Genomic DNA, 144179 nt, shown 5'->3' with positions numbered 1-144179 from the left:
CTGCTTTTTCTGGGGTGGAAACGTGTGGAATGGTTTGAGAATGGCACCGGCCAGGGAACCAGCACCTGAACCATGTCATTGGAAAAGGGGTCTCTGAAATGCATTATAATTCTCACAACTGTGAAACAACATGAAGAAAGTCTTTCATTGAGTTCAACTCAGTTCTTTGGTTCAGCTGTGGTGACGCCCAAACAAAGCACGTCTCAGTTTCATGGATAACAGTGAAATGCTTTACTAGTGAAGCCATGAGCATTATTACCTCTGAAGTTTCAGTAACCGATCTACAGACTCAGGGGAGAATTCAAGAATTAATTGCGCACACCGATAGCGTGGTTTCTTTGCTGATACTGTCTACATTGTTTTAGCGGCCAATTCACTAAAGGAATTATGCAAATCAGGTAATGGCACAAACACAGCTACAAAATTAGTTTTGAACACAATTTGGGATTACTGCTGCCACTGTCGCTAGAAAATGTATACCAATGTCTAGCATTAACAAAATTCTCTTTGCCGCCTACTTTCCATGGGCTATCACTGTGCACCTTTGCGCCAGGCAAATAGTGATGAATTTTGTGAATAAGGTGCAATCTGAAATAATCCATAAAAAGAAGGCATGTTTGCTTGGGCTCAGAACTGAGAACTGTTACCTATTCATACCAAAACCGAATGATATATGGTTATGTTAACGGTTCTCGAATGCTCATTATTCTGCCAACGCTGATGGCAAATCATACTAAAATACTCTGGTGTTTTTTCTGCATTGCCAATCAGAAAAACTGCAACACTGCTATTGAATCAGCAGTGCGAAACATTCAGCGCAACCTCAAATGACTCTTATCAGTCAGTTCTTTTTAGTGAATCAAAAACTTAATGAACCACAAGTCGTTCATTCCATCATGTCTGTCTTGTAATATGCGGTTAGTGTGTTTTGTGAACTTAAGGCTTGTGAGACTTAAATCAGAGTAATTAATGGATGATTCTTGATATGACGAGTAGCTTAAGATGCACATTATGAGTTTTTTGTTTTGTTTTGTTATTAGTGGTATTTTATATAAAATTAATCTTTATTAAAAATCAGTGTAAACGCTTTTTGCAAGAAACTCTTCTGTTAATACCTGCTGCTAAGGGTTAAGCAGTAAGAATTGCATTCCTTATTTCCAAAATGTATTTATCAAAAGTTCTGAGAGAATTATTAATGGAACCGTTAACTAACCAAAATCGTTCAGAAGTATCAGAATTTTTTTTTGTGCTTTTCTCCTCTTTTTCTCCCAATTTGGAATGTCCAATTCCCAATATGCTCTAAGTCCTCGTGGTGGTGTAGTGACTCCTCAATCCAGGTGGCAGAGGACGAATCTCAGCTGCCTCCACGTCTGAGACCGTCAACCCGCGCATCTTATCACGTGGCTCGTTGAGTGCGTTACCATGGAGACATAGCGCGTGTGGAGGCCCACGCCATCCACCGTGGCATCTACGCACGACATACCACGCGCACCACCGAGAGCGAACCACATTATAGTGATCACAAGGAGGTTACCCCATGTGACTCTACCCTCCCTAGCAACCGGGCCAATTTGGTTGCTTAGGAGACCTGGCTAGAGTCACTCAGCACGCCCTGGGATTCAAACTCGCGAACTCTAGGGGTGGTAGTCAGCGTCTTTACTCACTGAGCTACCCAGGCCCCTGGAATTGTTAAAATCTTTATGGTTCCCATACCTAATGTTTGCGCTGAAAAGGAAATACAGTGGTAAAGTAGCACAGATAGCCCCCAGTTAAACTAGATTGTGGATAGTTAGTGAATAATATGTAGGGTTTTGCACTGAAATAACCATTTTTTGTGAGTTTGTCCCTTAGAGAGTCACAAATGCTCAAGTATTGATCATTGTAAAAGGTTTCATTTGTTTCTTGTTTCAAAAACAACAGCCGAGACTGCGCACCAACTGTAATGAGTAGTGAAAAGTGTGTTGTTTGTTAAAACTAAATGATAGAGCATTTTATTTTGAGAGTTCAAAGGCAAGTTGTGATGTTGAAATTTCAGCATTGATATCACTCACTTTGTCCTGTAGTTCCCACAACATATAGTTCCTGTAGCTTAACTGGCAGAGCATGGGGCTAGCAGTGCCAACGTCATGGGTTAGATTGTATTCACTGCAAGTCACTTTGGAGAAAAGCATAAATGTAAAATGCAAGATGATTGTAGTAGCTAGAATCGAACATTTTGTGAAGTCTGTAACAATGTTACGGATCATTGGATAAAACAACTGAAAAGACTGGATAATTCACAAGTTCCAGTGCTTACGAAGTTCCCTCTACATTGATGGTGGTGACCGTAGCCATAAAGCAGCGCTGGAACAGGTGGTCTGGATCAGGCGGCTGATTGTCACAGTCTAGTTTTCCCCTTTGGAAATGTTTGCGGAAACCTTGGGGTCCTGATGGTGCAGTTGGTTGGCTCAGACCCTCCTGAGGACTCAGCTCTGACCCTAGACATAAGAAACCCATAACAGACATATTAAGATCCCACTTAACATAGACAAATATACCTAGAAAACTATACATAAGTATGCATGTGTCCATTACTGTGGCGGCTGGTGATTTTCAAAATTGGGGAAGCACAGACAATTGTTTTTGGTGTCCAAACTACTACTCAATGACAAAAATAATTAACTAAGCTCAGAACTGTTTTTGCCAAAAAATCTGCTGATTTCATCACTTGAATGGAAGGTGATGTGTGATATCTGACAATTTATGTTGCAAAAATATTAAACTGCACAAAACATTATGTAATTTATAGATTATTTGTACATTCAATTAATCATTGCCACATTTTTTATACAATTTTAGGGGAAGCTGTGCTTCCCGTGTAGTCTTAAAGCAATCGCCACTGCTCCATCATTATGCATTTTTAAGAGTTTGATTAATTTTCTTGCTGCTCTTTTCTAGACAACAAAAGTATACAGTGACCATGATATTCCAAGTCTTCAGAAGCTGTATGTCCATACTGTATATCTAGGTATGAATGTAAATGTGCAGAAAACAAAATGAGTCATGATATTGAGTTTTAGAGTTAATTAATGAACTAATTGGCCAATTAAATATCCATTTGATTGATACTTTAATTCTAGGAGTTATGTATTTTCTCAAGGAAACGGTGGTGCAATGGGCCTACTATGTGGTTTAGGCAGCACCTTTGAAGAATCAATTTTCAGATAGTAACGCTTCCATTTAAAAAAGTTATAAATTAACTTAAACCTATATATATATATATATATATATATATATATATATATATATAAAATGAAAAACCTACTGCACAACCTCTTAAGGCACGGTCACACATACCTTTGCACGGCAGAATTCCACAGGCCAAATACAGTCATCTCAATGGGAATCCGTGCAATCGTGAATTTTTCGCGATGGACTTCCAGTGGCGAAGAATTTATTTGCGCTGATTTAGCCTCGAGTTCAAGTTTGGTGAACTTTGACAGGCGAAATCAGCGCATTGACCAATAGGAAGTTGCTTAGTTTGGCGGTGACCTCTGTGTGGGCGGTGCTTCGTAAACAGCTGTACTGAAGTATTAGCGTAATTTTAGAGTTTCTTTTTAACATAAGTCTAACTGAGTATAAAGTACAGCATTAAAAAAGGCTGCTTGACTATTATATTTTTGCTGGTTTCACACGTGCTCAACGTCCAACCACAACATCATCGCCCACGGACTTTCGCCGTGAGAAGGTATGTGTGACCGCGCCTTTATAGACCAAAAGCCTAATTAAATAAGGTGTTCAAAAAGGACTAACATGATATTATTTTATGAAACAGAGTACACCAACAGCTGTTCTCAAAAACACCCAAGAGCCCTGATTTATGAATAACTATAGCAGATGGGTGAAAACAGCAGACAGATGGACGGCTATGTTCAGAAAAGCATACTACCATACTATTTCTGCATAATATTTGTGCACATAATGCAATTTCTTTTGTACATATGCCCTATCTAGCACAACAGTGCCTGTTTTCTTTTTCAAACGTCTTTATTCCTTAATAACCATTGGGATTTTATAACATCCTCTGTCCATCCATCCTCCATAAGAGAGTTCTAAGCAATGAACCAAATCAACAAGCTCTGAGGTGAAAAACAACATTACAAACTTTGATTTGAAGCAAAAAAGCATTGTAAATTCTGCCATGCAATGAACACGATTTGTCAAAAATCATGAAATAACCGATGGCTTCAACAGAAGCATATTCCTTTGATTAACAACCTCAGAGCTCACGATAGGTCTGTCTTGGGTTTAGAAGTTATCGTTAAAAATCAATTCACCAATGGAGAAAATTAATGGGATTTTTACTTCCAGAATCAGACCCAGGACTTCTCAAAAATTTTAGTATACAAGCAGAGCTCACTTTATGGAATATTTTATATATACAAGTAAAGGCATGCAAAGTATTTTTAAACTACTCTTAAAATGAAAAGTAACTGTTTTGATTTCTGTGATAATAACTGAACATCATTCGCTGTAATAAATGCGACAACAATGTAACCTATTACTGTTTGGAATGTGTTAATAGCACACTGCATACTGTTTCACATACTATTTACAAACCTGTACTATTCTAGTACTTGAAATTTGTTATGGTAGCACTACTTGTACTGTTATTTTCTTTGATTAATAGCTTGTTTTAATTTTCGCTTTTGAATAAAATCATCTGCTAAAGGAAAGAAAAAGCTTGGCTGGAGAAATTCTGGAGACTGTTACCACCTGTTAACCAATGAGAGGGTATAGCTGCAGACAGAGCTCCAAAAAGGGGCGGGAGCTTCAAATCGGCAACAAAGATTTAAGGAGCCCTTTACATAACCCTTGCCCGGACCCTAACCATCTGTGGAGGTGTCGGACCTTTTGGAGTTGGCGCAAACCACTTTTGGAGTAACTCCGCCCCTTACGGAGAAGCCATGACCTATTTAGGAGATTCCGACCCCATTTGGAGATCTCTGGCCTGCAGCCATACCTACTTGGGGTTGCTTTGCTGTAATTAGGCAGGGACTGTATAAAAATAGATCTCAAATGAGGGAAGAATTAAAGGGATTGTTCATCCAAAAATGAACCTTCTGTCATTGCATACCTTCATGTTGTTCCAAAACTGAATTAAAACATTTTCTTCAGTGGGACACAAAAGGAGACATTTTGCAGTGTGCTTTAAATCAAAAAAAAAAAAAAAAAAAAAAAAATGGATGGTGATTTATTCTGACAAGCTCCAAAATTACAAGCGGTCACCACTTCTACTAGATTAATTTGCAATCTCAGCACCACCATATTGAATATAACAATCCATCACACAGAACAAGTATTTGGAGTATTCTAAAAAATATTTAAAGATTAATGCATATTCATCCAATACATTCAATCATCAGATCATAATATAAGTGGTGCTTTTGTGTTCAGATTATACAAGGATAGACAGATATAGGGGAACAAATTTAAGAAGAGAAGGGGCATATAGGTTACCGATAAAATTTGTAATTTGTTCTTTCAAACAAATTCTTGAAGCAAAAGTGGCATGTTGATTAATCAATTTCTGAAGGGATGTGGGGGCCGTTGTTTTACAGGAAAATAGAGATAATAGACTTCATTCAATAATGTGATGAAGCCCTAAAATCAATAATTTAAATAACAATAAATCATGATTTTCCTTATCCTCTTAAAGGGGTTATATCATGCATTTTTATTTGGGCTGTCAATCAATTTTTATTTTTTTTTATTTTTATAAAATTAATTACGACAACAAATTCACAGTTAATCACATATATAAATATTTACAGAGAAAGTCCCCAAATAACAATAACACAATATATAATGATCAAATTATTATATTTTAAATAATTATAAATATAATTAAAATAATTAAAATGCATTACATTACTGTGGTAGACGAGTGTAGGTGCTACAGCCAGAAATAGCACAAGGATTGACAAACTTTCTCACATATTACGCTTATCGTTAGTTTTTCTGGTGTTTACAAATAATAGTATACTGTATATCCTACTTATCAGGGCTCCAGACTGCGACTAAAAGGTTGCATTTTGCAACCGTTTTTCCCGCCGGTGCGACTATTTTGTTGCAGGTCGCACTGGTGCGACTACAGTATTGGCCAACTCTCCCTCTTTCTATCTCTCCTTGTATGCACTGCTGTTTTCTATTAAGCAAAAATGGAACGAAATAGCGCTATCTGCTACTCGTATTAATTATCAGCATGGCTCAATTATCAGAGCAGCGCAAGCGCAGAACAGGTGAGTTCACTCGTGGAGCGCACAGCGCTGCAAGAACCAGTGAGAAGCCCAACGCGAGCGCAGAAAAGGTGCGTTTACTTGCAGATCTGGTCTCGAGCTTTCAACACATACCACTGATCATTACAGCACTGCGCAAAACACTGCCGCGAGAAAAAAAACCTCAACACCGTGCACCACGCCATAAAGCTTTCGCTTTGGGTCGTGTCACAGCAAATGTAGGCTGTCCTCGCAATGACATACTTCCCATACTACTTTTTCTGCTTCTACTACATCAGTCTAACACATCTACTTACAGGTACTTTTCCCACTACATTTAAGCAGGCTCAAGTAACCCCGCTGCTGAAGAAACCCGCACTTAGTCCCACACAAATAGAACACTACAGACCAGTCTCTCTCATCCCATTCATGGCAAAAACACTTGAAAGGGCAGTTTTCAATCAAATCTCTGCCTATCTTTCACAGAACAAGCTGCTGGATGACAATCAGTCAGGCTTCAAAAGTGGACACTCCACCGAGACTGCCCTGCTGTCTGTCACTGAGTCGCTGAGACGGGCGAAAGCTGAATCCAGATCATCTGTCCTGATTCTGCTGGACCTTTCTGCAGCCTTTGACACAGTCAACCATCAGATCTTACTCTCTACCCTCTCCTCGCTGGGCATCACAGGAACTGTGCTTGACTGGTTTAATTCCTATCTCTCAGGTAGGTCCTTCAAGGTATCTTGGAGAGGTGAGGTATCCAAGCCACATCAGCTACTTACTGGGGTACCTCAGGGATCAGTGTTAGGGCCACTTCTCTTCTCTGTATACACAACATCACTGGGACCCATCATTCAGGCACATGGTTTCTCTTACCACTGCTACGCTGATGACACGCAACTCTACTTGTCTTTCCAGCCAACCCTGCTGCTAAACACAACATCACCGTGCAGCTGGGTGCAACTACAGTAACACCTTCCAAATCGGTCAGAAATCTAGGGGTAACCATCGACAACAGACTAAATTTCACAGACCACATCTCAAAGACCGCAAGATCATGTAGATTTACACTCTACAATATCAGGAAGATAAGACCCTTCCTCTCTGAACATGCCACACAACTGCTTGTCCAGTCACTTGTCATAACTAGACTGGACTACTGTAACGCTCTCATTGCAGGCCTCCCTGCATGTGCAATTAGACCTCTGCAAATGATCCAGAATGCAGCAGCACGTCTGGTCTTTAATTAACCAAAGAGAGCACATGTTACACCACTCCTTGTCTCTCTCCACTGGCTGCCGGTTGATGCACGTATCAAATTCAAGGCTCTGATGCTGGCATACAGAACAGTCACTGGGTCTGCTCCAGCATACCTAAAATAATTTATGCAGAGCTACGCGCCCACTAGAAGCCTGTGGTCGGCTAAGGAACGTCGCCTTGTTGTATCAACACAAAGAGGCACCAAAACACTTTCCCGGACTTTCAGCTTCATCATACCACGTTGGTGGAACGACCTTCCCAACTCCATCCGTGAAGCTGACTCACTCTCTGTCTTCAAAAAACGACTAAAACACATCTTTTCCATGAGCACTTAACCAGTCATTAAAAAAATAAAAAAAATAAATAAAAAATACAAAAATTCCTGTTGCACTTTATTCTGTTTTGAATACTATTATGATGCTAGTGATACTTTGTAATACAGCACTTTTCATACCACTGTCTCCTAAGATGATTCGCTTATGTTTTCCTCTTTTGTAAGTCGCTTTGGATAAAAGCATCTGCCAAATGAATAAATGTAAAATGTAAATGTAAATGTCTGTGGCAGAAATAGTAAGATAAGTATGTAGTATGCTATCTCGAACTCATGCTGCCTTCACATGCTATCACAATTATCGTAAATACGAGTTTCCCAGCCGGAAGTTGCACATAAACGGCCCCTCAAGTCATAATTACTACTGGGTAACTCAGAGATAATTTTGATACCCAAGTTTCCGAGATGGGAGGAGTCCTAAACTTTCAAAATGGTGGAGGAGAGTACAGTTTCTGAAGTGAATAGCCGGAGTATTTATAACTTAATCTGGCACCGGTTTGCTCTCTGGAGGTTTTCAGTTTACTCATAGCGAGCCATCTGTTTATTGTTCATAGAGAAAAAAAGTTAGCTCATTGACAGAGACAAATTTACTAACCCTCACGGCTGAAAATACAAAACAATTACGATTACTAAAACCTTTTTTGAGCCATTTTTCTGGTTATTATTACTATATGGAAAACAAAAACAGCTATTGGACCAAGATATATCATAACCTTGAATGATCTCCAGTACTTTGAATGAGGTATATCTCTGTCCTTGGGGAACTGATTGGTATTTGATGTGAGAAGTTGCTGTTGAAACCTTTTCTTGTATATAACAAGCTGTATCGAACTGCCTTTTGCAAAGTTCCAGTTACCACCTGAGCTTCGATATCTTTGTGAATAATGTGAAAGCAACATTTATCCAAAGCATTAAGAAGCATCAGGGAACTTCAACAAAAGACCAATTTCCACATGTGGAAACATCTTGAGAGGAACCACATTCAGTTCCAAAATAAAAAAAGCTTATGTCTGTTGGTAGCATTTATTGCTCAGAACTTACAAAAACTAATTTTAGCCAATAGATTAGGCGTTGGTTTGTATGTGAGCCAACACAGATGTGTTATGTATGTGTGTGTATTTCTGCCCTTACCTGGCGCATGTAGAGGCAGTCCGTTGTCCAAACCCCGGGGTTTAGTGGCAATAAACAGGTAGCATAGCACACATAGAGTGATGATGAAGGCTAATAACACCACAGCAGCAATAGACAAACCAACCAGAGCCCCCAAACTGAAGAGAGAAACATAGAGAGAGAGATTAAACAGTTTTGCATGTAGACCATGTTGTTTTAAAGCAATATTAAACACCCAATGAAATTATTTGCCAAGCACTCTTTTCTGGTTATGTCTTGAAGGGAACCCTTGATTGTCGCAAAGTATCATGAAAGTCTCATGCAACATTGTTTATTGGGTTTATTTGGAGTCCCACAGAAAATCTGCATCTACTCCTAAACCTTACCCTAACCATGAAATCCCTACCCCTAACCTTATTAGCAGCAGATTATTTCCCAGTATACTTTCTAATCAGGGTCCTGTTTTCTTTCCTGTGTTAACTTATTTCCTTTTGAAACAGGCAGTTGGGACAGGACATTTCGACAAGCTCCTTTCTTTTTTTCTTAAATAGCCAATAGCCTTTATTACATTACAGCCCACCAGAACCACATTTGACAGCTTGTACCATGGATGAAAGCAATGTATAGATATCAATTATGAAAATTTTTACCCAACCAAAGACACACCAACGATTCATGATTTGCTGCTGGCTATTGGTAGTCAGAGGCAGGTGGTATTGACAGAATAATTAAAAGGGAGGGGAAATTCTCATTGGAGAGCATTTGATTGGAAAAAAACAAGTCATGAATGTTTTTAAATGTTTTTCCTACAAGAGGAAGACTGTACATTTTAAATGTTTGCTAATAGTTACTTTTGTCAACTTTTAGGAGTACGCTAGCATTTAGATGGCATCAAAGCTAAGAGACAGTGACTAAAAGGCATAAAACTCCACCACTGAATTTCATTGGGTCTTTCAGAAAGTAAGTATATTTGAAGGGGGAAAACCCCCCACACATTTGCATACTTCTCTATTCAAATGGACAGTTCTTACAGTGTGAAATTCATTATGTGATAAAGATAAAAAGAATTGGACTATCATTTTCAATTATTCAATTATTTTATTTTTTTTTTAGATATTTTTTGGTTTCTTTCATGCCAATCCCATCAAATTTACTTCGCCTTCCCTTAAGATCATTGGACAAAAGCTCAAATTACTTTGTTTCAGAAGATTAAAGCATGCCTTCATACTTCTGAGAAAACATTTCAAACAAGCTCTGAAAAAGCAAATAAGTTCTTACATAAATCAATTAATGTTAATGAGTGAATTCTCATTCAAGTTTTGATTGCAAGACTAAATTTGAAGAGGCACTAAAAGCAGTGGCGCATCCATCGAAAAATGCATCTGAAGAGCCATCGAGGATCACTGTAGTACTTTACTAGTATATGTTAAGTGACAAAGTAATAGCACTTCTCTCAATGAAGATGAAATGTGTAATTTCTGTTCCACTAGCAGCACAAACTGAGTAGCAAAAACAACTTGATTTTTAGAAAACTCTTTGCAAAACTAACCGCCACGATCAACCTAGTCTCATAGAATGTGAGATGCAGATCTCATCTAAATGTGCGAACATAAGAGATTGTGGAGATGCAGAGTTTCATATTTGAAGTTCTAAAACTTCTAAAAATCCTTGAGATGAAAGCAAACAATCCCAGAATTTAACCCACTGTGCATCTAAATCACTATTATCACAGATTGTCCACAGAGCTCTCTACAATGTCATGCTGTACTACACACTCAAGGAAAAATCGTAAGGATTCATATGACTTTTCTAAATTTGGCTAATTAGTATGATATCGTACGACTGCACTCGAATGAGTTTGAATTTGTATGACTTTCACAACAGCCAATGACATCGCTGGACATCGTTTCCATCTAATACACGACAATTACTTGCTTCTGTCACACACAACAGCTTCCTATCGTGTTTACACACACTACTGATAGGTTTAGATTAGGGGTTTGGGGAAGGGTATTATATTAATAAGCATGTCCTTAATGCCTCTTGCACGAAACTCGCGCTTACTTCCACATTAGATATCCGGGCATTTGCACGTTATGAAATCGTACAAATTGACATGAATGAACTCGTACGAAATCGTACAAAATCATACAAAACAGACAACTCATAAAATATGTATGAATTTTCATGAGACTGGGTTGTGCTATGAAATGTCATGTTACAGTGGTCACTATTGAATTCCCTGTTAGAATGAGATGGGATGAGAGAGGGCTTGACCTAATCACCTGAAGATTTGTAAATGTTTTAATTCTTCTTAATTACAATAAGTAAAAATTAGTGTCAGACAATGTTTTTTTTTTTTTTTTTTTACTTCATCAAAAAGCAAACAATTCCTGACATTTAATCATAGAAAATATTCCCTGTCTTAGGTCAGTTAGGATCACTATTTTATTTTAAGAATGTAAAATTATTTATTTCAGCTTTTATTTCTTTCATCACATTCCCAGTAGGTCAGAAGTTTACATATAATTTGTTAGTATTTGGTAGCATTGCCTTTAAATGGTTTAACTTGTGTCAAACGTTTTGGGTAGCCTTCCACAAGCTTCTCACAATAAGTTTCTGGAATTTTGGCCCATTCCTCCAGACAGAACTGGTGTAACTGAGTCATGTTTGTAGGCCTCCTTGTTCGCACACGCTTTTTCAGTTCTGCACACACACTTTCTATTGGATTGAGGTCAGGGCTTTGTGATGGCCACTCTAATCCCTTGACTTTGTTATCCTTAAGTCATTTTGCCACAACTAGATGTATGCTTGGGGTCATTGTCCATTTGGAAGAGCCCATTTGCGACCAAGCTTCCTGGCTGATGTCTTGAGATGTTGCTTCAATATATCCACATAATTTTCCTTCCTCGTGATGCCATCTATTTTGCGAAGTGCACCAGTCCCTCCTACAGCAAAGCACCCCCACAACATGATGCTGCCACCCCCATGCTTCTTCGGCTTGCAAGCCTCACCCTTTTCCCTCCAAACCTAACGATGGTCATTATGGCCAAACAGTTAAAAAAAAAATTTTCATTAGACCAAAGGACATTTCTCCAAAAAGTAAGATCTTTGTCCCTATGTGCAATTGAAAGCTGTAGTCTGGCTTTTTTATGGTGATTTTGGAGCAGTGGCTTCTTCCTTGATGAGCAGCCTTTCATGTTATGTTGATATAGGACTCGTTTTACTGTGGATATAGATATTTGTCAACCTGTTTCCTCCAGCATCTTCACAAGGTCCTTTGCTGTTGTCCTGGGATTGATTTGCACTTTTCGCATCAAACTACATTCATCTCTAGGACACAGAATGCGTCTCCTTCCTGAGCGGTATGATGGCTGCGTGATCCCATGATGTTTATACTTACGTACTATTGTTTGTACAGATGAACGTGGTACCTTCAGGCATATGGAAATTGCTCCCAAGGATAAACCAGACTTGTTGAGGTCCACAATTTTCTTCTGAGGTCTTGGCTGATTTCTTTTGATTTTCTCATGATGACAAGCAAAGAGGCATTGTGTTTGAAGGTAGGCCTTAAAATACATCCACAGGTACACCTCCAATTGACTCCAATTAGCCTTTCAGAAGCTAATTGGCTAATTGCCTAAAGGCTTGACATAATTTTCTGGAATTTTCCAAGCTGTTTAAAGGCACAGTTAACTTCTGACCCACTGGAATTGTGATATAGTCAATTAAAAGTCAAACAATCTGTCTGTAAACAATTGTTGGAAAGATTACTCGTGTCATGCACAAAGTAGATATCCTAAACGACTTGGCAAAACTATAGTTTGCTAATATGAAATCTGTGGAGTGGTTAAAAAATGAGTTTTAATGGTGTCAGCCTAAGTGTATGTAAACTTCTGACTTCAATTTATGCAAGAATTTTGCCACTTTAATGACTACGACAACCTGCGGGACATTTCAATCAAAGCAACTGGTGGCAACACAATCAAAGTATTTTCTAAAGCAGATCTTCCATTCAGATCTGCCACTATTTTCTCAATCTCCTCATGTTGTTAAGTCTCTGTGCAGATGATGTTCATCCATTTAAGACTTGATTAAGAACTGAGCGCATAGTCATACCATTGGACTGAAACTATTTACTGTGGAAGTGACACACTCAGATAATCAAAGACGAACCGTAATGAAGAACCGTGATAAAGAATTCTCCTTTTTCCCAGTGACCCTCCTTCCAATCAATTATAATACAAGGTGCTAGAAGAACAGATCCATCAAGCCTATGCCCTTGGCGGACAACAGACATCAATTCAATTTCAATCAGTTCAGTTTAAAATCTTTTGTAATGTTGGTGTTCATATTGTCTGTTCTACATTAGAAACTCTTTCTTAACAAATATTTTTTGAATGTATTGATTTTACTGGACAACAACAAAAACATAGTGATTAAGACTAGGATCTTATACAGCTACACACTGCATGGTTTTTGGACATATTGCAATGTGGAAACCTACATTATGTGCCACATCTCTTGTTTTTGCTGCTTTTTCTACACCTAGATATTCACTGCCATATTTCTCTGTGCAGCATTGCTTTGCCACTATATGTTAATTTGTTAAAAAAAAATTAAAAAAATGTATATCAATTGTACATATACAAATGTCTTTTAATCTGTTATGTTTTGTCACGTGGTTCCTGGATACACTGGGGCAGTGGTAGCTTAGCGGTTAAGGCTCTGGGTTACTGATCAGAAGGTCAGGGGTTCAAGCCCCAGCACTGCCAAGATGCCACTGTTGGGCCCTTGAGCAAGGCCCTTGACCCTATCTGCTCCAGGGGCGCCGTATCATGGCTGACCCTGCACTCTGACCCCAGCCTAGCTGGGATATGTGAAAAAGAAGAATTTCACTGTATATGTGCAAATGTATAATGTGTGATGAATAAAGAAAAATTATTAATTATTATTAAATTACACTGTAGTAACACTTTTTTCTTTTCCAACCATGCTGGAGATTAAATTCACAGAGGATGAACTGTTGCCAACTTCCAGCTTGGCAGCAAGGGATATTTCACTGACCACTGACTGCACCTCACACTTAGGATGGACTTCACAAACAACAAATCACTGCCAACTACCAGCTAGACTGCAAGGCACACCTCACTGACCACAGCCTGCATCATCTTGGTCTTTGAATGGACTTAATAGAGAATAAACTGCTATCAAACGCAGCACTTGCCAGTTTAAACAGCAAGTAACTTCACTGACTGCTTTCATCACTTCAGTCTCTTAAAGGAATATTCTGGGTTCAATACAAGTGCAGCTCAATCAACAGCATTTGGGGCATTATACTGATTACCAAAAATGTTTTATATATTTTGACTTGCCCCTCCTTTTCTTGAAAAAAACAAGTTAAGTACAGTGAGGCACTTACAATGGAAGTGAATTAGGATCAATGCATAAACATTTTCTGTGTAGTTATAACCAATTTTACAACTTCGTTGCCATGACGATGTCAACAAACCCTAAAACGACTGTAAAAATTATTTAAACAGCTTTACAGCTCAAATAAGTTGAGTCTTAACACAAGAATTAATGAAAGTGGTTTTAAAAAATTATAAGCTTCATGTTTCTGTGTTTAAACCCTCCAAAATTGTCCCCATTCACTTCCATTGTAAGTGCCTCACTGTAATCTCGATATTTTTTTTTTTTAAAGGAGGAACAAGTCGAAATACATTTTTGTTGTAATCAACATTTCCCCCACAAACACTGTCGACTGAGCTTAACTTGTATTGAACCCGAAGTATTTCTTTAAAATGGAATGAACAAACAATAAATTACTAAAGAAAGAAAAAAACACAGCATCTACGTGAACCTCAGCAGTCGGAATGGACTTCATAGACACTGTTTATTAATTTATTCAATCAATATACTTTAGTTTTCAACATTGGCTACCAAAAAGAAAAGAAAAGAAAAGAAAATCTACTGTTTATTCTTTTTTTAATACATGACTTGTATTACACACTAACTGATATTAGCATTATGTTCATGCTGCACAGCCATATACCCCCCCGACTAACTAACATTTTATGGAGTTTTTCGTTCCTTGCCACAGTTAGCCATGGCTTGCTCACTGGATGCCTAAATACAAAAACATTAAGGGTGGGTTGCACCAATAATAATATGCTTAAACCTAACTTTAATCAATGTTTATCTGATAATTCTGTTGTATCAAATTTAAACCTTGCTTAAATAATCAGAATTACATTTAAACCATCATTTTGATCGTGGTTTAAATTTTATAATAAATCTAGGTTGATTTCCATCCTGTTGCACTACTCTGCTTTATTTAATCATTATTGGTGCAACCCACCTTTAGACATTTAAGACATTACAGTATGATTTAGGTAAAGCTGCTTTGAAATGATGTGTATTGTGAAAAGCGCTAATAAAAATAACTTGACCTGCTGGAGAGAGATGATAATAAACTACTTTGAACAGAGTCTGAAAATCCTTTTATTTACACTACTTACCCCAATGTCATTCCAATCATTTTCTTTTTTTCCATGAAACACTAAAGGAGATGTTAGGTCTTATCTGAACTGCTCTTGACTTGTGCTACATTCAGAGAGCTATGTCTTAACCCTTTTGCAACCTTCGGGACATTTTTGTCTTTTTCATTACATTTTTTCCGATCATTTTGGCTGTGTTAATGCCAACGGCATAAATTTTGCCAAAGGTGTGTATTTTTGGGGGAATTCTGATATTTCAACCTCAGTTCCTATAATACATCTATAATACACTGTGTACACACAATAGTTACACTCAGGACCTTAAGGACAAAAATGTCCCCATTGAAACCCATTAAAACTGCAATATTTGATCCAAGTGCCATTAAAGCATAAAATCATGAATTCTGTGATATTATGCTTTCATTCTGGAGCCCTGGCTTCAAAATTTACATTTTTTATATTTTCCACCAGATGGCTCCATTTTTCTCATGTTTAGCCTATGGAGCAAATACATGCTTTTTTCCTATTTTCTGTTTGCTGTATTATAGAGCACTGCAGGCCAATTGAATGATGCAGCTAAAATTGTGTGGGTGTGTTGGTATGGATGTCAGAGTGTGTTTTGTACGTGTGTATTGAGAAATTTGTGTGTGTGTGTGTGTGTGTAAAAAAACAATAGTGGCATTATGTAAACAAACTGGTATTTAAAGGGTTAAAATCCTGAAAATGAATCAATATTTGGAAGTTATGATCAGGACTGATGTTGGTTAAAAAAATGTACTCACTGAAAGTGGAAAATAATATTAATATATAATATTATTATGGCAGTTTTTTGACGCGGACAATTTTTGTCCTCTAAGGACCTCTGAGTAACTTTTTAAATTGATGCACAAGGGTTAAGTAATACACAAGGTTGGGGAGTAACAGAATACATGTAACGGGATTACATATTTAAAATACAAAATATAAGTAACTGTATTCCACAACAGTTACAATTTAAATAATTGGTAATTAGAATACAGTTACATTCAAAAAGTATTTTGATTACTGAAGAGATTACTTTGCATTTTATTGTCATTTGTTTCATTTAATATTTAGTCCTTTCAGATGGAAGACATTTATACATATAAATGATGCAATCCAAAGTGCATTTGAACAGCAGTGAAATACTTTCTTATGATGTGTTACATTCATACGAGCAGACAGAGAAGTACGTTTGAAGTAAGTTTGGAGCAGCAGAAATAGAAATAAACCTTGTGTAAATTGTCAGCTTTACGCTAAGCTAAAATGCTATTTCTAGCCATTTTACATGCACATGTTACCAGACATGATCATATTTTTTATCAAGAAAATTCACGTTGGATCACAATACATTTTTTTCTAGTAAGACCTTTGATATTAGGGCAAAAATCATATTCTCGATAATAATTTTTGTATTGTTTTCCTGTAAAAATATCTAAAAATCCTTAAAACAAGATCAATTTGATTCATCTTATTTTAGAAACAACACTTCATAAGATATTTAGGTTTTTCAGAGGATGTATTTTTAACATGTGTATTTTGTCTTACTGTACTGGCAGAGTTTTTATAGTCAAAACAAGTGAAAAAATCTACCAGTGCTGAAGAAGTAATCCAAAGTATTTAGAATACGTTACTGACCTTGAGTAATCTAACGAAATATGTTACAAATTACATTTTACAGCATGTATTCTGTAACCTGTAGTGGAATACATTTCAAAAGTAAACCTCCCAACCCTGGTAATACAATAGTTTTGTGTGAAGATCAAAATTCAAGTCGTTTTTCACTGAAAATCGTACCCACCAATATAGCTGTCATATATCTCTTATACTTGTGCACATTTAAACATGGCACATTGAGACACGTTGTGCTAAGTTTGACAACAAACATCAATGTTCTCTACATGGTGCATTTAAATCTTTTATTTGAGAGATTTAAGAGCTACTGCTGAGATTTTTCGATCTGAGAAAGTGCATGAGTCTTATGGGCTACTTTTTGCCCTTTATGGAGTTAGTCGGTACAAATTACCATCCACTTAGAGAGAAAAAATAGTTATGCAAAACATCTCTTTTTCTTTCGCATAGATAGAAAATCATGTGCGCTCAAAAAATATTTTAGCCTATTTTTAAGAAAGTGTTTTCATCACAAAATTTGAATTGTGTTATCTTTACCAAAATTAAATTGATAAAAAATTAATAAAGAATTTAGGGTTATATATATATATATATATATATATATATATATATATATATATATATATATATATATATATATATTTTTTTTTTTTTTTTTTTTTTTTTTAAGGGTACACAATTCAACATGATTCCTTCAATTTTGTTATGTAATTGAAATGCGTTAATCTATTTATTTATTTGTGAGTTTTGGGTTTGGAACAACATGAAAGTAAGTAAATGTCAACTTTTGGATGAATTCCTTCAAGTTTTTGCTCTGGTTAATGAAATAAATCAAACAATCAGATATTTAACAATTCTCCTTATTAGAAAATGTACAACAGTAGCTCCAAAATACTATTTCCTTAGGTAACTACTGTATAAAAATAAAGCACATGTTTTCCTGTCATTTTGTATATTTTTATATTAATTTATTTCACATTTTGATAACAGTGGTGGAAACAACAACTGTAAAACTGTTTTGGACGAAAACTACAGTTCCCATGGACGAGGGAACCTCGTAAGGCATCCAACCTAAATAAATAGTATGAAGCATTATGTTGTTTTATTTACCTGAGCCACCACATGTATCCATACTCGTACGGGAAAAAGCTATTGGGATCGTCGCAGCAGTATTTGACGTCACTGAACCCGCAGCAGAAGATCGCGCTCGCATCGTTGTCGGGTTTCGGGCACGTGAAGGCGCTAACAAACACGTTTTCCGCGTTGTAATAACCCGCGCAGTCCGCGCTCATGCTGCTCTGGACTCAAACCCTCAACCAACCACACGTGAAAGGACGAAAAAGCCTCTCACATCCACAGGAGTTTCTTAGTGTGCTCTCTCTCTCTCTCTCTCTCTCTCTCTCTCTCTCTCTCTCTTTCTCTTTCTTTTCCCTTCACCCTATGTATTTTAAGTTAAATCATATTGACAGCACAATGCAGATTACAGACCGACAGACACTGAAGCTGTCTCTTCACTTTGTTATCACCTAGACCTGCCACATAGCATCCAGATACCTGAAACTGATGCTCTCACATCCAGATGAAATGTTGCCACAGTAACATGGCAGAATCTACGTGGAAATGGGCTGCTCTCACACTGCTCTCCAGAGGTAATCATACAGACCTTATTTTGATGGAATCTTTTGACAATTATTATTATTATCATTTTACTCCAAGGTGCTATGGCAAAGCAAACTATTCTATCCTATCTTAATCAAACTTCTTTATTTCATTTTCACGTTTATTTCTTGAAGGCTAGTTATAACCGTACACAAGTAAACCACTTTACTGAGTTGGGACTGTGCTTTTAGTGAAAGTGCGTTTTCCTTTCATCAGGCTTAATAATTTAAAGGGATGGTTCACCCAAAAATGAAAATTCTCTCATCATTTACTCACCCTCATGCAATCCCAGATGGATGATCTAGGATGATTTTTAGAAGAAAATCTCAGCTCTGTAGGTCCATACAATGGAAATCAACAAGGTCAGCATAAAAGTAAGCCATACGACTCCAGTGGTTAAATCCATGTCTTCTGAAGTGATATGATAGTTGTGGTGCTTTTTATTTTTTTACTATAAATTCTCCTCCCTGCCCAATAGGTGGCGATATGCATGAATAATGCAAATCGCCAAAAACAAAAGAAGAAGAACAGATGAGAGAGAAGAGTGCTTAGGAGGGCTGTTTGAAAGTGGATATTTATAGTAGAAAAAAGGAACTGTTCCGATGTAGAAATGCCACTAGAACCGTTCCTCAGTGAGCTCAGTAACGTTTGACCCGATGGTGGAAAAGCGGCATTTGTCGAGGTTGTCTAGTAGTTTGAGAGGTTTAACTTCCTCCATAGTGCTTTAAAGTAGAACATTGCTGTAGAACTCAAATGGATCGCATAAGTTTGATGCTCTGCATCGCGATATTCAGTGTAGATGACTCGCTCGACAGATGTGCGCTATCCTATCTCTGAAGCACACTGTTGTGTGCGCTGTGCAGATTTTCAGTTAGGATTTATATTTAGCACTTACAATGGGCCGAACACCAAATGAATGTAAGTAAATTAGCTTCAGCTGCCGGAAATTCCAAGCTCACTGCTGGTGTAAAAATCCTATGAGCAGATTTGTAGCTATGTTTTATTTACTTTACGTTTAATTACATTGTCTTGTCATTTGCCGTGAGATTTACCTGGCTAGCATGAGACAGAGCCCGAAAGCATGTCTCTCAGGGCAAATACGTGAGAGCAATTGGTCTAATGGTTAGGCTCTAGTCCATCTAATGAGTCAGCCGAACTTTAGGTTTTAACTGCTCTTGGAAACATGGACGAGAAAGAGCAAAATATCGTAGTTCAGCGAGTGCAAGCCAAAGCCTGGAGAGGTAGGCAGAGGATGAAGGTAAGCAAAAAGCAAAAGGAAAGACGGAAAGGGATGACAGGTCAAAGAGAGCAAACATAGAAAGAGGGTGGCAGAAGAGGCCATTAGCAACACGCAAGAACAGTAAGTAAGGGCGGTTGATTGGCGTGATTGAAGCTCTGGAGGGATGTTTACGTTCCTTTGACCTTGCAGTCAATCTGTGCATTCGCTGAATCATGCTACTACAGCCTTTTATTTTGCCTTATCAAAGTTGGCCTTACGAGTGCTTTTTCATCTCAACTGAAAAAAAGGTGCTGCTTAGACCTAGTAGGAAAAAACTCTCCAGCTTTCTGACTCGCATCTTCTTCGCAGAGATAACACAGCAATTGTATACATCAAAGCACACAAAGCTTTTGAGAGATTTTCTTTTAAAAACATCTACTCCTGTTCAGCGGCCTACCCTTCCTTGTTTTACGTTATTAAAGGACTAAAGTGCTAGCAGCCACGGAACACTCTCCCCGTCAGACAATCGTGGTCATTAATTACATTTGTCAGCTGTGTGACAGAAGCTCAGCTATTTATAAAAAATAATGTCGCTTTCCCAGTAATAAGCTAAATGTTTCAATGAGTAGCGCTGTCCTATATATAATATTATTTAATTCTGCAGGATTTAATAAGATAATTTGATTGTTAATTTTTTACAAATATTTTATTTAAATAGCTTCAATGTAGTTGGCTACTTTTTGTTTGTAGCTTGTAGGATTGGGATCGATGCCTTTTTCACGCATGGTGCACATTTTCCAGATGATTATTGATCTGTATCGCCATTTTTTCCAGATATTAATAGCACTCATTGCACTATAGTTTTTGTCTCTTCGTACTAATTATTCAACACAACTTTGGTAAAGTCTAAACGGCAGGGTAACTTAAAGGGGGTCACACACCAGGCGCATTTGGCGGATGACATGGCGCGTTCTAAAATTCAAAAAATGTATTTTCTATGAAGGTACAGTTGAAGTCAGAACTTTACATACACCGACCTTAGCCAAATACATTTAAACTCAGTTTTTCACAAGTCCTGACATTTAATCGTAGAAAACATTCCCAGTCTTGGGTCAGTTAGGATCACTACTTTATTTTAAGAATGTAAAATGTCAGAATAATAGTAGAGAGGATGATTTATTTCAGCTTTTATTTCTTTCATCACATTCCCAGTGGGTCAGAAGTTTACATACAAATTTGTTAGTATTTGGCAGCATTGCCTTTAAATTGATTAACTTGGGTCAAACCTTTTGGGTAGCCTTCCACAAGCAATGTTTGAAAGTGGATTGTGGCGAGCAGGGCAGGGCCGAGCAGCGTCTGGGCAGAGCCCCTGGATATTTTGCTGCAGTGTCTTTGGATGGAAGACAATAGCAGATATGGGTATTGTTGCTATGCCTCCACTATGGTTTACTGTCAATGAAACGACTTTTCTTCTCTGATCATGTCACTGCTTTGCAATTCTACTCTCATTAAATCAGGGGAGAGATTTTGCCGCTGCGATAGCGCGGTAAGAGAGAAAAAGCAGAAACATTGCAACTCTTGCAAATAAGCAGGGGAGAAATGACGCTGCTGCGATAGTGCGGTAACCCTTTAAAAAAAATCAAGAGTTCTAGCTAACAAGCCACAAACTTGCCACAAATTTCCCACTCATTATTTTCATGTGCAAATGGAATTGTGATTCGCCGCAACTGTTTGCCAGAAGTTTGCAGCTCTTCACCAGTTGTGGTGAACCTGCAGCAAACCTTTGGCAACAATGGACAATTTGCCGCAAGTTTGTGACAAATTTGCAATGCACTCTCGATTTTTATAAGGGAAAAGAGAAAAAGCAAAAACTTTGCAACTTTACTATCATTACAGCAGAGGAGAGATGACGATGCTGCCATAGCACAGTAACAGAGAAAAAGCATAAACTTTGCAACCCTACTCTCATTAAAGCAGGGGATATATGACGGCACTGCGATAGCACGGTAAGAGAAAAAAGCTAATTGTTGCTACTCTCATTAAAGCAGGGGAGAGATGTTGCCACTGTGGTAGCAAGGTAAGAAAGAAAAAGCATAAACTTTGCAACTCGACTCATTAAAGCAAGGGAAAGATGACACTGTAGTTTTTTGTTTTGTTGCTGTTGTTTTGAATGCTTTGGTGCTGACATTATCCTGCCCAACAGCCTCTGATTTTAGCATTTCATGGTTTGAGGCCAGCAAGCTTTTGGCTGACAGTGGAGTATAAGACAATGATTGGGTGGGCCAGAATGCCTAATGGGTGGCCCCAGCCCACCCATATCTAATAATCATTCAGTGGAGACACTTAAAGGGATAGTTCACCCAAAAATGAAAATTCTCATCATTTATGATGTAATCATTTACTTACCCTCATGATATCCCAGGTTTATATGACTTTCTTCAGAAGAACACATTTGAAGAAAACAGAAAATATTTCAGCTCAGAAGGTCCTTAAAATGCAAGTGGATGGTGATTTGACCTTTGAAGCTCCAAAAAGAACAATCAGCATAAACATCATCCAAACGACTCCAGCGGTTAATGTCTTATAAAGACAAATGATCACTTTTGGTGCAAAAAAGATCAATATTTACAGTAAGTACTTTTTTAAATATAAATCGTCAGCAGCAGGATATGCGTGTGATGTTATTGCGAGAATGCTGAGTTCACGCGATCTCTCGTGTGACAAATTCACATTGGCATGTTACGGACATACTTTCATCTTTCGGTTGAGACATCCAGGATAAGCACACAAATGCACCATTGTGAGTAAAGAAACAGATACAATTGCAGATCTTAACCAAAACCAACTAAGCTTCTGTACCGTGTTCCTCCTACTCAGTTGTAAACAGTGCTGCTCTTCTGGCTGTGTTGCACGTGCGTCAGTTCTCGCGTGAACATACCAACGCGATTACGTCACGTGCATTCCATTGCTAACTGGAAGCCATGTGTTATAGTTAAAAAGTACTTAAATATTGATATTTTTCACACCAAAAGTGATCATTTCTCTTTATAAGACATTAATTTAACCGCTGGAGTCATTTGGATGATGTTTATGCTGACTGCCTTTTCTTTTTGGAGCTTCAAATTTCAAATCTCCATCCACTTGCATTTTAAGGACCTTCTGAGCTAAGATATTTTTCGATTTTTCTTAAAATGTATTCAGCAGAAGAAAGAAAGTCACACCTGGGACAATGTGAGGGTGAGTAAATTATGAGATAATTTTCATTTTTGGGTGAACTAACCTTTTAAAGAACAATTATGACTCAAGTTGCTTACACTCAACTGCCGTTTTTTTCTCTTTGACAGTTGTCACTCAGATCCAGTTTCTGCTGAAAAGCTCAAATTTGCAGGTTTGCTCAAGTGCCAAATCCGCACCACACCACGTAATGTTTGATTAAGTATTTACAAGAAAATAAAGGTAAGTACAACTAAATATATATATATATATATATATATATATAGTGGCATTTTAAATGGCATAGGTGCAAACAGAGAAGAATGTGACCTTTTATACCCCTGTGCACCTCCTTGATTTTTTATTCTGTGTGATGAAGATATATTGTTATGTAGAGCTTGCAATTTGTTGCATTCTCAGCATTGCCACATGGGGCACTGTTTTGAGCATTGGTATAAACTGCTACAATCCGTTTTCTCTTTCAAGAAAACTGCTTTCATTGTCTAAACAACATGAGGGTGAGTAAATGACAGAATTTTAATTTTTCGTTGAACTATCAATAAGTAAGTCTCTCTCACAACCTACAGCCTTAGGCAAAGAATAAAGACAGATGTTGGAGCCGTGGCATAGTGGTAAGTGCATGTGCTCCTAATACGTTTGGACGAGAGAAAGTGGTGTAATTTTGAGAATTTATTTCCTACTCACCACTCAAAATCCAAGTCCAATCCCTGAGTTCTACCTCAACTCATGGTATATTTGTTTTGAGCCATTGTCCATCATTCAGAATTCTGTGGCGGAGTGACAGGTAATAGCTCTGCTGTCATTGACTTTTATTTCCCAATGGCAAAACACACACTTTAGAGCATCAGTACTGACACAAAATGATGGACAGTTTATAAGGTTAAATTGAAATCACAATAAAAAATGAGCCTACAGAACAAAAAGTGCATAAATAAAAAGTTTTGCCTACAAAAGATCAGAAATTGCAATCAAATACTAGATTTTTACATATCCTGGGGAAATTGTCTGTGGTACTTGCCCATGCAAAAATTGCCACAACGATGCTAGTGTCATAAAGTAGTATTGCCAAATTTGCACGGCAAGGCATATCTTTTACATAGTGCTAAAATAAGAGGACTACGTGCTACAAACATGGTGTTACAATGATCTTTTCATTAACAGAAGCCTATTATCACATGCTTATAGGAAAATTAGATGGCGGACTCCCCTTACTTGCATATATATACAATTAAAGTTTGATGGCTTTTGGTTTCTTATTTGAAGGTGCTGTGAGTGAATTTTTATTTATGTATTTACTTTTATGAAATGACATGCAGAAAACCCCTCTTTTACCTGTCAGATATCACTGAAATTGGTAACATGAAATATCACACTTGTATCTGTATCAGCCCTAGGCTGGGTAAACAGTGGGGTAAAAGATGTCCGTGGGCAATCAAAATACTTTCTGCCTGTCATTGTGCACATTTAGGCAGTCCATAAATGCTTGTTTAAGAGCTGTTATGGTGTTCTGCTGCTGCGAAATGCTCAGGGAGACCCTCCCCCCTCCATCGGTCTCTAGTGTGTTTGTGTGTGCATGTCTTTGGAGTGCAGAACAATTAAAATCGCTTACTGCACCTTTAAATATATTTGAATATAAATGTTATGCATAGTGTTCATATGGTTACTGTCTCTTTAGCCAGTTAGGTCTTGACCACTTCACATAACTTTGAAGACACAGTAGTTCTGCGCAGATTTTGTTTTGTTGCAATAAAGAAGACATTTCTTTTCTTTTCAAAATGTTGCTTATATATAAATATATATATATATATATATATATATATATATATATATATATATATATATATATATCTCAGTATATTGACATAAAACAATTTTTTTCCTGTTGTGTCATTTCTAAAACTGTCACAAATATTTTTTTTCTTTCCTTAAAGTGATAGTTCAACCAAAAACCAAAGTTCTCTCATGATGTTACGATTCTCTGTTGTTTGCCCTGTGTTTAGCCTCTGTCATCTGTTTCCCCCTGGACTATACTTCCCATAATTCCTTGCTCTAATCAGGTGTTTCTCACCTGTTTTTCATTTACCTCATTACCCATTGTGTATTTAATGCCCTGTTGTTTGCTTTGTCCTTGTCAGCTGTTATGCGTTTTGACCTCCTGTTCTTGATCCGTTCCCATTGTTCATGTTTTCTCCATTCCTGTGTTTTTCCCCATCATGGATGTTTCTTATGTTCCTGTGTTTACCCCGTGAATCTGTACTTTGTTTATTTTATTAAATACTTTTAAGCTGCGTTTAGATTCTGCTCCTGTGACCTCCCTCATTGTAACAGAACAACTGACCCACCAAAATGGATCTAGCTTTATTCGGATGACCCGAACGAACTTACCCATCCTGGAATATTCCCGTCTGTTTTGTGTCCTTGCCGGCGACCGGAGACTACACGTGGGAAGAATATGTTGAGTTGATATTAGAGACATTCGCTTCAGCGGATCCTCCTCAATCAATCCCGATTCCGGTTTCCGAGTCTCCCACGCCTCCGTCTGCTCCACGCCATGTCACAGCCACGCCTCCATCTGTTCTACACCATGTCTCAGCCACACCTCCGTCTGCTCTGTGCCCTGTCTCAGCCACACCTCCGTCTGCTCTGAGCCCTGTCTCAGCCACGCCTCCGTCTGCTCTGTGCCCTGTCTCAGCCATGCCTCAGCCTGCTCCGTGCCATGTCTCAGCCACGTCTCTGTCTGCTCTGTGCCCTGTCTCAGCCATGCCTCAGCCTGCTCCATGCCATGTCTCAGCCACGCCTCAGCCTGCTCCATGCCATGTCTCAGCCACGCCTCAGCCTGCTCCATGCCATGTCACAGCCACGCCTCAGCCTGCTCCATGCCATGTCACAGCCATGCCTCAGCCTGCTCCATGCCATGTCACAGCCACGCCTCAGCCTGCTCCATGCCATGTCACAGCCACGCCTCAGCCTGCTCCATGCCATGTTCCAGTCAAGTCTGAGTCTGCTCCACACCATGTCCCAATCAAGTCTGAGTTGGTTCCATGCCACGTCATAACCTTGCCTTCCATGACTCCCTGCTTGAAGCCCTTCTCAGCCCTTGTCTCCAAGTTGAATTATCCACCACTGATGTCGGTGTGTAGGGTCACAAAGACCCTTCCTCACAGCTTGTCAGTACTCCTGCCTGCCATGGCCAACGAGCCAACGCCCACGCCTGCCACGGACAATGAGCCAACGCCCACGCCTGCCATGGCCAACGAGCTGGAAGCCTCACCCGTCCCAGAGCCTGCGTTGCCAGCCTCGCCCGTCCCAGAGCCTGCACTGCCAACTTCAGCCTCCTGGAGGAGGAGAGGAGAAAGGCCTCCATTTCCAAGTCTCTGCCAGTGTTCACGACCACAGAGGTCGTTTCCAAGTCTCTGCCAGTGTTCACGACCACAGAGGTCATTTCCAAGTCTCTGCCAGTGTTTACGACCACAGAGGTCATTTCCAAGTCTCTGCCAGTGTTCATGACCACAGAGGTCGTTTCCAAGTCCCTGCCAGTGTTCACAACCACAGAGGTCGTTTCCAAGTCTCTGCCAGTGTTCACGACCACAGAGGTCGTTTCCAAGTCCCTGCCAGTGTTCACGACCACAGGGGTCGTTTCCAAGTCCCTGCCAGTGTTCACGACCACAGGGGTCGTTTCCAAGTCCCTGCCAGTGTTCACGACCACAGAGGTCGTTTCCAAGTCCCTGCCAGTGTTCACGACCACAGAGGTCGTTTCCAAGTCCCTGCCAGTGTTCACGACCACAGAGGTCGTTTCCAAGTCCCTGCCAGTGTTCACGACCACAGAGGTCGTTTCCAAGTCCCTGCCAGTGTTCACGACCACAGAGGTCGTTTCCAAGTCCCTGCCAGTGTTCACGACCACAGGGGTCGTTTCCAAGTCCCTGCCAGTGTCCATGACCACAGAGGTCGTTTCCAAGTCCCTGCCAGTGTTCATGACCACAGAGGTCGTTTCCAAGTCTCTGCCAGTGTTCACAACCACAGAGGTCGTTTCCAAGTCTCTGCTCATGTCCACGACCACAGAGGTTGTTTCCAAGTCCCTACCAGTATTCACGACCACAGAGGTCATTTCCAAGTCTCCCTCGAGCCTCCCAAGGCTCCGCCTTCCATGGCTCCACCCCTCGAGCCTGCCACGGCTTCGCCTTCCACGGCTTCGCCCCTTGAGTCTCCTACGGCTCCGCCTTCCACGGCTCCAGTTTCTAGACAGTAGCCATCTCCCTGGTCTCCTGACCCTGTTTCAGTCCTGTGGCTGCCAACCAGGCCTCCTGATCCAGTCCCTATCCTGAGGTGGCCTTCTGGATCTCCTGGCCATCTGCCTGTTCTGCTCTGGTCATCTGGGTCTCCTGACCGTCCGCCTGATCTGCTCTGGCTCCTTTGGTCTCCTGGTCATCTGCTTGATCTGCCCTGGTTTCCTTGGTTCCCTGGTCATCTGCCTGGTCTGCCCTGGTTTCCTTGGTCCCATGGTCATCTGCCTGATCTGCCCTGGCTTCCTTGGTCCCCTGGTCATCTGCCTGGTCTGCTCTGGTTTCCTTGGTCCCCTGGTCATCTGCCTGTTCTGCCCTGGTTTCCTTGGTCCCATGGTCGTCTGCCTGATCTGGTCTCCTGGGTCCTCTGGCTACCAGCTTGATCTGCTCTGGACTCTTTGTCCTCTGGCTCCATCTTTGCCCTGCCTCCCCTTCCTGCCCTCCTTCAGGTTATGTTATGATTCTCTGTTTGCCCTGTATTTCCCCCTGGACTACATTTCCCATAATTTCCACCTCTGATCACCTCCAGCTGTTCCCCATTGTTTCTCACCTGTTTTTCATTTACCTCGTTACCCATTGTGTATTTAATGCCCTGTTGTTTTCTTTGTCCTTGTCAGTTGTTATGTGTTTTGACCTCCTGTTCTTGACCCGTTCTCATCGTTCATGTTTTCTCTGTTCCTGTGTTTACCCTGTTCATCTGTACTTTGTTTATTTTATTAAATACTTTTAAGCTGCGTTTAGATCCTGCTCCTGTGACCTCCCTTGTTGTAACACATGATTTACTCACCCTCATGACACCCCAGATGTGTATGACTTTCTCCTGCAGAACACAAAGATTTTTAAAAGAATATTTCAGCTCTGTTGGTCCTCACAATGCAAGTGAATTGTGACCAGAACTTTGAAGGCCCAAAAGGCAGTATAAAAGTAATTAATATGACTCCAGTGGTTAAATCCATATCTTCTGAAGTGATATAATAGGTGTGGGTGGGAAACAGATCAATATTTAAGTCCTTTTTTTAACTGTAAATCTACACATTCACTTCCACATTCTGGTGTGGAAGTGACTTTCAATTTCACAGTCAGCCACCTACTGATTGGGGCTGGTCAAAGGTGCAGATTGATAATAAAAAATGACTTCCCACCCACACTTATCATATTGCTTCAGAAGACATGGATTTAACCACTGGAGTTGTATGGATTAATTGTATTTTGTATTTTTAATTGTACTCCTTTATGTAATTTTTGTACCTTCTGTGTTCTGGTCACCATTCACTTGCATTGTATGGACCTACAGAGCTGAGACACTTAAAAATTTTCAGTTGTGTTCAGCAAAAGAAAGAAAGTCATACACATCTGGGATGGCATGAGGGTGAGTGAATTATGATAATTTTCATTTTTGGGTGAACTATCCCTTTAAGAAAGGAACTAAATGCATTTAGACTGAATGCATGACATTTTGAAAGGAAAATAAACACAATACAGGCTATTTTAAGATGCCAATTTTAGTGAATTCAAAATGTGAGATAAATCAGGTCAAATAAATGAAAAAGAGTTCCTGGCATCAAATCTTTAAAAAAAAAATTAAGAACAATGTTTGAGGCAGAAGCAGACAGTAGTTACAAGTAGACGAGATATCACCACAACTTGTGATGAACGCTGATAATACACGCGAAACATAGACCCGGTTCCAGATCAAAATCTGGGTGAAATGAGTGGGGCTGCTCTAGTAGTTAAAGTTAAGATGCAATTAAGCATCTACAGTATTTGAGGGTGCTAAGCTTGAAAACAAGTAAAGTGTAATCGGTACATTAACATATCAGTCAGATGGTCCCTTCATATCTGAACGATGATGATGAGATAAAATGATGAAATATGCTGAAGATTACAGCATTACAGTACTTGTCTTTACAGGGTAGACTGTCATGTGGAGAAGGCATAAAAGAGAGTGATGTCGGTTTGTTTGCAAGAGAAATTCCCAATACTGTGAAAATCATAGCACATAACTGCAGTGCTGGTACAGCTTACCGGTGCAGTGAGTACCACCCACTTTGAGAAATGATAGATATTTTCACCTTATGCATTCACTTTTTGAACTTCTATAATTCTCTCTTCTCTAGGGCAGGAATTATGAGCATCTCACAGCAGTTTTCAAACCAGCAGGCTTAGGAAAGATGTTTTGGCCTTTAGTCTGCTGAAATCTATAGGATTCGGTTAGAAAGTGCTGTTTGTGTGCCTGTCACTATAGCACACTAACCGCCTGATGAGGGGAGATATACAATAAGTGTTAAAAGAATTACATAGGATATGGAGCTGTTGCTTTACTGCCAGAATCTCTAACAGTGCTTCTCAATTGGAAGGCTGCAGCCTAGTTAGGCTGGATATCTCGGCTGCCACATCATCAAGCACCGTTGAAGGTCATCTCAGTTTTGAGGACCCTTGGAAGGCAGTCTCATTTTGCAGCCTTCGTTCGCCATATTTCGAAGGATGCATCAAGTGCACCCTTCGCGACCTTCAATCATCCACAATCCCTTGCACATGTCCCAGTTTATATATATATAAAAAAAAGAATAGCAGAAAACGAGTCTTTCTGCATGCTATTACACGACTGCACTGTCCTGGTTTCTTCCTTCGCATCTACAAAGAACTTGTAGAGGATCAGCACAATTTCCACATTTGTCATCTTCAGTGCCGCTTGTTCTCTCTTAAGAGTTTTCGCGCCGTAACCACAGAAGCGGAAAACTTCATGACGTAGCCTTGCACACTTACTAGACTGTCTCATTTAAGTGCTGAGGAGGAACCTAGCCTACAGCCTCAGAAGTATTGGTCTAGGAAGGACACAGCCTAACTAGGCTGCAGCCTTCATATTGAGAAGCACCCTGAATTGTCTGAGCAGCACGCCCCCTCCCCCTACAGGTGAACACTCCTAAGAGAATAGCAATCAATTACTCCTTTGGACCAGACTAAACAGGAATAATCAAACAATTGTCAATAACACAAAAGGACTATTTTATACCTGTTTGAACAGACTTTTCTTTTATACTCAGCAACACATCTGTGTAGTAAAGCATTATTTGTCTATTTTTAAAAAAAGAAGCTTTAGAAGCTTTTTTCCTCTTTTGTGTTATTTTAGTTTTATGACTACCACATCACTGCGCATGTAACTTGCATCAAGCAGCATCACATTTGTCAGATATGGATGAGCCATTTGCTCCATTATTTTATCTTTCTTAAAAAGCCTATACTGCAAAAGATTGTGTTGATAAACTGGTTTACAGTGCATTTTTTCCATATTACCTGCTGAGTTTAGCATGCTACGCATAGCAAAAATAGTCTCTGTGTCAAAATTTCTGCTACGCTACACTTCTGCTCCACTGGTGCTTCTGCTTACGTGTACTGTATGAAACTGGCCTTAGGGGTTATGAAAAGCCCCAAGTATGAGCAATAGTACTTGTTATTGACGAGCAATAGCATTACTTTTTCACATAATTACATTTCTCAGAAGCTAGGTAGTAGCTTCGCTAGCATTTACGTCAAGTAGCTTTTCAGAAGCAAAACTTTTTTTATTGATTAGGTAGCGGGCTAGCATTGACAAGTTGACAAAGCTGCATTTTACATTAAGGTATTTACGCTGTTTATGGTGGGTGGTTTCGAATCAGAACTAAAGATGTCTGATTCACTAATGAAACACTCTTTTGAGTCGGTTCTTTACTTTTATACTTTAAAGCACAAAGAACAACAAGAACACTGATTGCAGTGGATATTTATCTATGGAAACAAACCTGCAAATGCGTTCTATAGTTTGCCAGTGATGGAGAAGGTCTTGTGAACAACTACTGCAAGTAAAGACATTTCCCAGCCAAAAGAGTATCGAAACACTAGCCTGCATATAAATAAATAAATAAAAAAAACATCTAAAAAGTACCATGGCATTACCTTGTTTTTTGGACATGAACAATTACCTTGAAGCTCCATGTAAATACAGTGGTACAGTATATGAATATGGAAATCGTATATCAAACTACCATGGTAGTGCCATGGTATTCTTTGAATTACTTTGAAGTAGCATATACTATAAATACATAATAGTACATAAATATGGTAGTTGTATATCAAATTACCATAATATTAGCATCTGATGCCATCAGATATTGGAGTATTCCTGCCCAGGTGTGCTCACACATCATACACACAAGGAATTTGGCCTGGAAACAGAAGCTATAAGTACTCAGAGAACTACAGGATCATATGAATAGTATGTACACAGTGTTGTTATAAAGCAATGTTCAAAAGACATTATATGCAAATGTATGGGTTTGTGCAGGTAGTAGTATAAATATGAAATGATAAAAATAAAAAACAGTGATTTTGCACATTGAACACATGGAGATAGCTAGCCAGCCAGCCAGACAGACAGAACTAAAGATTTATGGAAATTGATAGATTTATTTCTTGGTGTGATTTGAGTGATCTTGTGGTGAATGTGTCTAAGACGGAGAAGGTGGGATTTGACCCTAGAAATATAGGGGATCACATGCCGGTATTTATCCATGAGCACTCCATTGCACATAGAATCATAAATATCTAGGAATACATATTGATGATAAACTCTGCAGGTTACAACAGAGATTATACTTTTTACGAAGACTTAGGGCTTTTGGTGTCAACTATAATATCATGGTGATGTTTTATAGGGCAGTGCTAGAGAGCCTTATTATGCACGACATTACAGTCTGGTTCGGTAATCTGTTGGCACAAACTGAATTTAAGATTTTTCATTTGGTCAAAACTGCTATGAAGATCATTAGTTTTAAAACTACCCATCTCTCCAGTCTCCATTTATGAACAGTATCTACTTAGAGAGGCATATAAGATAGTAGCAGATTCTACTCATGTTCTCCACAATGAATTTCAGTTACTTCTTGGGGAGTAGATTCAGGGTCCCCCGGTGCAGACTAAACAAGTATAAGCACTTGTTACTGCCTATGGCTATTAACATCTTGAACAAATAGTAGGAATACTCACTATGTGTTGTGTTATATGTGGGGGAGGCAAGATGAATTGCACACAGTGGGGATATAAATTGTAACATGGATGTACACTGGCGGCCAAAAGTTTGGAATAATGTTCAGATTTTGCTGTTTCGGAAGAAAATTGGTACTTTAATTCACCAAAGTGGCTTTCAACTGGTCACAAAGTATAGTCAGGATATTACTGATGTAAGAAACAGCACCATCACTATTTGAAAAAAGTCATTTTTGATCAAATCAAGACAGGCCCCATTTCCAACAGCCATCACTCCAACACCTTATCCTTGAGTAATCATGCTAAATTGCTAATTTGGTACTAGAAAATCACTTGCCATCATATCAAACACAGTTGAAAGCTATTTGGTTTGTTTCATGAAAAACAGTAAAGAGAAGACTCAGGGGTGCAGGCCTTATGGGAATAAATGCAAAGAAAAAGCCACTTCTGAAAAAAAAACAAAAAGAAAAGATTAGTGTGGGCAAAGAAACACAGACATTGGACAACAGATAATTGGAAAAGAGTTTATGGATCTTAACCCCATTGAGCTTTTGTGGGATCAGCTAGACTTGAAGGTGAATGAGAAGTGTCCGACAAGACAGCCATATTTATGGCAAGTGCTACAGGAAGCGTGGGGTGAAATGTCACCTGAGTATCTGGACAAACTGACAGCTAGAATGCCAAGGATCTGCAAAGCTGTCATTGCTGCACGTGGAGGATTTTTTGATGAGAACTCTTTGAGGTAGTTTAAGAAGTTCTGAACATTTTTTTCAAATTGTAATAGTAATGTTTCACGTTATTAATGTCCTGACTATACATTGTGATCAGTTGAATGCCACTTTGGTGAATAAAAGTACCAATTTCTTTCCATAAGAGCAAAATCTGTACATTATTCCAAATTTTTGGCTGCCAGTGTATATTACATGTGATGGGACAAATAAAGTATAATAGGTAGGTAGACAGACAGACAGACAGATAGATAGATAGATTAACATCATTAATGAATGAGTATATGTGCTTACCAGCCGCTGGGCATTTGACTAATCTCTGCTAATCCTGACCTGATGAAACCAGATTGAGCAGAAATATTGGCAAAAGAGTGGGATTACTGAGCATGGAGTCTGGGGAAACATGTGACACGAGGGATGACGACACAAACCAACATGCACTTACGCAATTGCACAAATAAAAGCATGGGTTGTTTGCCATTGAGAATTGAATTAAGAAGGCTTATTTTAGATTGGTACCTCAATCTAAATTGAGGTACTAAACCAGACACAGACTTAAATGTAAATGTATAATATGGGATCATACAAACAACATATAAAGTATTTCCAAAAAATGTATAATTATGGTGCTGATAATCAATGTTTGAAATGTCACCTATTGAAATTTGCAAACACAACACATACAAGCAATATACTCTTGCACTATATACGATATATACAATATACTTTGCACATATGCACATTTACACTGATCCTGTGTGAATAAAATTTCTACCTACCTACTTAAAAAAATGACATTTATAAAGAACGCTCTTAAACAAACACGAAAGAGGTCATGTCCGGTTTGTGTGCAAGAATGGTGTCAAGTCTGTGAGTACGTGTGTTTGTGTGTCAAAGAGCCATACTGGCTCGGATTACTGCACTGATAAACATCTGTTGGTGACTGTCCCAACAAAAACATGACGTGTGACGCACGAGTCCTGCTCTGTATCACAGTTTTATCCATGTCCTAAAAACCCTGTCACACACTCTCTCTCCAACTGTGCATCATTAAAATGTAACATCAGAATGTCTCTAATATATCTGTAGATTTCAGGCAACAGGAGGCCAGTCCTGAATATACAGGATTATGCTGGGATAGTTTCTAACAACCTATGAGCCTTTAAAAAATTTAAAACTGCAAGCAGAGTAGCAGGGGTTCAATTTTTCAATAATATTACAGGGTTAGTTCATTCAAAATAATATTCTGTCATCATTTTCTCAACTCATTTTCTCAAAGTCAGTCTAAACCCATGCATATGACTTTTAATTTTCTGTGGAACTTTGAATTTTGACCGACATTTACAATAATAAACAGCAAAATGCACTGTGCCTTTAGTTTATATGTTGGTAAACCTGCTAGAATGTTTTTGCAATTTCGCAAATTGCAAAGATCCATCATCAAAATAAAAGCACTCCGTGCTTACTAATATTAGAACCACTGCCCCCAGCAAGTTGTATTTTTAATTGTAAATTATGTAATATGGTCAGCAGCAATTTTATTAACCATACGCCCTAACCTAAATCCCAACCGTAAACCTAACGGTAAATGTCAGTTGAGTATAAAATGCCATTCAGAGGGGAAAATTCAACCTCTATATCGCACTTATCATTGATTATGTAAACGCGATTACTTGCTGAAACAGAGTCTCAGAGACTGCTTGCGCAACACGCTTGCAATAGCACCACAGGAAAAGGTAAACACATTTGAATTGATGCAAAAATGTCTGATGGGATATGACACTTGAGTAATTTGGCAGAATGTTAAATTTGGTTAGGTACATTTTTTAACAGCTTTAAAAGTAGCTAACTATACTGAATCACAAGGGTAGCTTGACTGAAATTTAATCACATTCAATTATGAGAAGCTTGTAGCTTGGGAAGTTGGGTGTAAAACAGGTCTAATAGCTCTTCTTAGCTTGTGCTCAATTAAGAGCTCTTTATTTGCTTTCAGGCAGAGCTCAGCTTATGTAGTGACTGACCCAGTGCCCTTTTGAGTGTCATTGATGAATAAGACAGCTAGAGAGATGCTTATCTTTCAGTATTCTGGATTAATTGTGAATGAGTAGCTGGCGTGTGTGTGGTGTGCTGTGATTATGTCATCTAACGGTCACTTCTCTGATCTTCTCTACAAAAATAACTGACTACGCAGAATGTCGTTACCACATTCCATACCTCCATTTTGGCCTTTTGCCACTTTGATTGATATAGAGTATGTTCTGAATAGCATACTACCACCTACTATTTCTGCAGCTTGCAGTATCTATACTACAGTGCACAGAATGTGAATTTTTTGTATACATGGATGAATTACCATATTTAACCAAAATGTGTGCAGTATAAAACCAGAGCAAAATGTGTGGAATACTGTATTCCAACCTTTCATTTCCACTGTGATGAATAAAAAGGAAGTGATATCAACCATGATTTTTAACAACTCTTTCTTGACTATCTGATTGGACCTCCAAAATGCAATTGTAAAAAAGTCATGTTTAATTTCTGGGATGACTACATGTAGCTTACTGAATTTATTAAATGTATTAAGGTCATGTGACAACAATGTAGCATACTACAGATTTAAACATTATCCTTTGCATACTGTGTACTTTTCAACATAGCAGGAATCCATGACAGGCAATGTCATGAGCATGACTCAAACTCACATTTCCCACATGAGCACCATGGCTCAATGATTAAGAGTATGTATGGCAAACCACTAGGCCACAGCTCCATTGTCTTCCCCCTTGCAGAAATCGAACCAGCAACCTTCCAATTATTAGGTATGTGTTTTATCCACTACAGTGCCATCCAGTATTAGGGACTAATTAAAGTAGCGATGCTATTAATATAATTGCATTTTTCTGTAACGTGACTGTAGGTTAGCTATTTTTACTATAGTATAGCCTTTCCAGTAACAAGCTTCTTTTCCCAACAAGTAGTGGTTGAGCGTGAGAAAACATTACATAATTTTTTTAACTGTGTATTTCATAAGCAGCTTGTAGTGGATCAACCTGCCCCACCCTCTTCATCGTCGCCCCGCCTCTGAGGGCCGTCCTTCAGCCAGGCTCACAACGGGAGTGGGCAGGAGAGAGAAGAGGCGCATAATTAATAAGCCTCGTTTGGGAAGCGTGTTGGATCGAGGCACACCTGATGTGTGTTTAGCCTCGTCACCGCTGCCATTTAAACGTAGAGCGCACCTCTTCTTGGGGAGCCGGCTTCTATTCTCCATGTGTGCACACACTGGCATCCTCGCACACCCAGGACCAGAGCGAGGAGGGTTCGCTCCTCGGACCTCCAGCACGAGGTGCGTTGCCGGGGAGGACATCACGCATTGCGGCCACCGGCCGAGAGGCCGGGCCGCCTTCCCCTCTCACCTGCTGCGGGCCTGGTAAGACAGGCCGCCAAGGATGCTGCTGCCCCACGGACCAAGGAGGGGGAGCATGTGTGGCCGTTGGACCCCGCTCAAGCCTGGGCCATTCCTTAGACACATCCCAACCTTCACGGAGCACTGTTTCACTGCGAGGATGCCAGATACCCCTTCGTTTTGAACACCATTCCACACCATTCTGTATAGTTATAGGAATTGGACTCAAGATGGCGCCGAGTATGGCTGCTGCGTTCTGAGCTCTGACACAACACTGCAGTTTTTTGTTTGTTTTGTTCACAATTCTATGTTTTTTGTCTTGGATCTTGTCTGCCTTATTGTCTATGACAGACAAACACTTTTGGACATTGGTTCTGCAATAGCACACCGAAAACCGGACTTTAAATTCCTCAATGCCGACCTGCTGTTTACAAACACACCAGCGGAGCCCTTTGTCTGGGCAGCCCGGCCGCGGAAATGCAGAAGGGGAAATAGAGCCGGCGTTCTCATCAGAGGAAGACGTCGTGCAAATCGACCCCCGCTACCCAGTATTCTACTACCAAATTTTCAGTCTCTTGACAACAAGCTCTGCGAGCTGAGAGCGTGGATCTCTTTCCAATGAGAGACGAGGGACTGCTGCATTATCTGCCTTACGGAAACTTGGATGTCTGCTGAGATTCCAGATTCAGCCATCGAACCCGCGGGGTTCTCTGTGCACCGTGCGGACAGAGCAAAAGACCTCACAGGTAAAAGCAGAGGTGGTGGTGTATGTTTTATGGTCAACAAATCCTGGTGTGATCAGAGGAACGTACATTCTATCAAGTCTTTCTGCTCACCTGATCTGGAATTTCTCATGCTTCTGTGTCAACCATTCAGGCTACCGAGGGAATTCACAGTGGTCATTATCACAACTGTGTACATCCCGCCACAAGCTGACACAACCGGGCACTCAAGGAACTGTATGGGATTATAAGCAAGCAGGAAACCGCACACCCTGAGGCCACGTACATTGTGACCGGGGACTTTAACAAAGCCAATTTTAAATCAATTGCACCAAAATACCACCAACACATCAGTTTCAACACACGAGGGGACCGGGTTTTGGACCATTGCTACTCTCCCTTCCGGGATGGCTACAAATCCCTCCCCCGCCCACCATTTGGCAAATCAGACCACTCTTCCATTCTGCTTCTGCCTGCTTACAGGCAGAAACTGAAACAGGAAGCACCCACCCTCAGAATGATCCAGCGCTGGTCGGACCAGTCAGATTCTATGCTATAAGACTGTTTTGATCATGCAGACTAGGAAATGTTCCGGTCCGCCTCTGATGACGACATCGAGCTTTACGCTGATAGCATAACATGTTTCATCAGAAAGTGAGTAGAGGATGTTCCGACCAAAACAATACGGATCTACCCCAACCAGAAGCCATGGATAAATAGTGATGTTCGCGCTGCACTTGATGCATGGACCTCCGCTTTTAATTCTGGGAATGCGGAGGAGCATAAACAAGCCAGTTATGCACTCCGCAAAACTATCAGAGCAGCCAAACGCCAGTACAGGGACAAGATTGAAGGACAGTTTAACACCACCAACTCTAGAAGCATGTGACAGGAAATTAATATCATCACAGACTTTAAAGGGAATAAAAACTCCGCCATGAACACCGCTGCCTCTCTCCCAGATGAGATAAATACTTTTTATGCTCGTTTCGAGGGAAATAACACCGCCCTCGCGGAGAGAGCTCTTGCGGCCGAAGCTACAGAGGTTAGTTCACTCTCCGTCTCTGTAGCGGATGTAACCTGATCCTTCCAACGGGTGAATATCCGTAAAGCCGTGGGTCAGCCGTGCGTCATCAGAGCGTGCGCGAACCAACTGGCTGGTGTTTTTATAGACATTTTCAACCTTTCCCTCTCCTTGTCAATGTAGTCCCCACATGCTTTAAAATGTCCACCATTGTGCCTGTACCAAAGCAACTCAAAATCACTTGCTTAAATGACTGGCATCCTGTTGCTCTGACCCCCATCATCAGCAAATGCTTTGAGAGACTAATCAGAGATTACATCTGCTCTGTGCTGCCTCCATCACTGGACCCATTGCAGTTTGCTTACTGCAACAACTGCTCCACTGATGATGCCATTGCATCTACAATACACACTGCTCTCTCCCACCTGGAAAAAAGAACACTTATGTGAGAATGCTGTTTGTAGACTACAGCTCAGCATTCAACACCATAGTGCCCTCCAAGCTTTATGTGAAACTCCGGGCTCTGGGCTTAAACAGCTCGCTGTGCAGCTGGATCCTGGACTTCCTGTCAAGCAGATGCCAGGTGATTAGAATGGGCAGTAACATCTCCTCATCACTGACCCTCAACACTGGAGCCCTGCAGGGCTGTGTTCTCAGCCCACTCCTGTATTCCCTGTACACACAGACTGTGTGGCAACACATATCTCCAATGCCATCATTACGTTTGCTGATGATACGCCGGTGGTAGGACTGATCACTGACAATGATGAAACGGGCCTACTACAGAGAGGAGGTGCACACTCTGACACGCTGGTGTCAGGAGCACAACCTCTCCCTCAATGTCAGCAAGACAAAGGAGCTTGTGGTGGACTTCAGGAGAAGAGACAGAGAACACAGTCCCATCACCATCAATGGAGCACCGGTGGAGAGAGTCAGCAGCTTCAAGTTCCACATCACTGAGGAACTCACATGGTCCGTCCACACTGAGGCCGTTGCGAAGAAGGCTCATCAGCGCCTCTTCTTCCTGAGACGGTTGAGGAAGTTTGGAATGAGCCGCCACATCCTCACATGGTTCTACACCAGCACTGTAGAGAGCATTCTGACTGGCTACATCACTGCCTGGTACGGCAATAGCACCGCCCACAACCACAGTGCCCTGCAAAGGGTGGTGCAAACTGCCAGACACATCATCGGAGGTAAGCTTCTCTCCCTCCAGGATATATATCCAAGGCAGTGTGTGAAAAAAGCTCGGAGGATCATCAGAGACTCCAGCCACCCAAGCCATGGGCTGCTCTCACTGCTACCATCAGGCAGGCGGTATCGCAGCATCAGGACCCGCACCAGCCGACTTCATGACAGCTTCTTCCCCCAAGCAATCAGACTTCTGAACTCTTGATCTCTCACGATTCTCGCACTGCACTTTATTAATCTTTTTATCTCACACTGGACTGTCTTAAATTATATTCTCTCTTAACAACACACTGGCAACTGACTATCAACCGACCGCCTGAATGTCAATACAGTACAATACAACCTACTGTATATTTTATATATACTATATATACTATTTTTATTGTATAATGTGTATTCTATATTGTGTGTATTGTATACTGTACAATATTCTATATTGTGTGTATTGTATACTGTATATTGTATATTATTATTTGTATATTGCGTTGTGTGTAATTATGTGTATATTAGATATGTAAATTGTGATGTGTAAATCTGTTTATTGTAAATTGGTATATGCCTCATCTATGTCTCACCACTGTCATGACTGCTATGTTGCTCAGAACTGCACCCAAGGCTTTCACCCACTATTGCACTTGTGTATATGGTTGTGTGACAATAAAAGTGAAGTGACGTTAATTGTAGCCTTTTCTCAATATGGCAGCCTGATTAAATGAGATATCTTGTTTTTGTGCCAGATAAATACTGTTCTGTTTGCAAAATTAAACTGTATCATCTAATAGTCATTACAATCTGATATATGAAGCTTCAATATATTTAGCTACTTTTTGTTAGTAGCTCGTAGTGTAGCTAACTACTTTATTAAAAGGGTAGCTCGGCTATAGTTTAGTTACTTTAAGGTGTGAGTAGCTTGTTGCTGAAAAAGATACAATTTCAAAGTAGCTACCCCAACACTGGTGCCATCAAAATACTCACAACCAAACACACTCACACAATTGAAGACATCCACACACTTAAACATGTATAAACCATTTCTTTGCAGTCAATATAATTTATGAATAGCTTAGCCAGTTGCATCTTCATTTGATGCTGTGAGTGTGTAATCCAGGCCTTATACACAGTGTGCTTTCACTAATAGGATTGATGCTGCTTGTACTGTGCACAACACCAACTGTCACTCTCTTCCTATTGGCTGAGCTGGAAGGTGGGTGGAGAAAACTGCCCCGAATGGGCTTTGAAAACAGAGGATGCTCGAAAAGTGTGATGATCTGCGTAGTCTAATGCTGCATAGTAAAAAATGTAGAGTATGAATTGAGTGTTTTGCAAATTTGTTCTGTTTTTATGCATCAGTACCCCTCCCATTCTTTCTTGTACACTGTCTGTCTGTGGGTCGTTCTCTCAGGCTGCTCCCTGCTGGATCTGGGTGGTGGATTTATGGAGAGCTGCTAGTGTGGTTGGTAGTTTGTGGACGTGGGACTCACGATGGCAGTGGCGTTGGATGCAGTGTGGGTGCGAGTGAAGGGAGTGTGTAAACAGAACGGCCTGCTCATCCTCTCGGTGCTGGCTGTTGTTATCGGATGCCTGCTCGGATTCTTTCTGCGCTCCAAGAACCTCTCAGAGCAGGTTAGTGTTGTTGACAACCCCTTGTGCATTCCAACCTCCTTTCTTGACTCTTTCCACTGGGTTGGTACCAGAGCGCAGCCTTCTGTATCCTCCACCCTTGCTGCAAACCCTACCAAGCTCCATTATGAAGAATTCTCCACAAATCCATAAGCGTCTTTTCCTTCACCCTCAAGTGTACAATCTCCAATGCACCTTTTTCAACCAATCAGGGTCAACCAATAAGGGTTTTTTAATGTTTGATACCAATCAATATCTAGAAAGCAAGATGACCGATGGGCACACATGCATGTTAATAAATTAATTTAATGGCCATTAAATAGCAAAATCAATATCAACCAGCTGGATCTGTTGAGTTGAGTCATTTTTTGATCAATTGCCAAAAGTAAAGACATTTTCACACAAATTGGATTAAAATTGAGAAACAATCGTATATATTTCGGAGGTACCTATGGACGGCACTTTATGGAGGTCATGTGACAACAATATAGCAAACTATGTATGAAACGTTTATCGACAGCAAATGAAATGGACTGTTATTTTTTCACAATATTTACTTAGAACTAAAACAAATATTGACAAGTTTGGCAGTTTCGAATTGTCACAAGAGGAGGTAATCCATCAGCCAAGTTGACACAGTTATTGGTTGATGCCAATAACCTCAAAATGGCCAAATACTGTATCAGACAGATAATCGGCCTGGATGATATCGGTCTAACTTGTCAGTATGGTCCAAATGTCTCTTCATAGTCCACTTTTGCTTTAAGAATGATGTCTTGCTTTAAGAATGACGTTTTTGGAAATGTGTTTACCTTTCATGATTTCATCAGTCCTTACACCCTTTTTCATCCATCACATTTCCACATTTATCATTTGACCTGGTTCAAAATTTCAGATTGGGACTTTAGTGCTACAGTAACCTGGTCAGATCGAGCGCATTGCTTATGATATCACCATTGACCCTTAAACAATGGAAAATATTTGTATCATATTTTCCCAAATTACATAATCTAGGATGCCAACTCTTGAGTAAAACACTATCTTAAAGTAAAATGATAATGTAATTATTATTGTGGAGACACAATATGGAATGTGAAGTACCATTTGATGCATGCTTCTGTGCAAAGTATGTGATGGTAAAGGATTAGTTCTTTTAGTTGTTTTTTCTTCATAGATTAAGATTAAAAGCACTACGGCCGAATGAACAGCAAACAAATGGTGACGTATTTCCCTTCTCTTTTTGTGACAGTCACTTTGACTAAAACTGTTATGATTCTCAAATACGCCTAAAAATAAAACCTCCACGGGCCATTTGATGTGACGGCCAGGGATTACTGTCCAATCATATAAATGCTCTTAGTAATTGTACATTAAGCAAGTGCTGCTTAGACTTGTGCAGCATATAAAACAGGTCAGCGATGCTATCTGCCTTTTCAGCTAAATTGGAATTGGCACTGTATAAAAATAAAGCTTCTTTTTTAAGAGAAGCCCATATTTACCAGAGAAATGAAAGAATTGTCAGCTGTGAATAATGTACTTGCACTATAGACAAACGTTTTTAATTGTAACGGAAAATCATGCAAAAATGCTGTAATAAAAACTTAATTGGTTTATTGCATATTAACATAAGCAGTAAAATTATATTATATTTAACAAGACAATAAATGTACTTTAACAGTAAATTGACTGCATTTAATAGTGTAAAGTTATTTATTTAAATGTATTTATTAAAAAAAGTTATTACAATTTATTCAATTAATATATTTAACAAGACAATACCTGTACTGGTATGGTAAAATATTGAAAAATATTAAAATTTTACTTTTTCTTTTTTCCTAAATAAAACGTTTGAATCACATTATTATTTATAGTGAAAACCAATAAAAGGGTATTCTCAAAAGTCTATATGTGACCATTAGATTTGATTAAAGCCCAAATCCCATAAAGTATTTACACCCTTGCTATTTAGGGCTGTCGATTTCCATAATTGTGATGACCCATTGAGCTTTTGTGGGATCAGCTAGACTGTAAGATGTGTGAGAAGTGCCCGACAAGACACATCTATGGCAAGTGCTACAGGAAGTGTGGGGTGAAATGTCACCTGAGTATCTGGACACACTGACAGCTAGAATGCCAAGGATCTGCAAAGCTGTCATTGCTGCACATGGAGGATTTTTTGATGAGAACTCTTTGAAGTAGTTAAAAAAAAAATTCAAATTGTAATAGTAATTTTTCACGTTATTAATGTCCTGACTATACATTGTGATCAGTTGAATGCCAGTTTGGTGAATAAAAGTATCAGTTTCTTTCCATAAGAGCAAAGTCTATACATTATTCCAAACTTTTGGCCGCCAGTGTATATACTGTATATATACAATATATGGTCAGTATAATTTTGTATATTGGTGTGATTTGTCACATTTTATGTTTAGCAATTTTACATACATTTTTACAGTGTTCTTTAAATGTCCTTTATCAGAATGCATGTGTAAGGTAAACATCCTTCATTCAGACATTGCATGAGAGGAATTAATTAGGGCTGTCAATTTAATGCATTAGTTCACTGTTAACAATTCATAAAAAAAAAGAAATAAAAAAAAATTACTCAAAGGTGCACTCAGTAGTTTTTTCCCCATTAAAAAACTTTTACTCCTAAAGAAATGAATTATAATTTTGAAACATATGTATAAAATCATGACCACTCTAGTCAGATCAGTAACCTTATAAAAGCTGTTTTATTCCACATGGGGGAGGGGCGCCCTCATGGGGGCTGCCATTTTAGAATCACATGACCAGTTGAAAAATACCCGCTTAACAGGGTTGGGAGGATTACTTTTTAAATGTAATTCATTACAAATACAGATTACTTAGTAAAAAATGTATTCAGTAACTTAATCCAGTTACCTCAATAAGAAATTAATGTAATCAGATTACTTTTAGTTCCTTTTTGATTACCTCAAGATCACATATGTGAATAAAGTCAAGAGAAAAGCAATATTTTCTCAAAGACTTTTAATCATGGCTTCTGAATGCAAACAAACTGTATTTGAATAATGTTATGAGTGATGTAGCTATTATTATATACAGTATAGGGTTGTGCAGTATACCGGTACTAACGAAATATTGCGATACCAAAATATTTAAAACGGTATGATATCATCTTGTTGTTAATTTCGGTACATATGAAAGTATGCTGCCATTAGAAAAATGTAATGTAATGTTAGAGTTTTGAGATTAAATCAAAGACCATTTGAAAATAATAATAAAAAAGCCTCTATATGGCCAAGTGCTATACTGATAGAAACAGTATGTATGATTCATACAGTATGTATGATTCATTAAACAGCAGAAGGATGTCATTTAATGACATAATATACAGTCACATGCACTGCGCGCCACAGTATGAATAAGAGATGCCTCTCTGCCCTGTCATCTCCTTCACAGACACACAGATGCAACACACACTACTAATGCTTGGTTTTCATGCAGTGTGTCCAATAGTATCCACCTGCAGAGCCACAGATCAATGTGTTGAGTGTATAAACGGCTGTGAACTCTCAAATGAACTCTTTCTCTGTTGCAGCTTGGAGGTTTCAGCTCACGAGTCGCGGGAAGCTTGATATAAGGAACCCATCATGAAATGATTATATTATTAATCAGATTGTTTTCATTAATACTGTAAAGCTCTGTTGTGCATCTTTTGTTTTTTTTTCACTTTTTTTTTTTTTTACCAAAACTAATTTACATGTACATTAAACATCTTCATTCATACGTTATTATCTGTGAGAGGAATTCATGTGAATGTGAAATGCATTTCATTTGTATGTTACCATTCTTTAGAGGAATTCATTGTAATAATTTTGGCTCACTCCATACATCACTCACTGATATTTCTCTCTCTCTCTGAATCACACATACTGTTTCTATCAGTATAGCAAAAGTGACTGATTCACAGGCAATCCATTGAAAAAACACTTAGAGATGGAACGTGATGAGAATAGATTGACAGAATTACCTGTATCTCTTCTCTCAGAGTACATAAATACATTGTGCAAGGAACATCTGTATCTCTCTATTGATTTATTTCTGTACGTAATCACTCTCCATGCAGAAAGTCAGTTAAAAGTCTGATGTGTTTGTATAAACACCCATGTGTGCAGAGCAGGGTTTCTGTTAGCTGGTAATCAAAAATTGTCAGACACATTGTCCAGTGAAAATATTAACACGAAACGTCAGCAACCCCTTTAGTTAATGCCACAAGTGTACAGTGTGACGCCATCCCACTGATGACAGTGCGTTGCTACGATGGAGGTTTAAAGGTGTTGTAAGCAATTTGTTTACATGGAAAGGTATGCAAAAAATGTTCCTACTCCATGAAAGATATTAATGAAGTCCTGAGATTTCTCACCGGTATATTGTTTATTTGACTTAAATGTGTCATTATTATATTATATGCATATGCATTGCATTACAGTGCAAAATAAACACCGAAATGAGAAGAGCGGATTTTTTCCAATTTGTCCAGTAAACTTCCCGGACGCGTTGGCCGGAACCAAAATTTCTCTGTGGCAGAGAAGGGCCTTAATTGACCCGAAACACACACACAGACACAAACACACAAACACACACAGTTAGAACATGCACACGTAGCCGTACAAGCACATATACTGTATTTACAGTACCCTTGAATTAATTTATGAATGTAATATACAGTATAAATTTGCTTTGCACAGTGATAAAAGAAGATGAAATGTAATATTTGTACAAAGATTTAAGGCCACATCCATACTAAACTGTTTTGTTTAATTTTCCATACTTTGCAGCAAGAGAGGTCGTTTTCAAAAGTCTTCATTTTCAGTAGGGAAAAGCACTGTTTTAGAGTTGGTGAGATGCATAAAATTTGCAAAATCAATGTGTTTAAGGAGATGAAGGTAGTGTGTTTGTTAGAGAAAAGAGGAGGTGAGAGAATTATGAAATTATGGAATAAAGACAAGCACAACCCATCAACTTCAAAGACGCAATGGGTGTTTTTTACAGCATTTTTGTACATTGCAACAACAAACAATTATATGCTGTTTTGATAAATGTCCCAAAAAAGAACACATAGATTGGATTTTTTGAGAAGCTTCCCAAACTCTCAGAGCACTTGAAAAGCCTCATACCCTGTTGTTGTTTATATTGTATACTAAAAAAGTGCAAACAGAATTGCAAAAATAAAGTTTTCCTGAATTCTCCCTACTAATGTAGGTCAAAAAAATCATGTAAAAATTGTTGCATTTAAAATACATTTTAACACTAATTAAATATTACTTAAAGGAATTATTCACAACGATAAATCTCTCATTATTTACTGGCCCTAAAGGCTAAGCTTTGCTATACAGATTTAATGTAATCTCAGTGTTGGCACGGAAAGGATGCTGTGAGCAGTGACAAGGTGGCAGTGAATGATTCATCGCATTAGTTTGAAGCACTTCAGTGTAACTGACTGAATTCAACGAGACACGGGAAGCCACAGCATGCATCTGCTTTGATTTGAATTGAGAAACCGATGGAGAGTGATAGCCACTGATCTCCAACAGCTAACAGTAATTGCTTAATTGCAGTAACTGGTGTCTTTTTCCCCAAATAGTCAGAGATAGTCTATACTTTAAACTCCTCAAACATCAGAGTAATTAAATCAAAATGCAATTCATTCAAAATTGTATTAGAATAGCCAAATGTTTGGACTGAGTCCAGGATCCACAGTGGTTAAATACTCTGAAATGTGTTCTATCTCTGAAATCAATGTGTATCTGTTTTTTTTTTGTTTGTTTTTTTTTTTTTTTTAGCAGTTTGCTCTTCTCTACAGTTCATTTTATCAAGCTAACAAACTATGGAAAATGAATAACTTTCTTAAAGTAAATCGTTAGGTGAAAGTCGTTAATATCAATAACGTCTTGAAACGCTGATTTTCCTTGATCTTTTAACATGCAAGAGGTCATTGCACTATAAAAACACACTGTAAGTTTCAGAACTCAAAACTTTCTCCTGACTGCAAAAACAGCATTTGTTAAAACCAAGCTGCCAAAAAACGACTTATCTACTTCCCCCACATTGTGTGATGTCACACCCTCTCTACACCAAACGTGAGTGGCGCAGCTCGACGCAACAAAAGCAAATCACTCCCATTATAATCAATGATGTTGTCTACACAGGATGTGTAAGTCATATCGCTCGCATCGCACCGCGCCGACAGTAAACGGCCATTCTGTACTGCACGCGCTGGCGCTACTCCTGCCAACAAGACAAATAAATTGTTTAGAATGTTCATTTCGATGCGTCCAGTGTAGACTGCCTCAAGCGACATCACTCGACAGTGTGACACTGTCCACCTCCACAACAACAAATCAATGCCTACTTTACCTTATCACTTCCGTAGCCCTACACAGCAGCGATGGGCAGTGAGATGGCAAGAGGAGAGAGCAGTTCAGTCAAGAGCAGAAAGGCAATCAGAACAGTGGGCGTTTACTGTCAAGTCTTAATGGAGAATCCGCACCTAAACCCAGCGTTTCTGACAGTGTCAGAATAAGGGTGGGAACATTATCATGTTTTACAAATATATATATATATATATATATACAGTATACAATTTTCTTTCTTATTTTCTTTTATTTTTTTTGTGTGTGTGTGCAAAAAACTTTACTAATATTATAAATAAACCTCAAGGAAGATATGAAAGTAAAAAAAAAGTCATGTCAAGACCCATTTAAAGGTTTGCCATCGAAAATCAATTCACCTATAAAGAAAATGAATGGGATTTTTACTTCCAGATCTAGACTGTTGTGCTTTATTAAGAGTTCTTAGCCATGAACCAAACCAATCAGCACTGAGGTGAATCACAACATAAGAAAATTTGAGCAAAAACATATGTTAAAATAAAACCTAAAAAATTTAACTACTTTCATTAATCATTGCGATTGATGCAAATTTTAAACACAAGCACATCAGCAGGATTTTCATATGTACCCAGAACACTTTAATGCCCACAGCAGAATATCACTGCCTCAGTGTTTTTAAGGACATTGTGAAGATGACAGGAGACATCAAGGTGAAAGAAATTAAGGACATTTTTAAAAGCACAACTGGAAAAGAGAGATGAGAGTGTGGGCGTTTAGTGAGGGGAGGAGAAGTGGAGTTTGTTTCCAGCATCCATCTGGGGATCGTACTGTATATGCGAGGAAATTTCTGTTCATTTCATTCTTTGATTCAGGAACAATATTACCTGATTATCAACCGCACTTCAGTTAGATACGTCTTAGGAGTAATTAGTGGGTTTGTTCCACTTGTTGGCAGGATGCAAATAAATGACCCTGAGGTCTTGAGGAGGCCCTTGATGGGAAAACTTTGTGGTGTTTGTGTGGCACTAAAAGTTGACTGTTCAACAAGTTTTGAGTTTGGTGGTACAGAGTGAAACTGTGCTTGATCATATTATGTACCAATGAGTTCATTTACAACGGGGTGCAGTGGGGCTAAAGGCACCCCCCTTAAGGAAAATGTTTTACCCCATACTTTGGGGTTATAGTGATATAGTGTAGGGGCAATAGTTATAGGGTAAAATTTGTCAACTTAAGCAAATACGTTTGAGAATGCAAGATGCTTTTTTGAGTAACGAATTATGATAAACAGACTAAATTTCACATGACCACATCTCAAAGACCGCAAGATCATGTAGATTTACACTCTACAATATCAGGAAGATAAGACCCTTCCTCTCTGAACATGCCACACAACTGCTTGTCCAGTCACTTGTCATAACTAGACTGGACTACTGTAACGCTCTCATTGCAGGCCTCCCTGCATGTGCAACTAGACCCCTCCAAATGATCCAGAATGCAGCAGCATGTCTGGTCTTTAATGAACCAAAGTTAGTGCATGTTACACCACTCCTTGTCTCTCTCCACTGGCTGCCGGTTGATGCACGTATCAAATTCAAGGCTCTGATGCTGGCATACAGAACAGTCACTGGGTCTGCTCCAGCATACCTAAAATAATTTATGCAGAGCTACGTGCCCACTAGAAGCCTGCGGTCGACTAAGGAACGTCGCCTTGTTGTACCAACACAAAGAGGCACCAAAACACTTTCCCGGACTTTCAGCTTCATCGTACCACGTTGGTGGAACGACCTTCCCAGCTCCATCTGTGAAGCTGACTCACTCTGTGTCTTCAAAAAACGACTAAAAACACATCTTTTCCATGAGCACTTAACCAGTCATTAAAAAAAAAATAAATAAATAAAAAAAAATTCTGTTGCACTTTATTCTGTTTTGAATACTATTATGATGCTAGTGATACTTTGTAATACAGCACTTTTCATACCACTGTCTCCTAAGATGATTCGCTTATGTTTTCCTCTCTTGTAAGTCACTTTGGATAAAAGCATCTGCCAAATGAATAAATGTAAATAATGCTAATTCAGACTAACCACTTCAGAAGAGGTGCACCATTTCCTAGTCATTTCAATCTCAAATGGCATTTCTGGACATCTCAGGTATTCTGTTAACAAAAATGAATCTCCTTTTTGAGTGAATCATTCAATGTGATCCCACTTTGAACATTCTTCATAATGAATCTATTCCCCCAACTGAAGGAAAAGGATAATATAATATACTAAATTTGATATTTGGTGTTTTGGGAGAAAATACAGTCAAAAGCACCTTTTACCCCTTAGTCCCTTGTACCTTGTACCCTAAAATATTTTGGCAGGGAAACTATCTTGATGCACTTAAACCTTACTAATGCCTGCTTTTTTTTTTTTTTTTTTTTTTTAAATGTGGCATTAAAACTGTCAAATGTCACAATTATGTTTTCAAAGATGTTTCAAAGGCTTTGATTAAACTAACATCAAAAGTGCATTTAAAGCGAGATATATCACAGACTACTGTTCATACACTGCAATTTAAAACAATGCATTATGATGCAATTCCTGCCCACAGTCCACTGACTGTCAAACAGCGTCTGGAACAAGATTCCAGTCAATACAAGGAGTGCTTCTGAGGATGAAATAATCACTGGATTTGCCAAAGTTTGCTGGGTTAGTAACATTAAATCTTTGAAATATATTCAGAGTGGCATGTAGTAGCAAGTAAAGTGGATATCCATGGGCAGAACTTTATACTTTGTGTATTGAGGCATTTTCCACAATTTATTAGTGTGTTTTCTCGCGGAGATTGCTGTACCATTATTAAAAATAATAATATAATATTTTTAATCCATAGTGATTCTGTCACCAAGAGCTTTTCTGGGGTTCTGCTACACTAAAAAAAACTAATAAAATCAGAAAGTGCAGGCAGTTTTTATTGAACACAAATCCTTTACTCACTGAAAGCTGCATATGGACATACACGTTCTACGGCAAGCTCCGAGGGGATGAATAAGCAATCACACTCGTTCACAGGGTAAAGTTACTCCATGAATCGTTTTATTACAACTGTGTATGTTCACGTGGTACTCCTGTTGTTATTTTGGTGAGCTCTACATGACAGGGAATCAGAGAGAGATTAGGTATGTCTGTCACCCAGATCTCCGACTGAAGAGATTGAGATCTCAGCAATACAGTCAGGTAAGTGTGACGCCAGCATTATATGTCAGATGTAGAATCCGTTTCGTCAAAGGTGCTATGCAGATCAAGGTATAGCCTACTCACTGGGCTAATGTACAGATGGCAATTAAACTCAGACCACAGTTATAGACATAAGCTTGTCCTAATGTGACATTGTGAAGGCAATCAGTAGGGACACCAGAAGTACTGGACAAAAAGCTGATGAGTTCAGCAAGGACACTAGAGCAATCAGACCTCAATGCTTTTATAGACTAATAGGGGGATACAAGAGTGAGAGAGAGACATGGATGAAAAAACAAACAAAGAAAATGTGTACTCGAAAACATGGCTAGTGGCCTTTTAGGGCACAGTGGAGAGCAGAAAGCTAGAACTCTGCCTGGTCAAGGAGTTTGTTCCTGCTTTTAAACGTCCTCTACAGTGTGAGTCAAACTACTCCGTAGGAGCACAGATGGAGAAACGAGCTCTCAATTATAAATAGAACTTCTGGTACTTGTGTTTAGTCTAGGGCTGGGCAGCATGATCAAAATCACTGTATGAATCATTTTATGTTACAGCAATGGCTTGTTTCATGATTAGGGATGGGATTCGTAAGGAATTGAATGATTCTGGTTCCGATTCAGATTCCTCTTTTCTGGTTCCTTCATGGTCCCATTAGTGATTCTTTTAATACTTTTGAGGAATAACAATTTGGAAATGAAAAAATTACCAAAGTTCAGCCATGCAACTCTATGTGGCTCAAGCTAATAGGTTATTTGACTTGTTATCTGTTAGCCAGTCGGCTTGCTCACATGTGACATGTTAAGCCAATCGGCTTGCATGGCATAAGATGACTGGTCCTCTGACTTGTTATCGGGTAGTCAATCAACTTTTTAACATTTAAATGGCTCAGTTTTGCAGTTAAGCTGGTTTGTTCTGCAGTACGCTGCGAGAGTTTTCTCTGAAAATGCTATTTTCTCAGGTGGTTTGCTGGGGGTTTCTTTCTCTCAGCTTGCATGGTAAGGTCCTCTTTGGCAATGACACATAGGAGCACATCTTAACAAGGTAAGCCTTAGCCAAATCTGGCTGGCACATGTCGCTATCTTAGGTCATTAGATTAAAGAAATTCACACAGCTGGGCTAAATTACTAGTTAAATAATCTCTGGGCTTTCCTTGCTCAGGTACACATCATGAGTTAGTTCACTAGCGTTTAAGCTAATCGGCTAAGCAGAGCGAGGTATATAAAAAAGAAAGACTCATAAGTATCATTGGTTCGGGAATCAGACTACACTGGTCACGCTGTAAGTTTCACACTGTTGTGCCATACATTCAAGAATGGGACTACACTAGTCACGATTTATTTTTCACACTTAAGATTTAAAAGTATCGACTCATGAGTAATTTGTTCGAGAATCGGACTATACTGTTTGCACTTGATTTTATGCACTTCAAATTTAAAAGAACTGATTCATAAGAGTCATTTATTCAGGAATCCGACTAAACTAATCACACTGTATGTTTCACGCTGCAGATTCAAAAGATCTGACTTATAAGAGTCATATGTATGTATTAAAGGCACTTTATTTCATTAGAATATTTTCTCCTTTTATTTTAAATTTTATGGACAATAGCTAATATAGGTACACCTGTGAATGTGCTTCAATTGAAATCTTCATTAATGTGGCACGTTGCTACATTGCTCTGTAACGGTAAACAACTAAATTTGTGCTACATCCTTTAATATTTAGTTCTTCCTCATCTCAACTTGTTTGAGACTCGTCCTACATTTTTTCCTTCCTCCTTGTTTTCTACCATTGTATAATATACTGTATACTGTCATACAACCCAGCTGGAGGTTAGCCATTAAAAAAGAAATTTGATATACCTTGCTGTGCTCTTCAAGAACAAATGTGCCATCTTTGTTACCACAAAGAAACGAGCAACCTTTGCACAATTCGATCGTTAATTGTTTAATGAATAATGAATTTCTCTCTCAGTGTACAGAGGAAACAAAAGCAATTCTGCCGCAAAAATTGAGCATTCAAAAATAAAGTATAAAACGTTCTTACAAAGAAAAATCATGCCAAAGCTCCATTATGAATTAATGGTCTGTACGTCTTGCAATTCTGAAAAAATACCAAACCGTATTTGTCCTCTTCATTGTATATTTTTCTATGCATAGAGATACGAAGTAGCTCCCACTGTAATCAGAGTGATCTCACGCAGATAGAGAGAAATACAGTATATATTTTGTATATTTTTGTAATAAACAAAAGGACCTTTCATTATTTTCATTCCAAGCAGTCTTTCCACTCAAGAATGAATTGATTATCAAGATGCTTTAAGCGGCTATTATTTCTCAAAGATGGAGTGTAATTGCAGAGTCTATTGTACTGTAGCATTTTGATCTTTCCTATACTCTGATAGTAACACAACTCTGAAAGTTGGATTACCTGTATGTGGAAGCCTTAAGGGGAAAAATGCCAGTTATGTCATCATTTACTCACCCTCTTGTCATTTCAAACCCATATGTTTTTCAGTCTTCTATAGAATACAACAAATTTTTAGCAGTATGTCCAAGCGACTCTTTTCCCTACATTGAAAGGGAATGGGGACACTGTCAAAAATGGCAACACAAAAAAAGCACCATAAAGATTTACTGATATTTTTTACTTTAAAGCTGAAGTGTGCAAGCTATTTGAAGGTTCATTTCACGAAAACTGTAAACACTGTCTGTGTGTTTGTTTTGAGTGACCCATCCAGCCCAACACAACAACACTGGCTCAACCGATGGTGTGAGTTGGGGGCGGGACTGTCTGTTTTTAGATCAACAGCAGACAGGTAGTCTTTGCTTTAAAGTAAAGAGTTCTCAATAGAATTCAAATGGGTTATTCATGTGAAAAGGCTTCAGTTATGCCGCGCAGATGGGCATTTCAGATGAGAAGCATATTTAGCACGTATAAACCACCAAACACGAAATAAAAATGATTACACATGCTCAAAGTTTATTCATGTGGTCTCCGAAACATTTTCAGTGCAGGAAAAACCCTGAAATCATGAACTTCACAGATGGCACAGCATTCTATCAATACATTTACACACCACCTTGTCTTTTGTTGCAGTGTCATTGTTGAAATTTGCATGCTAATTGCGGAGTTATTAACAAATTTTTAGGGTGTCTGAAATATAATTTAGGGGGCTGAAGCTCACCTAAATAGGCTCTAGCAACGCCTATTTCATAGAAGCACCACAAAATTACGTGGTTGCTTCAGGATTTGCACTTTTCAAGTCACACTTTGCATTTATGACACTAGCGGTTAGGTTCATGTTTAAGGTTTAGTGTTGGAAGGTTGGTCTAGGTGATTTTAAAGAAAAGAAACTGGCTTTAGAGTTAATTTCACCTCAGAACTGCCGCAATGCGTGCAAGGAACCAGGTAATATCATTTTGCAAAAATGTTGCCAAAATCATGTTTTTTTATCATGAGATCAGGCACTACAGTACCGTAAATTTGTTGGTTGTTGATTGGCTTCAGAAGACGCAATCGTATGATTTAGTTTATGTGAGTAAATAATGACAGAATATTTTTTTTTTCTTTTATAGTTTATATAGTATATAGTATGTATAGCTTGTATAGTGTGAGCTTTAGGCATCCTGGGAGGTCTGCAGCGTGATCCCTGTGTTTATTATTGTAGATTGCTAGGGCGGAGCGTGAGTCATCGACTAACTGCTGGGTAACAAATGTCAACAGCTCAATCAAACTGTGCATCACTCTAGTCCCACTTTCACTGATAAAACACGCACACACATAGTGACACACACACACGTGCACACACACTGATCCTGCTCTGAACTGCATACTAAGTCCTCACTGCCTATTGCAGAGCACTAAAGCTCTTTAGCCAACATTATCATTTACCGTATCATCTCTCCACTACATTCTGTCTTTTTTCTCTCTTTTTCACTCAACATCACTCCATTCCACTATTATCTCTTCCCAGAAGAACTTTGATTGCTCAGAGGTTGCACTTTCATAGCTCACGAGATGTAAAATATGAATGTGGATAGCATAGCTCAGATCATTTGGTCTTTTTGGAATTTGATAAGAAATGTTTGGGTTTATATTGAGATGTCAGTCTTTTGCATACAAATCTGAGCACAGTTTGAGACATTGTTGAAACTCAAGATATGTGAGGTTTAGGAGAAAAAATCTCGATTTGTTCTCCCAAGTAACCCAATTCGTGTCTGAGAATCAACTGATATATTAGAGAGATATCATTTGTGATTTTTCTTCATACAAGCAAGAGAGGCAAGAAAGAACCCTGTAAGAAAAATCACAAATGAGATCTCTTTTATATCTCAATTGTGTTTCTCCCAGACAGCAATGTGATTAAATGGAGAGCAAATGGAGATTTTTCCTTAACCCTGTATGAAACACTTTGTTTTACTAGTGGAATATTTTTTCCCATTAGATCTTCTGACATAAAATTGCTCTAATAACAAAAATAAAATCATCTTTGTGCATATACTGTATGTGGCAACTCTGTACCACAATGTAATGGTCTCAAAATGTGTTTTTTTTATAAAGTATACATTTTTCATTTAATTTAATTAATATTACTCTAATTAATTGATGTGTTCATACACTTTAAAAATAAAACAAACTAAAATAGAATGAATAATTATCATGCACTTTTCAATATGGGCAGTTAATAGAGAGAATACAGCGTGAGAGAATACAGCGGCAGTAATCTCACATGCGTCTCCTCTAGAGTTTCATAAGAGATATCAAGAATGTCACAAATCAAATAACATCAAGAATGTCAGTTGGCCATGATTCCCAAGTCTTCAATCAAGTCAGAGATTGCATTATGAACTCAAATATTTCTCACCAAATTCCTCCAAGTGCAAAGTATCTGAGCTATGCTATCCACGCTAGTCGTATAGCTCAGTACTCTCACTGAATGTATGTACCATTGACTCATTTGTATTTAATTTGATTTACTTCTAAGGTACTTAGGAGGAGCAACTGGGACAAAGTTGATAGTTAAACAAAATGTTACTGAGAATACAATTGAGTCTCAAGAGCTATGGAAGAGCAACCTCTGTGCAATAAATTGTCCTCTGGTACACTTTAGGGAACCTCTGATCATTCATACATATCAATCAATGACCAGTTTAGTTGTTGTTACATCCTGTGTGATAAAATTGGCCACTTCTTTAAAGAGAGCATTGTGATATTATTAGGTTGTGTTGTGGAGGGACATTGTATTTTTCTCAATGTTCATTAGATGGGGCAAAACCTGCCCGGTTTCGCAGGCTGATTCTAAGTGCTTAATAACGCAATCTACTTTACTAGGACTGTACAGAAACTTTGTGTGCATGTTGATTTCTTTATGAAAGTCTGTATCTTTTTCAGCGTGTGTGCAAGCAGTCTATAGAGTGCCGGTCTGAGCTTTAAGATGGATTAATTTCTCTGCTCTGGCAGTCCTCTGCTCTCATAGCAACACAAAGTAGAGAGAGCTTAAAGCAAAGAGGCTTTCTTAAAGAGGAGTTATGATTGTGAGCCAAACACAAAACTGCAGAGAGAGAGCGAGAGAGAGAGAGAGAGAGAGAGAGAGAGAGAGAGAGAGAGAGAGAGAGAGAATTTGGGCATCATTACTGGGCAGTTTCTTTGGTCACTACTGAGGGCACATTGAGTGAAGTGTTCTGTCAAACTCAAGTGTTTTCGGCATGGGACAAAATGACTTAATTGTGGGTGAGAGCAGGTGGTACGGTGAATATTGAAAATTCCTCCTGTATACATCGCAACAGTCTTGTTTTGGAAGTAAAGATCTCCTTCATTTTCTACATTGGGGACTTGTCTTTTACGATGACCTACCATGAGCTCTGAGGTTGTTAATTGATAATATTTGCTTCTGTTGCAGTCATCAGTCTGTGTTATTTTATCTACATTTAAAAAAGAAATAATTTTAAGTAGTGGAATTCCTGGTGAAGAACATGATCCTGAAGGGAAGTGATCCACCGATCAGAGAATTAGGGACCGCCCGCAATCGAGTCAGTTTCCTTACACTCTCAAACTACTTATATAAAACAATTGCTTGATTATTTTTATTTATTTTATTTTATTTATTTTTTTCCCAATTTGGAATGCCCAATTCCCTCTAAGTCCTCGTGGTACTCACCTTAACGGGTGGCGGAGGACGTATCTCAGTTGCCTCTGCGTCTGAGACCGTCAATCCACAAATCTTATCACATGGCTTGTTGAGCGCGTTACCACGGAGATGTAGCGCATGTGGAGGCTCACGCTATTCTCCACAGCATCCATGCACAACTCACCACGTGCCAAACCGAGAGCGAGAACCACATTATAGTGACCACAAGGAGGTTAACCCAACTTGACTCTACCCACCCTAGCAACCGGGCCAATCGGTTGCTTAGGAAGCCTGACTGGAGTCACTCAGCACGCCCTGGATTCGAACTTGCGACTCCAGGTGTGGTAGTCAGCGTCTTTACTTGCTGAGCTACCCAGGCCCCCAAATTGCTTGATTTTAGTTGCTAATTATTATTATTATTTTTTTTTTTAATCACAGTCTGTCCATTATGAATATTGAAAATCCCTCAATAGAGCACAATAGTGACCTCCCAATTTTACAGCCATCTTGGCTCCGGAAGTACTTTTCCCATTATTTTTTTCCCATAGGGATTTCATATAATCCTTTATAAAAGAGTTAAGCCATTAACCAAACCAACCAGCTCTCAGGTGAATCAGAACAGTACAAACTTTGATTGATTTAAAGCAGAAAGGTATTCAAAAATCAGACAAAAAGCAAAGGTACAAGACTGTGTACTTAACGTCTTTAATGAGGGAATGAACCACAAATGACCCGTCGCTAAGCTTCGCCCCTCCTGGCTACCATTGCATGCTCTGACAAGCTCTGCAGAACTCCCCATAGGCATGAATGGGAGATTGCCGTGAACGGCGCAGTATTTGGCAAAATATTCTCATAAACGGAATGGATAATATTATTATGTGGGCTGGAATGAAGAATGACATTGTAAAGCATATTTATCTGACGTTTTCTTTTGTCAAATAAATTGTTAAATTACACAGTAATTTGACTGAAAACTGTGCAGACTGTGAATCAGAATTGAGGCAAATGGTCATCACAGTCACAACATAAGTGTAAGTGAAAAGAACTGCTTATAACATCTTATAACACTAATTTTGATGATGTGAACCCTTTTATTTACTATCACCTGTACTAAGACCTGAATCAACATGTAAATGAATTAATGTTAAGTTGTTAGCTATGATTTACCTTGGAGGAAATGTAGGTGTCATCACTGATGTTATACATGCTCATTTGGGAATGAGGAATGACACACTTTAATCCATATTTATTTAAATATATTTTTAAAAAGGAAGAAAAAACGCTGTGTGTGTCCTTTTTAGGTACGTTGTATCACTATTACAAGTGACCCAGCAACAACGCTTTTTAATTTTTTGGGTCATTTCGATAAAATCCCGCTTAAAACTACTCAAACACACATTACTCCCATTGGCTATCATTGTAAAAAGGCTAGTGCTTGTCAGAGTAATGGTGGTGGGGCATGAAGCATTGCAAATTATGTAATCGTATTAAAAACATATTAAAGTTGTTGATTATAAGGACAAAAACAATATATATTAATTACGTTTTTAATATAATTATATTTTAATTTTATAGGAAAATATTCAGATATAGTGAAATATATACAGTACAGTAAGTAGTTTAAGAGTGTAGAGACTGAATCGATTTGTCATTTGCAGTGCGTCATGGACAACATGTTTTTGTCACCCCTCTGTGGACATTTCACCTAGAAACTGGAGCTCGCATGTGCTCATATGTTCAAAAACACTTCCCGCCTCAGCCACTGGGGCAGTGGTCTGAATTTCGGCAAGCACAGAATGAGTTTGGCTGAAGAAATTTCAACCTACTGTTGCCGATTTCACAGAGATCAGTCTGGCATTAAAGTGTTTGGTCATTGCAGAGCTCTTTTGGTGCAATTTCCTGATTAGTGGATCTCTCTCTGCTAGATCACGGGTAGTGTCGTTTTTCAGTAGAAATTCCACTATCAAACGCGATTTTTAAAAAAGAAGTTGAAATAATGCGGACTGATAACTTCAGCAGGAGCATATACCATTGATCAACAGCCTTGAAGCTAATGGTAGTGTCTGTCTGTAAAGGTTTATAAGTTATTGTTCAATTTTAATTTCCCTTTATAAAATGCATGTAATTGCGCTTCATTGTGTAGGGTGTTTACGGCCCTACCTATATGAAAAGAGCAGGTGCACATGAAGGAAAATCAGTCCTGCAAAGACCTCCTGCACATTGCCTTTAGAAGATTCTCTGAGTATCACTTCATTCCTATAAATGCAAACCCTGATACTCTTGAAAAAAGCCCTGACTGCGTTTGATTCTCGATAACTAACCAATGAATGGCACTTTAGGGATTCTTTAAAACCAAACCTCTGAAGAAAACCTCAGGGCTAGTTCATGGTTTTACTAGAATTTAAAAAAGAGGCTTTAAGGCCAAATCCACCATGCCAAATCAGTAGTTCTCTCACATGAAGATATATGCCTCAGTGTGAGGTGTTACTGGTCTCTGGTTTGTTTATGGCTGTGTTTTTCTTCTCTTTTACCCTCCAGGAGGTGAAATACTTCCAGTTCCCTGGAGAGCTGCTGATGAGGATGTTAAAGATGTTGATATTGCCTCTGGTTGTGTCCAGGTAAGACTAAATCGCGTTCTCTGTGCCATACCAGCTGATTGTATGTCTGTGGCGATTCAATTTCCTGCTGCTAAATCCAGCTAAAACCACATTAAAGGGAACGTTCATCCTAAAATATGAATTCTTTCATAACTTACTCACACTCATGTTGTTTCTATCTTCCATTGAACACAAAAGGAGATGTTAGGCAAAATATTTTTCTTAATCACCATTCACTTTCATCGTACGGCTAAAACATGTCATAAAAGTAAATTGCTTCATTCATTAATATCTGAGAATCAAAACTTCCAGGTCTCTATCTCATAGGCCTGCCAGCATGTTCATATTTATATATATATAATTAGGCAGTATGTTTGCTGTAAGCTAGTATTCCATTCCAAACATGCACAGCTCTCTGGTCCTGTGATCTTCATATGGCTTTGGTAAAAAAGCTGAATTAACTGTGTGAACATTTTTTAACTCACTGGGCTGGCCATAGCCGTGAATGTAACAAAAACAGAGGTGAAAAACAAAGATGTAAAAGTAAAAATATAAACTGAAAGAAAAGATCCAACAAATGAACTTTTAAAGAGATAAAAAAAAAATAAAACTAAAGAATTGTGTTGTACTAGCTCATTTTAATTAAGTAAATTGAGCAAGCAGTAAAAATCACGTTGAGTCAACGCCATCCTTTAGAAGTCTGAATCCATTTGAACATCATAGCAATGTGATAATATCACTTTTTGATTACTGGGTTGAATTTCTCTTGGGCATTATGCAAAATAATTATGTCCTTATCTCAAACATAAATGTATTAAGTTGATTATACATGTGCTGGTTTAGTATTTTCAATAGAGCTGCTTTCCCTTTTTTTCAGTGTTGATACAGACAATCTTGTCTAATTGCCCAAGAAGAACTCAAGGTTGTCAGGTCATTAAAAACTATTTGATGCAATTAAATGATTTCTGAAATTTGTATAGATCCGACATAACCGTTGGAGTCTTTGCAAACTTTGAAACGCTGTTTGCAACCCATTTTAAATGTAATATGGCGTATGTCTGAATAAAACAGTATATTCAACCAAAAGCAAATGTAGGAACACCTAAAACACTACCAGCCACCATCTTTTGAGGAGGCTTTTTGACCAGGACAATGAATATTAAAGTAGCTTTTCAAATTGATTTTTTTTTTTTTTTTTTTTTTTGCTGTAACCTTTATTATATTAAAGGTGCACTCAATCATTTTTGTCCTCATTTAAAAAGTTTTACTTCTAAAGAAATTAATAGTAATATTGAAACATAACTATGAAATCATGACCACTCATGTGAGATGAAGAGATCAGTCATATCAATAACCTTATAAAAGCTCTTATATTCTACATGGGGTGGGGGCATCTCATGGGGGCAGCCATGGCAGGATCACATGACCAGCTAAATATTACTTGCTTAATCTCAGTAACTGCCCTGTTATTGGATACTTTCATTCATGGATTAAATTAATCCTGGCCCACTGTGCATAGTGAATTTCTACAATAGCACTGGTAACTGAAAATTACTATTTGAATGATGCTGCATCCAGGCCATTATGTGTCACTGTTAGCCAGTGTAAGTTACTTTGACATGCTTTAAAAAATTACTAAGTATTAAGGTATATAGACATAATTTTATTTTTAAAGAAAGGGCTACATTGCCTACAACAGTGGCCTAAAAATATGCTATTTAAAAAGACATTTTTCCCTTTGGAAAAACATGCACCACACATGCATTGTGGGCTATAAGACCAGGAACATGTATAAAGAAAGTAAATAGGGTAAATTGTGATTTTATGTTGACTTTTTAAATATGCACTTGCTTATAGCATTAAAGTAATTTGCTTTAAAGTGTACTATATATATATATATACTGTACAGCTGAAGAATACTCGCTGCACTAGGATGTAGACATTATCACTCAATTTAGATTGTAAAATGACATGAATAGACTAGAAGTTTATATTGTTTTTCAAGTCGCCAAACGCAGTGAGACGCAGTTCAGAATTTGAGATGAGAATTTATTCAAGAGCATTTAAGGTGAGGGCTCTGAGCTCTGCTAACATAATACTTAAGAGTTCATAAATGGTAATCTCTGTTTTTTTTTTCATGCCTTCTCATGTTTGCCATGAAAGCTCACCAACTGAAAAAGAGGCTTCCATTCGTGATCTACAAAATATGTCCCAAAATCCCCAAGGCCAGAGCGGCACACAATGACAAAGTTCAAAGTGCATTTGAAACTCCAACAAAGTTCAATGTGGGTGATTTTCACAAAACCTGTCAGGAAATGACAGGGTTATATATCACCTCAAACTCTAAAGAAACAAAAAGAAATTTGATTTTGCTTATAGAAAGTGAAGACTATTTTTATGGCTATTAAGATTTTTTGCATTGTGTGGTTATAGTATTCATGATAATAAACCTCACAATGGAGATTCACTTGTTAATAGAACTCTTGAGATGTTATGAAATGCCAAATGTGATTGAAATGACCAAGAAATGGTGCACTCTTTTCTGAAGTGGTTATTTTGAATGAGCATGATCTTAATTGCAGCTGCTTAAAACCCATTTAAGCATTGGTCAGCTCCATTCGGTGAAAAATATAATTGATGTGAAGACTTTATAGTGCTTAACAATTACAGGTTGTTTCTTGGAGTGTTTAATTCTTATTAAATTACCCTCTACAGTCTTGTTTATGTAACATGGGTGTCTTGGAAAGGAAGAGAGGAGACACAGGAGTAGATTCCTTTTAATCATAAACCTTGGAGTAGGACAATCGCAGGAATGGAAACGGAAGAAAGGCTCAACAATAGTAAATGCTGGAACAATCACTAAATCTTTAACAATCAAACTAAGCACAACATAACACCTCATAAAGAAACACTTCAAGGACGGACAAAGACTTAACAAAACTAGAGGGTATTTATACACTGAGAAACTAATGAGGGAATATAAGTGAGGTGCAGATGATGAAGAACTGATGGAAGTGATTAGGGCAGTGAATCCTGGGAAATGGAGTCCAGGGGCAAAACTTCAAAATAAGAGTCCTTGACGAGAACGAGGGAGACCGACTGTGACACTTATTTTTTAACTCTTTGATTTCAGCTACAATACATACTGTACCATCAAATTTGAAAGGTTATGGTATATTTTTCGGTGAGCCCCTGTAAGGTACGGCATTTGGAAAATTGCCTTACTGTTGTTGTACCGTTCAAAAGAGAGACATCAAAAATAGGTATGTTTAAATTGAAATAAACTGATTTATAACTCTTTATAATTGTTTTTTATTTATTTTTTTTTTATTTATTTATTTTTTTTTTTGCTACTTGTGATTTTTCAGCTTTTTTTTATGAGTTTGTATTCATGAATGTCTCTCAGGATATTGTGAGAGCAGCCACTGATGTCAGTAAATCTGATTTCAACTTCTTGGCAGCGGAATTTGTCAAATCGAAACATGCAGAAATGACGCATTTCCATAATCTTCTAAACATGTTAAACAACTGTTCAACAAGCAATCTTACTGGAGTGCTAAACTACAGTCAGTGTTTATTAGAGTGTGTAGATTTAGGACGATAGTGCAGTTTCTTTAAAAACCTTTCTGCTAAGAATAGATGTTTTTTACAAATGTTGATTTCCAGTCTCTGGAAAAGAGCAGATACAAATAAAATTAGCCACCATAATGCTTAAGTGTTGTGTGTGGTTGACAGGACATTGCTATATGGTTACTAAGGTGTTTTGAGTTTTTTTAAGTGCACTGTTATGCAGTTGCTAGGGTTTTCTGGGTGGGTGGTTGATAGGGCATTTTTAGGTGGTTGCTATGGTGTTCTGGGTGTTTCTAACCAGAAAATATCCCTCTCTGCTCTAACTTAACAACCACTCATTCTTGAGAGGTTGCTAGGGCATTGCTAGGTGGGTGGCTGCTAGAGCATTGCTAGGCAGTTGCAAGGGTGTTCTAAATGGTGGCTAAAGCAGTGCTAGGTTGTTGGTAGGGTGTTCTGTGTTTTGTTAAGTGCATTGCTATGCAGTTGCTAGGGTGTTATGGGTGGTTGCTAAGGCATTGCTAGGTTGGTGGTTGCTAGGGTGTTCTCTGTTTTAACGGCATTGTTATGCAGTTGCTATGGTGTTCTGGGTGGTTGCTAAGGCATTGCTAGGTGGTTGGTAGGATGTTCTGGGTGTTTCTAAGTGCATTGTTATGAAGTTGCTAGGGTGTTCTGGGTGGTTGCTAGGGCATTTTTAGGTGGTGCTTGGATGTTCTGTGTGTTTTTAACCCAAAAGTATCCCTATCTGTGTGTTTTTAAGTGTATTGCTATTTAGTTGCTTGAGTGTTCTGGGTGGTTGCGAGGGCATTGATAGGTGGGTGGTTGCTAGGGAATTTTTAGGTTGTTGCTAATGTGTTCTGGGTGTTTTTAACCAGAAAATATTCCCTCTCTGCTCTAACTTCTAACAACCACTCATTCATGAGTAGATGCTAGGGCAATGCTAGGTGGTTGCTAGGGTGTTCTGGGTGGTTGCTAAGGCATTGCTTGGTGTTTGCAAGGGAGTTCTGTGTGTTTTTAAGTGCATTGTTATGCAGTTGCTAGGGTGTTCTGGGTGGTTGCTAAAGCATTGCTTGGTGGCTGCAAGGGAGTTCTGTGTGTTTTTAAGTGAATTATTATGCAGTTGCTTGGGTGTTTTGTGTGGTTGCTAGGGTATTGCTAGGTGAGTGGTTGCTAGGGCATTGGTAGATGGGTGTTTTGGGTGTTTTTTAAGTGTATTGCTATGCAGTTTCTAGGGTGGCTGTGTGTTTGCTAGGGCATTGCTCGGTGGTTGGTAGGGTGTTCTTGGTAGTTGCTAGGGCAGTCTTAGGTGGTTGCTAGCATATACTGGGTGTTTTTAACCAGAAAATGTCCCCTCTCTGCTCCAACAGCTTCCAAAAACCATCTCAGTTTTGAGTGGTTGGTAGGGAATTGCTAGATTGGTGGTTGCTGGGGCATTGACATGCAGTTGCTAGGGCATTCATAGGTGGTTGCTTTGTGGATGCTTACTGGCTAAAAGTAAAAAAGGACCCACCCCCAAGTCTCTATGTTATTCTGAACTCTAGTTATGCTTCGGTTCTGTCCTTCAATGTAAGTCTATGGGATTTGTTTGCCTGTTTTATCATCTGACATGCGAAAAGCTGGCTGATTGCTTAGAAATGTTATAACATACCTCTCCTCAACAAGCCACATGATTTGAGATATCATTCATGTTTGTAGCACAATGAGTATGGGAGATATTACAATTCAAATTGTAATTCTTAATGTTAGGGGTTTGTTTAAATCCCTAACCTTAAGATGGTTGTGATACAATCTGTGTATGAAAAGAGGACATACAGTACATAAAGAACAGTGATTGATCTTTAATACCTAGTGTTTCATCAATAGCACAATGTTAACCTATTAACGATGAGGGAAAATATGTTTGAACTATTTTCTTAGCAAAAGCCTCTTTTAACCATTGTTCCTGGCCATGACAGTAGTTTACCTGAAAGAGAATGTCTAATGTTCACCATAGCGCCCCTATAAAAGCAATACTTTTATTTCTAAAAACGTTGCCACATACACACCACCCACACAAGTTGCCATCCTATGCAAATAAATATTGATCTGTTTCTCACCCACACCAATCATATCGCTTCTGGAGATATGGATGTAACTACTGGAGTCATATGGATTACTTTTATGCTGCCTTTATGTGGATTTTGGCACTTCAGATTTCTAGCCTCCATTCATCTGCATTGAATGGAGCTGAGATATTCTTCTAAAAATCTTCATTTGAGCAGATAAAAGAGAGTAATATACATCTGGGATGACATGATGGGGGTGAGTAAATTATGAGAGAAATTACATTTTGGAGGGAACTATCCTTTTAAAATGCTACTCTGTGTTGAAAATGACACACACACACACACCATAAAATGTTGATAATTTTATAAAGATTTTAAAGAATAGTTTACCCCATAATTACATTTCTATCATTAATTACTCACCCTCATGTCATGAGACTTTTTGCTGTGGAACACAAAAGGATTTTTTATTTTTATTGTTGACCAGTGACCAGGGGTTGTCAAACTTAAAAAAAAAAAAAAAAAAAAAAAAAAACATCATAGCACAGTAAAAGTAGTCCATACAACGTGTGTGCTGTATTCCAAGTGTTCTGAAGCCACATGATAGCTTTGTATGAGGAACAGACAGAAACTTAAGTAATTATTCCCAGATGACCTCCGCCAAAGTTCTGAATTGGACTACAAATGTTGTATCGACTGTAAAAATAGAGCGTCGAAGCAACTGACAGTAAACACCATCAATTCTTGCATGTCTCGTGACCAAACGTCAATGCCACCATATTTGAGAGCTACAACGGAGGGGAAGATGACTAAACAAGATTGGAATTTGGTGGCATATATGGAAGATGCAATTAAAAGAATCATTGAGAGAACCTAAAAATTCTCGCAAATGAAGACAATTACCACTATCACACATTAAACCAGTTAAATTGCCCTTAAATTGTCGGATTGCCTTTTTTGTGGTAAATGTACCACATCTGCTATTTACACATGCAACGGCTTTCCATCTTTTATCCATTTCATAAACATTCACACATGCGTCAAAATGCCGTTACACTCTGTGTTGCTTTATGCAATGCATTTATGCATTCAGTACAAATGCTCCTTGGTTTTGATGCTACCCACAATGACTGCTGAGGGCAGCAAATAAAATAAAAATAGTATTTTTTTATTTCCAAATATTTATTTTTCAAAAGTAAAAATCGTTAATGGAATCATTAAGAGAAATCAGCGGCAGAGCCATAATAGTTATATTCCTTTACGATGCCCATCTCTAAAGCTCACTTTGACATTTATAATGAACTGAACATATGCTTCATATTTCTGTTATGAGTTTCTAATGATAATTGTTTGCTCTCCACTTGGAAAGGTCAGCATGGGTAAAATATACACTGCAAAAAGGAGAGGATATATAGAGAGAGAAATAAAGACATTTCCCTAATAAATCCATTGGCACATGCAATTCCTGTTTGAAACGTCATCATGGCTGGCTGCAGATTACCTTCAATGCTCTTAGGGTCAACCTTGAACAAGCAGATGGAGTGCATACATAGGTGCTGCCCATTTATACTAACCTGATAATCATGTTTCATTCATAATGATAACGTCAAGGTTGAGCAGTACTTGCAAAGACATTTATAAGACCAACCACTTAAAGGGATATTTCACCCAGATTTGTTTAGTTTTTTTAAAGGTCTCTTTTATTCACCCTCATATTTTTTTCAAACCAGTATGACTTGCTTATTTAGAATACACACAAAAAAGATGTCAGGCAGAATGTTATTCTCAGTTACCATTCACAAGTGAATGATAACTGGGGCTAAATTTCTGCCTAACATTCCCTATAGTGTTTTGAAACTAAAAATCCTTCATTCTACACAATAAATAATACTTATATTTGTATATGTACTCACACATGTCAGGTGGGTACATTTTACTTCAAGATATGAGATAACAGAGTTCTCTGGTGACAATCAAACGCTTGAGGTGGCCGTTAAATGTGGGCTATTATCTACACCATCCCCCGTGTGAACACAGACAAAGGTAATGTGGCGGGGGGTTGTGACACTCCAAAAGACTGAAAGAGATTTGGACGTTTGGATTTTTCACTCAGATCTTTGGAAAAATATACGTGAACTACCCTCATGCTATTGTTCTGTATTAATGTAATTAAGATTAAATATAAACTTTATCATGTAATCATGAAAGCTGCTGCACTATGCGACTGTACCACCTATGGTTTTACCTTTTAAAACACAATCGTGATGACAAATATAATAAAATTATATCTTATAATCTGGCCCCCATCTTCACACTGATCTTCAATAGATCAATGGAGCAGTGTGAAGTCCCATGCTGCTTCAAACAATCAATAATCATTCCTGTCCCAAAGAAACCCAAAATCACAGGACTTAATGATTACAGACCCATCGCCCTGACATCTGTGGTCATGAAATCATTTGAGAGACTGGTGCTGGCCCACCTGAAGGACATCACTGGACCCTTTCTAAATCCCCTTCAATTTGCTTATCGAGCAAACAGGTCTGTGGAGGATGCAGTCAACATGGAACTGCATCATATCCTGCAACATCTGGACAGACCAGGGACATACGCAAGGATCCTTTTTGTGGACTTCAGCAGTGCTCTATTCTCCATGTTACAGTGCAGGATACGCCCATTCTTTTTTTTTTTTTATCCCCTTTTTCTCTCAATTTGGAATGCCCAATTCCCACCACTTATGTAGGTCCTCATGGTGGCGCGATTACTCATCTCAACCGGGTGGCGGAGGACAAGTCTCAGTTGCTTCCGCTTCAGAGACTGTCAATCCACACATCTTGTCACATGGCTCGCTGTGCATGACACCACGGAAACTCTTAACATGTGGAGGCTCATGTTACTCTCTGCGATCTATTCACAACTTACCACATGCCCCATTGAGAGCAAGAACCACTAATTGTGACCACGAAGAGTTTACCCCATGTGACTCTACCCTCCCTAGCAACCGGGCCAGTTTGTTTGTTTAGGAGACACTCAGCACACGCTGGATTCAAACTCGTGACTCCAGGGTCCAGTGTCAATACTCACTGAGCTACCCAGGACACGCCCATTCTGCGCTCCGATGTAGTAAATATCCTTATGAGAGACGCAATATGGGTCGTTCCACGTACGGCGCACAGAGAGCATGTCACAGCCATTATTTTCTCATTAAAACGCAGAAAGACGGTGGTCTCAGGCCTATCTGCATCTGTGACATTTTAATTGAGCCCTCTTTGGGTTCAGTTCATAATGATCACATACAACCAATTCTCTCTCTTATGTTTGCACGCTCATAAACCATACCTTAGTGTAATTATAAACTTTGGCTAAGGCCATTCTTGAGAATTTGTCTTGCTTCCCCATTTCACACACTGTGCACAACCGCTTCCCAATGGTGAGCGGCACGCTACCACAATTAGTGTCAAATATAAAGCAACCGCTATCCTGTTTTGTGAACGTGTGGCAGGCGCTCACGGGCATGTCAGATTGGGTGCAAAAAATTATCGAACATGGGTATTCGATCCAATTTGCATGCAGACCGCCTCGCTACAACAGAGTTTTATCCTCGGTGGTTCCGTCATGGGATGTGCCTGTATTACATGCAGAAATTCACAATCTCGCAAAAGATGTGATAGAAAATGTTCCGAGATGCCACTCCCGCAAAGGGTTTTACAGCTGCTACCTTTTCTTTCCGAAGAAAGATGGCGGGCTTCAGACGATTTTAATTCTGAGACACTTGAACAGCACGCTTGCAAAACGCCCATTCAAATGTTAACTCAGAAACAGATCTTATTGCACATCTGCCCACAGGACTGATTTGCGTCAATAGATCTAAAGGACGCGTACTTTCATATCCGAATTGTACCGCATCACAGGCTGTTCCTGAGATTTGCATTCGAAAGGATGACATATCAATTCAAAATCCTTCCCTTCGGATTGTCTCTGGCCCTGCGCATGTTCACGAAATGTGTCGATGTGGCGCTCGCTCATTTGAAGATGAATGGAGTGCACATTCTGGCTATTGGCTATTACTGGCCCAATCAGAGGCTCTGCTATGCGAGCACAGGGACTTGATACTTCACCATTTGAACAGCCTGGGTCTTAATGTCAACTGGACGAAAAGCACACTTTCTCCCAACCAACAATTCTCCATTTGGGGGGTTCGACTCGACTCCATGAGCATGCATGCGCACCTCATGAGTGAGTGTGTCCAGACCATTCACCAGTGTCTGTCTCAGTTCAAACTGGGGTAAGCATTTCCACTGAAATCTTTTCAGAAAATGCTGGGTTTTATAGGGGCAGCATCCGCCATCATACCGTTAGGTCTTTTACACATGAGACCTCTCCAGTGCTGGCTCAAACATCATGCACCGAGTGTCGGGGGCGTGTGCGCATCACCATGACTCGCCGCTGCCTGTCTGCTCTAGCACCATGGACAGCTCCAAACTTTTATCTGCAGTGTATGATGCTGAGTCAGGTATTCAGATGAAAAGTGGTGATCACAGATGCGTCCAGCACGGGGAGGGGTGCACTGTGTGATGGACGCCCGGCTTTCGGCACTTGGACAGGTGCGAAACTGGCGTGGCACATCACCTGCTTGGAAATGCTGCTGTCTTCTTTGTGGTGAAAGTTTTCCATTCTGACATAGGGAATCATCACATTCTGATTCGGTCAGAAAATATGTCAGTGGTAGCGCACATAATTCGCCAGGGCGGTGATCACTACCAATGATGAGTCTGGCGCAATGCCTCCTCGTGTGGAGCACGACCCATCTCCTCTCCCTGCGATCGACATATGTTTGGGGTCATCTGAACTGTGGAGTGGACATGCTGTCATACCAGGTACTGATGGCAGGGGAATGGAGACTTCATCCTCGGACAGTTCTGAGGATTTGGGAAATGTTCGACAAAGCGGAAGTCGACCTACACTGGCGGCCAGAAGTTTGGAATAATGTACAGATTTTGTTCTTATGGAAAGAAATTGGTACTTTTATTCACCAAAGTGGCATTCAACTGATCACAGTGTATAGTCATGACATTAATAATGTGAAAATGTATTATTAAAATTTGGGGGAAAAAAATCAGAACTTCTTAAACTACTTCAAAGAGTTCTCATCAAAAAATCCTCCACGTGCAGCAATGACAGCTTTACAGATCCTTGACATTCTAGCTGTCAGTTTGTCCAGATACTCAGGTGACATTTCACCCCACGCTTCCTGTAGCACTTGCCATAGATGTCTTGTCGGGCACTTCTCACACACCTTACAGTCTAGCTGATCCCACAAAATCTCAGTGGGGTTAAGATCCATAACACTCTTTTCCAATTATCTGTTGTCCAATGTCTGTGTTTCTTTGCCCATTCTAACCTTTTCTTTTTGTTTTTCTGTTTCAAAAGTGGCTTTTTCTTTGCATTTCTTCCCATAAGGCCTGCACCCCTGAGTCTTCATTTTACTGTTGTACATGAAACTGGTATTGAGCGGGTAGAATTCAATGAAGCTGTCAGCTGAGGACATGTGAGGTGTCTATTTCTCAAACTAGAGACTCTGATGTACTTATCTTCTTGTTTAGTTGTACATCTGGACTTCCACATCTCTTTCTGTCCTTGTTAGAGCCAGTTGTCCTTTGTCTTTGAAGACTGTAGTGTACACCTTTGTATGAAATCTTCAGTTTTTGGCAATTTCAAGCATTGTATAGCCTTCATTCCTCAAAACAATGACTGACTGATGAGTTTCTAGAGAAAGCTGTTTCTTTTTTGCCATTTTTGACCTAATATTGACCTTAAGACATGCCAGTCTATTGCATACTGTGGCAACTCAAAAACAAACACAAAGACAGTGTTAAGCTTCATTTAATGAACCAAATAGCTTTCAGCTGTGTTTGATATAATGGCAAGTGATTTTCTAGTACCAAATGAGCAATTTAGCATGCTTACTCAAGGATAACATGTTGGAGTGATGGCTGCTGGAAATGGGGCCTCTCTAGATTTGATCAAAAATGACTTTTTCAATTAGTGATGGTGCTGTTTTTTACATCAGTAATGTCCTGACTATACTTTGTGATCATTTGAATGCCACTTTGGTGAATTATAGTACCGAAACAGCAAAATCTGTACATTATTCCAAACTTTTGGCCACCAGTGTATTTGCCTCTGCAGAGACAGCCCACTGCCCTCTTTGGTACTCAGTGTTCCAAGCCCCACTGGGAGTGGATGCCTTGGCCCACAAGTGGCTGAATTTCCCCTGGTATGTCTGTCATCAGCAAATCCGAGAGGACAAGGAAATGGTTCTGTTGGTTGCGCCAAAATGGCCCAACCAGCCATGGTTTCTTGAAATTATGGAGATATTAGGTGGCCCTCAATGGGAAATACTGCTGAGGAGGGATCTGCTCTCTCAAGCGCAGGGCACAATTTGGCATCCCCAGCCAGAGCTGTGGAACCTACACGTATGGCCCCTGAACAGAGCACAGCGAACAAGCCCAAACTGGTTCAGTCTGTAATGTACAGCATTTTGCATGCTACCTTTAGTTTAATATTCATATACTTCTTTGCTTAAAATCTAAATTTGTAATGTTTTGGAGCTTGGTTTGGTTTAAGGTTTAAAACCCCTAATTTATTTTTTAATCCCAATGTAGAAAATGAATGGGGAAAATATGTTCATAATCAAAGCCACTAAAACGTGGTTGCTCTATTCTCTTCTCCTGGAAATTGATTTCTTTGTAGAAGGGCCATTATTTCAGCATATTAGAGATAAAAGTACAGGGAAGGAAATAATGCTGGTGGTTCATTCAAACCAGCCATGAGAGGTTAAGCAATGTTTGAGTGTTCTATTTTTTGTAAATAGCTCTTTTGCATGCATTCATGTGTCATGTCCACAGAAGGACACAAATTTCAATTCTGTGGCTATAATGCACTACACAGGATGTAATGGCTGTGGTGACACTTTAGGGTTCCGTATGTAAACCAGACTGTTTCCTTTTCCTTTATCAACCAATGAAACATTTGTAATAAATCTAGATTCTATATGTTCTGATGGAAAGGTTAGCAGTGTCCATCCATCTGAAAGAAAACAAGAATAAAAAAAAGAAAAAAAAGAAAGAAACAACTTAAACCAGCCTGGTTTGCTGGTTTTAGTTGGGCTGGTGTCCTAGCCTGGCCAAGCTGGTGTTTAGCTGGTTTAGCTGGCCAACCAGAAAACAAATGACCACAACCCCTCTAAACCCAGCAAACTAAATATGATTTAAAAAATATGAATCCAGACGATGCAGGGAAAAAATCAAGGGGGTGAAAAAGCAATATTTTTGCTTTAACCTCTGCATGCAAGCTGTCCAACTGTCAATTATATGTAATCTCTGTGCTGATGATGCCAGCTGTTCATCTGCACAACACTGGCCATTTAGAGGGCACCTTCTCTCGTGCGCTAATCTTTGGGCTTTTGTTTGGATGACTGCTTGTGTTGTAGTGAGCTTTAGCTGTATTTTCAGAGAGTTGATGGCTTTTTTAGCCACCTAAAGGATACCAGTCTAGTCTACCATCAGCATGAAATCAAAATTGGCCCTACTTGATTTTTAATAAACATCTCCCCAAGGATTCAATGCTGCACGTTATTCTGACAACTTTCCTTTTCGACTAACGTCACGAATCCCTCTCATTTATCTTTTGATGTCAGTCACAGTCCTCTGAGCAGTCAGGAGTCTCTAAAGACTCACGGTAATTTCTACCTGTTTGATTGTGAGTAATGATGGACATTGATGTTTTTCTCCATCTTCTCAGTTTGATGTCGGGTCTGGCAGCGCTGGATGCCAAATGTTCCAGTCGGCTGGGCCTCATCACGGTCTCTTACTACCTATGGACCACCTTCCTGGCCGTGGTGGTGGGCATTGTCATGGTGTCCATCATCCACCCTGGTGGAATGGCACAGAAAGAAGACTCAGAGGACAGCGGGAAACCCATCATGAGTTCTGCTGACGCCCTGCTTGACCTCATACGGTAAGACAGATCATGAAAAAAGGTGACCGTGGCGCCTTTTTTGTAAATTGACATTAAGAAAGCTGAATAAATGCTGTCTTCAGAGGCAGTATACGGAGGTAGGAAGGCATCAAGGCATATCTGAATCCAATATTTGCATCACATCCTTTCTTCTGAGATACCTTCATCTGGTCAGTGTTTGAAGGCAATATATTAGGGCTCCAGACTGCGACTAAAATGATTTATGAAAATGATTATCAAAAATAAATGATTGCGACAATAATTTAAAATGTAGTCACCATTGGCAACAGTCGGGATGTGCGCTTTCATATGTGGCTTCGTCAGATATCATCTTGTGAATTATTGAATACATCTTAAGAGTGCCAGTGTGTCTCGCACTGCTTTTCACCCTTTCTTTTGATGATATGAGATCGCTGGCTGCACGCAACAACAAACACAGTGAATCACCTGACAAGAGCTTGTTTGAACTCAGGAGATCAGGTTAGCAGTTTGAATTCGAGTCACTTTCTCAGTGAATCAACCATCAATGAGTTTACAATTGGGAGTGCAGACATTTTAAAATAGTAGTCCCATGTGTATTTCAGTCTTGTTTATAATTAAAAGTCCCGTGTTATGTACCAGATCTTTTTTTTCCTGGTTGTTATTGATTGGGATTGGAGTAGCACAATGATACTGCATCTGGGATTTCATTCAATCTGCACTTTTGTGGTCTTTGTGTCTGGGCCATCTAGTTACAGTAAAGAAAGACTTTTTTTAATTAATATAATACACATACATACACACACACACACGCACACACACACACACACACACACACACATATACATATATGTATATCAAATCAGTTTAATATATGCACTCCCATATACATTATATATATATATATATATATATATATATATATATATATAATATCTAGTTTGGGTTCCGAAAGAAAATGGCAAATACAGCCCACCCCCTTTCAACAAAAACCAGCTAATGACTTTAGCATCAATGCTCTCTCTGTACCATTTTTAGAAAAAGAATTCTGACATATTATTGAGGAACACACTGTATGACACAACCGTTATGTAATATAATGAGGCTTTTATGAATATAATAATAATAATATTAATGGCATTCAGTGCAAAGGGCATAAGGCTGAGTAAATGAATGAATTAGAAAGGAAGATGAAGTGCTAGAAAAGCGAACATTATTCAAGCAGCAAGAGAGAGAGAGAGAGAATAAGAGAGAGATGGAGAGACATATTGCATTTGGCTGTAGAGGCAGACTGCTGTTGTTATGATGACCCTATTGAGAGGGAAGATTTTAATCTAAGCAAACTGGCCCATTGCTTCATTATTAAGAGTGTGACTCTAATGGGCTGGAATTAAATGATATAGACCTGTAGGAGAAGCCGGAGTATGTGTGGTCTGATCTGAAGTAGTAGTGACTGGAGAATATCTGCCCTGTGTAGGTAAATGTAATACATTATGACCCATTTATCCATCAGTGCTATTTACCTAGGAAACTGAATGCTGGCTTCATGATAAAGTGAACTGTACCTGCATCTTTTAAAATTTTGCAGCAGAACTGCATATTTTGCTTTGTTTTGTTTTGTTTTGTTTTGTACTTGAAGAAATATTCAATTTTAAGCAGGGACAAAAAAACGGTTAAATGAAGTTCAAGTCTTCACTGAATTATTGTTAGATATGATGCATTAAAACAGATTTGATGCTGCCGGGTTTTGACTGAGAAGCAAATCTGTAATTAAAATGATATCTTACTGTTAATTAGCTGTAAGCTTGTTATGATTTCTATGCAGAAAATTCAACCACACAGACAAAAAATGTAATGGCTTATTTTTACTTATTTTGGTGAGGCAAGTGGCTTATTTTGGGCTTGTTTTTCCAGAACAGATTGCTTGTTTCTCTTGCGAGATTTGGCAACACTGCAATCGGTATTTCACCCACCCCTTATTGCAGACTACTGTCATTTTAAAAAGAACGTTATTAACCGCTCTTTTATTTTGTTCAACCGGTAACCATTTGGAAAGGAGGCTGTGGAACTTCTGAACCGGAATGAAAAAATACAGTTTTTGCTCAGAGCGAACTGAAATGAAAAACATTTCTTTTTTAGTCCCTGCTCACAAATATAGTACACACACACAAACACACAAACACACACACATACAGACATATATATATATACTGTATATATTAGGGCTGTAAATCAATAAAAATGTTTACGTGGACGTTCTCTGTAAATTTAGGTAATTTTTCTTCTACATTGGCTCAATTACAGTGTGGTGTTCCTCAAGGGTCGATTTTAGGACCCTTGTTATTTTACCTGTATATGCTTCCTCAGAGCGCTATTTTTCAGAAGTACAGCATATCTTATCACTGTTATGCTGACGATTCCCAATTTTATTTTCCAGTGAGTGTAGACAAGAATTGTTCATCTGAGAATGCCCTAAATTGTTTCAAAGATATTAAACATTGGCTGGCAAACAATTTCTTACAATTAAATGAAAGCAAAACTGAATTTCTGATTTTAGGTTCCTCCATGTCCTCCTTTCCTGGCCTGCTTGCCCAGTTAGGTCCTCTGTTGTCGAATGTACAAGATCATGTAAGGAGTCTTGGAGTGATTTTAGACTCCTCGTTACTTTTCAATAAGCAGATCAGTGCTGTTGTCAAGGGTAGCTTTTTCCACCTGAGATCTATTGCTAAAATAAAACATTTTCTTTCCCATAAAGATTTGGAAATTGTGATCCACTCACTTATTACATCAAGGTTAGACTATTGTAACTCATTTTACATTGGTCTGCCCCAAAATGCATTATCTCACCTACAACTAAAAACGTGGCAGCTAGGCTTTTAACAGGGTCAAGAAAGAGGGACCACATTTCCCCGGTTTTAGCATCTCTACACTGGCTTCCTGTAAAATTCAGGGTTGATTTAAAATTCTGATTTTTATCTACAAGGCACTATCTGGTCTCACGCCCCAATATATCAGTGACTTTCTCCTACCTTACTCCCCCACCAGAGCGCCCAGGTCTTCTGATCAACTTCTATTGAGGGTTCCTCGTTGCCACTATAGATCTAAGGGTGATCGTGCCTTTTCTGTGATTGGTCCTAATCTATGGAATAGTCTCCCTTTCCATGTGAGGTCAGCTTCATCATTAGCCATTTTGAAATTTTTCTTTAAAAACATATTTTTATTCTGTAGCTTTTGAATAGATCACTGAATAGTTTGAAATGGATAAATACATTATGTTGTATTTAAATGTTTTTAATGATTTTATTATGTTTTATATTTAACTTTAAATCAGTCTGTTTTTATATCACTCTGTCATTTTGTTTGTTTGATCTGTAAAGCACTTTGGGTCAACTTCTGTTGTTTTTAAATGTGCTCTAAAAAAATAAAGGTTGACTTGTTTAAACTAATTAATCACACAGTTTTCTGTGATTAAATGTGATTGATCATAGTGCATTAAAACAAACATTAAAATATAACCATAAATGTATTTACTTTATACTTTGTCTCAAAGAACTTGCAAGAAATTAGTTAATCATCATTTATTTTCATGATTTAAATATGTAGATATTCAAATGTACATATGACTTAATGGGCTAAAGTATGTGAAAGTGTATATTTTATTGCGTAAATTATATTTCTTTTTAATCACATTTTAGCTTTTTAAAAATTGTAAAAAATTCCACATTCTATTAATTTATGATGTCATAAAGCCAAATATGCACTGCAGCCAAATTAGATCAATTTCTTTTCAACATCATGCAACACAACACGCAGTGAAAGGATCTTGGTGCTAAACTTTGTCTTTGCTAATACACAACTCTGAAATCTGAACATTTACTATCCAGTGGATACTAACAGAAATTTTTTTTTGGTTGCATATGTGGCCAATTTACCCGCATTGTAGAGTACTGCTTCCATTCATCCGCATGCAAACGCATAGCGAAAACACAAACTTATACGAAGAACTTTCCTCTTTCGTTATGTACCGAAATTCAAGTTTGTTGAACTCAGACCTGCAAATTTGTTCATCACAAAGACGTTTGATCAAAAAAGGATCTAAACATCACAGATTGACCTTTTTGGCTTAAAAATGAAAATTTCAAGGCTTCTTTGTTTAGCGGGAAAGTTGAGTAGATGGTATGTTTTAACATTCTGATTTTATTATTATTTAATATTGTGTTGTGACAGAAAAATAGAGCATGACATCATATCATGTTGCTGATTTGTTGCATTGTCCAAAGTAATATTGCATTGTGTGACAGCACATTTGTCATTTCCATTTTAATAAGCTAAATTGGTGCAGCCTTGTGATGATTATACACCCAGCATAATTGAGAAATACAATTGTTACAGCTAGGGTAAACAAGACTAGCTGGTATTACATTTTAAGTTAGGCTAAATATAATGAAACAATTTAATATAAAATATAAGCAAATATTAATATATTATATAATATTACAGCATATTATATAGCTTACTAAAAAAATATCACCCTCTCATTAGCTGTATCTGGTTTAATGTCCATTATGTGAAATAGTTTCATCTTATAAAACCTCACGACACAGTCCTGTGTTGAAGATTTGATATAAAACACTTCAATACATATATAGATCTTGGATTAAAAGAAACACAGCTTTAAAATTCCAGGCTAGGAAATTAAACTGAAGATAAGTTTAATAATGAACACTATCAGGCCCAAAGCATCTGCTACATATCACTCTCTCAAATGTGTTTATATTGAGCCCATATTATTCACTGAAATGTTAACATTGGCACTAATGAAGCTGATTGCAAAGAGTGACAAAGTTAGGATTTTTTTTTTTTCAGATCTTTACATATTCAACACCTTTGCTCCTTATCGCAAACAACAAGAATGGGGAGTTTAGAAAACAAGATACTTAGTGAGTGGGGACGTGTCAGGCATTTACACTATAACATGCTATGATTCTGGTGCTAATGGTCTGGGAATTGAATGACAGAATTAAAAATCATATACCCTTTCTACACCTGGTAATACGATGCATCTCGGGTGATCCGGTCACATCACTGTTTACACTTGGCCATTTAAATGCATCTCCTGTGACCACTTGTGTTCTGATTTCAAGGGGAGGTTCTCTAATTTCATGAAGACATATTATACATCAATCTTTATGGCAGTGTTTTAGCTGTGCCATAATAATACGCAAAAAGTCACAAAAGACAAAGTTAGTACGAAAAAAACAGCAGACTGTTTTTCATAGATGAAATTGGAATTTAATCTAAGCACAAGCACAACGTTTCTTTTTTTGAAATTCTTTATTTTGGTGTATCAGCATATACATCAGCACTTATTTCAAAACAGAAGTAGTTGTATTATTTTTTTTACATAATACCAAAATGAAAAGAGAAATCTAATCAAATAATGATAAAAAATAATAATAATAATAATTTATAATTTGGGGGAGGCAAGGTGTGTACGTAAAAGTCCATACTGAAGGGTGATACTTGAGGGTTCTTAGTCTGTGGTAGAGACTGTGGGAGAAAGCATATAAGTTCCCAATGCATGGTAGGGAAAAGGTGTGCAAGGGTAGAGAAAAAAGGTATGTGGGCTCTCTGGCTGTATATAGAGTGTGTACTTAAGGGCTAATACACAAACAAACAAGTAAATAAGCAAACAAATAAGATTACAACAACCTTAAAGGGTCATTTGTTCAATACCTCCACAAAATCTGGTTGTAATGGCCTTACATATTCGTCCCACTTGGTCCGGAATTTAAAAAACACATTTTTCTGAAGACGAAGGGAAAAAGTAATCTTTTCCATAACATAAATGTAATTTTCTATATCCATCCACTCTTGTACTGTGGGGGGTTCAAGAAGCAACCAATACCTTGTGAGTGCTTTTTTACCAGCAGACATTAAAATACTAAATAAATATTCATCAGGCCGTCTTGCCTGGAAATCAGCATTTCCTAAGAATAATGTGGGAAACTGCAAAGGCAGGACAGTGTTAAGTATGCTTTCCAATGAGGGGGGCCTGGGTAGCACAGTGGCAAAAAACGCTGGCTACCACCCCTGGAGTTCGCTAGTTCGAACCCCCGGGTGTGCTGAGTGACTCCAGCCAGGTCTCCTAAGCAACCAAATTGACTCGGTTGCTAGGGAGGGTAGAGTCACATGGGGTAACATCCTCGTGGTCGCTATAATGTGGTTCGTTCTCAGTGGGGTGCGTGGTGAGTTGAGTGTGGATGCCGCGGTGGATGGCGTGAAGCCTCCACACGCGCTATGTCTCCGTGGCAATGCGCTCAACAAGCCGCGTGATAAGATGCGTGGATTGACTGTCTCAGACGCGGAGGCAACTGGGATTCGTCCTCTGCCACCCGGATTGAGGTGAATCACTACACGACCACGAGGACTTAAAAGCACATTGGGAATTGGGCATTCCAAATTGGGAGAAAAAGTATGCTTTCCAATGCTTTATGAAGCTCTGCCCAGAAAGGTCTTATCACTGGGCACTCCCAGAATATATGCCAGTGATTGGCTTCCCGGAACCCACACTGTCTCCAACATTTGGTACCCCCCCCCCCCCCCCCAATATGCTTTCTGTTTTGGTGTAATAAAAAAATTGGATAAGGCACTTCCACCCGAACTCCTGCCATATATGAGAGTTAGTACATTTCCACTGGAATTTACATACATCAAGCCACTCCTCATTTGATATTAGAAAATTATCTTCTTTTTCCCATTTTTCTTTAACATATTCTGTAGAGTGAAATTTTTTTGTCCTAAGGCCTTTATAAAATGTAGATATAACACCCTTATTTGGATCTTCTTGGTAGGCACCCATAAATATCCTCAATATTGGGTCATCAAAGTCTGTTTTATTTTTAATGTTATGTTCAAAATGATTACGTATTTGAAGATATCTATAAAAATCAGATTTCTCAAGGCAATATTCTTTCTTCAAGCTTTCAAAGTCTTTTAAGTGTCCGTTTTCTGTAAAGGAATAGAATGTTGTTATTCCTTTTGAGATCCAGGATTTAAATCTATGATCCATTCTATTAGGCACACCTTTGAATTATTTGTAGTTTATGATCCAGTTTATATTCTTCTCTTATCGTATTCCAGATTTTTAATTGGTCCATGGGTTTTGCACCTTATCTATAAATCTTCCCAAATTTTTATGTGCCAATACTGCTTGAATTGGGGGATCATTCATAACTGAAAGTTCAATATCTTTCCACCTAGCATGATATGTTGGGTTACATATATTAATTAAGGGTTTAGTCTGAGCTGCATAAAAAGAATCTCTAAAACTGGGTAATGCCCTTCCTCCGTTGGTAGCTGTAGAGTTTTTAATTTTACCCTGGGTTTTTTCCCTTGCCAAATATATCTGGAAATTATCTTATTCAATTCGGACCATTGTTTCGAGGAAAATTCTACAGGGAGTGCTTGAAATAAGTAAAGATATCATGGAAGGATGTTCATCTTTACAGAGTCAATTCTATGACTGAGGCTAAGGAAAGAGATGGAATTCCATCTGTGTATGTCACCTTTAATTTTTGTTAAGAGGGGGTCAAAATTTATCTCTGCCAATGTTGGGATTTCTTTCGGTGGATGTATTCCTAAATATTTCAGTGAGTTCTGATCCCAATTAAGGTAGAATTTCTCTCTAATGTGTTTTGACGGTGTATAATTAAAAGTCAAAATTTGCGTTTTTTGTATGTTTAGTTTGTATCCTGCATATCTACCGAATGTTTCTAGAAGGTTCATTAATTCAGGAAATGGGCTAGTGGGTTTACTTAAATAAATCAAAATATCATCAGTATACAATGCCAATTTGTGGTCTTCTCCACTTATGCAAATGCCTTTGATGCTTTCAGACTGCCTTATCCACTGTGCGAGAGGCTCTATATAAAGTGCAAAGAGTAACGGTGAAATCGGACACCCCTGTCTTGATCCACGTTCTAAGATAATGGTGTCCGAGAGGTACCCATTTATTTTTATCTGGGCTGATGGTTTATTATATAGCGTACGGATGCCCCTAATAAAAATTTTGTGCATGCCAAATCTTTCAAGAACTTTATATAAGAAAGGCCAACTCACAGAGTCAAAAGCCTTCTCTGTATCCAAACTAATTATAAGGGCTTCAAGTTTGTCCTGTTGGATATGATTTAATATGTGCAGTGACCATCTAATGTTGTCGTGAGTTTGTCTTTGAGAAATAAACCCAGTCTGATTGTTATGTATAAGCTGGGGGAGAATCCTTTCCAATCTTTTGCCAAGGATGGCTGCGTATAATTTGTAATCAACATTCAGCACTGAAATTGGTCTATATGAACTGCATTCTAATTTGTCTTTTCCCTCTTTTGGGATAACTGAGATCACTGCCTCGCTCCATGATGGAGGCATTTTAGCCTCCATTCACAATGTATTGCAGGCCCGAAGGAGGCTTGGTATCAATTCAGGACGAAACGTCTTATACCACTCTGATGGAAAGCCATCCAGGCTGGGATACTTATTTGCCTTGAGCACTATAAAAGTTACATAGTGTTATGGCAGTGTCATCTATTTTCTCTGAGACTCTGAGATCTCCCTTCCTTGTCTGAGGCCTCTGAAAGTTGTTCATATGATACTTTTTGTGATATTAAAATTGCTACACCTCTTCTATGGCCTGACTTATAAGATGAATAATACACCTTTGAAAATCCCATTCTCTTTAGTTTTTCATGTTCTGATGGAGTGAGATGTGTCTCTTGTAGGAGCACAATCTGTGCATTTTCCCTTTTCATTTTTGACAGTGTTTGACTTCTCTTAACTGGGTTAAAAATCCCATTCACATTGAATGTAATAACTTTAAGGATGTGCTTATTCATAGACTTTTACATAAGTTAATACGATTGGAACTTCTCCCGATGTCTCTACTGGTATTACATTTGTACACTAAGAGTACCTTTCCCAAGTAACAAACATTGAACGAGAACCAAGCTAAAACAATTTTAAACAAAACACCACCGTAACAAATAGGAACAGTCATTTCCGGTGTTGAGGCTCATTTCAAAAGAGCCTTGCAGGGCTTTGTAAAGTCAAAGCCTCCGTAAGGGAAAGTCCCACATTGTAACGGAAGTGGGGCCCTACGATATGGTAGTATCGTAGCATGCTAGTCCGAATAAAGTTGTAAATAGTTTAGTGAAAATAAAACAAATCGTGGACAACTCGCCAATTAACAAGTCCCGAGTCCTTCAGTTAAATAGAGAATAGAACTGTAGGATTTACACATCACTGTTTAAAGCTGCATGGCAATCCCCTGGCCAAATAACCAAAAGAGGGCATAGCAGGGGGAATCAAATAAAACGTATCTGCATTTCCAAAAAACATCAGACTTCATTTTCTGAATTTCTGGAGTTTTTCTTTATATTGAGAGTGGGGCGGTTTCTTGGGTTGTGTGCAGCCGTCCGCTGTGCCGGATTCCTTATCTCCACTGTGGTCGTGCCGTCTCCTTGCTACCTGCCAAGTAGATAGGAGCCCGATCTCCTCTTGATCTGTAGCAGTGGAGCATTTCATCACAGTAATTGAAAATCCTCATGAAGCCATGTCTCTCATTGCCTCCGTAGCATCCTGGTATAGCCGGGTGCCGTCATCGTAGAAGACATGCATCCTTAACGGATACGGTGTCTGGAACTTTATTTGTTTCTCTTTTAACACTTTCTTGGCTTTGGCATATTCCCCACGTTTCTTAAGCACTTCTGGAGGGAAGCCATGGTCAACGTAGAAGCGGGCATCATTACAAAACACATATTTTTTCTGCCAGGCTCTCCTGAGCACCTAATTTTTTGTCTGGTAGCTCCCGAACTTGACCACTATAGACCGTGGCTTTGCCTGCGGATTGTTGGGCTTCGGGACTAGTGCTCGGTGTGCTTGCTCAATTCCGAGCTCTCTGTCACGGGGAAAGTCCAGTGCACTTTTCAACAAGTTATCCAGAAAGCTAACCATATCAGTGCCTTCTTTATCTTCGGGTATTCCATAAATTATTAAATTGTCTCTGCGCGCACGGCCTCCTGATCTATCAGCCTGGCTTCCAGATTAGCCTGGTGCTGTGTTAGCTGCTTGATTAAAGTTGATAATGCTTGAAGTGTGGTCTCCGTTTCCTCAATTCTCACCTCTGCCTCATCCAGTCTGTCATTTTTTCACTTCAGTTCTTGTTTAATGTCGGAAAGCTGTACCTTATTGTCCTTTCTGAACTCCCGGAGTTAGTTGAGAATACATCGCAGGCTAACTTCGGAGCTATCTTCACCATGTGGAGATGAACTCGGAGAGTTACTTCGGCTTTCTTGCCTCACTTCAGGGTCATTTTCTATCATGTTCATCGTTGTCCTACTTCTAGTAGTAACCCCTTTCTCCATTATTACACAGAATATTCACTGGGGTTCAAAAACTACGTTTTTTTGGGGGTTATTACACTAAACCATCGGGAGCTCGAAAATTTGTCTGTCATCCTCTTGGTAGCGTAACTGGAAAACCCACAAGCGCAACATTTCAAGCAGAATTATTCATTATTTTAGTAAAGAACCTGTTTTAGCTGAGTGTGCGCTTGTCATCTGTGTCTCTGCATGTTGAAATCAGACAAACTGAAGAAGATCCGCAAAATTCGTATGCAAGGATACTGTATTTGTGCGCTTTCTCAAATGTTCAGATCGGACGGTTAAATCTTTTTAAAGTCTGCTTTTGTTCAACTAGCTCTGTGGAACAGGCCTCTAATCTGGGTTAGTTTCGTTATTTTCAGATGTGTGGTATGCTGACAGTTGGCCCACTGTTGTGTAAAAGTGAGAGCTCGGTTTAAGCTTTTCATTTAAATTCCATTAAAGTTTGCTTTTCTGAGTATCAAAAAAAAAAAAAAAAAAGAATCATTGGCTTCAGCTGTTATTGTGGCACAAAAGCCATTGATTTATACCTCAACATGAAAAGACCAGATGAGCAGAGCCAACTTTATTCATGCAGATCCACATTAATGCCACATTGCATCACATTAAATTATTACAACATTCTTCTCCATACCGGGCCTGCGGGAAATCGTCCCAGATTTAAAACATGCAGCAATATTTTCAGGTGAATAGTTTTGTGGTGTATGCTGCTGAATGAGTGCACATCAGGAACAGTTCCAATGGCCCTCATGCTTTGTGTTTATGTTTTTCCATTAATAGAAGGTGTTTTGATGTGTTTTGATATCCTTTCATACACTAGAATAATATAATACTGCCAATCACACGTCTACTTTTCATTGGCTAACTGAGTTTGTTATCATTCCTCTTTAAAAAAAACTGAAAAAAAAAAAAAAACTGAAAAAAAAAACAATAATAATAATAATAATAATAATAATAATATATATATATATATATATATATATATATATATATATATATATATATATATATATATATATATATATATATATATTGTATACTGTAACAATTAAATAATAATAATAATAGTATAAAATAAAACCACCTAAGCATTTGGAAACAGCAAGTTTGTTGAGATTTTTAAAGCAGTTTGCCCATAGCAGTGTCAGAAATTAACTTTTTGATTAAGGGGCAATAAATTATTTGATTTTCAGGGGCATTTTTTACTTTTATGAGGGCATACAAATAATGTTAAATACTTCACTTTAACCAATTTATTAACATCATTTATCTATTTGAGTAATTATATTTTACACTTAATGCAATAATCTATCGCTACGCCTAGAATGCAAAATTGAGAAATTTATCGGATGTTACAAATAAATCACAGAATAGTTCATCACTGGGGCATTTTTTGCCCCCACATTATGAATTTTGGGAGCATTTTTGTCACTTTCTGTGGCATTTTTGCCCCGAGCCTTGTATTTTGTGTGTTTTTGACTAAGAAATGTCAATAAATTCTCCATGAAGTCATATGTGTTTTCTGAAAACTATTTTTTTATTGATTTATTTTGATTTAGACTGATTCACCAATTAATCATTCGGACGGGTTTGTGAACCATTTCGACCAAAGAACTCAAAAGAATAAACTCAAAATAAATGATTTGCTGATATTTCAAGGTTTTCCATGACTGTGGGAACCCTGATGTGCATATGGAATCACACATTTTGTCAGTTGTCAGTACGATGTGAGTACTGCTATTTGGTCATCCATGTAAATGCAAATAACACATTATTTGTTTAAAGTATTGTTTTGCCCTTGCCTAAACTGGTTTGCTAGTTTTAGTTTGTCTGTTTGCAGGTTTTAGAAGGGTTTTGGGCACTTTTTTGCTGGTCAGGTCAATAGACCAGCTAAACCTGCTGAGCTCCAGCTTGGACCAGCAAACCGTTTAAGCTGTTACTTTTTTTTCCAGCAGGGGTATGGATTGGGAACATTACACAGTAGGTAGTTTGACCTCCAACTTAAAGATATTTTGTATAAAATGTATGGGTCTATATGGCAGAAATTATATGTCAAATGTGTCTTTTAAAAGAAAAATATTTAAGGCATGTCAGTTTTACCCTGCAGTTGGTTCACCTTCCATCTATGAGTTTGCCATTGTACTTCACCACATATTTCAAGATATAAAAAAAAAATGTAATTGGTGGTATGATCAACACTTATTCGAAGACATCTCATCAAATTATTTCTTTAAATGTTGTGACGGAAACACATATGGCATGCCGATTTAGCTTTTAATGCATCCAGCGTTACTCGTTGTAACTGTATTTGTACTAGTAATATTTCAATTAAAGTGCTCTACAATATATTTTCTACTATTACGAATTCCAATTACAGAGGTATCTATTTGCTTTTCTACTAGTAAGAGTACAACTTAATTACAGAGCTCTGCAATTGCATTTCACTAGTAAAAACTCAAATTAAAGAGATCAATCATTTATTTTTTATTAGTAAGAATTATAATTACAGAGCTCTGTAATGACATTGTTACTAGTAACAATTCCAATTAAAGAACACTGCAATTCGATTCTTACTAGTAAGAATTGCAATTAAAGAGTTCTACAATCACATACTTACTAGTAAGAATGTAGTTGCGGAGCTCTGTAATTCAATTAAAGAGCTCTGCAATTAAATATGCATTTTTGTTTTACTAGTAACAATTCAATTAGAGAGCTCTCTAACTGGAATTTTTACTAGTAAACTCAATTCAGTAAGAGAGCTCTGTAATTAAAAATGAATGGTAGTCAGTGGAAACATATAACAAGTAAATATTAAATTAGAGAGCTCTCTAATTGGAAATTTAACTAGTAATAATTCAATTGTAGAGCTCTCTAATTGGAATTCTTACTAGTAAAAATGCTATTATAACGAGTAACGCTGGGAACATTAAAAGATAATTTGGCCTTCCATACAGGGCCCATCTTTTTTGCAGCATGCATACACTGCTACTCTAATGAATGAGCGCTTGCTCAGCCCTTGAAGCATACAGTGTGGCCACTGGAGGTTGAGGTGGTGGCAATTCTAAGCATTCACGAATTTAAGCTATCAGACATACTGTAATTTAGATGAACATGCCGGTTTGTTTAAAAATGTGTAAGAATAACGCGTGTATGAATATTAAGCTGTTCTTTTTCTAGAGTCAATATAGTTATTCTGACTCACTGCACATGGAGCACAGAGAGGATAGTGAGACTGCAAACTGGCATAAAAATGAATTAAACAACAAATAAACATGCAAATACAAAAATCAGATGGTGTGTGGAGTGATAGAGACTGTTTGAGCGAGCTGAGCACTTTAAGCTTCACTCCCTTCAACATGAGTGCTCTCGGTGTCAATCAAACAAGCGTGCTCTCCGGGTGCTCTCAATATCTCATCAGTCACTCATCTCAGCGCTATTCTGTGAGGATTCCAATTTAATTGAGGATCCCAATTTAAATCAGACAGTTGTTCGCAATGCCACTAATAACAGATATAACTGTTTAACCTTAAATAATGGCACCGTGTCTTCATGCATTTGCTTAATAATTGGCGATTTGTATTGCAACAAAACGCCAAAGGAGGCTGACAGATCATAAATACTAATGATTCCTCATAGGAGCAATTTTGGAGCTATTAATAGACAACTTAATTATTTTTGAACGTATCTCTTCTGTGTGTGATGCCCTCATCATGGTTTTTACTGGTTGCCAGTATGTCACAATGACCTTTGATATTGACAACAGAACTATTCATAATTGTTTTCAATACAAATAAATGATAGCAATTTACAGTTAATGTAATTTTACTGTGTGGGGCATAAACATAACTGTAGAGTATAACTTGCAAAAGTGTGGCTAAGGGCACTTTAAAAAAAAATCGGTATCTGCCTCAAATTTCCTGATCAGTGCACCACTAATTGCCATTGTTGTATTCCAAACAAACCAATGCATAAAATCAAAATAAACACTGACCTTAAAATATAAAGGTCAGTAAAATATCGAGTAGTTTATTTGTTTGGCCTTCAATCTTTGTTTTGGCCACTTGACTACAAAACTAGCAAGGACAATTTCTTTAAAATTGAAGTTACATAGATTTTATATTTTCGATGAAATGTATTGAAATGGTTCCAGAATTCAATGTACATTCACATACTGTATCTCACTGTTATATGTTTATGTCCCCAAACAGAAACATGTTTCCAGCTAACCTTGTTCAAGCCACATTTCAACAGGTAAGACTCTGCAATGAACTATGAATTATCAGTTACTCTTCTTGCAATCTACAGAATTGGAGCAGTGTTGGGGCAACTGCTTTGAAACTGTAGCTTTCCAAGCTATGAGCTATTCACAATTTAAAGTATTTAAATTCCAGTCAAGCTACTCTTATTAAAAAAAAAAAAAAAAAAAAAAAAGAGTTAGCTACACTGCAAGCTACTAACAAAAAATAGCTAACTAAATGCAATGTATATAAAGAAGACATTTTTGTTTAGATATAACAATTAGATATTATTTAATTGTGCAATTAAAAGTATTTATTCAATAATATTACCTGATATTGTATATTTAATTAAGGTGACATTCTCTAAGAATATTAATCATAGTTTTACTACATAGTTTAACCATGGTATTTGTAGTAAAAACATAGTAACCACAAAATCAACCATGGTTATTACAATCATGGTTACTGAAATTTTACTTTATTAAACCATGGTTAATTGTTGTCAGGGTTAAACAAATAGAGTGACAACATTAAACTGGACATAAATTTATACTTAAAATATGCTAATAAAACTAGAAAGCACTCAATTTTACATAGCTGACATATAGTGATAAACAGCAGCAACTAACTAAATGTTTTGCTTAAAAAAAAAAAGAAGGCAAGGTCTACTTAAGACTGCGTGGGGCTCAAGTGAATCGTTTATGTGAACCGTCCAAAAGAACCTGTAACTACTTTAGCGGTGCAATTATAGAAAAATAATCTTCTAAAGTGCTGGTCATTCAATTCTTAAATTAAGGTCTGAGATATGGCAACCAACTATTGTGAGTTATGTTCATTAATGTAGTCTTATATGAGATTTGGTAACATCTGATGTTTTTATATTTACTATTGTGTTTATAAGGGATTTTTTTTTAACCAATATGAGAACGTACTGGGATATTGTTTATCAAAATAATGTGCGTACAAAACATGAACTACAATTGATTTAAATGTCTTTTAACATCTGAAATGAGCCATTGTATTATAAATAGGCTTAATAAAAAATTAAAAATGTAGTGCTCAAAAACATTTTTGTAATTCTTGCGTGTGCACTTGAAAATATGAATAGAAAATTTTGGCAGGTTTGTTTCTGTGCAGACGTGTGGTTGTCAGAAGGCTTCTTTTTTTTTTTTTTTTCACATTATGCAAATAAGTCTTCCCCTAGTGAATGTTGTTTTTGTGAAGACAGGTTTTGGCAGGTCTAAAACTATAGTCTGTAATTGGCTTTGCAAATCACTCGGTAGCATCACGTCCATCAACTTTTCTAGTCAGTACCACAACAACAACAACAACAAAACTCCACAAAAGCAGCCAATATGGCTATTCTGCTATGTTTTAAGTCTTCTTATCCCATATGATAGTTTTGTTTGAGTAACAAACCAAAAAATGGTAGGCGAGATTATGACTTAAAGCATTTGGGGAGCTTTTTTGTTCCAGTCACTTAAGTGAGCTTGTCTACATCTGACAGTCAACTAAATTACACTGAAATCTAATAAAAAGAGATTAATTTCTCTCTTATCTTGTCAGTATCGTACCAATAGTGTGCCCATAATGAAGAGCCCGAAGACGACAGTGGCCACCGGTCTGACGGAGACCACCACTCGCCGCGCTCTTATCTACGGCATTCAGGATGATAATGGGACGGATATTCAGAACTTTCAGTTGGATTTGACTCCGCCTCCTGACGTTGTATTCCGAACTCTTCCTGGCACCAGTGAGGGCATGAATGTGCTAGGCATCGTCATTTTCTCAGCCACCATGGGTGAGAATACTGTCACATAGAGGAGTTCCCATTACAATATTTATACCTATTTACACCACTGTACTCTAAAAATACCATGGATAAAATATTGTAATACTTTCTGTGAAGCCTGAATGCAGAGAGCATTGTCAAGGAATTTTACTTGCATTATAATGCATCCCATAATGCCTTGTAATGTACGTTATTATGAGTTGATTCCAGTTGAGTTTGGTTTTAGCATGTTGAGGCCACATCCACACTGATATATGTTTTCAGTTGAAAAATAAATTTTTGCATCGATTTTGCCACATTTTACCTCTCATCTTCTTTGGGACAGCGTTTTCTTCCAACAAAAATAGAGAGTTTTGGTAACGCTTTTTAGTGCTGCAAACTTTGGCATAAGGAAACTGAAAAAAAAATTCAACCAAAAACATATCAGGGTTGCCAACTGTTCCGTATTAGCCAGGACGTTCCATATTGTTGCCCATACGGGACGCTTCTTGTCCTGTATATCACAGTTCAAATTGCTCAAAACTTCCCTTATTTGAGTGATGAAAATTTGGCAACCCAAGACATAGCCTAAGTAAACAACACAGTTCTGTAATAAAATATTGGTAAAAATTCAAATAAACAAATTCATCATATAATCAGTATTTTTCTCGACTCATGCATTCTGGGATTGCTGTATCCCTCAAAATATGTTTGCCAGCTGTCCCATATTCCTGTATTAAAGGAATACTCTGGGTTCAATACAAGATAAACTCAATCGACAGCATTTGTGGCATAATGTCGATTGCCATAAACGTTAAAAAAAGCAATAATTGAGGTTACGATGGACGTGAATGTAGCCAATTTTTGGAGGATTTAAAGACATTAATTACATTAATTCTTCTGTTAAAACTCATGTATAATTTGAGCTGTAAAGTTGTTTAAAACACCATTTTTACAGTCATTTTAGGGTTTTAGTGTTTGTTGACTACATCGTCATGTCAATGAAGTTGTAAAATTAGCTATAACTTTACACAAGGTTAGTAAGTGAATTTATCACACTAAAATCATGCATATTGTTTATGTCTTGCAGCTATACTTCTGGAAAAGTGAGTATTTTAACATAAGAAAAAATTTGCCCCATTCACTTCCATTGTAAGTGTCTCAGTGTCACCTCGATTTTTGCTTTTTTTAAAGAAAAGGAGGGGCAAATCAAAATTAATTTTTGTGGTAATCAATATTATGCCACAAATGCTGTCGATTTAGCTTATTGAACCCGGAATATTTCTTAAACACTCAAAATGCTCAATCATCCCTTATTTAAAGGGGGAAAGTTGCAAATCCTACCTGAAGAATGTATGGGACAGTGGCAAATTCTCTGGGCCAGCAAAGCCTTCTCTGCTGGCCTAACATGCCTAATAAAAAATTACATTTTCATCCTTACATTCTCATCACCTTTTTGCCAATTTATTTTCAATCACTTTCCACTCCTAAATCATCTACAACTTAATAGGGGAAAACAAAAATTGATTCAATCAGAATTCATTCCTTGACACTTACAAGCAAAGTGTGTTATTTGTTCTTGGTGGGTGTGGTCTTAAGGATATATCCCAGTAAAGGCCTTCTAGCTGGCCTCGAGTGACGCAATCACGCAACGAGTGATGGATGTAATTCGAAAGCGAAGAGGGCAAGACAAGACCTAGCTGACAGAGTTGGCTGTCACTGCTGCTATCGCCATTGAGAAAGAGATCCTTATGGATTTAAAAACCTGAGATGTTCTGCATAATCATGTGCTTGATTAATTTATTAAACAGGAAAGGAGGACTGATTTTCACTACAAGTAAATTAGTAAGTGCTTTTTGCATTGTTATAGCAACATCAGGAGTTTTCTACGTGTAAATTAGTCTGCTTGAGCATTCAGTGTCTTTTCAAGTTTTGAAAAGTAATCAAGTACCCTGACACAAAATAAAATGTATTGCAAGCAACATTTAAATTACAAATATTATAAGATAGCTTTTCCCAGGTATTATAGAACACCTTGGTAGATTCATATGTAAAATTATATTTTTTGAATGTCAGTTCGGGAGACGTATCCAACTCTTATTTAATAATATATTTCACAAAACAGTCATGCTGCAGTTAAAATTAGGCTGGTTTGAGCATTCAGCATCTTTTCAAATTTTGGCTTTCGTGAATGGACGTAATTTTAAAATGTCAATATGATATTAAGTGGCTGCTACATAATGTATGATATCCATAGGGTGTCTTGTTAATTGTGAAACTGTGTTTTCTTAATGGCATGAATCACACTGAAGGCCTAGACTTAAAATGCATGGGTCGCCACTGGTATGGGATATACCTTTAAGCCTTAATGCATTACACTTGATTAACACCTAATGTCGTGTGTTATTGTGCATTATACTCTTTAAAGGCATTATAAAGGCATTCTGTATTTTATTACAGAACCGTGTTGTTTACTTAGGCTATGTCTTGGGTTGCCAACTTTTCATCACTCAAATAAGGGAAGTTTTGAGCAATTTGAACTATGATATACGGGACAAGAAGTGTCCCGTATGGGCAACAATATGGAACGTCCTGGCTAATACGGAACAGTTGGCAACCCTAATGCGTTTTTGGTTGAATTTTTTTTTTTCAGTTTCCTTACGCCAAAGTTTGTAGCACTAAAAAGCGTTACCAAAACTCTATTTCTGGTGGAAGAAAACGCTGTCCCAAAGAAGATGAGAGGTATAAATGTGGCAAAATCGAAAAAAGTTTTTCAACTGAAAATGTATATCAGTGTGGATGTGGCCTCAACATGCTAAAACCAAACTCAACTGGAATCAACTCATAATAATGTACATACATTTATAGTGCATTGTGTGTATACAGGCTTCACAGAAAGTGCTATCGATAATACAGTAGTTATGAATATTCATTAGGTCTGACAATATTTACTGTATAAATGATAATGTCATTAATATAATGTAATTTCTTACTTTTGTACATCACTGCTCATTCACATCAGGCATAATGTTGGGCAGAATGGGTCCAAATGGCAGCGCTCTGGTGAACTTTTGCCAGAGTCTCAATGAAGCTGTGCTGAAAATTGTCGCTATAGTTATCTGGTGAGATTATTATTCAAAATGTATTTTGTTTTTGCTTTGTTTTTTAAAGTTACAATAATAATAGTGTTAATAAAAGAATGATTAGAAACATTATGTTTGATAATTTACATGATAAAATGATCAAAACATTATCTACAGTCTCTTTAAATGACCTGTCCCCTTTCTATGGACAACATTGTAAGTTAATAAGTTAATGGTGACAGCAGAACTCTGGTTGTGAACCAAGCTGTTTAGCTCTGCCCTCTAAATTTGTTTAATTGTTGTTAACTTGTGAGATTTAAAGAAGGTAACTGCAGATTTTCACCCTGAAGGCTGACGGTTCTATGAATTTCTTGTTTCTCTGCAGGTATTTCCCATTTGGTATCGTGTTCCTGGTTGCCGGGAAGATTCTGGAGATGAGCGACCCGTCAGCGATGGGGAAGAAGCTGGGCTTTTATGCCATCACTGTGGTGATGGGCCTCATTCTACATGGCCTCTTCATCCTGCCCAGCATGTACTTCTTTATCACCAAGAAGAGTCCCATCGTCTACATCAGAGGAATCCTGCAGGCCCTGCTCATCTCTCTGGCCACATCATCCAGGTACAAAATCATACACACAAACACACAATAAAACTTCAAGAATTCATATTCTGGGAATTCTGCCCTGTTCTGTTCTATAAAAATAATAATAATGGTAAAATCACATTTGTGATTTTAAGAATTGTCATAAGAACTGTTGCTGAAGAGAGGTATGCGAGCGTTTATATAGTCTAGTGGCGATTGCGAGATTAGATTAACGTACTCCTCCTGAACTTTCTTTTAGAACTCAAATTCATGAGTTTGCGTGCTCGTATAATCCTGAGATAATGGCAAATTGTTAAAGTAGTTGGATTGCTTTCTATAACGTAGGGTCTTGAGCGCGAGACTTGACTTGGGCTCCAGGTTCCCACCGAACAGTTGTGTTCGGCGACAGCAAAGCCATGTGAATATTTCTGAAACAAAACGAGTTTGCTTATGGGAGGAATGATGTCCTCAATGCCAGTTAATGGTAAGAGGACAGATTTTTCCCCCAAAATAAAGGTGCACTGGTGTCTCGGCTGGTTGGGTTAATAAGAAAATGTGTAAAGTTTGCACCTTTAGTTTAGAATGGGTATCAATGGTTGCAGCAACAGCCGAAGATTGCAGAGGTGATGGGAGATTAAGCTCACCTGTGAGAGAAAGAAAAGATGGTGAGAGATAATCACAGGTAAATAAGGCTCGCTGCTGGTGAGAGAGAGCATAAAAAGAAAGGAGAAGGTTAACTGCAGCAGCAGTCATAGACAAGACTCTCCTGTGGGACAGCATATGAGAAAAGATGGAAGAGATGTTGCCGTGGTAGAAGTAGGTAGATAGGGTTTTCCAGCGGGAAAGGGCATGCGAAGGAATGGATGAGAAGAGAAATTCCAGCGTAGCGTGGTGGCAGTGGTGGACAGAACTCACCTGCGGGACAGCGTATGAGAAAAGATAGGTGCCAGATTTGTTGTGGCAGCATTAGTAGTGAGATAGAGCTATTCTGCAGGAGAGTGCATGGGAAATGGAAGAATGAGAAGAGAGGTTCAAGCATGCTGCGGCAGTAATGGTACACAGAACTCTCTTGCAGGAGAGTGTGAAAAGGATGGATGAGAAAGATTCTGTGACATTTGCAAGTCATGTCAACTTTATTTATAAAGCACATTTAAAAACAACAAAAGTTGAACCAAAGTGCTGTACAATTAGATAAAAAAGTGTAATAGAGTACACAAATATATAAAAATAATAAAACAATATATAAACAAACAAAACTAAACCAATAAACAACATGTAACTATGACCTTCAATAAGTAAAAATAGGTTTTAAGAAAAGATTAAAAAAATGGCTAAAGATGTAGCGGACCTTACGTGTAAAGGGAGACTGTTCCAGAGTTTGGGTGTGACAACAGAGATAGCTCAGTCTCCCTTAGACTTGCACCGACAGCTGGGAAATGATAAAAGAAGTTGCTTACAAGATTCAAGCATTCTAGGAGGCGAATATGGATGCAGAAAATCAGTGATATATTAAGGAGCAAGACCAGACAGGGCCTTGTACACATACCAATTCAGGGGTAATGAGATCTCTGTTTTTTAGTCCCAGTTAAAAATTGGGCTGCGGCATTTTGAACCATCTGTAAACGAGAAAGCAGACTGAGGCAGACCAGCATACAGAGAGTTACAATAATCCAGCTGTGAAGTAATAAGAGTATGGATCTCAGTTTCAAGGTCTTTACCAGAAATAAAATAATTTAATTTAGCAATAGACCTAAATTGAAAGAAACTTCCCTTAGAAACAGCACTAATCTGTTTGTCAAACAGTAATGATTTGTCAAAAATAACCCCAAGATTTTTCACATGCATGTGTACATTGGAGGAAAGCAGACCTAACTGGGCTTCAATGACAGATGAAATCCTGGCAGAGCCTAAAATCAATACTTCAGTTTTGCTTTCATTTAATTGAAAAAATTATTCACCATCCAGCCTATAATTTCCTCAAAACACAAATGAATAGAATCAACAGAGCAGCTGCTATCAGGCATAACTGGTAAATAACATTGTGAGTCAATGATAGGAGACATTATATTTTGAACAATGGAGTGCAGGGGAAGCATATAGAAAGTGAACAATAATGGTCCCAGAATAGAACCCTGGGGCACACCGCAAGATTGGGGGGCTGTTGTAGAGGGAAAATTACCTATATTTATGGAGGAAGTCCTCTCTTTCAGATAGGAGGCAAACCACTGCAGAGCCAGACCCTGAATACCCACCATATACTCCAACCGGTTTAAAAGTACAGTTGAAGCCAGAAGTTTACATACACCTTAGCCAAATACATTTAAACTCAGTTTTTCACAATTCCTGACATTTAATCATAAACTCACTGAAACCAATGCAAAAATATCAGGTGGGAAATGTCGCATGTCAGTAAGTCTGCATACTGTCTCCGATCCTAGGGTACTGGAATTTTTGGATACAGAATGCCGACTTCCTGTGTGATCATGTTGGTGCATACATATTCAATCTGCTGAATATCATTTAAGTTATAGTAAGTGGTAATTTGACATTAAATAAGGAAGCACCTGAAACTCAAAAATACTTACTATATATGATTATCTATATTATGTCATATTGTTTTAGCTTTATGCATATGGTTTGAAGCCCAGTAGATTATTCTCCAGACATAATTGTCAATAATTCAATTAATATGAGGTAAGGAGAACGTACAATCATATTTGCTGCATTATTGAACTGAATGGATCATGACTATGTGAAAAAAAAAAAAATGTAGAAAACACTTGCACAACTGTGCTGGGAATAAATTCAGCTTCATTATATTGATTTCTTGTAATGCGTTCAGCAAAAAATTAATTCGGAGAATGAAAAGCGAGATTCATTATTTACAGTCAGCCATGAGTAATTGAATTCAAGAGTTAAAGTGTCCAATAAATGGTCGGTTACTGAGATAAGGTAATTAGTATTCAGCTGGTCATGTGATTCCAACATGGCAGCCCCCATAAGGGGACCTTCTACATGTAGAATAAAAGAGATTTTATAAGGGTACTAATATGCCTGGAGTCTTTATCTTATGTGAATGTTAATGAATGTATAAATATATTTCAATATTACAATACATTTATTTAGGGGTGAAAAAAAATAATCAAGAAAAAATTACTGAGTGCATTTTTTAACAAATGTAATAGCGTAAGTACTGTGACCCTTTTGTACAAATGTTTCTGCTGTGGTTCACATATAAGTGACATGTTGTGATATTATAACTTCACTTCAACATATAGCTGCACAGCATGTGTGCCACTCATCTGTAATTTATTCATAGCTTTAAAGATTTTCTTTCTTGCAGTAATTGTATCGAATGATAGTGAATTGCACATAAAATCTTTTTTGGTTGTTGAGTGGTTAGGGTTAGTTTACCCAAACATCATCATTCTGTTATCATTTACTCACCCTCAAGTCTTTTCAAACCTGAATGACTTTTATTCTTCCGTGGAACACAAAAACAGACATTTTGAAGAACGTTCTTACTAGGGCTGCACGATACGGAGAAAAAAATCTATATGCAGTAAGTTGTTGAATATTGCGTTATGCGATAATACTATTATGACATCATCAGAACACGTGGAACATCGAAACCCCCATGCCAAAATATCCTGAAGTTTATTGTAAAAAAATGGACTGTCTAACCCAGAGATCACAAACATGTCTTTTGTTCCACATTGAATATAAAGTCCTAGACTGGATTTAATACTATATGTACTGTTTTACCATTAGCTACATATCCACAAATGTGACACGCTCCATCATTTGAGTCAGAAGTTTTTGGAGAAACATGATTTTAGCCTTAGCTTTCAAATTATGTCAGTTTTATTGCAAGATCCAAACAATACATTTTGTGTTGATGCTCTTTAATGCCGTGTGGGAAAGATCATGGTAGACATCCATTCAAAGTAACCGGGGGCACAACACACTCTCTCCCTCTGACTTATAGAACAAAACAAAAAAAAACATGAATGAACATCAGAGGGTATGTTGAAAGATATAGGAGAACTTACTGTAATGTGTCATCTCTCTTGTATTTGCCCAATCTGTTAATGGAGAAAATGAATGTGGAATATCTCGTACTTTTCCTTGGGTGCTTGAATCCCCAGAGTGCTCAGAGGATCGGTGGCTATGCACACTTCATACACGCATACCAAGTGACAATTGTGCACCCATTCTATTCTCTGATATCAGCGTTAGAGTTAGGTTAGGGCATCACCATAGACATTATTTTAAAAGTACTAAAATCATTCCGTTATTGCAAGCCCATAAGATTCCAGTATCGTGCAGCCCTAGTTTACACTGCTTTTTCCATTTACAATGAAAGCATGTAGTGAACAAAGACTGTCAAGCTCCAGAAAGGACACAAAATAGCACCATAAAAGTATCGTAAATGAAGTCTTTATGACTTGGGGCTATATTCCAAATCTTATGAAGCCATATGACAGTTTTGTGTAAGGAACAGACCAATATAGACATTTTTAACTGAAAATCTTCCCTTTTGTTGCACGCAAATCTTATTCTCTCTTGACTTGCATTATAAGTAGACCTCAAGGAAAGAAATAAAATGCTACTAACGTGTAGAATAGGGCTAATTAAATGCCCTTTTAAGCTGTGCGTATATTTCCAAATCAGCACTGGGTTGAGTTTTAACATTTAATTCCTTTATCATTTGCAGTTCAGCCACACTGCCTATCACCTTCAAGTGCCTGCTGGAGAACAATCACATCGACCGGCGGATCATTCGTTTCGTGCTGCCTGTAGGGGCCACCATCAACATGGACGGCACTGCTCTCTACGAGGCTGTCGCAGCCATTTTTATTGCCCAGGTCAACAACTATGAGCTTGACTTCGGCCAAATCATCACAATCAGGTAAGAAAAGTGAAAGTTTAACATAAGTTTGGAATATACAAGGGTATCCTTTTTTTGTGAGCAGATGTTGAAAGCCCTCCATTATTGTATCTGTGACGTTCTGTGGAAATGAAGCCTTAGCATAGCACAACGTATTATTAATGAATGAAAATATATATATATATATATATACACACAGAACACACAATATTGGTAATAGTCTGTGTGTGTATATAGATGAGAAAAAACAGGAATTTGATATATGGCAATACGTGTAAAACACATACAGTATATAAAATGTATGTTCATGTATGGTTTTAACTGATAAACATATAAAAATATTTGTCACAAATATGTACAAAGATGCAACATACAGTCTATTTAAAAATACTAAAAATATAACAAGTTATAAGTTTTCATTTAACATAACCTATAATACAATCATATAACATATTTTCCCAAATACACATATCAATTACACATACAGTACATAAGATTATATAACAGTATAATCACACACACATACAAAATCAAATACAGAACGAGCATCTAAACAAAGACAAACTCTTACGCATATGCCAACACAAATACGTTAAGTACACAGACATGCATGTATACGCACTCACAGGATTAGATAAACATTCGTGTCACCCATTCACAGTTTAAGAAGGTTTACAGCTGCCTTGAGGACATGTCATTCATATCAGGTACTTTTATAAAGACTGAATCTGTGCTTGTTCAGAGACAAATATAAATCAATGTACAGAAACCCTTGCGCACAGTTTAAATTCATGAGGAGGAATAAAAGACAGTATGGCTTTTTTCAGAGAAATAACGGGTCTTTTAAAGGGGTTGTATCATGAGGAATAAAATGTTCCTTAATCTTTTGAGTTAAAAGGGCTGATGTACTATCAAAATGAACTGTAACTAAGTGGAAAACTAATTCATTGTTTAGTGAGAAAAATTAAAAATAAAACTGAACCTCAGGGAACAAAATGTAATAATTATAAAAACAATTTTACATTATGTGGCCAAAGGTTTGTGAACACCCAAACACCACACCCATAAATGCTCGTTGAGCATTTAATGTAAAAACCATTTGAATTCATTTAAAGCTGGTCATCCCTTTTCTGCTGTAACAGCTTCTACTGTTATGGTTCAGCTTTCCACTAGATGTTAGAACATGGCTGCAGGGATTTGTTGTCATTTTCAGACACAAGAGCATTAATGAAACCATACACCGATGTTGGGCGATAGGGTGTGGCTCACTGTTGGTGTTCCAGTTTATCCCAAATGTGCTCATAAGGGGTTCAGGTCTGAGCTTTGAGTAGACCAGTCACAACAGCCTCAGTAAATAATTTTTTATGGCCCTTGCTTTGTCCACAGGGACATTGTCATGCTGGAGTATGGTTGCTCCGATTGCAAAATTTTGGCTTCGGTACGATTCCAGCCCTGGTACCTCAGTATCGATAGTTAATCGATACTATAATCAACAAATAAAAAGCTTCAGATTTTTTATGAAATTACACAGAAAACGACTTGATTAAAAGAACTGCATAAAGTCTCACAGATACAAATTATATGTTTTCCGTTTAATTTTTAATTTTTCCATGTTAAATGTTTTAATTAAATGTTATGATCAAATGGTGTTTAATTAAATTGATACATACAGATTTAATCAAATAAAACTCTAATAATAAATATTGCTGCACAACAGAGCTGCACAGTATTAATGAAAACATTAATGAAAAAAAAATCTGATTACCTGTGGCACAAGGCTGCTATGGCTGAATCACATCATGCTGATAAAACACTTGCATTTGTGATATTGCTTACAAATAATAATAAGATTAATAATAAAATAATAATAATAAAACAACCATTTAATATTATGTAATTGTTATTATGGGTATTATTGCTACTTTTTGAATATTACATTTTTATACAGTAATATTTTTTTTCTGTCTTCAATTTCACGCATTCAGGTGAATAGAGCTTTCATTTAAGCATATCCAGATGTTTTTTATTTTATTTGCAAATTGTCATTGATTTCATCTCAAATCTGTCACATCTCATAACATTTTGCTAATGACAGCATACTGTAATATGGTACCGAAATTAGCAACAAGATGATACCGTACCATTTACATTTTTCTGGCATGGCGATACTTCGTTAGTACCGGTAAACCGCGCAACCCGATACTGGAGTAGAAAGGGCCTCAACAAACTTTTGCCACAAAGATAAGAGCACAAAATGATCAACAGTGTTATCTTATAATGATCTGCCTTCGCTTAAATTAAGGGGCATAGCCAAACTGCTAATTAAAAAGATGTGTCCACAAACTTTTGGCCATGAAGCGTGTTACCTTTATGATAAAGACATATTACCTTTATGATAAATGGGCTACTGTTTGTTTTGAAGGGAAAGAGTGAATTAGCAGAAAGGTTAAATTAAATGACAGCAGTGACGGAGCAATGTGAAAGAGAGAGATCAGAGACAGAGGCATGGACGATGGATGGGGGATGGAGGGGAACAAGTGAAAAACTGTACAATAATCCTCTGGTAAGACAGCCATGTGACAGGGGTAAATCACCATCACTCTGCACGACACAACACTGCACGAAACTGCGGACAACACTGCCTCTCTCTCTGTCTCTATCCCTTTCTATTTCATTATTTTACAGTCCTCTATTTCTTTATCTAAATTCTCATTCGCACAATCGTTAGGTCAGCGCATTAGCCTGTGATGTACACTAACAGTAGTCAACTTTGTAGTATGCACTTGTGTGCTGTCTACGGCTGAGGCTGTTCCGATCATCACAACATGAGGATGAGCTCCTGCTAAAACTCTTAAAATGTAAAAAGATCCAACTAGTTGCAAAGGAGTTTAAAGTGTGATATCGTGAAACCTTTGTAAGTTTCTAAACTTTATAAACTCTAGTTCTTTAGTAAACCATCAAGATATTGAAGCTTTAAAGAACCAGAGACCAACACACTGATCTGAAGTCCTTATAATGAAACATCAAGAAGTTGTCAAAAAGTCAAACATATACCCATCTCAAAGAGCCATACAGCCAACTCAAAAATCATATAGTCAACTCGAAAAAAACATATAGCCATCTCAAAGAACCAAAGAAGCATATTCAACTCAATGAACCACATGGCCAACTCAAAGATCCATATAGCCCACTCAAAGAACCATAAAGCAGACTCACACAGTAGCAGAATATGGTTGTCAGTCTTGTTTTGAGTGCTTAATACAGTTACATTCACACACAGGTCGGTTATTTATGAGTGATAACCGCATTCTAAAACCGAACTGACACCTGCAAATTCACAGCAGCATTTTCTGAAAATCTGTGCTGTGTGAATGGAACCGTACTGGACAACTAGTTGTTAGTCACTGTATAATATAATGTGAGCGATCCATGATGCACTGGACACGTGTGTGTCTTGTGTTTCATGTGGAGTTTCGTTAACTCACGGTGACACTGATATGAGCTGTGTGTCATCCGAAGATTCAGCTGCTGTCTTCCACCAGTTGCTTACGGGCACGAGCCATGTGATACAAATGTTGCACTCTGCACTCAGTTAAAAGCATTCAAAGCTGCTATTGTTAATTATGATCTTATGGATTAACTCGAGTCTCAATTGGACTTTAATAATGTGCCGTCAACTGATAAGACATGCCAGTGTTATGGATGTTGCCTTCTTTTATATTTACTTTGGTCACCGTCACATGGTTACAACTGTAAGAATACGGTTGTGACTTTGGTTGTTTGTTCATACAGACCACTACTGTAAACTTTTGTGTGAACAGGTCATTTCAAGACTCACACCTGTAAGTAAATACTGTTGTCAGTCCCAAACTGGCTGTGTGAACATGGCCAAGGAACCATATAGCCAACTCGAACCACATGCAGCCAACTCAAAGAAACATTTATAGCTAACACAAAGAACCATACTGCAAATTCAAAGAAGCATACAGCAATTTTAAAGAACCAAAGAACCATACAGCCATCTCAAAGAACTAAAAAAAAAAAAAAAAAAAAAACATACAGCCATCTGAAACAACCAAAGAAGCGTAGCCAACACAAAGAACTACATGGTCAACTTAAAGAACCATATGACCAGTTCAGAAACCAAATAGCCAATTCAAAGAACCAAACAACCATATAGCCAACCCAAAGAACTATTTAGCTATCACAAAGTACCAAAGAACCATATAGCCAACTCAAAGAACCACACTGCCATCTCAAAGGACAAAGAACCATATAGCCATCTCAAAGAACCATATAGCCAACTCGAAAAACAACATACGGCTAACTCAAAGAACCGTAAACAGCCAACCCAAAGAGCCATTTATAGCTAACACAAAGAAGCACATAGCAATAAAGAAGCAAATAGCAATCTCAAAATAAAATATAGCCAACTCAAAGAACCAAAGAACTATATAGCCATCTCAAAGAACAATATAGCCAACCAAAACAATCATATAGCCAACTCAAAGAACCATATAGCCAAAGTAAAGAACCCAAATTTGATTCTTGATCAAAAGAGGGTACCGTGCTGAACATGCTGAGTCAAATTCAGATACAAATGTATAATTTCATACTATCCAACCACAATGTTGAAGCACTTGTCTCATTGGACAATACAAAAATTGGAGACAAAAATTAACAACAACTTCAAACGTTTTGCTGTACTCAAGTTTGGTAAGTTTGGGCAGCGATGAAGAAGAGCTGTCAATGTATAGTTTCATTCCAACAACTGAAAAAATTTGGATTTTGAGTAATTAGAATATTAGATTTTTTACAAGGTGCAATAGTCTCTAGATGTTCCAACTGAAGTTTGTCCTTCATAATGTTTTGTTTGCTGGTTAATTATTTGTTTATCTTGTATTCCAGTATTACAGCGACAGCAGCAAGCATTGGTGCTGCCGGAATCCCACAGGCTGGCTTGGTCACCATGGTAATAGTGTTGACATCTGTCGGCCTGCCTACTGATGACATCACTCTCATTATCGCTGTCGATTGGGCCTTGTAAGTATTGACACATTCTATGTATTTTTCATTTTAATGAGGACAACAAAATGCTCAAAGCTGCATAGAATTTCTATGAAAATGTCCACACAAAATGTCTAAGAGCAATTTTTTTTTTTAACTACCAGAGTGTTTAATTTCATCTTTGGTGAAATGATTAAGTTAGAGTTTAACATCAGGTCTGGCTTTCCTCTTTTTAGAGACAGATTTCGCACCATGGTCAATGTGATGGGAGATGCTCTGGCTACAGGAATCATGGCTCATATCTGCAGAAAAGACTTCATCAAAGAGGGAGATGGGGTGAGTTATCTGTCAGTTTGCTGTATGTGTATTCGATCAAATATATATATATATAGGGATACCATTTTGGGTTATCCGAGTTACTGTAGCCTTTCTGTCAGCTCGAACAAGTTTGGCCATTCTCCATTGACCTCTCTCTTCAACAAGGCGTTTCCATCCACAGAACTGCCACTTACTGGATGTTTTTGGCACCATTCTGAGTAAATTCTAGAAACTGTTGTGTATGAAAATCCCAGGAGATCATCAGTTAAAGAAATATTCAAACCAGCCCGTCTTGCACCAACAATCATGCCATGGTCAAAATCACTGAGATCAAATTTTTCCCCATTCTGATGGTTGATGTGAACATTAATTGAAGTTCCTGACCCATATCTGCATGTTTTTATGCATTGAACCACTGCCACACGATTGGCTGATTAGATAATCGCATAAATAAGTAGGTGTACAGGTGTTCCTTGTAAAGTGGTTTGTTGCCATGGCAAATAATCCTCTGAAGGTGTTTGTCAGGGGACCTTTTTAGACTTAAAAGTGTCATTTGAGCTGCATCCTTTGTTCCACTCTGTTCACAGTGGATTGATTGCTTTGAAAATTAAGCCACCCCTAAACCAAAAAGCTATTGAGCCACTGAAGACATTGACCATCCTCAAAAGTCATTTCATTGGTTAAACTTTATCCCACCCAATTAACCCTTACAAGTTAGTGATTTGATTGAATGCAGGCCAGGTGTGCAGAATGACACCAGCCTATGCAGCATATGCCCATTCCCACCACCATAAAACATTTAAGTTGACACAATAATTGGTTCTTTATTTTCATTAATGGAAAATCATAAATAAAATATAAAACATAATAAAATATAAAAGATGATGTGTCCCAGCAGAGCATGGGTCAAACTTCATTCCCCAATGCAGCTCCTCATATTACAATGAGCTCCATCATTGCCATCTCTGTTGACCTGGTCTCCAGCAACTGCAAAACACCCACTTAAAAACTAATAACAGCATATGCATAAAAAAAATAAAATAAAAAAAATCGTTAAATTATCAAGGGAGACATGGGGGAGACTGGGGGTTAGTTGTCACACTTTTTACTCTAGTTTATATTTCTCAGGTTAGGGTTATTATTGAAAGTCAATAGTTTCAAAAAGGTTTCAAAAAGCCATTAAGCACTTCCACTGTTATTGCCCAAGAAAAATATATTTACCTTTTGGGATTAGCCATTGGGGTATGTTGTCACACTATGGGTCTATTTTTGTGACCGTGCACAATGGCAATTTTCATGCCAGTGCAAGTGGGCAGGGGTGGGAGTGTTTGGGCTATCTGTGGGTGTATGTGTACAAACTGTGGCCGTATTCGGATCTGGACCAAAAGACAATTCAATCCGGACTGAGATCTAAATTTTATCTGACACCTGGCTAAGTGATTGTGTAAGCATACTTGTATACGCACGCTAAGCAGAAATAAATATTTCTCTCTAGAGCGTGAATAAATCGTTTCCAGCACTACGCGATTATTCCCTAGTGCTGAACGCACTTTTATTCCTGCTCTCCACGCGTTGCCTCTCTCCCTGCTATAGAGGCACCGCATAAAGTCTAATTTGCTGTACGTAGTTGCAGGTCCGGTTATTTTAACAACAGTAGCGGAGACAATGCTACAGATACTGGCATCTTTCGCTTAAACACACTACAGAAAACAAAAATGAAGCAAAGTGAAACTATCTTTATCTGTCTGATGTGTGATTCAGATGGTTCAGCTAAGCCAGGTTTGCGTCAGGACAAGTAAACGTGAGAAAATAACGTTTTTTCTGTCAAAATTTAGTTTCATTAATCAGCATGTTACAAGTCTTTCATAATAAACAAACATATTTTTGTTCTACTTTTGTGAAAATGAATAAGAGATGTCCGCATGGCACCATTATTATTGTGTTTTTTTAGTGTTAAAAATTTTTTGTAAACAAAATTGACTGGTAGAAGTGAAGGCTGTGCAACAAACAACGACAATCCCTCGATCGACAATCTAACCTGGAAGGCAGATACTATCACTGTTAATACTAGCCATGATTTATGTGTCAGTGGGCCCTATTTTAAGAGCTCTACGTGCAATTGCAAGCCTGCCTATTAGCCTATTAGCACTTTGCAGGCTCAATTTCACTAAACCCAATTGCGGCAAGACTTAGCACATGCTTGTACGAAAATACCAAAACTTAATGGCCATGCCTACTCCCTTTGTGCATATGACATATATAGCACAGTGTTTCCTAACCTTTTTTCTGCAACGGCACAATTTTTATGAATATAAAAACCACGGCACACCACTATCCCACATAACCATGGTTGATAGTTTTCCTTTTCAAGAACTTGTCCATGTGGTGCCAGGATAACACTCCAGCGAGTGTTATCCAACCTGGGGGTGGGGGGTGCGACTGTTACATCGTCTGTGAGTGGGGGGCCCCCCTCTCAAGAACCGCCACTGGTCCATCTTAGTAGCGTGTTTACTCGTGATGTTTGAAATTCAGCTATGCAAGAAACGCAAGTCATGTAGGAAATTGTACTTCATCAATTGTAAAGAATTTGGGAATTCCTATATGATATTACCGTAAGCACACTATATAAAGCACAAAAACTTTGCACTGCTCACACCAGTAATTAGGACAAGGTCTTAATAATAATGTGAAAAGAGGAGTATAGCATTTGTTAGAGAGGGTGCCTTCAAATCATACTCTGATATATTTTCTAACATCTCTGTCAAAAAATAGTAAGGCTGAATGTATCTCAGTTAAACAATATTACGTTTTTAAGTGAACACTTTGGTGTTTAGACCATAGATAGATCAATAGTTCAACTCTGTTATGAGAAAAAGAGAAGATGATAACATGTTTCAGAAAAGAAAAAAAAGAAGAGAAACAAATATTGTTCTTGGCAAAGAGCACAGGAATACTGACCGAACGATGTGGTGTTGTTCAATGATATATGCTAGTTAAGACCATTAGTAGACATTTTCATTATTACAGCTTCAGCCCCAAAACATTTAGAATATAACAGAGTTGGCACAAAACTGTTTTGAAAGAGAAATATTGTGGATTATTTATGTTTATTCCCAATTGTAATGTGTGTGTTTTACTAGGAACACTGAACCAGAACTTCCTCAGTTATCTATTTAATTTACTACTATATAAACTCCAAATTTACTGTGACACTATTGAAGTTATATAGAGCTTTTGAGTTAGACTTAGAGTTAGTAACCATAAATAACTACCTTTCAATTACCCTGATATCTCATATCTCTGTAGGTTCCTCTCATTTGTGAAACGAAACCCATGAACAATCAGACCTTGCCTAACTGTCAACAGAGCAATGGTAGTTTCCAGTCTCCTCCGCCAGGGGGCAAACCTGAGCATATCCCTCCAGATGTGGCCCGCCTCATGCAGCTGGAAGAAGGTGTACGTCCGCCACCTCCAGAGCAGAAAAAGCCCCCTGTACCTCCTCGCCACCTCAAACACAGAGACAAGGACCATTGTGCTGTCGACATGAATGGTCTTGAGACGAACGTATAGCATCAAAACCATTCAGGACATGTAAGACAATCAGCAACAAGACTGAAATCTTATGAACATTAAGGAATATGAAAACAAAAGCATCCACTTACTATGGAACGGATTGCCGGATGGACGTGTATTATATCTTCTTGTAATTTGGACTACATCTTTTTTTTTTTTCTGTGGATTTTGGAAATCGAATCCATGTTGATTTGAAATTGCGATGTTCATGAGATAATACATGGTGTGCACCTGCACATATGGGCCACTGCCCCAGTAATACCATCGTTGGCAGCACATCTCTGTTGACCCATTCAGTGCTTTAGATAACACTGTAATGGGAACAGAAACCAGGTCAATGACAAAACTACCAAACCGGCCTGTTTCATTGGTTTGTAGATCGCTGTAAGAGGGCGATTGATTCATGGCCTTGAGAGTGGAGTATAACCTTTAGACTGGGTTTTCACGGTCATAGAAATCCTGGAAATATCAGGGAATTTTTAAATCTTAAAAAGTCAAAGTCAAATTGGCTAGTTGTACTTGATGGCCATGTTTGATTTGCGGTTTAGTGAGTGTGAGCATAGCCTCTTCCGGTTTCACCAGTCCAGAGACTGGTGAAAATGGCATAAAGATCACCACTATGTAAATCGCATCATCCAAGCCACCTCTTTGGCACTGAAGAGTTGATGGGAAAAAGGGTTTAAAATGTATGAAGTTACATCAATGATTATGAAGGTAAGAAACGATAACCATTGAAATAAACATCAGAAAAAACAGTAGTTAACCTATGGGTGCAAGTTTCTATGAAAATGTATAAATAATGCTAGGCTTGGATACAGATTCAGTAAGCTATAGCCGACCATTTTAAGATGGTCAACAACCAACACTATAATAGTAAGTTGCAATTTTCTGTTTACGTTAAACTTCTGATTACACATATGCAACAATATTTGCTGTTTGGTAACACTTTACAAAAAGGTTCAATTTGTTAACATTGGTGAATGCATTTGGGATAATGAACTAACAATGAAAAACTATTTTTAAAGCATTTATCTTGGTTAATGTTTCATTTAAATATATTACCTAATGTTAATTTGTACAGCTTGAAATGCTAAAAATGTATTAGTTTATATCATTAAATTAAGTTCCAAACGAACGTTTGGCAAGAGCTTGTTTATCTAGACCTACCAATCATATCCCAAGGATAAAATGTATAAGCAGCTGCTTCCCTTGCACCAGTGACAATTCTTCTGGCATTTCTATTTCATAATGCCTGTAACAATTATTTCAAAATTATCTTTCTATTTCTTACTTAAGTCAGAGAGTCTAGGGGATATCTCTGAGCTCAAGCCCAGTCCTGTGCTCGAGCCCATCCAATATAGACAACACACCAAATACGTTCACCTAAATGTGCTCCAGGACTATATGAACCAGTGAACCCATTAAACAAGATTAATAAATGCTGTAAAAGTATTGCTTGTTATTATTTTACATTTACTATTGCTTTAACTGATGTTAACATTTAGAACCTTAATCTAAAGTGTTACCCACAATTTTAACATTATTTATTTATACCATTGGTGAGCTCATCACTGCTGGCAGGGGCACACAACAGTGTAAAGAGGATGTTATCTCCTGTCACAGTTAGACCAATCTCCAATCTTTTTACTTGTAAAACGTGCCCAGGCTAATCTCAGCCAAGTCTCTAACCTGATCTCATTCATTTTCAATGGGCGCTTGTACAACTGGAAGTAAGCATGCACACACTCATATCGTGGAAGCTTACAGGCGCCATCTTGTCCACAGAGCCAATTTGTATAGCGACAGTTTTGATTTCTTTGCATGTTCAGCTCTAAAGCAGATCATTGGCTAGAAATGTGTTCTCTGGGAGTCTTTATGAAATGATACAGTGGGGTGTAGAAAGTCACCTAACCTTTCTAAATATTCAGCTTTTGTTGGCCATGCAGCCTAAAATGTAAACATATATAATTAGACTTTTTACGGCTTTATTTACACACTGAAACCCATAATATCCATTAAAAAAATAAATAAAAAAAAACAATGTCAAAAATTCTAAAAATGTATTAAAAATAAAACCCTTAAAAAGCCCATTTAGATAAGTGAACCACTCCCCCCACTCCCCTTAGAATTGCAAATTTGCTGAGGTCTTGCTAACTTCATCTGTGATCAATTGTTGCATATACAAGGAGAAAAGCAGAGGACCTAATACTGAGCCCTGCGGCACTCTATACTGCTACTTGATCTGGTAATTACTTGTTCAAATAAAACAAAGTGGTAGGGGTCAGATAAATAGGACCTAAACCATGCTAATACCTGTCCTCACATGCCAACATGATTCTCAAGCCAGTCCAGGAGAATGTTGTGATCTATGGTGTCGAAGGCAGCACTAAGATCTAAAAGCACAAGAAGACAGATGCATCCCTGGTCACATGATAAAAACAAGTCATTTTTAACTCTGATAAGTGCAGTCTCTGTACAATGATGGGGCATAAATCCTCACTGGAATTCTTCACAGATATAATTTCTTTGTAAAAAAAAAAACATAGTTGGGAGGACACTACCTTTTCTATTATTTTAGACATATAATGGGAGTTTTGAGATCGGTCTATAATCAGCCAACTCTACGGGGTCAAGCTGTGGTTTCTTGATAAGAGGTTTTATAGCTGCCAGCTTGAAAGTCCTGGAGGAAATGTCATAAAGATAGCAAATAGTTAACAACATTGAGAAGAGGTTCTGAGATTACCAGAAACAACTCTTTCAGTAGCTTAGTGGGTATAGGTCCTTTCAAAAGATCTATGATATAAAGTTGTGGAAAGGCACAAGTCAGGCGATGGATATAAAAATATTTCTAATGCTTTGTCTGTCACTACCATATCTTTTATATGTTTTCATTTTAGGCTGTACCTACTGTATTTAAAAGTCCTTATCCAGGACTCACAAAAAAAAAAATGGAAAAAAAACTAAGAAGTTAATTTGGGTATGTGGGAACCTCTTTCAGATGGTTCACATAAATGTAGTGTCCTTTGCAACATTGTTGAAAAGCATTCATTTGAATTGAAAATTATAGTGAATTTTGAGTTGTAAATACAAGTAGCTGTGTACTCTCTGCAGCGTGTTTTAATTTTTTTAAATGTATATCATTTTATATCTACTATTTCCTTTTTTTGTCTTTTTATGACCATGTAAAAACATTGTACAATAAAATGAGCTGTGTTGAATCAGGTGTGAAGATCAAATATTCTTGATTGATTGTGATATTGATTGTTTGATGTTACTGAACATTCTCTACTCCTCTCGCTCTTTAATCAACCAGACATGATGACATAATTTGTGCTGAGATCTGCTAAGCTTGTTCTCATGCATCTCTGAGCCAAAGGGTAAATTTGGGTGAACATTAAATTATTTCTATAAATAAAGTTCTAAACATTAGTTCGAGAGAAGCTTGTTCATCTATGCCTGGCAATCATTTTCTAAGGATATAAAAGCAGCTGCCTCCCTCACACCGGTGATGTTTTTTTCCAACATTTCCTATCTCCCACTTTAATTATCAAGCTCACAAAGCATGTTTTAATTCAAATGCCCTCTTTGAAGTCTTTGCCTTATTAGCAGAAGAAAAGTGTCAGATATTAAACATAAAGGCATAACAGCAAAGTTTAACCTGTGACCAGGTATTCAAACTTTCCAGTTAACGTTACCAATTTTTCCTTAACATACTGTATGCAAGTACAAAAACCCAGACATGAATGCTTGGACCTACATGAACTGTTGTTCACAATGTACATAAACCTCTGGAAGGAAGTTTCTTAAAAAATGTATTGAAAAAGGGTTTTCATAAAAGAGTTTTAAGCCATGAACCAAAAGAAATCACAACATTACAAATTTGATTTGGAACAGAAAAAAAAAAAGAAAAAAAAAAAAATATATATATATATATATATATATATAAGACAGAAAGGAACTACAGTCCCATGTAGCTTTGTGAATGGCTTATTCGAAACAGAGAAAAAATACACAACTATTGATTTAAAGGTGGTAAGTGTTGTTGAAGTATACAGACAATACATATAAATATATATTGCTAAATATTCATATATAAATATACAGTATAAGAAGTTTGAGAGTGTAGGGAAACAGATTTTTGTAATTTACAGTGCGTTATGGGATTGGGTGGTCACTGCAAAGTGTTTTTGCCATGGTTTGTCACAGTAATGCAATGATTCTCATGGCTATTACTTTATTTTTTCCCCAATTCATCGGTGAGAAACAGCATATTTTTGTTATTTTGACCATATGTGATTGATTTCACCAAAATTCCGGCATGCTTATCTGAAAATGTGCATTCTGTCGAGGTCTCTAATCTATATTGAAGTGGGATCACTCTCATTTGTACTGATTATGACAATCCATCCCGCTAAAGCCATGGCATGCAGAACGGTACATGACTGTCTGCTATCGTCACTCAGCTGATTAAACCATTCTGCTGTGTGCATTGCAACTTGTGATTAACTGAATTAGGTTGAAATCCCCTCGCTTTTGACAATGATGTAGAGGAAAATAATTTATTTTTTTCTCCATAGTCAAACGCTGAAAGGATTTCCAGGCATGGAGAAATGTTTGCTTTATGTTTTATGCTCTTTCAAAGTTGAAGTGTTTGCAAATGGATATTTCTTTCTTGTGAATTTCTTCTGCAACTTGTAAATGCTGAAAAACGACAATAGATTTCGATCCAAGTTGGCAGTTTTCCTTTTGCCCTTTAGAGAAATTTGATTGATTTATGGTCCCAAAAATTATATGAACACATAAGTCACACTTACTAATGTCTTAATGTCATTGCATTAAATAACAAAACTTTAAAGCAAGTATCATCTGTGCTCGAATGCCCAAACTCCTCTTAGAACTGCACTTTTATTAGCCATTTTCTTTTAGCCATTACTTTTAACCAACTGGTAAAACACCTTCCTTCTTTATATTTTACCTAATGCATTGACATTCAGACTTTAAGTGTGGCTTCATGTCCAAATATCTTTTATGGGCCACTATATCTGGTGGTCAAACTGATTCCATAAAAAAAAAAAAAATTAAGCTCATTGAAATGAAATCCTGAGATTAGATACATTGATTGGTAACACATGCAGTAGCTGTATCCTTAGCATTTACCTCTGTAATTATCGACAGTTAGCAAATCTGCCTGGTAACTTAAAAATAATCAGACCTCTCATTTGCAAATATAAGTCATTTTCTCACTGCTATGACGTATGAAAGAACATCTGTAAACTTATAAATACCCCCCTCCTCTGTATGTGTACTGTAAATAATTGATGATAGAATTCATGGGCCAAAATTTTGTTAAAAATTGTATCAATAAAACATTTTATACACAACAATTAATTCATTTGTTCACCTTGGAAAATCTGTCAAACAATCAGAATGAAGAATTGAACAATTCCGTGATATGAAAATCATTTTAATGCTTGTGTGGAATCATTAGCAAAATTAATAGAGCCAGTTATTCCTTGGAAATACTGTATTATAGTAATTAAAAGTGAAAATTGCAACAGTGTGTTATTGCCTGAAGCACAAGGTAAAGAAACAGCAAATGGATTACAATGAATTCTTCGGGTATCAAACAAAAAAGCCCTCAAAATTTAGAGTTCATGGCAAATTTGTCGCAATTTCGCCACTGATTATATTCACACGCCCATGAGATTTGCGGCAAACTTGCGGAAAATTGTCCATTGTTGCCAAAGGTTTGCTGCAGGTTCACCACTACTGGTAAAGAGCTGCAAACTTCTATCAAACATTTGCGGTGAATCACAAGCTCATTTGCATGTGAAAATGAGTGGCAAATTTGCAGCTAGTTTGCCAGTACATGTACTTTCAGCATACTTACAGTGTACTTACCCAAGAAAGTACAGAGTAATATTAGGTAACTATATATGGGTTAAGGTTACGGTTGGGGTTAGGTTTAGTACCTAGTAATTACTGTAGTTTTTGTAATTATATAGTATGTAAATGTAGAATAGTACTGAAAAATAAAGTGCTACCAGATTTTTTTTTATAAGGGTCCAGATTATATCCCCTAAGATAGCTTTAACTCACAGTAAGTGAACCTCTGCTTCAAAGAAAACAGCAGAACCGTGTCAAGATGGTGCCGAGTATGGCTGCTGTGTTGTGAGCTCCATCCCAATGTTGCAGTTTTTTGTTTGTTTTGTCTACAATTCTTATGTTTTTGTCTTGGATGTTGTCTGCCTTATTGTCTACGATAGACAAACACTTTTGGACATTGGTTCTGCAATAGCACACCGAAAACCGGACTTTAAATATCTAAATGCCGACCCACTGTTTACAAACATGACAGTGAAGCCCTTTGTCTGGGCAGCCCGGCCGTGGAAATGTAAACGGAAAAGGAGAGCTGGCATTCTCGTCAGACTAAGACGTTGCGCAAATCGACCCCCGCAACCCAGCATTCTACTGACAAATGTTCAGTCTCTGGACAACAAGCTCTGAGAGCGCAGATCTCTTTCCAACAAGAGACGAGGGACTGCTGCATTATCTGCCTTACAGAAACTTGGATGTCTGCAGAGATTCCAGACTCAGCCATCAAACCCGTGGGGTTCTCCGTGCACCGAGCGGACAGAGTGAAAACCTCTCAGGTAAAAGCAGAAGTGGTGGTGTATGTTTTATGATCAACATATCCTGGTGTGATCAGAGGAACATACATTTTATCAAGTCTTTCTGCTCTCCTGATCTGGAATTCTTCATGCTTCTGTGTCAGCCATTCTGGCTACCAAGGGAATTCACAGCGGTCATTATCACTGCTGTGTACATCCCGCCACAAGCCGACACAGACTGGGCACTCAAGGAACTATATGGGATTATAAGCAAGCAGGAAACCACGCACCCTGAGGCTGTGTTCATTGTGACCTTGGATTTTAACAAAGCCAACTTCAAGTCAATCGCACCGAAATACTTCCAACACATCAGTTTCAACACACGAGGGGACCAGGTTTTGGACCACTGCTACTCTCCCTTCCGGGATGGCTACAAATCCCTCCCCCGCCCACCATTTGGCAAATCAGACCACTCTTCCATTCTGCTTCTGCCCGCTTACAGGCAGAAACTGAAACAGGAAGCACCCGCCCTCAGAACAATCCAGTGCTGATCAGACCAATCAGATTCTATGCTACAAGACTGTTTTGATCACGCGGACTGGGAGATGTTCCGGTCCGCCTCTGATGACGACATCGAGGTCTACGCTGATACCGTAACGTGTTTCATCAGGAATTGCATAGATGACGTAGTGCCGACCAAAACCATATGGAACTACCCTAACCAGAAACCATGGATTAATAGCAATATTCGTGCGGCACTTAATGCGTGGACCTCCGCTTTTAATTCCGGGAATGCGGAGGAGCATAAACAAGCCAGTTATGCCCTCCACAAAACTATCAAAGCAGCCAAACGCCAGTATAGGGACAAGATTGGAGGACAGTTCAATGCCACCGACTCTAGAAGCATGTGGCAGAGAATTAATATCATCACGGACTTCAAAGGGAATAAAAACTCCACCGTGAACACTGCTGCCTCTCTCCCGGATGAGCTAAATATTTTTATGCTCAATTCGAGGGAAATAACAAGGCCCTCGCGGAGAGAGCTCTCGCGGCCGAAGCTACAGAGGTTAGTTCACTCTCCGTCTCTGTAGCTGATGTAACCCGATCCTTCCAATGGGTGAATATCCGTAAAGCCGCGGGTCCAGGCGGCATTCTGGGCCGCGTCATCAGAACGTGCGCGAACCAACTGGCTGGTGTATTTGTATTGTATACAGTCTTCTTATTTTGTGTATACTGTATATTGTATGTTATAATTATTATTATTATTTTATTTTTTTATTTTGTGTATATTGTATATTATTAGGTGTATATTGTGTGTAACAGATGTGTAAACTGTGTTATGTGTAAATTAGATGTTTATTGTAATTGTCATACTGCTATGTTGCTTGGAACCGCACCCAAGACTTTCACCCACTGTTGAACTTGTGTATATGGTTGAGTGACAATAAAGGAATTTGATTTGAAAGAAAGAAAGCAGACAAACATTCGGTTTTCCATTCTGGACTTCTGTTCTTCCTGTCTTGTGTTCAGTAAGAGTGACTTGTCGCCGTGCCATCTCATGACTTCAATTTAATATTGTTGTCGGCTTCAGATCTTTGCTTTTTTTTTCTGCCCATTAATATTGTTTCTCTCAGCAGTTGCTTCTAAAAACAATCTGATCACAATCAAGAATGCAGAATTAACATTTATGCTGTTGACACGAAGACGGTTTTCATTTTCGTGAGCACAACACCTGCTTTTAAAACATGTTTAGATGAAGCTACCTGCAAAGTTGACAGGCTTGCAATCTTAAGCCTTTAGGTACAAGAAAATAGTTGATGAGAAAATTATACCTGGCCGTTCTTTTATTTATTTATTTTCATGGGATGTGTTCGTGTTCATGTTTGCATTGCGTGTCATCTGCAGTTACCCTTCGCAACTTGTTCATTAGTTTAGACAAGGAATACATGTAATTATCTATCTGGGACTGGTTGCCAATTTAATCACTCTGTACTATGCTTTAAAGGAACTTACCATTATGCTGTAAGGTGACTCTCTGAAAAAGTTTTCTTGAGAAAATTGTCACATGTAACATTAGGAAAACTCTAAAGCAAAGCACAACATCTGAACAAAGATATGTATTAGATTTTAAATCTTCCAGTACACGAGGAGAAAATGTATTGATTTTGATTGATTGGCTCTGTTCCCAAATAGTGAACTGGCCATATGTATGAAGGCAGCATTTTAAGGCATTATAGATTAGGGATGGAATACAATGATCCATTAATGAGGTCAAGTTTCTTTTCTTATAAGAAACATGTTATATATTTTATATATTAGCAGCAATGCCTTAATTAGCATGTTTACCGTGTATTGTGCTTTAGCCATCACACTCTCATGGAGAAATCGTACAAGATGGCTAAATCGTATGAAATCGACTCATTTTGGCAGGTAATTTTGCTCATTAACACAACATGCACACTATGTCTGACACGCAGAACTTTCGCTTACTTTCGCATTGCACATCCTGGGTATATGCACGTCTAGAATTCATACGAATTCATCCGATTTAGCCAACTTGTACAATTTCTCATGAGATCGGGTTGGCTTTAGCTGTTGATCTTGCTGTCTCGTGCCTACATAGGCCACTGAAATGGAGCCACATAATAGAACACCCTAACAGATTCTTTTATATACTGAGATATAAACTCTACCATAGGAAAGAGCATAACAGTCAACTTGGATCACTTGAGTCTTCTAAGCAAATCACATAATGGCCCTGATATCTGTGAACCGCATTCAGAGTGATATGATAGTAAATCACCGTTTGTGTACTCCATGCAACTGAATGAGGTGAGCTGTAAACTGACACCTACCTGTTGCAAAATTGTCAGTGACATCTATTATAAAACAGCAATTTTATTGCAGTAACTAGGCCCGGTTCCAGATCAAAATAATTTACAGCTATGCTTTCTCTGAGCACGAATGAAGCAAACAATGTCAGAAGTAATCCGCAGCAGCCACTGATTTATAGTCTGCTTTCGCATTTTACTGACCACGTTTACATGCACTTAAGAAAACGGTTTATTCCAGGGTTTTAGCAGAAAGCAGCGTTCTGAAACATCATGTAAACAAGAATGCTGATTTCTTTACACCGTTTAAGGAATTAAGAGAAAGCGGTTTAAAACACCTAGGTTTCTCCCGGAGAACGCAGATTATTTTGGTCATGTAAATGCATAAGCGGTGTTCTGATGGGTGTTTGAAGAGTGTGCTGACTGCCTTTGAAGGTTTTTGCTTAACACTTTCAAAGTAAGTAAAGGAAATATAATATGTATGTGAGGCGAATTCTCTGGAGAATGAGAAATTATGTTTTCATAACATAAAAACAGATTCATACATGTAAACGAACACAAACTGCAACACACACACACAAAAGAGAACCAATACAAAGACAATTTTTTTGTATCCTACAACATATTAATATATGATGAGTTCTTTCTTTCTTAATATATTGCTTCCTAGAATAACATAAAGCCTTTTTTTTTTTAATAACAGCCCCATGGCACAATGAGTATTTCTGTGTTTTGGCTTTAAAAGCAACATGAAACAACATTCAGAACCCATTTCATTTTGATAACCTATGTTAGAGTGAAACAGGATATTCAATGAGAAAAAAAATGGTACTTAATTTTATAAATCAGAAATTGAATGGATCATGAGCAGGATAGGCAGAGCAAGTTTTGATGAAATATTACAAAGATATTTTTTTCTCTTAAGAATAACTTGCACAGATGAACTGAGCACAATAAGACAAGGACATGTATATAAGATATGTATTAATAAAGTAAATTGGGTCAATTTTGACTTCATGTTGTCTTTAATGGTTGTTTATAGAGGTATTTAGAGAAGTCACATGCATGAACAGACCAGAGGAATATGCACAGGCTTAAAATGTAAATAATACATTTGTATTGGGTCAAAGTTTTTGAAATACCTGAATCTATCTAGTGAAATTTCATGAAGCAACCTCTTATAATGCTTTCATCATTTTATGCCAATTGTCATTTTAATTTTATTTCATTTTTGATCAAGGGAAAGTTCATTGCAATACTTTTTTTCTGTGTGTCTCATGAATCTATCACCTCTTCTTCATACGGTAAGCAGCTTTGTTGTAAGGGAGGGACTTGCTGGGGCTATAGCTCCATCAGAAATTTGCATAGCACATGCAGCACAAATTTATTATGTGATTCCCCCCAACAAAACAATCCTAGAGCCACCACTGATGGCAAGTCCTTGTCCTCTACCTCCTCTGCCTGTCCTCAGTTTGGAGAGATATTGCTATGGCCGATGTTCAACACCTGAATCTTAGAAAAGTGAGAGAAAGACTCTTCCGATACGGAATGAGCTGAGAGATGGTTAAATCTGAGGAAGAGAGAGAGCGCGCAAGAGAGAAAAATAAACAATGCATTTCAAGTATGCCATCTTGTTCCAGTCTTTTATGAAATGCCCTCTACAGTTCTTGGATGTGCTGAGTGAATTCTCAGAAAAGCTGAGTGATCACATCCAGACCCATCAAGTTTTTCTCCATGTTCTCAATTCAGTGAGGACGGCTAGCTTTCCAACCCATACTGTTATTGTCACAATGGTACGTGGAGAGGAAGAGAGGAGATGCAGGAATAACTTCCAATCTTTTAATAGTAGACACTGGAGTGGAAAAAATGGCATACAAGGAATCAATCAAAGAAACATGCTGGAGTGGAACATTACAAATTAACAACATCACAATTCCTAACCAACTAAGTAACACTTTAAGAACTGACAAAGGAATGGACAAAACTAGAGAGTATTTATACACAGGTGCTAATGAGGGAATGGAGGACAGGTGAGGAGGATTGGAAACAGATGGCAGTGATGGGGGCAGTGCATTTTGGGAAATGTAGCTGGGGAAAACAGAAGACAGAATACAAAAACCATATCTAAATAAGAGTCCTTGGAACAGAACGGTGAATAACTGTGATAAATAGATTGACTAAATTGCTATAAAGTTGATTATAATTGACATAATCGACATAACTGACTTCATTCCAACACATCCTATGTCCACAACATTTATGGAACAACTTACATCTGCACAACAAAATGAATGAACATGTGAACTTGAATTAAATGATGCGCTAGTCAGAATATGCATAATTTCCATTGCGTAACTTGCATTGTGAATACACTGTTTCCATAAGAAGCACGCTACATGCAATGTAATATCCTTTCACGGAAAATTAATAGTCTCTAAAGCATGAAGAATTCAGAGTACAGTAGGCTAACTTCTAAAAAGTAGCTACTTGAGTCTATTCATTATTATTTCAGGAGCTCAGGTTTTTCACAACAAGGACAGTAACCCTATGCACATTTATACTGTATGTTTGATACATGTTTACATTAGAAAATGATTATACATTTTTTTTTCTGAATATTTGATTAAAGTTTGGTCTGTTACAGTAAAACTGACTAAAATGAATTAATATAACATGTTGAAATATTGGCTATTTTTAAAGGACATTTTAGCCAAAGACTGAAACTGACTAAAACGAAAAAATGAACATGGCAGTTGATAAAGCAAGTGAAACTGTAGGCCTAATAACACTGTAAATTAAAAACATAAAACAAGCAATAATGGGGATAAAATATACTTTATTAAACATGAAAATAGTATGAACAAGAAGTCCATTTCAGAAGTCATACGTATTAATAAACATGCACAGTAACTTCCCCTGACAATGGATCGCGATCGGTAAACACACGAGTAATATTCGATTCATAAAAGCATTACCCTTACCAGACAACATACTGTATCCAATTCAAAACATTATAGCAGGTAAACAACTTCGCCAAACGAATAACAGATAAACGTCCATCCAGACTGCAGATGCCATCCTGAACTGTGTGATTGTCACTCACTGAACTGAACAGCGTCCTCAGCCGGAACACGTGACAGCCGGCACTTCTTTCCTGTATTTATGGACATGACCTCATGATGCAAAGAGGAATGAAATAAACCAGGAGTCATATGGATTATGTTTCCTTTACTCTTGGAGCTACAAAGTCTGATCACTATTCACTTGCATTGTATGAACCTACACAGCTGAGATATTTTTCTAAAAATCTTTGTTTGTGTTCTGCTGAAGTCATACACATCTGTGATGGCATGAGAGTGAGTAAATGTTAAGAGCATTTTCATTTTGGGTGAACAATTCCTTAAAGAACCTGCAAGTCACCCGGATGGACAGAACGAGACCAGAGAAGTTTGTTATTTGGAGGAGAAGGTACTCCAAGTTCCAGACCGTTGACTGTAACTCTCTGGATAGAGTTCTTCTCCAGCTGTATCAGGATTAGATTCTGTGGGAGGCCAAGGGGAACAGTGGTCAGGTTTCATTGGACAAATCCAGATATTCCAGAATGTTTAATTGACTGAGGAGAGAAGCAAGATGTATTCAACCAGGAACTCAGATACGTTTTTATAAGAAGATAAATAAGAAGAGAGCAGTAGAACGAGTGGGAGGTGAATAATGTTTTTCGTGATAATTTAGTCATGCTGACCTGAAGGTCTCATCTATGACAGAGCTCTCGAAGATGGAACAAATTATCAAACGCACCTGCGGGAATCTTCTCCAATTTGTTATTCTAGTTTGAAATAACAGACAATGAGAAAAATTATTCATGGATGCCTATGTTTTTCAGAGGTGCACACTAAGACTGAAAATGTTGTCATCAAGCTTCATGAACAAACTTTACATTCCCTTTCAGTTATCATTACTTCCTGTTGTTATTCTTAATGGGGGTTTTAAAGGGTTCATAAAAATAAAAAAATCAGAGAATTTTTCAAATACGTTCAAATATGGCACATCAAGATGCATCATGCGAGAACCAATAACGTTTGACATTATTGGCAATCTCATTCAATTCAAACATCAATCCAAGCACATCTAGACCAGTGGTGGCTGGTACCTTTCAAAAGTGGGGAAGAATATTGTTTTTGGTGTCTGTAATGTTGCTCCCAAAAGCTTCTCAAACTACCTCTGAAACAGGGAAATTTCTTAAATACCTAAGCCCAAATCTGCCCAAACAATTTAAAATGTCAATATCAAAATATCAGATTATGAAAGCTGAAATAATAACGTTATGTCAGATTACGAATAACTGTGTAATTAATCTTTAATCTGGCGAACACTCTGTTCTCAGCAGCGGTACTTTTACATTTCATACACTGGCCGTTTGTGCAAAGTCCCACCAATTTTAGGGCTCAACCAGTCATCATATAGAGAAGCCGGGCTTCCAGGCAGGACAAAAATACATTGATTGAAAACCAATATCCAATAAGCAGTCAGTTGCAGATGCGATGCAATGCAATGCAAATAGCACTCATGAAGCTCCCATAGACTCCCAGAGAAGCACATGTCCGGGCAGGACCCAAAATGATGTGTATAGAGCCAATCGTCTGCTCAATAGTGATTTTTTCTGGCATTGACTCGTGTGATACCCCTATTAGCCACTGACTTTCATTGAAGCACAACTTCAGTAGCACCTTACTTAGGCCTTAAATCTACCCGACCTTGCTCCAAGGGACCTGCGGGCCCTATTGTTCAGCATGTGCAGCCTGAGGCTTTGGAGGCTGTAAAATCTGTAATCCAGCCCTGGGATACAGCTACGTTATGTGCTGTTCAAAAACAGATACCTTTCACAGCTCAGGTGAGTCAGGCGTCACCATAAAGAGCCATTAATAGAGCTGAAGTCTGTGTTGTACTTTTACTTTTACTGTGACATTTTCTTTCAAAGCTGTGATCAAGGCCTCCAGCTTTTCTCCTGAGAATGAAGAATGCCAAAGATGTACTTGCATAATAGTGTAAGCTGATAGTACTGGACAGGGAGATGAAATTAGCCAAGACTACATACTACAACTACTCAGTTATGACAGACCAAACTAACACTGTCACCAAGCACCTCACACGTTACAACCAACAGTTTTAATGGTGCATTTAATTTGATGATGAGATCTTTACGATTCAGATTTAATTTATGCTCACTAACAGTCCTTGGGGATCTCAGTTTTTGAAAATTCAAGTCCTGAAATGCATTCCAATCAAATATAGGGGGGTGAGAGTAATGGGAGCCAGCTGGTACGTGATATCTATGTGGTATGTGTAAACCTCACTCCCCTGGCCTCAAGAGGCACATTAGCAACTGATGATAGAGGATGTAACCTTTAGCCTCCCCGTTAGCATGTCCATCTACCATGCTGGCTGACAACGATTCAAGTCCTGCTCAGAGCGGGACTGGTTACACTTGCTTTTAAGTGCCTCAAACATTATTTATAAAATGGGACATTCACACAGGACTTGTTTTTGCATTCATCTGCACTATTTAAAAATTGTTCTTCTACTGGACAATTGTCTTTAACAATTGCAACGCATTTAGCTGCTTTCTCAGTGCCTCATGGCATAAGCTCTGAATTTTTAAGATGCATGCTATAAGAACTTGAGCTTTTAAATTTGAAACCTCTGCTTTTCTCCTTATATATGCATCCCCTGGGAGATATTATCAGGAATCGTGGAATAAGTTTCCACTGTTATGCCGACAATACCCAACTTTATATTTCTTCTAAATCCGACAAAATTTCACAATACTCCAAAGTAGCAGAGTGTATCAATGAAATCAAAGATTGGATGGCCAGAAATTTCCTTCAACTCAATAACGACACAACAGAGGTACTAATTATTGGACCAAAAACCTCTAAAAATAAGCCGCTAAAATATAATTTGACTCTCGATGGATGTACTGTTACATCGTCTTCTACAGCGAAGAACTTAGGTGTTATACCAATCTGTCCTTTGAAATTTCCAGTGTTTGTAGAACAGCATTCTTCCACCTCAGAAATATTGCTAAGTTACGACACACACTCTCTGTTGCTGATGAATTCATGCGTTCTTCAAGACTAGATTATTGTAATGCATTACTGGGAGGATGTACTGCAAGTTCAATAAATAAACTTCAATTAGTTCAAAATGCAGCTGCCAGAGTGCTGACAAGAACCAAGAAATATGATCATATTAGCCCAATTATCGTCGTTACATTGGCTACCTGTTAAATTTCGTATTACTTTTAAAATTCTAATGGCATCTACGCTAATATAATTCTAATTGTTTCCGTCTCAACCTCGGGATTCATATCAGGGTTACCAGAGCTGGCCAGATCCAGCTCCATTCCTGCTTGGTGTCAGACTCCACTGCTATGTATCGCTGAGTGTTGATGACAAACTACAGCTGGTACTAGCCAGACATCACTTCAGTCTTTTACGATGGACTTCAGAGGATGAACTGATGCCAACTCCAACTGTAATACCTCGGATAGTTCATATGTCACTGCCTAAACCTTGAACTTACGATGGACCCCACCAAACCTCACTGAAATGACCTGCCGGATGAACTGCGATAAAACTCACTGATCTCTGCCTGCACCACCTTTGTCTATTGATGGACTACACTCTTAAAATGGAATACATAGACTATCAATTAATTGCCAACAAAAGCCTTCATCAGCCAACTAACAAAGGACAATGCATCTATGTGAACTTCTGCCGTTAATCCAGGACGAACTTCAAAGACATTTCAGTAGTTTGTATGTTAATGTAATCTTGTGTTGAAGCAGTAAACGTATTTGGCTTGCTGTCCGTATACTGGAGGGATGGAGCTCGAGACTCAACTTGAGTCCTGATTACCCCCCCGGACCTTACTTATTTAGATAATTAATCTAGAGAATAGGTGGAGATGGGGTGGAGGTGGGATGTCAGGAGAGTTGTCACAGGAAGCAGGTAAGCAGTGGCTTATATACTCCTGCTCGTGGGCTGTGATTTGTCAGATTAAAATTAACATGCTCCTCCTGAACCTCTATTAATTAACTCCATTAGTCATTATTCTTACAGTTCATACAAAATCTTTGTTTAAACACTGGCCCTTAACACTTACTTAGTTTACAAATTTTTAACCATGACTTGCACTGCACACAAATAACTATTACTGGCATTATATTCATGCTGTTTAGCCAGATGGGAACTGGCCCCCACAGTGAGCCTGATTTCTCCCAAGGTTATTTTTCTCCATTAACCAACATTTTATGGAGTTTTGTGTTCCTTGCCACAGTCATCTACGGCTTGCTCACTGGGGTTCTAAATACAATTATTATTTAACTATTTAATTATTTCTTTTTTTACACAATTTACAATTACACAGTGATGACTCTAAGACTTTATAGATATTACAGTTTAATTTTCTGTTAAAGCATGATTTTCTATAAAGCTGCTTTGAAACGATGTGTGTTGTAAGAAGCGCTGTACAAATAAAATTGACTTGACTTGAAACAAACACTATGCAAGTACGTGATCACAGACACTTCTAGCTACACAGGAACACATTGCATTATCAGCGTTGGCGCAAGGGCCGCTGTAGCGGACATTAGTGTTACCTGTCCACTTCTACCAGTAGCAGATCTTGGCAAAGACAGCATAGGCAGTCACCTAGGGCAGCATTGCTCTCTCGGGCACCCTGACAGGCTGAGATGTGCCTTGCATTTTACAACACTACCATCAATATTTAAAAGAGAAATATGGATTGTTTAGTTTTATTTCATCATTTTTCATAATTATTTATTTATACTAAAAATTTTATTACAAACTTCAATATGAACATTTCATAACACACCTCTATTGTTATGACAGCAGACAGCTTGCTTCATACATTTAGTTCAACAGCATTAAGTTAAAGAGGGTTAACTTTATCATTCAACTGAACTGCACATTCCAGAATGATCTCTTTCCCTTAGCGTTATCCTGTCTTAGGTGTGTGAGCTGCTACAAATCTGTGAATTGCACGCTTTATGGAAACAGCTAGAGGTCGACGAGGCTGCTTTAACGTCCACCGCCTAGCGTGCACAGCTGGCTGATTAACAGTTGGCATGGTCACAGACCAAAGCATGAGTGCATGTGGGTGAGTTAAAACCGATTAACTTTCTCCTGCCCAACAAAAATATCAAATTCCATTTGCCACAAACAGTGATATTAAAAGGAATAGTTCACCCAATAATGAAAATTCTCTCATCATTTACTCACCCTTATGCCATCCCAGATGTGTGTGACTTTCTTTCTTTAGCAGAAATATGTTTGAAGATGTTTAGAATAATTTCTCAGCTCTTTTGGTCCATACAGTGCAAGTGAATGGGTGCAAAATTTTGAAGCTCCAAAAATCACACAAGTCAGCATTAAAGTACTGCAGATGACTCCAGTGGTTAAAATCAATGTCTCCAGAAGTGATATGATAGGTGTGGGTGAGAAACAGATCAATATTTAAGTCAGTTTTTACTATCAATTCTTCTCACTGCTCAGTCAGGCTGCACTTTAACTTTCACTTTCACATTCTTCTTATTGTGTTTTTGGTGATTCACACTTTGTATGCATATCACCTCCTACTGGGCAGGGAGAAGAATTTCAAGCAAAAATTGACTTAAATATTGATCTCTTTCTCACCAACACCTGTCATATCACTTCTGAAGAGATGCATTTAACGACTGGAGTCATATGGATTACTTTTATGCTGTAAGATGGCGCCACAGATGGCAGCCTCGGTGTGTAGCTCTTCAGTTCTTTTGTTGTTTTTGTTTGTTTGTCCTGTGTTTAGTAATATTTTTCCAGTCGGTTTTACCAGGGATGAACTGCTGAACATTCGGCAGCATATACCAGACAACCTTTTCCCAGTTTTTGAATATTTGGACGTTTTGCTGGACATTTTAGTCTGAGGCGCGGCTGTGTTGTTTAAACGCGCTAGGAGACGCAGGCGAGGGAGATGAGCAGGCGCGCTGGTCAGGCTCCATCGGTGCGGCTTTCAAACAGCGCTGCCAAATATTCATCTAGAGAATCTCCGCACTCTTCCTAACAAAACGGACGAACTACATCTCCTCACCCGCACAAACAAGGACTTTTCAAACTCTACTGCCTTGAGCTTCACAGAAACTTGGCTGAGTGAAGCCATTCCGGACAGTGTGTTACATCTGCTGGGTTTTCAGCTGTTTAGAGCGGATCACATCGCGGAGTTAACGGGGAAAACGAGAGGCGGTGGAACATGCTTTGTAAGTAACAACATTAAAGAGGATGTGCTGTCCTAATTTGGAAGTCCTCTTTATTAACTGTAAGCTGTTCTACTCACTGCGGGAGTTTTCCTTGTTTATTCTGGTGAGTGTGTATATCGCGCCAAAGTGTGTGTGAACACAGCGCTGCAACAGCTGACTGATCAAATCACAGACACAGAACAACAATACCCGGACGCAGTTATTATTATTCTTGGGGATTTTAACAAAGCATATCTCACACGTGAACTGCCCAAATACAAACAACACATTACATGCCCCACCAGAGACAGGAACATACTGGATCATTGCTACACAACAATAAAGGATGCATATTGCTCTGTCCCTAGAGCAGCTTTGGGACTCTCTGATCACTGTCTGGTTCATCTTCTTCCAACCTACAGGCAGAAATTAAAATCAACCAAGCCAGTAGTAAGGACTGTAAAGAGATGGACCATTGAAGCAGAGAGGGAACTACAAGCCTGCTTAGATTGCACTGATTGGAGTGTTATTGAGGCCTCAGACACCAATCTGTATGAGCTCACAGATACTGTTATATCATATATCAGTTTCTGTGAGGATATGTGCATTCCTACTAGGACTTATTTAAAGTTCAACAACGACAAACTGTGGTTTACAGCAGAGCTCATGCAGCTTCGTAAGGCCAAAGAGGATGCTTACAGGGGTGGGGATAAAGTCTTGTACAATCAGGCCAGGAACACAATGAATAAGGGAATCAGAGTGGCTAAAAGAAGATACTCTGAGAAGCTGAAAAACATGTTTTCAGCTAACGACCCTGCATCAGTGTGGAGTGGCATGAAACAACTCACAAATTACAGGACTTCTACCCCCAACCCTGTGGTGGACCAACAACAGGCTGACGACCTGAATGTGTTCTACTGCAGATTTGAAAGGCCCAATCTCACACCCCACACCCAATCTGATCTTCACTTCACACAAACACCAACACCTCCTGCAACCTCCCTCTTCCCCCCTCCTGCTACTCAACCTGCACTTAAGATATGTGAAGGTGATGTGAGCCGGGTCTTTCGGAAACAAAAGACAAGGAAAGCTTCAGGCCCAGATGGCGTCTCACCAGTGTGTCTTCGATCCTGTGGCCTAACAGTTGGCCCCCATCTTCACACAGATCTTTAATAGATCACTGGAGCAGTGTGAAGTCCCATGCTGCTTCAAACACTCAATCATTATTCCTGTCCCAAAGAAACCAAAAATCACAGGACTTAATGACTACAGACCTGTCGCCCTGACGTCTGTTGTCATGAAATCATTTGAGAGACTGGTGTTGGCCCACCTGAAGATCATCACTGGACCCTTTTTAGATCCCCTTAAATTTGCTTATTGAGCAAACAGATCTGTGGATGATGCAGTCAACATGGGATTGCATCATATCCTACAACATCTGGACAGACCAGGGACATATACAAGGATTCTTTTTGTGGACTTCAGTTCGGCTTTCAACACCATCATCCCAGCTATACTCCAGAATAAATTACACCAACTCTCTGTTCCCATGTCTATCTGTCAGTGGATTACCAGCTTTCTGACGGACAGGCAGCAGCTTGTGAGACAGGGAAACCTCACTTCCAGCACCTGTACAATCAGCACTGGTGCCCCCCAGGGATGTGTGCACTACTCTTCTCCCTCTACACCAATGACTGCATCGCCAAGGACCCCTCTGTCAAGCTCCTGAAGTTTGCAGACGACACCACTGTCATCGGCCTCATCCGAGATGACGATGAGTCTGCATACAGAAGAGAGCTTGAACAGCTGGCTGTCTGGTGCAGTCAAAACAACCTGGAGCTGAACACGCTCAAAACGGTGGAGATGATTGTGGACATTAGGAGGAACACCCCGACACTGACCCCCCTCACCATTCTAAACAGCACTGTGGCAGCAGTGGAGTCATTCAGGTTCCTGGGCACTACCATCTCACAGGACCTGAAGTGGGAGACACACATTGATTCCATTGTGAAAAAGGCCCAGCAGAGGTTGCACTTCCTTTGCCAGCTGAGGAAGTTCAACCTGCCACAGGCACTGCTGATACAGTTCTACTCAGCAGTCATTGAGTCTGTCCTCTGCATTTCAATAACTGTCTGATTTGGTTCAGCTATGAAATCAGACATCAGAAGACTACAAAGGACAGTTCGGACTGCTGAGAGGATTATTGGTTGCCCCCCCCCCCCCCCCCCCAATACACTATACACTATACACTATACACTTCCAGAGTGAGGAAAAAGGCTGGAAAAATCACTCTGGACCCCACTCACCCTGCCCATTACCTTTTTGAACTGTTGCCTTCTGGCCAACGCTTCAGAATTCTGAGCACCAGAACCATCAGGCACAGGAACAGTTTTTTCCCTCAGGCTATCCATCTCATGAACAGTTAAAATGCCCCATTGAGCATTAACTATGTGCAATACACAGTTATATTTATCCAAAACATCCAACCTCTTCTGCCATTTCATTCCTCTGGGAAAAAATAAAAACATTTGCAATGTACATAACAGATTGTATTTGCACTGTACATAACAGATAACAGATTTGTATTAGATTTGCACTACGTATGTGTATGTATGTATGTATGTATGTGTGTGTCTGTGTGTGTGTGTGTGTGTATGTACGTATGTGTATAATTATTTTTTACTATTATCTATGTCTTGCTGTTTTTGTATTGTTTTTGTATTGTTGTGCACTGGAAGCTCCTGTCACCAAGACAAATTCCTTGTATGTGTAAGCATACTTGGCAATAAAGCTGATTCTGATTCTGATTTATGTGATTTTTGGAGTGTCAAAATTTTGCCACACATTCATTTGTATTGTATGGACCTACAGAGCTGAAATATTATTCTAAAAATCTTAATTTTTTGTGCAGCAGAAGAAATAAAGACATAGACATCTGGGATGGCAAGAGGGTGAGTAAATAATGAGAGAATTTTCATTTTTGGGTGAACTATTCCTTTAAGCAGACCTGGGCTCTCAGCTTGTAAATGGGTTTTGGAAAACATTCATAAAAAGTCTATCTAAACTTTCCACCCAGAGCGGTTTATGGCTCATGCCTCTCAAGTTCTATTACAGTTTCATTTGAATGCGAGGGAAACAAAAGATTAACTATTTAATTCAATCATCATTCCAATGCTCCCCAGCGTTTCAGTCTGGTTCTCCCACACAGGTGATTCGTGTCAGCCTCATTACCTAGCTGCGCAGCTCGTTTAGGGCGTGATCCATTCAGCGATTGTTTGTCATCTTCTAACACGAATATCACGATCGTTCTCCCTTCAAAGTGTCCTTCGGAGCACAATTTATCCCATTCGGAACACGGGGAAATCATGCAACAGCGAACTCCTTCCAATCACCCGATTCTCTAATTACAACTTCTTTTCAAACCAATGCAGACATTTTAACGTGAGCTCGCTACCACGCAGCACTCGCTCTGACCATTTCACAGCACACTGCAGTTATACACAGCCTCTGTCTGAACAGACACAAGCTGAAATCAGCTCTGCAAGAAGTGGATCATTCTCCTCGTCCCAACTTATTCATAATCATCCTGTAACGTGTCTCACCTCCTCTCAGCATTCGAGGTCGCTTCACAACGCAGCCCCTATAACACGAAGCAAGAGCTGCTACAAATTTCCACTCATCTCTACACCATAACATGACTTTCCCTCCTCTCATCAGGACAAATGCTTCACACAAGTAAAATCAATCCATTTTAAGCTGTTTTTTCACATTGTTTAATAAGATGATTTCCCAGCACATTTCTCCTGCATTTCCATATGCAGTGCAGAGGTGCATCTCTCTTTATTCCTAGATAATTTCATGCCGTTGTTCACATCTTTTGCTATGTGATGCATTTCCTATGCAAGGTGTATATTGTACAGCAGGTGGCAGTCATACTCTTAAGGAGCGAATGGCCACAAGTGAATTCTGTATATGTATAATGATCGCAAGTTAATTTCTCCCGCATTTCAGTATGCAGTGCAGAGCCAAAGCTCTCTTTATTCCTAGAAAACAATATGCTGTTGGTCACATTATTGTTTCTAAATGTTATTAATATTTATTTTCTCTTCTCTCTAGACTTATGTCCCCAAAAGGTCGACTGCATGCTTTCCCCTCTAATAAGCATTAGCAGTCCGCATGTTTTCCCCTCAAATAAGCATTAGCAGTCTGAGGTTACCCTTCTACCAGTGCAAGAGCAGCCCACACTCCAGTGGCCATGGATCTTACTTTTCACAGATTTCTTAGGGTTGTGAAATGTGTATAAGTTTCACCTAAATATGAATATTTTGTCATTTCTACAGAAACACCTGAAATTGCGCCATCAGCAAGGGTTTCACCAATATTACTTCCAGTAGGTCTCTACGAGAGCCCATCTACAGGTTTTCTTCTTGCTTTCGCTATCTAGGTATCACTCCAAGACTTCAACTTTACCTTCTAAGGAGCCAAAGATGGCAAATATTTGCTAGAAAGCACAACTGCAGTGCTCCTACCATTGGCTTAAAACAAACCTAAGCAGCACACGGGCTGTCCAGGTGCCACAACTGTGGCATCTTTCGGGCCATATGACAAACTCCCCCGACACCACAAAGTAGCTCAAATGTGCTGTACAGGTGCTACAACTGCAAACGGTGCAAATGCACTGTCCAAGCACTGCATTCATAAGGCTTTTTTCCTCTAATCAAAAGTCTAAAGGCGTAGCTCATAAATATATATACACATCACAAACCACAATTCGGCAAGGTTCTCTACTTGGCGCCACCTGCCATTAGAATGCAGTTCAGTTCAGACGCAGTGTGAACCTATGAAATTTGGGCCACAGGTTCTCCCTTTCGAATGCAGAATGAGCTCTCCCGTTCGAGCACAGTGGTGGTGCAGTAAGTGCCTTTTATCTTAAGTGCCTTTTATAATTTCCCGTTAACCTTCGCATTGGCATTTCCTTCACTCAGTGGTTAAAACGAGCCCAACACATAATAAATAGAGCTTGATATAACCTTCAAAATAACTTTCATTTCCTTACAGGCGTGCATAAATGTAATAAAACCATGTGTGCCCCACTTGATACTGCAGCTGCAGTGCCCCACCAGATAATTTGCCGCAGCTCCCGCCCACGCTTGATACTGCCGAAGAATCACCCGCATACTCTCAGTAATGCCACAGCAGCACCCCTTTCACATTTTGATACTGCCACAGTAGTGCCCCGTCATGACAAACGTAATAAAATTGTATTCTTAACTAACATTTTGCTTTCCTTAAAGCTGCATATAAACATAATTGACATGTTTTCCATAAACTAACCTTTGCTTCCCTTACAGACGTATATAAAAGTAATACATTTACGCATTCCTAACTAACCATTTGCTCCTCCTACAGGTGTTGATAAATCTAATAAAGCCATTTGTGCCCTACTTGATACCACAGCAACAGTGCCCCGCTTGACTCTGCCACAACAGTGCCCCGCCCATGCCAAGTGTGTGTACACAGAGTTATTTCTATTTCCTCCACAGGTACTTTAAATTCCTAAATTCCATAAATTCATAGTTGTGCATCTACAGCAATGGAAACACAGCAACACTCCCACAGGAGCCCCTTTATCATGCCCCCAAATACAAAAATCCACTGCGGCAACAGGATACCTCTGCAAGCCAGCTGATCTGACAGTATACCTATGGTACAACTCCACTGCCGGATCGGGTCCTTACATGAGGCCGCCCACATAAGCTGGCTGATTAGATGCAAAATATCAATGGTACAGCCTCCTATAACCACATAAAGGTCCTTCATCCAAACCTTTCACCCAGAGCAGGCCCTCGTGCGAGGCTGCCTCCGAAAGCCGCTATTGCAATTTACCATGATCTAGCACTAGCCTTCGATTTGGCGTTTCCTTCACCCAATTTGGGGGATTATATATATTGTGCTTAATAATGGTTCTACTACAGCATATTATCCATTTCACCATTCATTCTTTTCCTAAACCAATTCAAAATGCATTTAACCAGATACCACCAAAGGCTATCTGAGCGGCGTCATTTTCCATAAATCAATATTCGGCAAGTCCGCCCCAGCAATCAGTAATCCTCAAATTTAGCTGCTCATTAAACACTCAGGCACCAGAATGCCTCTAACCATCAATATATTAACAAATGCCTAACCACCCTCCGCCTTGGTTACCATTCAGTAAACACAGCTTGCACGCTTGACCCTATGTTTATCCTAGCCTTCTCGGCTTTCTGCGTTGCTCAGAAATCACTGTCAATACACAGTTTGATCCCAACATTCATCCCACCTTCTCAGACCTGCAAATTATAGACAAATGAAACAATCAGACTCTTCATTAAACAAAGCAAACAGATCAAGTTAAAAGGGGCACTCAATTTACATTTCAACTTGTCCACCCTGTGGCATGGGGGGGCGTGGTCATGTGTCGGTCTGCGGGAGAGGGAGAGCGGTAAGGCTCATCACCTGGCTCATAGTTATCTCTAACACCTGTCTCTCCCTCTCCCGCAGACCGACACATGACCACACCCCCCATGCCACACACCCCCATCCAACCTTACCAATCTAAGTCCCCTTCTGATTTTAACCATGCAGCTTCAAGATTCTGGTTCCAAAACCACCTCAAATCAGTTCTCCTCCAATCTGGCATCCCAACCAAATTTTATTCCAGTCATTCATTCCGTATCGGCGCAGCAACTACAGCTGCCCAAAAGGTTTATCAGAACAACAAATTCAATCTCTCGGTCGTTGGTCCTCAGACGCATATCACAGCTACATCAGATCCAATCGTTTCCACATCAGGAAAGCTCTTCAGTCACTAATCAGCTAATACCCTTATCAGTACCACCTGTCTCAGTCACTCATGTTACCACCTGCCACCGTCTTGCTACATTCTACATGCATACGCACGTATGTGTACACGTACATATGTGTATGTATGTCTTTGTGTGGGTGTGTGTACGAATATGTACGTGTGTGTGTGTGTGTGTGTGCATGCGTATATGTGTATGAATGTATAAGTGTGTGTGCGCATATATATATTAAAACCAGCGTCTTCCAATTCGAATCGCAGTAAGAGCCCTCCCGTTCGAATGAGGCGTTGAGCCCACCCAAGTTCCTGCATATAGTGGGATCCCCCTTTCAAAGCGCTGAGTGGGCTTTTCCGTTCAGATGCAGAGTGGACCCGCGTTCGGAGGCATGCTGGGCTTACCTGTTCAAATTCCGCGAGCCAAACAACTCTCTCTTTAGAGCAGTCTCCCGTTCAAATCGCAGTGTGAGCCCTCCCTTTCTAACGCAGTATGGGCCAACTATCGTTCTCATTTTTTCCGTTCGAATGCTGTGAGCCTATCCACTTCTATGCTTAGTGGAGGTCTCCCATTCGAATTGCAGTATAGCCCCCTTTCGATCAAATGTAGGATCCACATCCTCATATCACGGGGTCTCCCTTTCGAGGCGTTGGAGAGGCTTTCCGTTTGGGATGCAGAGTGGACCCCATTTGAATGCATGCTGGGCTTACCATTTGAATGCCGTGAACAAAACCACTCTCTCTTTAGAGCAGTCTCCCGTTCAAATCGCAGTGTGAGCCCTCCCTTTTGAACGCAGCACGAGCCAACTCTCGTTCTCACTTTCCCCATTCGGATGTCTTGAGCACATCCACTTCTATGCTTAGTGGAGGTCTCACATTCAAATCAGGACTCGAATCGAGTCTCGAGCTCCGAGTCCTCCAGTATATGGACAGCAAGCCAAAGGCATTTACCTCTTCTATACAAGATTAACATACAAACTACTGAAATTGTACCATTCAGTTACACAGAAGTGGGCGATTACATAAAAATCAACAGTGCAAATAGGAAACACTCAGGTTATGAAATATAAGTGTTATAATTCATAAGCATGCTGCACAATTTCAAAGGAATTCTCATATGATACCATGTAAATGTTTGAACACTTCAACAATTTTTTCAGTGACTGCCGGACTTGGAGATGTAACAGTGTAACTCGTCTCACACATTTGTGCGACAGAAGCGAAGCAATCTGAGTCAAAATTCTTGCAGGTAAACAAAACCCATAGTCGTAAGTTGAATGAGGGACCCGAGCAATATTTCAAGACCAGAATTTAATAGAGACTTGGACCAGAAAGCAACTGCCCATAGCACCCAAGCTACCACATAGCAACGCTCTAAATAACCCCTCAGTACACTTTCGAAACCATATAGCAATACCCTGGTAACCACACTTCAAGAAAGGTTTTTATTTTTTTCATTTACAGTAAAATTTAACTGGAAAAAATAGCGACCATGCTTCAGGCATTATAGGGTGTCATTTTAGTTCCTGTATTTTTTACAGTTCACTACTATATATACAGTATATATATATATATATATATATATATATATATATATATATATATATATATACAGGGTTGCGGAGTAACGGAATACATGTAACGGGATTACGTATTTAAAATACAAAATATAAGTAACTGTACTCCACTATAGTTACAATTTAAATCATTGATAATTAGAATACAGTTACATTCAAAAAGTATTTTGATTACTGATTACTTTGCATTTTATTGTCATTTGTTTCATTAAATATTTAGTCCTTTCAGATGGAAAACATTTATACATATAAATTATGTGATCCAAAGTGCATTTGAACAGCGGTGAAACACTTTCTTATGATGTGTTACATTCATATGAGCAGACAGAGAAGTAAGTTTGAAATAAGTTTGGAGCAGCAGAAATAGAAATAAACCTTGTATAAATTGTCAGCTTTACGCTAAGCTAAAATGCTATTTCTAGCCATTTTACATGCACATGTTACCAGGCACGATCATATTTTTTTTATCAAGAAAATTCACGTTGGGGGGCCTTGGTAGCTTAGCGAGTAAAGACGCTGACTACCACCCTTGGAGTCGCGAGTTCGAATCCAGAGCATGCTGAGTGACTCCAGCCAGGTTTCCTAAGCAACCAAATTGGCCTGGTTGCTAGGGAGGATAGAGTCACATGGGGTAACCTCCTCATGGTCGGTATAATGTGTGGTTCTTACTCTCGGTGGGGTGCATGGTGAATTGTGCATGGATGCCACGGAGAATAGTGTGAGCCTCCACAAGCGCTATGTCTCCTTGGTAACGCGCTCAACAAGCCACGTGATAAGCTGCGTGGATTGACGGTCTCAGGTGCAGAGGCAACTGAGATTTGTCCTCCGCCACCCAGATTGAGACGAGTCACTACGCCACCACGAGGACTTAGAGCGCATTGGGAACTGGACATTCCAAATTGGGGAGAAAAGGAGAGAAAACAAAAAAGAAAATTCACATTGGATCATAATTTCTTTTTTTCTAGTAAGAATAAATCATATTCTTGATCATAACGTTTTTATTGTTTTCCTGTAAAAATATCTAAAAATCCTTAAAACAAGATCAATTTGATTTATCTTATTTTAGAAACAACACTGCATAAGATATTTAGGTTTTTCAGAGAATGTATTTCTAACATGTGTATTTTGTCTTACTGTACTGGCAGAGTTTTTATAGTCAAAACAAGTGAAAAAATCTACCAGTGCTGAAGAAGTAATCAGAAGTATTTAGAATACGTTACTGACCTTGAGTAATCTAACGGAATACATTACAAATTACATTTTACAGCATGTATTCTGTAATCTGTAGTGGAATATGTTTCAAAAGTAACCCTCCCAACCCTGTATTTATATATGCACATACACATAATTCAATGGTAAAATGTGAATACTACAAAAAATCTGCTTTGCACTTTTGAATGTATTGTAAACCACCACAGTAGCACAGATGGTAAAACAAAAGGCCACACGATGACCTTCATTTCATCATTACTGGCCCTCTCAGGAGAAATGGCCAATAAATAAACAGTGTGCATAAAAATGCACTGCACAGTGTCACTTATACAAACACAAAACACCATCAGGGTAACACATGTGACACTAAAATAATGCAATAAACATGAACTAAACAACATGTAACATAAAACATTCCAAATAAGAAGCAACATAAAAAATTATCTAAAATAACATCAAGTGATGAGTCACACAAGGACTTTTGGTAACGTCCAGTTATTTTTTTCACTGTAGTTTTAACAATAGTTTACCATAAAAGTACATGTATGGCCCTGTAAAGCATTATACATTGCAATATACTCTCCATTCTCACAGTTAACTATAAGTTAAATCATACTTTTTACTTGTAATACACATATACTGTATATTCTTTTAACTTTTTTCCTCTAAAAGTATGTGTTTTCTTTTTTAGATTAAATATATATATATATATATATATATATATATATATATATATATATATTAATTACCATATATATTGAGGTAAATCAGTTTTTTACTGAAGCATTTTACATTCTTACATTTTTAGTGCATCCACAACACCCTTGCATCATGGCAGCAAGTTTTGCAAGGCCAGGCGCAACTCAAATGTCCTTTTGAATACTATAGGTCAGAGAGAGGGTGTAAATGGTCAATATATTTGGACTTCAGAGCTGTGCCCGGCTTTGATGGTGATTATAGGATACAGAGAGGGAGAGATACCAAAAAAAAAAATTCAGAATTTACATTTATGACTCACTTTATTATTTGCCAAGTATAAATATATCAGCCATATAAAACCCTTCATGGTCAAGATCTGCACATACACAAGTCCAGTTAAGCCAAGTAATTTTTATTTGCAAAGCGCTTTTCAAAATACACATCGTTTTAAAGCAAAATCAGAAAATCATGTTGTAATGTCTTGAATTCATTGATGAATGAATGAATTAAAGATGAATTAAACTAATTAAATTAATATTTAAATTTTTTTACAAATTAATTACACTCAAACAAACATTCACTTACTTTGTTTTAAAGATGTATGCATTTCAATTGCATGAGAACTTACCATCTTACTGAAATGAGTAATCTTTAAATAACGTGCATTAGTATGAATTTAAACATGAATGTGAAGTATTTCTGTTTAGTTAAATCATTCACATGATGCTTAAATCATAATAATAATAAATCAAGTGAAAATGCTTAATACATAATAGACTGAAATATGTTTATGCTTATGTTTGACTATGGAGATAGAATTGTTCCTAATTCAGAGACAAATGGAAAGAGATTCACAAATAGAAAGATGGTTCACAAATAAATAGAATGAGATCCACAAATAAATGTAAGGAGTTTCACAAAAATGAAATGAATTCACAAATAAAAAGAATGAGATTTACAAATACTGTATATGTTAGGAGTTTCACCAAAATAAAGTGAATTCACAAATAAATAAAATGAGATTTGCAAATAAAAAATTATTTACAAATATATTTTTTAACTCACAAAGACAACACTGTCCAGCATTCATTTGTGAATGTGGATCGCTTCCTGTGCATTTGTGGATGGCAGCTCACTGAAACATGAATTCTGAAACATTTCTTGTGTGAGAGTTGCAGTCAATCCACAAATAGGTGAAACCACCCATTATCTACTCAAGCCAATCAAATAGCGGCCACATTAATCGGACCAATCGTAGCATGTTCTATCTTCAACCAATCACGCTTCGTTTTACTAACAGGGCAGGACCAGAGTCTTCTTAACTGAAACTCCTAGCTACATAATGGAAAATGTATGTATAGTCAAAACCTTTACTCTTAATGTTACATGGCAGATCCAAACAGACACACTACTAGACACTACAAAAGATCAGTAGTACAGATAGTGTCTTTATAAAACATGAATCATATTAGATGATCTTAGGAGCACAAACCATAAATTAATACCCTTTATTACACTGTATACAATATCTGCTATGCCAATAATTTGGTTTCACATTATGTTGACATTATGTTGATGTATTTAATAAAAGCAGTTGTAAGGTAATATTTATTAGAATTTTGCATTTTAGCACTTTTGTGTGAATGTTTAAGGAGTTTCTATTATGGGGTCCCTTCATAAAGTACAGCATCATGTTCTGGCAGTGATAATTGACTCATTGGTTCAAGGGCATAGCAGCCGCTGGACATATATATATATATATATAACACTTTTGTAGTGTCTAGTAGTGTGTCTAGTAGTGTGTCTTTTTGGATCTGCCATGTAACATTAAGAGTAAAGGTTTTGAATACACAATTCAGTTAAGAAACTTGGTTAAAATTAAAATAGCAGACTCATACATTCAGCCAGGTTAGCTATAAAGCTAATGATCAGGACACTCTACAAATGGGCAATTTTCAGCTGTCGACATTTAACAAGACACTACACGTTTATAACTGAGAGAAAATGAAACGAACCTTAAGTCACAGTATTCATCTGATGGCATCCGTTTATTTAAGAGTTTACGGTGTTGGAGCTTATCTGTATGTGCTTAATTCCATGCTCATGAGAGCACTGTGACTCTGGTCGCCCTGATAGTAAAACGAAGCGTGATTGGTTGAAGATAGAACATGCTACGATTGGTCTAAGTAATGTGGCCGTTATCTGATTGGCTTGAGTAGACGATGGGTGGAGTTCACCTATTTGTGGACTGTCTGCAACTCTCGCACAAGAAATGTTTCAGAATTCACAGGTGTAAGCTGCCATCCACAAATGCACAGCAAGCGATCCACAAATAAATGCGCATGATTCACAAATGAATGCTGGACAGAGTTGTGTTTGTGAGTTAAAAAATATATTTGTAAATAAATTTTTATTTGCAAATCTAATTTTTTTTTTTTTGGTGAATTCACTTTATTTTTGGGAAACTCCTAACATATATTTTTAAATCTCATTCTTTTTATTTGTGAATTCATTTCATTTTTGTTAAACTCCTTACATTTATTTGTGGATCTCATTCAATTTATTGGTGAACCATCTTTCTATTTGTGAATCTCTTTCCATTTGTCTCTGAAATAGGAACAATTCTATCTCCATATTTGACAGTCTTAAAAACAGACAATTCATTAACACTATTCTTCCACACAACCATTAAGCCGTCACTTACTACACGTACTCACTTTTTCAAAAGTATAGCCACAAGACATAAAGGATATGCTTGTAAAATCACTTACTAACCTTTTCTGTGTAAAGTTATAGCCAATTTTAAAACTTCATTGCCATGACAATGTGATTTGTGTGTCCAAGCAGTTTGTGTGACCGCGGTCATGACCTAGTGAGGGGACTATAAGTACAGCAGTTATTTTGCAGCTCTTCTCTTCTTCTTTCTTTGTATATCAACTTGTATATCAACCGGTGCTTGCTTGTCCTAATAAAAGCTACTCCTTTGGAGCCCTTCATCCTCGGCCTCCTGTTGTCTTCTTTTTGGCTTAAGAGAGAAACATCACTCTGATCCAACAAAACCCTAAAACGACTGTGAAAATGACAATTTAAACAACCTTACAGCTCAAATAATACATGAGTTTTAACAGAAGATTGAATGCCAGTGCTTTTATAAAATTATAAGCTTCACATTTCTGTGTTTAAACCCTCCAAAATTGTCCCCATTCACTTCCATTGTAAGTGCCTTACTATAACCTCCATTTTTGTTTGTTTTTAAAGAAAAGGAGGGACGAGTCACAATGAATTTTTGTGGTAATCAACATTATGCCACAAATGCTGTCGATTGAGCTCAACTTGTATTGAACTCGGAATATTCCTTTAACTGTTAAGGCCACTGCCATATTGGTTCTTTTTATATGATGTCACAACTGTCATGTCAGAGCTTTCATAGAATTCCAAGTTTACAAATTGTAATTATGAGGTCTACAAGACGTGAATGGTTTTCACAAGTCAGAAACTCTTAATTGCATGGGTTGAATGCACCATTTGCTTAGGGTTTATCCAAAATCCCCAAATCAATACCATAATGTTCAATTGGGAATACTCCTAGAGCTTTCAAGCTGCATCTATGGCACAGACCTTCAGACTGTTCTGACTCAAGGGGCTCGCACACGACATGGCGTGTTTTAAAATTCGAAACAATTGTTTACATTTGCGTGAATGTACGCAAACCGCCGCTTGCTGTCTGTCAGTGGTGCCCAGCTATGACACTGGATACTGCTCAAAATTCTTCAGCGCCACTCGTATTAGCCAGAACGTCCTGAATTTTGCCCGAATTGAAGACGCCCCGTATTGAAGTGGAAAAATGCCCAAAGGAGAATATAATGTTTATTTTAAAGTAGTTCTTTAGCGCAGGGGTTGTCAAAGTTTTCCAAAACCGCAACCCCCTTAATTTTAAAATGCTATGTTTTATTATATACAAATTATTATATTAAAATGATTGGCAAAACATCAACCATTTCTTTGAAAATAGCTATACACAAAATTAACCACACTTAGAAATAACATTTGAAATATAAAGAATATTTTATATTTAAAAAGCTTCTATACATTTTATAAATACTGTATGTCCATGCCGTAACTTCATGGACAATACAAGCAGCATACCAAATATCAGTTGCGTGCCTACAAAGTAAATAAGTATAAGTGTATTACAGTTGAAAATGTCATTTTTGTATGCACTACATCTATGAGTCATTGTCTCATCACGGACCGGTCTTTGTGGGCTTTAAACCTATAATATTTTGGTTAAATATAAAGATAAATCCATTCACTGATTGTGGACTGTAAACCTGTCCTTCTGGAATAACAAAAGATTAAAAGAATTCACAGCCTTGTACATTACATGCCCTGCAGGCCTTTTTAATATTCTTTCATTTCCAATAAACTACTGCTGAGTGTTTTAAACACACACCACAGGAAAGCATTTTGAAAAATCAGTATACACAAATACAATTTAAACCATTAAAGCAGGCCAATTATAGGAAAACTGAATCAAAGTTACACAAACATCTGATCAAGAAAAGTATTAATTCCATAGTGCATCTTCTGTGTACCTCTGCCAGACTCCTGTGATTTATAATTTAAGGGATAGTACACTAAAAAATGAACATTTATTTACTCATTCACATGTACTTCGGAACCCATATGTTGTTTTTCTGTGGAACAAAAAAGGACCTAAAAACACCTTAAAAGTAGTCTGTATGACTTGTGTGCTATATTCCAAGTCCTCTGAAGCCATGTGATAGCTTTGAGAGAGGAATAGATCAAAATTAAAGTCATAATTCACTAATAATCTTCCCCTCCTTTTTGAGCTTGGCATTCAAGGTCACTATGAACTGTCATTGTATGGAAAAGAACTGGGTAAACTCCTTTTGAGTTCCACAGACCATACAACAGAATACAGTTTTGGAGAAACATGAGCGTGAGTTAATAATGAAAGAAATTTGATCCCTGACTTGTTAGAAAAGAGCTGAAGACTACAGTGCAGAAACACACACTTATTTCTGACTCCCATGTAGCTACAGTAGTAGAGTGAATTCTATGGGAGGAGCTCATCAAGACTCCGCCCACTAGAGGCAGAGCCTCTCACAACTTTGCTTTGCCTAGCTGCAGCTGCAAGTTTACTTCATTGCCATGCCCATGTTTCCCGCAATCTTCAGTTTACCCTGGTACACGATTCCCACATATTAACATTTATTTTGAAGGTAAAAACATGGCACAATCAATTATACACTCAAGATACAATATGATTGGACAAAAAACAGATTAACCTTAGAGCCTTGATATCTCTGTAAAGAAGTTTTCATGGTAAAACGTACTGCTGTGCACATCTTTTCTGCACTCTAGCCATATTTAAAGACAATCCGTGGTGCAAAAAAAACAAAAAACAATCTTCAGCTGCGATCGTGATGCGCGTTTAGTGTACAATAAGTGCGGAGACCGCATCTGCTCTCTTCCCGAAGGACAGAAATGAAGTACTCTGAAGCAATTTGACTGAAAATGTCTGATTGAAGAGGCTAGCTTTGTTTGTAAGATACCAGCATTGCACAACCTGTATGTCTTCAATGAGCCATGGTTACAGGAAGCACTCAGGACAAGCTAAAAGTGAGTCATGAGTGAATGCCATTAATGACTTCTCGTTTCAGTCTGTTCCCGAACATCAGTTACCCAGCAGCACAAATGCAAGTACAGAACTTATAAATGAGTTATGACAAAGCTGCAGAGTGAGGAAACATATGGAGTGGTGGTGGTGTAGTGGACTAAAGCACTGAACTGGTAAGTAAAAGGTTGTTGGTTCAATCCCCACAACCATCACCAGTGTGTCTTTAAGCAAGCATTTAACTCCAGGTTGCTCCAGGGGGATTGTCCCTGTAATAAGGGTGCTGTAAGTTGCTTTGGATAAAAGTGTCTGCCAAATGCATAAATGTTAATGTATATGCTGTGTTCACGTTGTGTTGGAATGTGATTACGAGGTGGCAAGTCAAACAATTGACTCGAAGATAACAGTAAAATGTTTATCACAACATTAAGTCACCTCCATATGTTCTTGCAAAATGTTTAAGAAAAAAAAAAGAAATATGCATAACTACATTTAACTGTTAAGGCTACTTCCATATTGGTTCTTTTTACATGATGTCATTACCCTTAAATTTGCCACTCGTTCTTTTCACATGCAAATGAGCTTGTGATTTGCCACAAATGTATGCCAGAAGTACGGAAGCACAGAAAATCTAGCCATGCCCATCAAATGAACTAGTGGCAAAAAGGTGACTAAATATGGATAAAAAAAATTCAATACTGACACAGTTGCAGAACCTAAAACACTTTCATATCCATTCATATCCATTTAACTTAAACTCTTGACAAAAAAAAAAAAAAAAAAAAAAGCTTGAAGACATTTTATGCATCAACTACCTGTTTTGGGAGAATAGCAACCTATACAACTGCAGAACAATATTCTTTCTTAAAGTGGGGCATCAGCTGTAGTACAGGAGAGTGAGTGGGGAGCAAGCTATTTCGTTACAGAGAAGACATTTTTGATGGAGAAGAACTCAGGGTGGATTTGAAACAATATAGAAAGGGAAGGTTAAAGCTCCATAGATCTAAGCTTCTGAATGTTCAACCTTGGCTCAAAATGTTCTTACCTTTTTTCCTTTGAAGTGCAATTTGCAGAAAACAACATACATAAGAATGGCACTCTTGTGTACTTAAAATACAATAGTGCTTTGAATTCACCCCAACATACCCAGGTATGCAGTGGTCTTATCGTGCATTAAAAATAAATCTGCGTCCATGAGTATTGTGTACTGCTAGAAAGAACAGCTATTAAATCACGTACATAGCTTGGAACAGAGTGACCCAAAAAGCCCTGCCTGAATAAGCCACAATCATCAAGTTTATATGGGATGAGGTGGTAAATGGTAAAAATTAAGAAGGTGGTAAAAACTAAGAATAACCAGTCAGAATCAAAATCATAACCAGTCCCAAATTGAATCTGTGGAGTTTTTCTATATTTTCTGCTCTGATTTTGAGGGAAAATCTGCAGAATCCTGCAGAAGGGATTTAAACATAGTAAATGTGTTAAATTTAGCTAAGAGTACTACAGTACTACTCTTATTGGTCACTGAAAGCATCATCAAATTAGCCAAAATGTTTTATAAGCAAACATGCAAGGGTAAATCTGTAACGATTTTGAAATTTGGCTTATGATTCATTGTCATACAAATAACTTATATTATGTCGATTAATTGTCATATAAATTGTCTTACTTCTAAAAGGGATAGTTCACCCAAAAATGAAAATGTTCTCATAATTTACTCACCCTCATGCTGTCTCAGATGTGTATGACTTTCTTTCTTCTGCAGAAGACAAATTATGATTTTTAGAAAAATATTTCAGACAAAACTTTTTCGCTCCTAAAAACACATAAAGGCAGCGTAAAAGTAATACAAGTAATACGACTCCATTGTTTTAATCCATATCTTCAGATGTGATATGATAGTTTTGAGCGAGAAACAGCGACATCTTTTTTCCCCTAAAAAACCCTGGCCAGTAGATATGCACAAAGGATGTGAATCACCAAAAACACAAGAAGAAGAATGTGAAAGTGAAAGTTAAAGTGGAGATCGACTGAAGAGGGAGGAGAATCACTTTTGAATATATGGATTTAACCACTGGAGCCTTATGTATTACTTTTATGCTGCCTTATGAAATTTTTGGAGCTTCAAAATGTTGGCACCCATTCACTTGCATTGTATGGACCAAAAGAGCTGAGAAATTCTTCTAAAAATCTTCATTTGAATTCAGCAGATAAACAAAAGTTATACACATCTGGGATGGCATAAGGGTGACTAAATGATGAAATAATTTTTATTTTTGGGTGAACTATCCCTTTAAGGTCTTTGTGTGCTTCATACACCTTAAGAGGTCTGTTATACATATACATCCACCTTCTTCCTGAATGCAGAAGTGTCCCACGATTCATAACAGATGTCTATTTTCAATTTCCAGTCCGCAGTGTTATCACTCG

General features: G+C 38.2%; 2 protein-coding genes across 3 annotated transcripts; one reads left to right on the top strand and one right to left on the bottom strand.

Annotated features, from left to right (window-relative positions):
* Positions 1-2292: 2292 nt before the first annotated feature.
* On the bottom strand, positions 2293-18400 carry LOC127418843 (protein shisa-like-2A). The gene is made up of 3 exons (XM_051659704.1): positions 18219-18400; positions 8980-9116; positions 2293-2477 (listed from the first exon to the last, which is right to left on the bottom strand). The coding sequence occupies exons 1-3, from the start codon at positions 18398-18400 to the stop codon at positions 2293-2295; spliced, it is 504 nt and encodes a 167-aa protein (XP_051515664.1).
* Positions 18401-41072: 22672 nt separating this feature from the next.
* Positions 41073-107042, top strand: LOC127418781 (excitatory amino acid transporter 5-like). 2 transcript variants are annotated; one of them, XM_051659600.1, is made up of 12 exons: positions 41073-41213; positions 59477-59556; positions 72951-73166; positions 87790-87832; positions 89386-89620; positions 92613-92712; positions 93059-93292; positions 97974-98168; positions 103056-103190; positions 103391-103490; positions 104601-104606; positions 106779-107042. In XM_051659600.1, the coding sequence occupies exons 1-12, from the start codon at positions 41073-41075 to the stop codon at positions 107040-107042; spliced, it is 1749 nt and encodes a 582-aa protein (XP_051515560.1). The 2 variants fall into 2 exon arrangements, with proteins under 2 accessions (XP_051515560.1, XP_051515559.1); XM_051659599.1 differs by lacking the exon at positions 104601-104606.
* The last annotated feature ends 37137 nt before the right edge of the window (positions 107043-144179 follow it).

This window comes from Myxocyprinus asiaticus, chromosome 28 (genome assembly GCF_019703515.2).
Source record: "Myxocyprinus asiaticus isolate MX2 ecotype Aquarium Trade chromosome 28, UBuf_Myxa_2, whole genome shotgun sequence".
In the NCBI taxonomy this organism is placed as follows: Eukaryota; Metazoa; Chordata; class Actinopteri; order Cypriniformes; family Catostomidae; genus Myxocyprinus; species Myxocyprinus asiaticus.
Note: the sequence above shows the minus strand (reverse complement) of the source record. Positions and strands in the feature narration are given on the sequence as shown.

Coding starts and splice junctions, on each gene's coding strand:
- LOC127418843 (XM_051659704.1), bottom strand. CDS start 18,400: ATGAGCGCGGACTGCGCGGGTTATTACAACGCGGAAAACGTGTTTGTT. Junction 9,117..18,218: donor GGATACATGTGGTGGCTCAG/GTAAATAAAACA, acceptor TTCTCTCTTCAG/TTTGGGGGCTCTGGTTGGTT. Junction 2,478..8,979: donor ACTGCCTCTACATGCGCCAG/GTAAGGGCAGAA, acceptor TCTTATGTCTAG/GGTCAGAGCTGAGTCCTCAG.
- LOC127418781 (XM_051659600.1), top strand. CDS start 41,073: ATGGCAGTGGCGTTGGATGCAGTGTGGGTGCGAGTGAAGGGAGTGTGT. Junction 59,557..72,950: donor TTGCCTCTGGTTGTGTCCAG/GTAAGACTAAAT, acceptor CCATCTTCTCAG/TTTGATGTCGGGTCTGGCAG. Junction 89,621..92,612: donor CATTTTCTCAGCCACCATGG/GTGAGAATACTG, acceptor CATTCACATCAG/GCATAATGTTGGGCAGAATG.